Source organism: Chelon labrosus (assembly GCF_963514085.1).
Source record: "Chelon labrosus genome assembly, contig: SCAFFOLD_52, whole genome shotgun sequence".
In the NCBI taxonomy this organism is placed as follows: domain Eukaryota; kingdom Metazoa; phylum Chordata; class Actinopteri; order Mugiliformes; family Mugilidae; genus Chelon; species Chelon labrosus.
In genome coordinates, this window is record NW_028181469.1 from 1 (window position 1) to 111,771 (window position 111,771).

Below are 111,771 nucleotides of genomic sequence, written 5' to 3' on the forward strand. Positions count from 1 at the left end.
CAAATGACAGGCGCCAATCATTGAACTTCAATGGATCTCCAGTAAATACTGCAGGCTCTGGTGTTGGGAGACGACTGGCACTGATAGCTTCCGCTAGTGCACTGACCAAAGCAGCATCGGAGCCATTCTGTACCTGTCCTATGTGCGGTTGAGTTACTGGAACCTGTGATGCGGGCTGCAGGGTTGAAAAGTGAGCTTGACCTGTGTTTGGTGGGAATTGGGGAACAAATGAGAGGCTTGAGGCATGAAGGGTTTGGGTTATCACTGGCTTAGATTGTGGAATGAAAGGTGGACTTGAAGCATTAAGGGTTTGGGGTGTGATTGGTTGAGGTTGAGGAGTGAATAATGGAACTTTGGGGTCAGAAACTTGAAATTCTACTGCTGGTTCAACATCATTCAGTAGGTTAAGTGTACTGCAGTTTCCAGCTTGATCATAGACTTTTGCTCGAGCTCTTGCAGCATTTAGTTTCTTTACTTCTTCTAGGCGATCAAGCTTTCTGCGCCTTTCTTGAATTGCTTGTTGTCTGGCTAGCTTCTCAGATTCAAACTGTGCCAGTAGCTGTTTATCTTCAGCCTCTAGTCTTTGTAGTCCTGTTGTTTCCTTTTCTTGTTCATCCAACACCGCCAGAACTTCTTGAGCAGCTGCAGCTTCAGCCACAGCCTCGTTTAGAAATGAATGGGAACCGTACTTCCGGCACCACCACTCTCTTTGGCTGTGGGCGTGATTGATTGATGAATTGTCCAATCATGCCAAGATTAAAAAAATAGAAAACAATGCCATTGGTCTGGGCGCAGAGAGCTGCGACCCAGAATCGAATTTTCATGCGCCAATGAAAAGCTGTTTCTGCTCGTAAACAGTAAAAAAGTTTGCTAGCTCTCATAGACTCCAGCATTACCGGCGCCCTTGACCTGGAGGAGGGCTTTATATCGAATGGCAAATCGCAAGCTTAGCCTAAAGTCGGACGCATTTAATGATTGCTGGCAGTGTGGCGGGTACCACTACACCATTGCACAAGTAAAAACGCGATGTATTTTTGTGTATTTATTTCGTATTTGTTAGGTTTGATTGATTCATGGTTGATCTTGGTAGATATATAAAACAGTCAATATTTCACAGGAGGGGCGGCGCCCTAGCGCCCTCTATTGACCAGCCGCCACTGCTGGTCACTCTGGGAGGGGGAAGCAAGAACGTGTTATAGTGGTATGTTTGTATATGTGTCTCTGAAAAAGGAGAATTAATGAATCACAAGTTTAAAACATAATTGAACGTAACATTAAGGTTTCTAGACTTTGTCCATACGAAGTAGAAGAGTCAATTTTCATTCTTTGTAGTTCCTGATATCGTGTTGATATTCTTTCAATTCAGAACTAATTAGTTCATAAAACCAGAAACAAGAGTGGGAAATTCCACAGAAGTGTAAATCTGTCCTTTTTGGCTCATGACGTCCTAAGCATCAGGGAGATCCGATAGCGTGGGTCTGTTCAGTGTTTGGACATGGCACCTTTATGGCTAAGGTGTAAAAGGTTGATCTGTTAGAGGAGTTCTTCTGCAAAACAACTTCGTAAATTTAAATTCCAAAGAGGGGGAGAATAGAGAGGACGACAGGACCCCCTACATGGCTGAAGACACCAACTTTAACTGCTGTAAAAAATATATCAGATGAATATTTTTTTTTTCAACTTTTTTTTGCATAAATGTTAATCAACCTTAGTCCTAAAAAAAACATAAAAAATATGAAGTCCCTGATTTTGGGAGGTGTACAACTCAAAATTACATATTTTCAATATAAATAATTATCAGACAGGATATTTTTTACCCGTTATCACAGTCTTGTATATGTCAGATCAGTAACATTGACTTTTATCCATACTTAGTTTTTGTCCAGCATCAGACTGTCATTAAAACTCCCTCATATGCTGTTCATAGCTGTATTTACCCCACTGACTCAAATTATAACCCCATGTTTTGAATGCAAAGACACAACACTAAATAATGCATTTTACAATCCTGGTGATTTCCCGTTCGGAACGGCTCAAATTTTGCAATTTTACTGGTGACCACCCAATCACGCCATTTACCCATTACATAGGCCGGCTGTATAAAAAGCTTAGTTTCTGTATTTGATATATGGAGTTTGAGGATATTAGAGTGTGTGATATCCAAGACTGTCATAACAAGTAAAAAATCTGTCGCCGATCATTTTTATATTGAAAATATGCAGTTTTTACTTAGATTTTTTTTAAATTGGCAATTAAAGGGTTAAAATTTTGAATCTTTAATATTTAGTAGTTTTTATCAGGACTGAGGTTGATTAACAGATTTAAGCAAACAAAAGTTGAAAAAAAAAAAAGACTTGCTACAGCAAAGTTAGTGGATGTTCTCAGCCACGAAGGGTGAAAGGGTAGTAATTGTGCTTAGGGTATAATTGACCTACTGGAAATGCTGAGATCATATTTTCAAAATGTATGTAAAATTAAAGGTGCAGTAGGCAGGATTGCGAACATCCAGGACTTAGTCAAAAAATTTGAACATCGACAACTTCCCAGTCCCTCCCCACTTTCCGCTAAAGCCCAAGACGGTCTCCCAAGCCCCTCCCCCCACAAGGGAGAGCTGTGCACGATAGAGCGCGTGCATATTGCCCTGGAATACTGTGCACGAGCAGAGAACCGAGAGAGAGCGAGTAAACAAACTAGCATGGAACACACCGACGTAACAACAACAAAATAGTTGTTATAATACCCTTCGTTATTGCTAAATAATTTTAGGTCAAAATATTTAGCAATAGTCAACTTTAGGACAAAACCAAGGTTAGGATGTTTCTGAAAGTAGCCTACATCGGTGATGTTTGCTATCAGTAACAGTTAGAAGCATTCATTGTGGCGTTTTATTCCACAGTTTAGATTGATCAATTTGCTATGTGGTAGATATATGACCGCTACCTGTTGATGTGGTTAGACGTTTGAGAGTGAAGCTGAGGCACAGGCCTCAGACGAGGATTACGTACCGGCTCCTTCTACACGCCCGCGGCCAAGTGGTGCGAGGTGGTGGAGGGAGGGGAGGGCGCTATGAAATGCGTGTCCATGAGCAGTGATTGACACTCTGTTAGATACACCCCTGGACTTGATTGGTGCATCTGAATGTGGAGCGGTGGATGTCTTGCAAATCGCGCTACAGGCTCTAGGCGGGGCCAGAGGAGCCGATTTATTTTTTTAAATGACCTGCTTCATGCAATTATACTTGAACATAGGGTCAGTTTCAGCAAATATGACAGAAAGTTAGTTTTATAAAACTTGCCTACTGCACCTTTAAGGTTCCTCACCAAAAATAATTTCATTTACTGCAATACAGTGAACGTTATGGTCAAATTAAGAGGAAAAAGTGACTCCTAGTGGCCATTTTCATCACCAACAGGACACAAGGGTTAAGAAATAAGCTACATCAGTTGGGGTTAAATAACTTGTTGCCGGCTGAAAGATAGACACCCATGCAGTAATTATCCAACAGGAGGTTCGTACCTATTCAAACAGACCAACATCTTTTCCACGACCACAGGATCTGGCTCTGCATAGGGTGGTGAAAGCTGCACAGCTACACCACCACAGACGTTTACACCTCCAGATGCAGAAAAAGGGCACCTGCATCAGGAAAGACCCTGCACGCGCACTGTTCGTCCCCCTCCCTTCAGGAAGGAGGCTGCGGAGCATTAAGAGCAGGACCACCAGAGGAACCGCTTCTTCCCGGAGGCTGAGAGACTGTTGAACGCTGAAGGACCTCTGTAAACCCCCCCCCCCCCCCGTATAATGGTGTTGTCAACATAATGGACACGTGTTGGTACAATGCAGAAAACTCAATAGCATTACAAACTGCAGCCCCAAATGGTTTGATGCTCAAGCTTTTTCCACCACAAGTTCACTCAAAAACTTCCAATTCCTTGAAAGGTAGATGTTGCAACTCAACATCCATTTCTTTCAATCTAAAAACTCCACATCAGTCTTTTGAGGAAATGGTTAAAGTACACCGTGAGATACCTTTATCGACATGGTATTCCATGGGCAAATGGAAGATTAAGTAAAGTATCGGCAAATAAAGTGGTAAACTGTTGACTTTCAACTTTGCTAGCTAGCACAAAGCTCATCTGGAGTCATTTCCTCTGGGTTTTGTTCAACTCCCTATTTCAAATCAAAAAATAAAAAATGGATTCAACAGTGGCAGTAAAGTCCCTTTATTACTGAACACAAATAACTTCACACAACACAAATCATCTACATTCTCCATGCAGTTTTGTCGGTTTTAATACAATTCAGAGCAAGTGAGCAGCTAGGGTGTGCGGGTTGGGGGCGTGGTGGGAGGTGATTTTGGAGAGGGGGGAGTAAATGTGACCCCAGCATACTATAGCCATAGTATTAACCTTCCATGAAACCCTGAAGATATAACACCAGCGCATTTGGAGCAATATGCTCTTCAGTCTTGGACACAACCTGGTGGCATCAGATGGACCGAAACAAATATCCCAGAAGTGTTGGATTCAGGTAAGGCGAGTGTGGGGGCCAGCCAGTTGCAGGTCAATGCAGACTCAAACTTGTTTTCAGCCTGATGCTCCTGAAAATAAAGGAAGCTCGGTATCAGCCATTATACAATAGTAGTCATGTTCAAGGACATAGCCTATTGCCATTCTTAATCACATGCAGTCATTGTTAATAAATGTCACCATAAAACGGCCAGGTAATGTTCCCAGCCAGCCTTCAAGGAAGGTTGTGACACAAGTCCACTGGGCTGGTTATTGTATGGTCAACTCCACAGCAATTCAAGAACACAGTATCCTGAAAGCCTTGGTATATGACCAAACTTAATACATCACTTACAGTATATAAACAATGCTATTTACTAGACATAACCACCTGCCCAATATTATGTAGATCTTCCTTGTGCCTTAAACAATTCCGACTCCAACCTGTTCCAGTGCATCCCACAGAGACTTAATTGAGTTGGCCATGTTTTCCCACAGGATTTCTTGGGGACCAACGAGGAAGGCTGGCATTTAACACTGTAAATTCTACTTTCTCAATTATTTAGTGACAACAGCAGTCTACAGTTCATATTAACATAATTACTTAACATAATGCAGCTGAAACTGAACAGGTACTATATCCCTGTACACTTCAGAATTCATCAAAATGCTTCCGGCCTCCATCACAGCAAGAGGAGAAGGAACAAAGAACAAAAAAAAAAAAAAAAAAAAAAAAAAAAAAAAAAAAAAAGGAGAGCACCCTACAAGAGCCGTACAAAATGTAATGTTGTGCTCCGAGCTTGTGTAAGTAATCTTTCAAATAAATGAGGTACTTTTCCAATAAGCCATTTAAAAACACATCTATGCTTCGGGTAGACTATTGTATTCAATACATCAGCTAAAGAGACTAGGTAGCAATCAGATCTTGTTAGGTCGCTGAAAACGAATGAGTTTTGAAAATACATTTTCCTTCATTTATTTATCTAAAATGTATTTTCTACAAAGAGTGTCCTTGAAACAAATCTACCACCAACTTGTGCATAAACCACCTAAGGTTTGACTGCAGATACTATTGTTGTGACATTAAGGATACCATTCGTAGAAAGACGACTTCACTTACCACTTGGATAAATGAGCCATGTGTTCTTGCCATCACTATGACCTATACAAAGATTACAACTTTCAGTAAAATGTTAGTGCCTTTGGCCTAAATTCAAGAATGTCAAAAGTATTTCACAACCAAAACAGAAAATCACTGAATCATTAACTTGGTGTACATAGACTCCAAAATCAAAATATTAATTTAATCGGTACGGGAAACAAACTACAGCAGGGGTGCCCACACTTTTTTGGCTTTGCGAGCTACTTTTACAATGAGTCAAAGTGATCTACCTACATATAGACATATATGCACGTGTGTGCGTGTACACACAATACACATGGTAAATGGCCTTGCTTTTATATAGAGCTTTTCTACTTCTCTACTTTATGTGGCACATTGCGGCGATTGAACCGCTAACCCTCTGGTTCGTGGACATCTCGCTCTACCTACGAGCCACAGCCGCCCACATATATACATATACACTAGGGGAGGGACTTTAACACATTAACTCCGATTAATTATAAAAAAAATGTTGCATTCCAAACAACGTGGAACTTTTGTCAGTGCACGTTTTCCTGGTACACCGATACACACGTCAATGGAGGAATCAGAAGAAACCACGTTGCTAGGACTGATGGAAGGTAAATTTTATTTCAAAAAAAACCTGATGGAGGCCCAGATAAAAGCAGGGTTTTGTGCAAATTGAATACCACCGAAGCACTTCAACCCTACGATGCCATCTAAATGCAAAGCATGTTGCAGTGAGCACAGAAACTGCCGGAGCCGTTAGCGCTAGCAGTCCTGGTCCGAGTACAGACAAGACCTGTCAGCAGCCCAAACCTTTTTTCCTCATTTTTTAACCATTTAAAGTCAATACCGTTCTGAAAAAGTACTTAAAATGGCACTTCAACTTTAGGTCTGTTCAGTTTTGGCCAGGGATATTCTTTTTTCTCTACTGTTTTGAATTAAATACATTTTTCCAGACATTAAAAGAGCTCGAGTTTACAATATTCATGTCTGTGCCTATTATTTGATTCAGTCGTCCGCTAAAATCAATTTAAATAAAAAAAAAAAAAAAAATTTGGTTTTTGGGGCAAATATTGTTGTGCGATTAATCGAGATTAAAAAGCATATTGGGCACCCCCGTTCAACAGAATATGGCCTCTTGAGTAGTTGTCATGTGTTCTGCAGTAATATCCCACAAGGTACATGAGCGTGAACATGTGGGTAAAGCTAGACTACAGATTTACTGTCTGAGGCATTTCCAACGACACGGCCCTACAGACAAAGGCATGTCGGGATAGACCTCAGCTTTCACCAGTTACTACTGATCCAGTTGCTTCCAACTCTTGAATACTCACCTTGGTTGCTGTATTGCAAGCCTCACATTAAGAGGTCATCCATGGCTGCAGCAGAACCTTGCAATTCTGTTAAGCAATTAGAAGTTGGGAATTTTTAAAGTCAAAGATTTTAAGTGCATTGATTTAAATGTGTTGCCCTCTGTCCCTGGATTGAAGAGCACCCGTTTTGGAATAAGGATATCTTCAATCTGAAGTCTGAGAGGATGTCAATTTAGGTACTACTGAGGTAAGGAAATGCCATTTAAATGCACACCATTTACCAGATGATGGCCATTCAACGTGCACACCTGCTGTCAGGAGCAACTTTGGGTAGAGCATCTTGCCCTAGGACAGCTCAGCATGCAGAGGGGCCACGGATTAACTCTGCGATTATTGGACAACTGTCTCTGCCACCTGAACCACAGATCTTAAAGGTAATGGTAGTCTTGTGCTTTGTTCTTAGTGAAACTTCTCCAAGTTTGAAGGCAAAGAAACCTCGACCTGCCCAGTGTTCACCAACTGTGACCACATATGTGTAGTAGTACTATAGTGTACTGGGGGATGCAGTTTGTAGTATTGTAATTGTGTTGGACCAACACATGACGGCACCATTTTTGTCAGTGGGCTATGGTAAATAACACTTTTGGATTAATCCAGACAGCACCACAAAATACATCCTTAAAAAAAAATTAAATAAAAAAAAATCATGTAGGATGTAGTAAAACAACTTGCAGCACAAGAGTGCACATCCCCGAACCCCATTTTGGCAGTTTCTTGGGAGACTCAACTGTAGTTGAGAGATAACTTAAGGAATTAACTGATCCATGGAGTCACCACAGTAGGTGGACTTCCATTGTGAAAGAACGTATGCAAGCAAGACAACAGAATATAAAGTCTTATGTGAATCAACTGTCAAGATCATTTCCAGACAATGAAGTGTTCAACTTCTACACCAAAAATTAACATTGCTGGGTAGACCAGCTTATTGGTACAGATGCATAAATAACATAACAATGAGTGTGTTTCAACAAATATACCAGGACTCCAAACACAGGCAGTATGGAGACCAACGATGCCAGATGTTGACTTTGTCTTGCACTGAAATTTGAACACACCAGCTGATGAAAACACTGGCTGCAGATACCACACAGTGCAATCATTGGATATCCAACACTGGTTTTCCCTCATTACTATTGACAAGTTAATCATCGATGTAAAATTATATCATATACTTACATTAAATTGTTGGATCACAGCATATCAAGACAGTTATGAAACCTGCACGTGGAGGAAGGACAGAAGGAAGGTTAAAATATTTCCCCATAACCATGAACATATTCAGTTATTAATGCTGCATGTGTTCAGAGAGGCAGCTGTCACTCACATTTCAGAGCAGTTGAACATATTTAGCCAATCATCATCACTCAAACAAAAAGCATTCTGCAACTCTACTTACCGAGGTGTCCAGAGGAAATCGCCAGTACCTGGTGGACAGCAAGTCAGCAGCTTAAATTAAATTGCCTTTCAAAAAACTTTGGCACTTTAAATCTGTCCATTCCCATTAGTAACACTGCTGCAAAGAATCAACAGTGAGTTGCAAGAGAATGAGTTACTCTATGCACTGTATGAGCTCTATGGTCCACTTCATAGGACCAGAACTCCTACTGTGCCAACAGTGTATCGTTAGTTCCCATTTAATGAAACTCATCAAGTATCAATTGTTGAAATGTCACCATTTACAGTTCTCTGCACAGTCAACTATTTGGAATGAAACAGAGTGATCAAAGCGATGCAAGTCCCTGATACCATTAGTGTTTTTTTAAGTCAGACAAAGTCAATTAAACCTAATTAAAAGCTTTCATAGATGGCAATCAAAACTAAAGTGCAGTGCACTAATAACACCATCTGTGCTACCCAGTTTAATTCACTAAGCATGTGTGCATTTCTCTGGGTTTGAGCAACTCCACTAGCTCAAAGGTAAATTTAAAATGGATAACAATAAGTGTTGAATGGAAGTGATTTAGATTTGTGACATTCAACATCTCATTACAACTGTTCACTTTAAGGTTTTGTAGATAAATTAAAATGAGCTACTAACAAAAAGAAAATCTGACCTCATGTACCAGAGTGGCAGCACACAGTGTAGGATAATTGATGCCCAATCCCATTCAGCGAACCTGCAAAACAAAAGGCTGATTTACACCAGGAAGGGTTGCAATTTAGCTATTCCTCTACAGCAGTTTGTAATGCAATTGTGAGCTATACATTTGATGTATATCTGAAACTCCATTCATATGGATAATGTGCCAGGCTTCATTGTCACCATTCAGCAACCAGCACGCAGTGAGGTGAAAGCAAAACCTGATATTCTATAGCCACTGCTGCCCTGGGATTACCTTACCACAAAGGAAAATCCCACCGAATAGTTTGGACTGTGGCGCACACTCACTGAGCTAGCTGAACAAGGCTCAGGAGCCGATGTAATGCTTTTGAAATCGTGCGTACGTGATGTCAAATACATAACCACGGTCTCCGATGCACTTTTTAAGTTTTCTGCAGTTTATTCGCATGTGGACCTTTAAAACGGTTTGATAGTTGTTCATAGTACACGACAAGTGTGTAGTTCAAGCTGCCACCACGCGGCTCGAGATACACACAGCCGACCAGTAATTAAAACTAGAAAATTCCCGCAGGAAATTTTGAGAGTGACTCGAGGGCTGCTGCCGGGGTTATTAAAAAAAGAAAAGGAAAAAGATGTTAGCATTACCATTACTAATGTTGGCATTACCATTTGCCACGCTAACGCACTAAACTAGGCTAAGGCTAGAGATTAGCACAGTCACACACACACACACACACACACACACACACACACACAATAGAAAACATTCAGCTCAGATGTACACAGAGCAAGCAGAGTGACAGTCACCTCAAAAAATGTCTTGCTTTACCTCTCTGTTACTGCCTGTCTGTCTTTTACCCTTTCTGTCTCTTTCTTTGTTATTTACTTAAATAAACTGAAATTAACTGCCAAGGACTACAAAAATGGCTGCAGCTGTGGCCCTGGCCTGAGGTCTTTGCTGCTGCCATGGTGACTTTGCTGGTTGCCATGACTACTCACAGACACAGGAGAGGAGAAGGAAGAAATTTTGATTTTTTGCCCTCTGACAGTCCTCGCATTTGGGCTCACTGAGGCAAAACCAAAGCTCACATCAGAAAAAAAAAAAACAGACAGTGATTGGCAGGAGAAGTTCCCGAACACACTGATGTAATTTTGGTGTCTCTGGAGTAAATATTGTGGAAACTGTGGCGAGTATAAGAGGGTGGATTCAGCTTTCCTCGAAAATCAGCTTCAAATTTTGAATGGGCGTTAATGGGCAGTTGGAGCGGGACACTCCTCACTCTGGGGCACGCCATTCAAATTCAGAAAATGTCTCGTCTTAGGCGAGCACATTGTAGGAATCAGGGCAAGTTCCTCTACAAAAGTGGAAAAAATCTAATGTCTACGATGTAAGATGTGCCCAGGAGCAGCGTGGAAAGAGAAAAATTTCAGTGAATTTCAGACAGCCTCTCTCACTCTAGCCTGCGAGGTCCCCCACTCTAGGCCGAACATTCCACGCAATACACACCCATTATAAACTCAGAAATTTCACATGATTGATCACGATGATTGACGAGTGATTGATCGAAAAGTATAAAAGATATCAAAAATCTGAATGGTATTTTTATAGAGGACAAATTTACCTACATTTTAAAGTTTAAATGAAGTCTCTAGGTGAAATTTTGCAGGAGGAGTTAGCTTTTGAAAATGCCCCTCAAAAGTGTCAGTTTTTCTTTTTTTTTCGTTTTTTCACAGTTTCCCATTCATTTCAATGGGACGATTTTCGCAGTTTTTCGCGAATAAATTCGCGATAAATTCGTGGATTCCTTATAAAAGTAATAGCACACCGATTTCGATAAAGGCGCACGTTTTGATGTAATTTTTGTCGGTGTCGCCCCAAAATTGCGGGGCGAGTTTAAAATCGAAAAAAGGTACGGAAGATGAATAATAATATAGAAGAAACACGCAGAAGAACAATAGAGACACGACTCCCCATATAGCTTAGAGCTATATGGGGAGTCGTGACTCGTGCGTAGCCTCGAGTCACTAACTAGTGCCCTGTCGTCGCTAGGCCGCTAAAGAAAAATACCATGGGAATCTAAATTACAGTTGCCACAACTTACTGGATACACATGCACTCAAGAAAATTTATGTTCTATTAAACATTAAAATAGCGATCTTAGCATCTCACATCAATCGGAAACGTGTTTAGGCCAAGGAAATTAACTCGTGGTGCCCAAACTATGAAAATACAGTAGCCAAATAGACATTAATGGTGAACAACGGCTGATAAGTGTCTCATTCTCTGCCATGTCTGTCGAGGAGCAGGCTACTAACTCATTTAGTTTTGCTTACCCATTATATGAAATCTCCCGCATTTCCTCCACAGACTGCGGAAGAGGTAAAGAGAACGACTGGAGCGCCACGGAATCTTTTATAAGATGCGTTGCGTCAGTTGAAGACGCTTTACGACAGTTCTGCATTCATGGGACCTCGGAAATCCTAGGTCATTCATTCATTCATCTTCTGTAACCGCTTATTCGTGTGCATGGCTGTGGATGTGTGGCGCAATTGGGGGGGGGACATGTCCTCTGCACTTTTTCAAAAGGCCGTTTTGGTCCCCTGCACTTTTACCGTCCAAAAACAATGTTACGCTGTAGTAAACAGAGACGCGTCAAGCACTAGGACCAAGCGGAAAACGGCCGCTCAAGCTGAAGCCTGTTTCCCTCAGTGAACTTCCGGCTTCTGAACTGGTTGCAGTTCCACTCTGGTTCCATATGAGGGCGCTCTCAGGACAGTGAATGGCGGTCTATGGAGCAATACACCTCAAAATCCACTTTTCTCAGGATATCATTTTTTGTGCAGTAATTTGAATATTGTATTTGAAAGGAGATGCAAAGAAATTACACATTGCTGGGTGTTAGATTTTTTAGAGTCACTTATTTGCTTTAAAAAGTATTTTAAAATGTCAATGACGTCATACACATCGTACGACCAGATACTGCTTTACGGCAATCCTTCAGTCACTGCTTTGGTGCTTTTGCGCCCTGCACTTTCTTTTCTCTCGAGGCATGGACAGCACAGCTGACACGGGTAAATAATCGTGCTAGAAGAGTTTTTGTTTTGTTGTTTTAAAAGTTTTAAAAGTTCGCCTTAACATTCTGGTCCCGCTTCGGATGCCACGATGCCGTCAAGCGGGATCTGGTCGTAATCAGTCCTTCACTGTAGTGATGGCCAGTCGAGGCTTTGTTGAAGCCTCGACACGTGATTCAAAAAAAGGTTCATTACTCGAAGCTTCAATGACACAGTGCTCTATTAGGACATCTAGTGGACAATAAAATGTAGTGCAATGGAGACGTGTCATACTGGTTCATGCTTGTATGGGACTTGATTTGCCATGCACATTCCTATTCGACTACATTACATGGATATGTGGTTTAAAGTTTATTATAAGAAAATTATATATATAACAATAAAATAAATAATAGAGAACAAATGGGAATCGAACCCTTGTTTTGCTGACGAAAGACCGGTGCTTTCACAGTGTACCACGAACCTCATCAGTGAAGCGCCATTGTCAGTGGACCATTTTGATTACGTCACTACTACACTCTATGAACCTTCGCTAATTTGCACTAATGTTTATGTTTCAGCGCTTACATCAACTATTTTCTTTTGCTCTCGGTGTCATGGGTTTAGTAGTGTTACAAAATATTTGTACTGAATGCAACAGTGTCAAACCAAATCTTTCTTGACTCAGTCATTATTTGCTTCGAAGACTCAACTGATCTCTCCCGAAGAACCGAGACAACCAAACCAGTGACAGGGTTTCTGAATGAAGCAGTGAAATGGTTCATACGTCACAAAACACGTGATTTGTCCTAACCAAAACTATACACGCACTTCTGACTATATATCTGTATCTTATCTGTATCTCTCTCTCTCTCTGTCTTATCTATATATAACGCTATTTATGACTATCTATGTAACTATGTCTATCTATCAATCTAGTGTTATCATGTAATTCATCTATTTCTCTCGGAATCTACGATCTATCTCCACAATATACGCAACTAACTCCAACTACAGCAACGAACCAACCTACTCTGCAAAGAAACATTCAAATGAGCGCAATTAAATAGGGATAGGATATCCGAGATATCCCTGAACACGCTCGATCCCACCAGGTGATTCACATGACAAACCGAACCCCTCAGGTGATTCGTTTGCCGCTGAAGCGTTCGAAGCACTTGAACTGCTTCGAACGTCACTCAAGTGCTTCAAACGTCACTAGTCACGTGACCGAACCACGCCTCGGCACAGTGGTTCGATACAATTGCTTCATGAGCTACGGCGCATGTGTCGGAGCCTCGGGTGTCAGACGGCCATCACTACTTCACTGACCAATCAGCGTTCATTAGCACAATGCTAGCGTGTTATGGGCAACAACAACTCAACCTGTAAGAAAACGAAAGGACATAAGTTCTCGTTCATTCAACTTTTGACCTATAACCCATGTTGAACTTGCAAAACCTACAATCAAATCTGAGATTTCTCAACGACAATCGGGAGAAAGAGACACATTTAGCCGTTTAGCTCCATAGACTCCCATTCATGTTGCACTCATGGCGATCGCCCCCAGTGGAAATCTGGTGGAACTGCAACCAAAATTCGTTACAATGGGACTTAAAGGTGCAGTAGGCAAGTCTTATAAAACTAACTTTCTGTCATATTTGCTGATACTGACCCTATGTTCAAGTATAATTGCATGAAGCAGGTCATTTAAAAAAAAAAAATCGGCTCCTCTGGCCCCACCTAGAGCCTGTAGCGCGATTTGCAAGACATCCAACGCTCCACATTCAGATGCACCAATCAAGTCCAGGGGTGTATCTAACAGAGTGTCAATCACTGCTCATGGACACGCATTTCATAGCGCCCTCCCCTCCCTCCACCACCTCGACCTCGCCGTGGGCGTGTAGAAGGAGCCGGGATGTACTCTGGCGTCAATTTAGCGCCAAAATCCGCGCGCATAAAAACCATAATCAGCGCGCATAAAGACCACTCTCTACGCGCTCGCGGTCTCTGTATATGCGCTCGCCGTCACTCTCTGCGCGCTCGCCGTCTCTCTCTGTGCCTTCTGCTCGCTCGCCTTTGCTGAGTTTTGGCACTTTGGGGGCGGGCACTGAATAGACGGACCCCCAACCCCCCTCCTTTCTGATTGGCCATTTCAATTTAGTAGAACTATAATTAATGACAGAATATCAATATAATTAATTAATAGGATTTTAATATGATTTAAAAGAACGGATTTACATTACTGTGAACAACCCAGATAAAAGTAAATTAAGGCTTGACCCCCCTCCATGGTGATCTGAAGGGACTGAGGAGCAGCTTCAGTGGCAGACTGCTTCACCCTCGATGTGTGAAGGAAAGATACAGAAGGTCTTTCCTTCCTGCTGCTGTTAGGCTCCATGGCGAGCACTCCTAATATGTGCAATATGTCTATTATCTGTTCTATCTCTGTCATTTCTATATGCTGTTGCAAACTGCAATTTCCCCATTGTGGGAGTATTAAAGGTTTTCTTATTATTATTATTATTATTATTATTATATAAGGTATGCTGTTTTCTCTCTGTATGATTACACTACCCATGTCATGAACAACTGGTGGTATACGTTCAGTTATTATTTATTTCCATCACGTTGGGTCCTGTAATAAACCAACGGAATTTTCATATCTGGAGGTAGTTTCAAAGATGAACATTTGCCATTTGCTACAAATCTATTTCGTGACAAAACCATAGTTTAACCAGTCATAACTAAAAGTGTGCCAAGTATAGAATTCGCGGCAGTAACCAAGGAGCTGACTGTTCCACCCTGAAAGATAGATTAATATAATGACAGACATTTAGCATGTAAGGGCATGTTTATTTAAATTTGCAATTCATGGATGTTTTGTATAAGAGTTATATTGTAGTCTACAGTCTTTTGATGTCAGTTTCAATTGCAATTCAATTTCAGGGGCACTTCTAAAATATTTTGGAGCATCCTCTGCCACTGGTCAAGATGAGCCACCCACCTCCCATGCTAGACAAGACCTGCCATCTACCTCATCAGCTACATAGGCCTCTTCTGGTCAACCATGTCTCAGGAACTGCTCACTGGCCTTGCCATCATCAGTATCAGTCACTCAATAGGGGAGCAGATTTCATATGATGACATTATTGATGATTTTGCATCAAAGAAGGCCAGTAAGGTCAGGTTTTAGTTTGTGTTTTCTGTTCTTAGTAGTGTAATAATTAGATTTTCTTTAGTGTGTTATTTGTGTGATGAGGGATTTGTGCTATTTAGAATATTTATTCTATATTTTATTTGTTTATTATTCTTAATATTTTATATTATTGTTTGTTTTATACATCTGATTGTATATATTTTTGCCACATTTATGTATATAGAGTATATTTAAGTTTTGAAATTATACTGTTTTGTGCAGAATTGTGTTCATTGTCTTTTGGCAATGTTGGAGGTGGAGACACACCTTGTGCACCTTAAAAAGTGTGTTTCCTGTTGTAATTGCAATAGTTGAATAACTGGATTCTCTTAAGTGTGATTTTCAAATGTTCTGCTGAAGGATTTGTGCAATTGAGAAATAAGTTTCTGTTTCACTTATATTGTTATAATAAAACATGGCTGTTTGTGCAAAATGTTGTCATTTCTTTTCGCAGGGGGTCTCGCCCGGACAGTAATTCAATGTAGAACCCCCACTGCTTTGACCTTTTTCTGTCCATCTCTGCGTTTATTTGGCACTCGACAATCAACAGATTTCCATGCCCCAACGCTGTCACTCACGGTGACCACATAATCGTTTTGTATTACCTATTTTTATTTGGCCATTTCACACAATTCATAAAAACAAAACGTGCAGGAATTATAGGCCTGTATTTACAATATTATGAATGAAATGTGCGTTATATGGAAGAAAGTTAAGGTGTGACTGACTTTAGCCCTTTTATACAGTGGATCCCCCTGTACGTTCAATTTGGGAGAGACCCAGAGGTGAACTGTCCCCCGCGCCCCCCTCCACTTTCCCTTTCTCACACACAGCTTCTGTGCACGGCACCTTCTCAGCAAGCAGTGGCGTCTGCAGCTGCAGGGGGCGACAATTTGCCAATTCCCCACACAGATTTGACAGACGATAGAAAACCATGTAGCGGCGCAGATTTATTTATTTATTTATTTTTCCAAGTGCTTGTGCCGCCCCAAGTCCAGCTCTGTCCTGGGCTGCCCTTTGGACTCAGCGAGGGAGGTGGGTGACAGGAGAGTCCTGGCTAAAGTGTCATCAATGCTGGACAATGAGTCAGCATGGATGATACAGTCCTTTAACCATTTTACTCTAAAAGTAATGACTACAGATTCAAAATCCTCAAGTAGTGGGTTTTGTTTTTCCATATGAAAAATTATGGAGTTGTTTTAATCGCTTTAGGCAAAATGTACAAAGAGTGGCATGGGTAGATAACTCTGGATAATCTTTCTGTCTTGGACAAAAGTATTTGGCCCAAGAAGGATCACAGACTATGACACAGGACCAAGTGACGTTAATGCATATGATGAGTTCATGCGTCACTGAGTCAGTGGAGCCATAGAAAAAAAAAAGGTGAAGCTAGTTCATTTTTCATGTTGCGCTTCAGGTCACATAGCCACAAGTGTCACCAGCTTGTCGCTACATATCGCCGGCTTCCATTGAGAATGTTATTGCTTCTCTGGATCCCGTTGCTTATAAAGAACAAAAATATAATCTTAAACATATTCCACTGTTCTGGCCAACAGTGGAATATGTTTGCATCAGCCTGTTGATGAATTCACAAAAGAACCAAATGTGTTAATGTATTCTTTATAAACAATCATAGTCAGGCAATGGATATCATACAAAGACTGAAAATCCCAATTATTCATGCATGGGATTGAAGTCTGTAATTTTTCTTGGCAGGGATAACAGGAAGCGGGTGAATGTCTCTGAGCTTAATGTAACTCAGTTAAAAGAGAGCTATGCTCTGCTAAGCCAGAGAGCATAAAGCATGAAGATGGATGAAGGTAGACTTCTAAAATTTTGCTCATGGGTAGAGATATATGTAAAATTAATGTATGTTATCAGAAGACAAATTCTACCAAAATGTATATGTTATATAGAATGTATAATCTTGTAATACCATAATAACTGATTTTGTTATTCCAAGATGATAAGACAATATGCGACACAAAGCTGATGAATGCTAAGCAGATAGCAACCTGAACTTTTATTATGACAAAAGCACTGCAGAACATTAGCAAGTCATCAGACATCAAATGAAGACTGGTGCCCTAGTGTTGCAATTTCCTATCTTGACATATCCCTGCTGGTCAGGAATAGCTTGCAGTATTTGCGGTGAAGAACAGGAGAAGGAACCTCAGGTTTTACTGGGGGACCGGGAGGTGAACACTCCTGATGCCTCCAGCATTGTCTTTCTTCGCGCTGTCTCCTTGGCCACATTGTGGTTGAGACGCCTCAGACGTTCCTGCGGACAGATATTTAGGTTACGTTGCTGTTTGTATATCGCTTTCGGTTTGCATTTTATGACAATTTCAGCAGCTGTTAGTGCAATGGCAATAATAGTTAGTAGACAAAGCAGTAGTTTTGTATACTGATCAGACAAAACATTATGACCACTGCCAGTAGAAGTACATAAACGTGACTATCTTGTGACAATGCAATGTTCTGCTGAGAAACCTTTGGACCTGGCATTTGTGTGGACGTTACTTAGACATGTACCACACACACCTAGACCAGACCATGGCACAACCACCCTATAACAATGACACTCTTTGACACAGGCACATGCACAAAAAAACAGTTTAGAAATAAAGAAAAAAAAAAAAAGAAAAAAAAGAAAGGCAGAACAAGGTGTTGACCTGGCCTCCAAATCCCCTATATCCCAAAATGATCAAGTATCTGTGGGAAGCACTGGAATAAACCTGATCCACAGTAACATTTTGTTGCCAGACACCACAGGACACCCTCAGAAGGCCCATGTCCATTCTCTGATGAGTCATAACTATTTTAGAGGCACAAGGAAAAACCACACAACCTGGTGCAGACATTGTACTAGAGGTGCAACTTGTCAAAAGATAAGGAAGGCGACTGCTTGGAGTTCAGGCCAATAAGGGGGTCTCGACCAGTGACAATTTTTAAAATACAGCAGTGGCAATTTGCCAAGTTCTCAATGACAGTAGGAGACGCTGTTAAGGGGTCCCCACTTTACACAACTCTGCACACTCAATCCCATTACATGTTGTGTGCACGACTCATTAAATTAGGTAAGTATGAAAACCACACCCACTTCATAATGAAAAGAAGTTATTCCTCTGTGAGTGAAAAAAAAGAGGAAGAAGAGAAAGGAAAGCAAGACTGTGGTAAGAGAAGCAAAAGGTGGTGATTAAGAATAATACCAAATAGCTACCTGAATACTGCCAGTCTAGCTTTTGAAGGAGAGACATTTGAATAACATGGCCTTCCACTTGCAAGGGCAAAAGGCATCAAACCTGGTAACTTGGTAGAAGTCCTAGCATTTCACTTTGCCAAGGTGTCAATACACATGCCTACAGAAAAACCATACTATAATAAACCAGTTTATGTTTTGGCTCATATCTCGAGAACCGTGTGCCCTAGAAACAATTTCCGCCATTTTGAAATAAATACACCTCAAAGCAAAATCAACTCCTCCTAGGCCATTCATCCAATTCTCACCAAACTTGGCATTTATATTTTATGGACAAAGATAATGAAAAGTTCTCAAAAGAACTTCAGCAGGGTTATTAATTACAAAGTTAACGGCTAATTAATTTTTATGGTGTGACATGCAAATATTTTATATGTTTTGTGAAATTCGGGCTGTAGGGGGTGCTACAACGACTACATGTTTATATCTCACAAATCACCACAGTCAACTGCTTGAAATTTGATAATCTGTGGATGACTCCTTACAAGCCCACCGAGTTTCGTGCAATGCAGTGCAGTCTATAGGCCCAACTGGTGACGTGTCAATATTTGAGTCCTATTTCCTACTCAGCTGCCAGACAAGTCTTTTCCCACCTATGACTCCCTCTAGTGGCAGACTGAGGCAATGGCATCTGTGCAAGACTGCGTACAAGCCCACAAAATTTTGTTGCTTAAGACCCGTCTGACTCTCAATCAATTGTATGTCAAATATATCAATAAATGAAAACATAAAAAGGACCATCTTACACCTGTATTTTCCATACAGAATAAAACACTACACTTTTTAGGAACTCACAGGCTGGAACATGGGCCATCTTTACAAAACAAAATTGGCCTCAGGAAAAACAGTCCCATATAGTGGGCCTCCTCTTCTGAACATTAAGGACACATAAATCACCTGCAGTAGGCCTATCTCTCACCTACGTCTTAAGTAAGATGCAAGTTTTTCTTCACAAAGATAAGCATCTCTGCCTTGTTGCAGCACAGTCCATTACTCTTCTCATCCAATACATGCGAGGCAGAGTGGAACAGCCATTCACACTCCGTGCTCCGTGGAGCACAAAGGTATCTGTGTGCCATTTGTACCAGGTCAGGAAATCGCAGGTAATTATTTCTCCAGTACCCGAGTGCATTCTCAGCTCTGGGAATCTGAGTCTCTGCCAAGAAAACATCAAGTTGTTGCAATGCAGTCGTACTTGGCCTCTCTGGTCCATTTTCCTCCAGAATCTCTTCAAACATATCGTGCAGGGAGGGCTGAGCTCTGTCGAGTCATGGCCTCTTGTGCTGTGGGTGATGTGCGCTCTCTCCACCGCGCGTCTCGACCTTGGCACCGGTAGCAGGCAACAGGTATTGCTGGTGCGCGTTGTTTAACATTCTCATCAAAGTATCGATCCTAGTATCTGGGATTCATCAAGGTAGTGATGCAGAACATGGGATCAGACTCAGTTCGAAGCGTTTGTTTACAGCTTCTAATAATGCGGACTTAGTTGTTTTAACCCCGTTGTCTGTTAGCATCCTTGCGTAGAAGACGTCTCAGGGCTCTCACAGAGGGGATGACATCAGCAGCTGATGCCTCTGATGGGCTATTTATTTTGTTAGCTGTTCAAATGGGGAGAGGAGTGTTATAAAGTTTTTAATTAATTGCCACTGGTGTGCACTGAAGGTGCCGGGGAGATCGTGGTCTACGGCATATGTTGCAAGTACCTGCTTTTGCTCCAGCAGGCTTTCCAACATGTAAAAGGAGCTATTCCAGCGAGTGGAAACATCTTCCTGCAGCTTTTTTGTTTCATTCCCAACTGGATCTGTACTGCCAGAAGACGCGACTAGGCGAGGGGTGAGTGTTTAAAGTGGCTAAAGTAAACTATTTTTTGGCATATTGCTACAACATCTGTGATGCTGCGCTGGCTAAAAACACCGTCATGGACCGCCAATTGTAGAATGCGTACCATGCAGCGATAACCAGCCAGACCACTCTCTGTCATAGCTTCAGTCAGATTTCTAACATTGTCCCTGACGACAGCATGCACTTTGGTTTTTGTTGATTTTCCCATGTCTGAAACACGTTCTCAAATGCCTCGGAGATGGCAGATGCAGAGTGCATGCCCGTAGACTCCTGGCAGTGTAACATTGCTTGTGTCAAGTTAAAGTCCTTATCAATCCACTGAACTCCATATATCAGTGGTAAAACTGACAGCAGCTTATGAATATGTGTGGCCAATTACTGTAATTTATTACTGCCTCTTTAAAAAGCCACCCATCGATTCAAATTGCTGTAGCAAGAGCAATGACAGGAATTAGCAGGATAGATACTACTCCAGTTGACGCTTCTTCTTGGACTTGTACAGTTCAAGTTCAGTTACCTTTTTTTAAATGCTTTTTTGTATATACCATGACCTGGATGACTGAGAACCTCCACAGACTTCCAAAATCCTCCTCCTTACTTACAAGGTCCTTAAAGACCTAGCTCCATCCTATTCTAAGAAGAAATATTGACAAGCTGTTTTAATAATTAACTTAAAAAGTAATTAAAGCGGTGGTCGCTACAAAGTCAGTAAGTAAAGCCAGATATATGCTTCTACGTAGGATCTATGCCATAGATGTGTGTAGGTCTCTTGTGGGAGTATAAACCAGTTTTCAAATTGACTGTTTTGGATCAAGTATGTGATTTGCTTTCTGTGTTATTGTATTGGCGTATGTTGTGACTGGTATGTTGTGGTTATTCTGTTGTGTATGGTTAGGATATGAACACTAAAATTACCCTTGATGTTTTGTTGGTTTCTATGTGCATAGAGAGGTGTTTGTACACATATACTACACTTTTAGAATACAGTCCCTGACAAAAGTCTTGTCACTTATCCATTTTGTAGAAACAACAGTTTATAACCTGACTTTTAATTAATCCATTGGTTTTAGAAATGGCTCATATGAAAGCTAAAACCCTCCCAAATTATGTTTGATATACTAAAATAAATTTGCTTCACTGAAGAAAGATTGATCATTTAATGAACACAGAAAGGTCAGATTTTGGCAAGACAAAAGTTTTGTCGCCTACAGAAAGTAATGTGAAAATTGAACAAATCATTTACTTCAAATACAAAAATATGATGCATAACATCAGTGAATTAAGTACTGGTGCTGTGAGATCCATATTTAATATCTTGTATGACTTCCATGAGCTTGAAGGACTGCATCCATGTGGTTCGACAATGATTCATACAATTTATTGATGAAGTCATCAGGAATAGCAAAGAAAGCAGTCTTACATGCCTCCCAGAGTTCATCAAGATGCTTTGGTTTCGTCTTCCATGCTTCCTCTTTCATTCTTCCCCAGACATGCTCAATGATGTTCATGTCTGGTGACTGGGCTGGCCAGTCCTGGAGCACCTTGATCTTCTTCGCCTTGAGGAACTTTGATGTAGAGATGGAAGTATGCGATGGAGCACCATCCTGCTGCAAAATTTGACTCCTTTTATGGTTGGGAATGTAAGAGGTAGCCAATACTTCTTGATATTTTACGCTATTGATATTGCCTTCGACCCTGCAAATCTCTCGCACACCCCCATACTGGATGTAACCCCAGACCATGATTTTTCCGCCACCAAATTTAACTGTTTTCTGGGTGAATCTCGGATCCATGCGAGCTCCAGTAGGTCTCCTGCAATATTTGCGGCGGTGATGTAATGATGTAATTCAACCGAAGATTCATCTGAGAAATCCACCTTCTGCCACTTTTCCAGCGTCCATCCTTTTAGCAGGCTGTGGGCCTTGGCAAATGCCACACGTTTTTTTAATTGCCTTTTGTTTAGTGCTGGTTTCTGGGCACTGATTCTACCATGGAGGCCATTTCGAGACAGAATTCTACAAACTGTTCTGGTTGACACGGGGACTTGAGGTGACCAGGCCTGGTGGAGCTCTGCTGCAGTGGAAAAGGGGCTGGCCTTGGATTTTCGAGCCAACAAACGGTCCTCCCGAGCAGTTGTCTTGCGGGGTCTGCCGGACCTGGGCTTGTCAAAAACATCTCCAGTCTCTTCAAATCTTTTTCTTATTCTTTGCACTTGACGCTGAGACACATTGAAGGTGTCAGCCACCTCAGCAGTGGATCTGGTCTTCAGCCTCTTGATAATCAATGCTTTGGTCTCAGGGTGAATCTGAGGCATGTTGTCAGAGGTCAAGTTGCAATTGATGTGAAGGTCTGGTGTGCTGGGTTCTTTTTATACACACCCACTAATTGATCAATTATTGAACACAGGTGAGGCTGTAATCTAGGATTGGGTGCATCATATGACAAGGCGACAAGACTTTTGTCTTTGCAAAAACTGACTCAGTGGGCTTTACCAAGCTGTGAACGTAAGAATGCTTTTCAGCAGTTTTGTTTGGCACCAAAACATTATTTCAAAAGCTGTTGGGATTGTAATTAGCCATTGCTTGTAAAACAAATTGATAATACATATATTTGAGGGGCACTTAGGGTCAACTTGTACCCAAGCGACAAGACTTTTGTCTTGCCAAAATCTGACCTTTCTGTGTTCATTAAATGATCAATCTTTCTTCAGTGAAGCAAATTTATTTTAGTATATCAAACATAATTTGGGAGGGTTTTAGCTTTCATATGAGCCATTTCTAAAACCAATGGATTAATTAAAAGTCAGGTTATAAACTGTTGTTTCTACAAAATGGATAAGTGACAAGACTTTTGTCAGGGACTGTACTTTTAGACTACAGCATGTTTACAGAAAGGTCTGACCAGGGACTGGGGTTGCAAATTAGCCAACTGGCTAGAAACCTTTTATGTAACACATCTCCAGACATTGTTATGGCATTGACTGTGATAGCTATGTATGTAATAATGTGCGCTGCATTGTCCCTGACAAATAAACTAATAAAAAAAATAAAAAATAAAGATAGAACACATCGAGGAAAGGTTAACTGAGGCGGTTCGGAGATACAAACATTTGTATAACGAATATGGTTACGATATCATTGCACTTATATCCAGTACATGTATTCCACTCAGAATTTTGGTTGGGTCGAGGGTAGATGGTTCATGCACTCCCACAACCCTCCAGAGGAGAAGCGGTTACAGAAAATGTATTAATGAATGAATAAGTCCTCAGGGTAACATAGAAATGTTCAAGACTGACGTGCAAGTATGAACACCCATTGTTAAAGATATTGATGAGTGCTGTTTTGAAAACCCAGAGAAACAGGCTGTTACTAGCCACTCACCTGAGCATTCTGGAGTATGTTGTTTACCAGCACCACTCTACGTCTTGCATTCAGCAGCTTCTTTACATAAGGGTCCAGGTCTAGAGCCACCTTCTGATGTTCATTTATCCTGCATAACTCTGAAAGAAATGTACATTACACATGACCACGACTTCATAAATGTATCTTTAATGCTGTTGTTATAAGATATTGACAAGCTAATGAAAACAGAAAATTACCTGTGGCCAGATTGTCAATGTGTTCCCTTAATTCTACCTGGCTTTCTCTGCAAAGAATAAAACAATGATATAACATAGTATATACAGTGGAAATTTATCGCTGTAGCAGTTACTGACTTGCACCCCAGTCCATAGTACAGTAGCAGTTACTGGCTATGGGCTGGGATGCGAGTAAATGCTACAGGGACACACAAAACACAGTTGATTTTGCTGTTTTTTTCTTATTATTTTTGGATATCGGCCAGTTGTTTTGACGACAATGTCCATCGGATCACGCTGTTCAGTCAGCATGCATCCACACACAGTATGCGAAATTAGAGGTCACACTATGAATATTAGCATCTACTATTACTATTATTATTTAACCACGGCCACTTCCAATTTCTGAGCAATCACAGAATAGCTGCCGGACATCACACGAGAAAAAAAGTTCTGTCCGATTGATGTGCTGAGAAGAAACTGTGAGAACTCCCAAACGAGGGCTGCGAGTACAAATTTCTCGCTTCTCGCCTTGAGAGAAGTGAGTGATGGTGGAAATTGGGGGTGACAGCTAGCCAGGCCACAGCAACAGCTGTACCAGTGGCGGGGTGGTCAAAATCTCTTGAAAAAGTTGTTGAATTGGTTGGCAATCTCTTCATTCCCCTCCACAGTTTATAATGTTCCTCTGCTTGGACTTGCAGCCTGTGATGGTCTTCATGCCGTCCCACACTCCCATGTGCAACCATCTTGCAAAACTGCAGCACTTCACTCTCGCCTCCGGACCTTGAGTTCCCACTGCATGCACTTTAGTTCCTCCTGGTCACAATCCTTAAAAGCCCTCTTGTTCTGGTTAAGGAGGGCCTTGAGGTCGCTCATGACTCAGGGCTTGTTGTCAGGGAAGCAGCGCACAGATCTGATGGGAACAACACAGTCCATACTGAAGTCAATGGTGTGTCCTATGATCCTCTGTGTAAGCCTCCTGCAGAACTCCCCAGTCACTGGATTAGAAGCAGCGTCTTAGGGCTTCCTCTTGCTCGAGTGACTTCCAGAAAGAGCATGTGGTGGTGGGCTGCCCATGACTTACAATGCCACTTAAAATTGGCGCTCCTCAGAATTTTCTAAATTTCTGCATAAAAATGTTTCACAGATGTTTGTAGAAGCAGTCTGCATGCCAAGGTCCTTGATTTTATACAGTTGTGGCAATGGAAATGATATACTGTCTATTCATCTATTTATTGTGCAAAGTGCTGTCTGTGATGTGTGTGTGTTGCTTGTATGTCTTTATGCCACTGTCAAAGACAATTTTCCATTTTATGTAAGTTTTATGGACATTAAAGGTGCAGTAGGCAGGATTGCGAAGATCCAGGACTTAGCCAAAAAATTTGAACATCGACAACTTCCCAGTCCCTCCCCACTTTCCGCTAAAGCCCAAAAAGGTCTCGCAAGCCCCTCCCCCCACAAGGGAGAGCTGTGCACGATGGAGCGCGTGCATATTGGCCCTGGAATACTGTGCACGAGCAGAGAACTGAGAGAGAGCGAGTAAACAAACTAGCATGGAACACACCGACGTAACAACAACAAAATAGTTTTTATAATACCCTTCGTTATTGCTAAATAATTTTCGGTCAAAATATTTAGCAATAGTCAACTTTAGGACAAAACCAAGGTTAGGATGTTTCTGAAAGTAGCCTACATCGGTGATGTTTGCTATCAATAACAGTTAGAAGCATTCATTGTGGCGTTTTATTCCACAGTTTAGATTTATCAATTTGTTATGTGGTAGATATATGACCGCTACCTGTTGATGTGGTTAGACGTTTGAGAGTGAAGCTGAGGCACAGGCCTCAGACGAGGATTACGTCCTGGCTCCTTCTACACGCCCGCGGTGCGAGGTGGTGGAGGGAGGGGAGGGCGCTATGAAATGCGTGTCCATGAGCAGTGATTGACACTCTGTTAGATACACCCCTGGACGTGATTGGTGCATCTGGATGTGGAGCGGTGGATGTCTTGCAAATCGCGCTACAGGCTCTAGGTGGGGCCAGAGGAGCCAAATTTTTTTTTAAATGACCTGCTTTATGCAATTATACTTGAACATAGGGTCAGTTTCAGCAAATATGACAGAAAGTTAGTTTTATAAAAGTTGCCTACTGCACCTTTAAAGAAGTCTAAGTCTAAGTCATACATATATATACATATGTATATAGACAGTATATCATTTCCACATATACACATATACCGAAAGGATATATATACACACACACACACACACACACATATATATACACACACACACACACACACACACACACAAACATATACATACACTACTCACAATAAGTTAAGGATATTGTGAGAGACTCAGTGGATGTCATACATACGGTGTTTGTTTCACTTCAGAGATTTTTGGGATAGGGAGGCAATTGTATTGGGGTGATAGACACACCTCATTTTGTGTTTTCCACGTAATGGTCTCACTGTGTACAGTGTGCCTTACATATTGGGGCCAATATGTAAGGCCAATATGTATATGCGGGATCAATAAAGGTTTCATTCATTCATTCATTCATTCATTCAATACCAAAAAATACTAAAAGTCAACCCTTTTCAATGTGGCATCAATTTCAACATTCTGTGGGTATAAAAAGCTGGTATTGTCAGTAAGTCATTCCAAGTTCATCATTCAAACAGCCATGAACACACAACGTCACTTAACGGACGAGCAGCGCCACCTGGCCATAGCGCGCCTTCGGGTTGGTGGCAGGCAGTCAGATGTTGCTCGTGAACTTGGTGTGTCTCAAAGTGTCATCAGCAGACTTGCATCAAGACACAGAACTACTGGCAGAGTTTGTGACAGACCCAGGAGTGGAGCCCCACGAGTGACAGACCACAACGATGACCAGTACCTAAGGACCTATGCACTCAGACATCGTTATGCAACTGCCACACAGCTGCAGGCCCGTTTACGAGATGTGAGGGGTACTAGGGTTTCCAGACAAACCATTCGCAACTGACTCCACCACTTTGGCTTGAATGCCAGACGACCGTTGCAGGTGATTCCACTGACACCAAGACACCGCCGTGAACGTCTGCAGTGGGCACAAGATCATGTGACCTGGACAATGCAGCAGTGGTCTACCGTCCTGTTCACTGATGAGTGTCGGGTCACCTTGCACAGAAATGATGGTCGTCAGTGTTGCTGGAGAAGGCGAGGTGAGCGATACGCTGAGGTCAACATGGTCCCCAGGGTTCGCTTTGATGGAGGAGGTGCAACAGTCTGGGCAGGCATCACCAGTCAGTGCAAAACAGATTTGGTTATTGTAGATGGCTCAGTCACTGCACATTCTTACCTCAGAGACATCATAGAACCCATCATCATCCCCCAATTCTGCCAGCACACCCCCAACTTTCTGTTCATGGATGATAATGCTCCACCACATCGTGCCAGAATTGTCACAGCTCGACTTCAGGAAGTCAGAGTGCCTCATATGGTATGGCCAGCAACGTCCCCTGACCTGAACCCCATAGAGCACGTCTGGGACCAGCTGAAGCAGAGACTGGATGATCGTACCCCACCCCCACGTGACCTGGCAGAACTGCGTGTAGCACTTGTGGAAGAGTGGAACGCATTGCCTCAGAACAACATCATGAGGCTAGTGAGGAGCATGAGACGTCGCTGTCAAGCTGTCATTGCGGCAAATGGTGGAAACACCCGCTACTGACATTGTCAATTTTTATTATTTGGGGCTATCCTTGTTATTGTCTAAATTTTTGGGGTAATAAATATTAAACTAATGAAAATGGTGTTTCTTCTATTCATTATTAGTAATATCAAAGGGAACTTTTACTTATTTCATTAAAATTCATACCAAATATGAACAGCACTCATGTAAATAACAATCCCTAACTTATTGTGAGTAGTGTATATGTACACACACATACAAACACATACAAACATATAGCTGAAACCAGATGTTTACATACACTGTGTTAAAAGACACATAAACCTTTTTTCCTCACTGTCTGAAGTTAAATCAGACTAAACCTCTCCTGTTTTAGGTCAGTTAGGATTACCAAATAAACAAGTTTTTAAACATGTTTTTAAAACCCTAGTACGGTCATGAGGGCAAAAGAACTGAAACGCTACAGCGCGTTTAGTTGTACGACACACCCATTAACTGAATGTGTACACAACGTTTTGATTTGATAACAGCCTGTCTCACTAAGACTGTCAGTGATAGATATTCAAGTGATTCTCGGAGATAACGTCGCTGACACGGATGACAGTTTAAATACACTAATTTAATAAATAACTTATAGATGTTACCTGACAGAGTGAACGTGCAAATCGAGCTGCTGGACAGTTGGTCTCAAGAGATCGAGCAGTCCTTCAGCAATTGCTTCTTTATCCGAAGAAGCTTCACACATAGCCGCAGCAGCCATTTTAACTGAACCTTCAACTCAACCACACAGGAAGTCACGTAGGTATGACGTTGGGGTCATTAGAACCTCTCCATTTTCTTACCCAGCAGACAATTTAGCCAGCTGCACCATTTTAGGGAGTAAGCACGGTACCTTATCTCTCGAATTTTAATATTATTCTGGATACCACTGAAATAAGTTAAATACAGCGCTTGTTTAGGAAACAGCATTAATAAATAATCTGAAGAATATAAGGACACCAACACGGGCACGTCGCGCTGTAATAGCAAGCTAACCCGAGCTGGCTAATAGACTTATCTCCACGGACGCAGCATATACAGTAAGTAAGAATTTCTGAAAATACTCATACATTTAAACTAGTTAAACTTAGGTTAGTACAAACACTTGCAACTAAATTTGACAAACTAGTGCGCAAATATTCTTACAAATATCTTAACAGTTAAAGAAAGAATATTCAAATTACACAGTACAGTTGGATGATTTTGAATAAAAAGTGTATGTGCTGCTGTCTGTCGTGATAAGCAGATGTTTAACCTTAGGTTCACGGCCGCCACCATCAATTCGTCTCACGTAGGATGGCAGCTGTGGCTGTGGGCCCAGTCAGACATAGGCTTGGTTCGAATCCCTGGATCTACCATGAGATTACCTCCCGAATTATTATTATATAATTGAAATATATTTCATATCTCCCACTGTTTCTATGTGATGAAGCTAATGGACACCGAAAGGATAAATAATAATAATAATGCATTTTATTTATAAGCGCCTTTCAAGACTCACAAAGACACTGTACAAAAACAAAAAGACACAAAACAAGACAATAAAATGGAACAGTGCAATCACAGTGAATAAGCTTTCTGGAACAGGTGGGATTTGAGTCTGGATTTGAAGAGAGGGAAAGAGTCAATGTTATGGATGTCCGGTGAGTTCCAGAGTTGGGGAGCAGAGCAACTGAAGGCTCTGCTCCCCATGGTACTGAGACAGGCAACAATAGGTATCTATCTATCTATTTAATATAACAGTCTTGCACTAAGTCTTACCTTCACGAAGGTTATGGTATTCAGCATTTATATTAAACAACTGAAAGGGCTGTTGATTCAACTGGTTTCATTTTGGAGGCTGCAGTTTGTTCGTTTTTTGTGTTAGAATTAAAAACAAATAACAAAATAACCAGTCACTTTTTAATTTTTTGATTTTTGATTGCCATTTGAAAATGGAAAGAACGAATGATACACAGATTGACTGGTTATTTATTTATTTATTTTTTATTAAAATAGAAAAAATGCCTGGCTTTTCATATTTCAATTTTAGTCTCAGATCAAAAAAATACGAAATGGAAAAACGGGCCACAGGACTGAATTTTATTTCATTGGTCGGGTTTATGTGACCCGGAAGTTTGGTAATGAGCGTTAACAAACATACGTTAGCTTGCTAGCCGCCACAATCGATCGATCCTTATACAGTCAATTATCTGGACTATTATCTGGACTAGCAGCCAGGAGCCATCAGCCCGGCCGCCATGGAGAGTTACATCTTGTTTATGTGACTCTACTGAATTGAACTAATTCAATAAGAGTATGCATTTAAAACATAATGCAGGACAGAGAAGTTATGACAATAATAATGGCAGTTGTGAATATATTCACCTGTATACGTCCTCATCATATCTGTATACGTCCTCATTAGATCCCCTCCCCACAACTCTGGTCAAATCCTGCCTCTCCTCTCTGCTCCCCCTCATTACTGCCATCATCCACTCTTCACTTACCACTGGAATTGTTCCTCCACTCTTCAAAGTTGCTGATGTCACCCCTATACTGAAAAAAATGGGCTCAGATCCTAACGACTACAACAATCTCCGCCCCATCTCCAACCTACCTTTCATTTCCAAAATCCTTGAAAAAACTGTTGCCACTCAACTCCACTCCCAGCCCTCTCCCGTTACTTCAGGTGCCCTGGGGCCCCTCCTCTTCACCACTTACCTCCTCCCCCTTGGTAATATCTTCTGCAAATTCAATATTCACTTCCACTGCTTCGCGGATGACACCCAGCTCTACCTATCCACCAAACCAACTTCCACCCTCCCTCCCTCCCTCCTCCTTCATCACCTGTTTATCTGAAATAAAATCCTGGTTCACCTCAAACTTTCTAAAACTAAACAGTGATAAAACAGAACAACTCCTCATGGGAACCAAATCCACACTTTCCAAAGCTGACAGTTTTTCCCTCACAATCGACAGTTCCTTAGTTTCCTCCTCCCCCCAGGTTAAGAGTCTGGGTGTCATCCTTGACAGCTCACTATCATTTCAATCTCATATTAATAACGTTACCCGGTCTGCATATTTCCACTTACGCAATATAAATTGTCTCCGCCCCTCCCTCAGCGCCCATACCACTTCCATCCTTGTTCACAGCCTTGTCACCTCCTGCCTTGACTACTGCAACTCTCTCCTTTTTGGCCTCCCGCACAAATCCCTCCATAAGCTTCAAATGGTCCAGAATTCAGCCGCTCGCATCATCACCAAAACCCCTTCAATTCACCACATTACCCCCGTGCTTCAGCATCTCCACTGGCTCCCAGTCAAATTCCGTATCAACTTCAAGATTCTTCTCCACACCTTCAAGGCCATTCATAACTTCGCCCCTCCTTATCTCTCGGATCTCCTCCATATTGTCACCCCCTCCTGCTCCCTCAGATCCTCCTCCTCTATCCACCTCTCTGTGCCCTCGGCTCAGTACCATGGGGAGCAGAGCCTTCAGTTGCTCTGCTCCCAAACTCTGGAATTCACTCCCACCGGACATGCGCAACATTGACTCTTTCCCTCTCTTCAAATCCAGACTCAAAACCCACCTGTTTCAGAAAGCTTATTCACTGTGATTGCACTGTTCCATTTTTTTATTCTGTCTTGTTTTGTGTCTTTTTGTTTTTGTACAGTGTCCTTGTGAGTCTTGAAAGGCGCTTATAAATAAAATGTAATATTATTATTATTATTATTATTATTATTATCAATCACAAGGTTGTTTTTCAGTGGCATGGTCGAATGTGCCACAATTTTGCTGCTGTAGAATCCGTGTATCATTCGTTCTTTCCATTTTCTAATGGCAATCAAAAATCAAAAAATGAAAAAGTGACTGGTTATTTTGTTATTTGTTTTTTAATCTAACACAAAAAATGAAAAAATGGCTGGTTTTTCATATTTCAGTTTTAGGCTCAGATCAAAAATACGAAATGGAAAAACGGGAAACAGGACTGAATTTGATTTTAATATTTAATTGGTCGGGTTTACGTGGCCCAGAAGTTTTGTAATGAGCTTAAACAAACATACGTTATAATGTATAGCTTGCTAGCCACCATGATCGCAAAAAACAGCAAATTTGTACGTTTACAATTGAACCTGTAAAATCGAGCACAACATAACACAGTTGTATTGCCATAGATTCTGTCGTTAAAAGGTTACGGTTTGATTGACAATGACAGTTATCCACACTCATATAAACCTATCAGTAGGGCTCGCTGTCGTCAAAACATTTGCTTTCTCACGATAACAATCTCAGGGGAATATTTAATGTTATTTGTCTGTTTCTCAGCTGTTAATTTAGTCCCACGTGTGAGGTATCCACGTGGTTATCATTATCTGCTTAATTTGCACTGTATAAAGCACGAGCATCACCTGACGCCGGGAGTTCATGACCGGCTATCTGTTTACACTGGGGCTGCATGCAGGAGAAGGTCGGGTTGGATGAACCCTGACAGAGCTCCATCAGCCACACCATGAATGCCGGCTTCAGGTGATGCTCGTGCTTTAAAAAGTGCAAGTGCTAGTCAAGCTCCAGATCGATCGATCGATCGATCGTGGCGGCTACATTGACTGTATATACTGGGGCGGGGCAACGTATGTTTGTTAACGCTCATTACAAAACTTCCGGGTCACGTAAACCTGAAATCAAATTCAGTCCTGTGTCCCTTTTTTCCATTTCGTATTTTTGATCTGAGCCTAAAATTGAACGAATTTCTCAGGAGATAACAATCTCAGGAGAATATTTAATGTTATTTATCTGTTTCTCAGCTGTTAATTTAGCCCCACGTGTGAGGTATCCACGTGGTTATCATCATCTGCTTAATTTGCACTTTTTAAAGCACGAGCATCAGCTGACGCCGGAAGTTGATGACCGGCTATCTGTCTACACATGACTGAGTTTTATTTAATTGGTTGGGTTTACGTGACCCGGAAGTTGTGTAATGAGCGTTAACACATATCCAAAAAAGGTTCAAAAAAGGCAACTGGACTTGTAGAGTTTTTTGAGAAGACGTTTCACCACTCATCTGAGAAGCTTCTTCAGTTCTAGAGGACTGGTGGGAAGTCTGAGGTTTAAATAGGAACTCCTCCTGAAACTTGCTTGTTATGTTAACTATCAGAAACCGGTGCAGCTAATTTCCATTAACAATTGGGTACTTACCTTTTGTTGAGGGGGGACTGTTTTTGTCCCTGCCCTCTTCCCTATGAATGGTGCTCTGATGTCTCTTGTCCGTCCAGGGCCAGTTTTTGCTATGGGCAATGTGGGCGACCGCCCAGGGCGCAATCCATGTGAGGCATGAGCGCCCTCAAAAAAACAAACAAAACAAAACTGAAAACAAAACTCGCCAGTTTTCCAGACTACCGCTCATTTCCATGTCAAGTTAGTGGAGTGGCCGCTGGTACGCTCTCATTGTCACGTCAACTTGCTGCTGAGAGTCATACGGGTTGTGTGTGTGTCAGAAGCGGCAAGGGGGAGGGGGGCGGGGGATCAACTTGCGACTGCAGAGGTTGGCAAGGAGAAGGGGGGGCGAGGGATAGACTGATCCCAGGCCACACAACACAAACTGCTTCCAAATAAATTGTATTTCATTCCTAAAATTAACATAGACCCATAGACCATATACCTACATGTAATTAATTGGGTTATGTGAAAAATGACAGAAAAAATAAAATAAAAAATCTGAAGTCATCTATGTCAGGGGTTCCCAAACTTTTCCATGCCAAGGCCCCCCAAACAGCATTAGCTTCTGGCCGGGGACCCCCTTTGCAAACCTACAGAAAATGCTACAAAATATGTAAAGAAACATCATCTTTTATAATGTTTTTTCTTACTTTTATTGACTATTCAATAACTATTCCATTTGTTTAGCATAAGTGCTGCCTCATATTTTTAGTTGGCCAAGAGTTCTTAAGGTTTTTTTTGCAGTAGTGTCCTCCACGACAGGGCTGTTGGTCTGTTCCTTCGGTCTCTTTCTTGTCAAAAACCTGTCCATTTTGCGCTAGCTTCATGCTAGCTACATGCTAGCTTGAGGAGCAAAGCAGCTTGATAAATGGTGCAAACCGCCAGGTATACACAGATTATGAGGTCATGAACGATGTTTTGACTGGCAGGGAATCAGAAAGATGAGCATGGCAAATAACATTTAGATATGATATATTATTAATAATTATGTTTTATGATAATGATTTAAAAAATAATTTGATTATATTTTATAATAATGATTAAAAATAATTCGATTATATTTTTTTCATTTTTCTAATTTTTTTCTTATCTTCCCTCCAATTGTCTGAGGCCCCCCTAGCGCCCCCTGGCGGCCCCCACTTTGAAAACCACTGATCTATGTGACTCACGTAACTCCGGTTGATTGACGGGTGCACGGACGGTGTTGGCAAAAAGTAATGCAAAAGTTAATGATGTCGAGTCTTCATCTTCATCATGGATCAAAGTAAAAGACCAGAAGCCATCAGGTGCCCAGTTCAGAAAAACAAGAAAAGAAGAAGAGGAGAAACGGGAGAAGATAAAGGTATACAGATTTCTATGAGTGACCTGAGTGACAGTAGGCTATAGGCTATTTATTAGCCTCTTGCTAATATGTTGCTATTAGCCACAGAAGACGACTGTATTTGGTTTTTAGTTTTGCTGAACTAACAACTATAAGAATTGAGGCATCATGTCAAGCAACTAATTTCACCCATAGGCAGCCTAGTCTAGTTTGTGTTTGCAACACAAGTGCAAATTCACACAGACGTCCTGACTGTGGAATTTTTTATTGCTATATGCTAACTTAAATAACTTCTAATATACATTGACAATGGCATTTTGTAAGCTACATGTGATATAGCTTTTTAAATAATTTGTAGTGTGTTATGCTTAGTTTATAGGATGTTAACAAATGTTAATAAAATGTGCATTATGGTCATTTTAATTAGGTAACTGATGCATGTGTGATGTAAGTGTGATCTAACTTACATATTGTATCCTAATTGTAAATTCAGGGGCACTTCTGAAATATTTTGAAGCTAGAGCACCCACTGGCCAAAATGAGGAGTGAGATACTTCCACAGCAGCCACAGACATGGTCGTGGAGTCTGATGAGGAGCCATCTACCTCTGCAGCCACACAGGCCTCTTCAGGGATGGTCCTGACTCTATGTACAAAACTGGTGTGTTATCATAACTGGAACTGTTCAGATGGTATTAGGATGATGCAAAACAAAACTCGTATGTAAAATACGAAATAGTTTACTGCAGGAATCTTTTTTTTTATGTAGTTTTTTATTTATTTATTCATTTATTTATTTAGCTTTCTTGGGATTTTTCAAGCATGGTTATTAGATCCTGTGATGAAGGATTTGTGCAATTGACATTGGTGTGTTTATACTGTATTTCATTTATTTAACTTGTTTTTTCTCTGTTCTTGTTACTTTTTTGTATTTAAGATGATATATAATAAAGTAATACAGATAACAAATAATATAATATTGTGTTGTGTTGGTGGCGGGCTTTGAGGGTTAGTCTTTTTTTGGGGGGTGCAGAAGTTAAAACCGTATTGTAAATAGATGGCAGATTAAATCTCAGTCCACCTCCTCTGTTTGGTGAAGGTTTTTCCAGTCTAACATAGATGGCTTCCTTTACTCCTTTTTTTTATTTTTATTTTTTAAACCTTTTTTGGATATACCATGACCTGGATGAACGCTGAGAGAGCTCCATCAGCCGTACCATGAATACCGGTGTTCCCCAGGGTGCTCGTAATTTAAATCCAACTCCCTATCATGCTGAATATATGGATCATAAACTTCATTTAGACCAAAATGAAAAGCTCAGGATGTTTGGTGTTAACTGTTTTAATGTTTTGGCTGTTGATGGCTACAGCAGCAAATTTGCACATTAGATCGATCGATCGTGGTGGCTACATTGACTGTATAGGGCGGCTAGCAAGCTAACGTATGTTTAACGCTCATTATAAAAGTTACGGGTCACGTAACCCCAACCAATTAAATATTAAAATCAAATTCAGTCCCGTGGCCCGTTTTTCCATTTCGTATTTTTGATCTAAACCAAAAATTGAAATATGAAAAACCAGGCATTTTTTCGTTTTTTGTGATAGAATTTCTATGGCTGATGGGACTGATGGCTCCTGGCTGCTAGTCCAGATCGATCGATCGTGGAGGCTAGAAAGCTAACGTATGTTTGTTAACGCTCATTATGAAACTTCCGGGTCACGTAAACCCGACCAATTAGATAAAATTCAGTCCTGTGGCCCGTTTTTCCATTTCGTATTTTTGCTCTGAGACTAAATTGAAATATGAAAAACCAGGCATTTTTTCGTTTTTTGTGTTAGAATGAAAAACAAATAACAAAATAGCAGTCACTTTTTCATTTTTTGATTTTTGATTGAAAATGGAAAGAACGAATGATACACCGATTGGACAAGAGGGTGTAGCTAGTTAAATAATAATAATGGAAATTTTAACTATCTTGACTTGATACATGTTCTTAAGAGTAAATGAAGTTTGCATCAAATCTTGCAAGAATGATTTTAATGCAATGGCTAAAAAATAACCTGCTCTCTAACTACTCTCATGTAAAGTAGATAAACTATCTCACTATCCAACATGTGCTTAAGTGCTGCTAATGTAAAAGTAACCTAATCAAATTTTGTTGGATGCCTACAGTGACAATGACATGTGTTATGTCTTCTAAATATTGTGTTTGAAGTTCAACAATATTAATGCTGAGCTCCGCTAGACTTCATGTTGTCTCAACAATAGAAGCATTTTCTGAAGTCTTTTGTCAAGGTATTTAATTTGTTTTTTGGTCAAGTTAACATCTAGTCATAAAATATACTACAATTTAAAACAGATAGCAACTATATTGTTGTCATGTGTCATGGATATACTTTGAACCAATAAAACCAATAGACATTGAGCTATTAATGCAGTTTTACACAAATGAAAGAAAAAAAATAGCAGTCTCATGAGTAAAAGTCCTCTCTTGACAACCTTGATTTTCTGTGTAAACTTTTTAAATAATTGTATTATTGAACTGCTGCACTTGGGCAGATAGATGAATAGATAGAAAGTCTTGAAATTATTAAGAGAAAGAGATTATATAATAATGTGGAAAGTCCTGTGCGAGTGTTTGAGTTTAACTTTGATTTTAGAGTAGTAGTTATTTTATTATTATTATATTATTTATAGATTTAATATTTTTATAGTTTTGCTGTGTTCTTGCACTGTCATGGACAGCATTTTGAATTCAGACGTTCAATGCTAAGACATTCTATCTTACAGAGAATAGCGAGTTCATGAAGTCTCATGAAACGACACGTGTATCACTGCGGGGCATAGACGCTGTAGCCTACGCACGTAGCCTACGCCGGTACAAGCCATTTATACTTGTGCACTCGTCAGCCTGGCTTTCTCTATGAAAACGCCACCCAAACGCTGGTTGGCGCTGTGTCTTTTTTGCCAGTTGGGTTAATTTTTGTTTTTACTTCCTGCTTCATATTCAACGATGCCGACTGAAACCGAAGACGAGTCATACAAATGTTTGTATCTCCGAACCTCCCCAGTTAACCTTTCCTCGATGTGTTCCATCTTCATTGATCCAAAACAATAAATTCGAAAATTGCGGAGATGGAGCAGCTGGAAATACAAAAGCGGAAGCAAGCTACCTAGCAGATTAACAGGGTTTCCTGTTAATCTTAAAAAGTCTTAAATTTGATAATACCAATTTAAGGCCTTAAAAAGTCTTAAATACGAGCATATTTTGCATCGTAGGTCTTAAATTACATTGCGTCAAGTCTTAAATCCTTACGCCCATTTACCGCTTCATTCGCATTTCGTTCAATGCGTTGGTGGCATCCACAGTTAGTTCCGTGTGTTCTGTGTAGTTCTTTATGAACTATAACTATTAGCGGTACGTAGAAATTAAACTACAAATGAGACCTGGAAGTGGAATCCAGTGTTCAGCTCGGTTTGTAACACGTTGCTGTACCGGGTATGGTACGACCGTACGGCGCAGGCGAAGCAGGAAGATTTTTTTCGTCACGTAGCGTTATGGATTTATGCCTTTTGGATTCGAGACTTTTTCTGTCACATGAACCTCGTTGTCAACTTGGGAAATGGGCAAAATGTAAGTTTAATGATTGCTGGCTTTGTAACGTGGAGTTGGAAAGAAGCTTAGCCACGTTTGCTAGTATTATGTTTTAACATGAAGTAGCAAGGCAGGAGATGAAGTAGAGATTTCCACACAATACATTTATTTAACAGAACCATATAAAGCCAGGTCTCACGGCATATTACAGAACATTGTAATAACCGATAATAAAACGTTCGTGGCTTGTAGCCTTCACCAGGGTCCACATTGCAGAGACTGAGGAAGTAAAAAAAAAAAAAGAGGATGCAACAAGAGTGACACCTGCTGAACTAAGCGATGAGAACAAAGGAGGCGCCGCCGTGTGGCGTAAATTGGTAATCCTCCATGTAATACTCCTGCACGCAAGAGGACACTCAAACTCTGCAGCCTGGGTGTGAAGACAGTGGAATCTCACTTAAAAGCAGGGAAACACCAGACTGCTCTTAAAAGTCTCAACAACCTCATACAATCACCCAGTTTTGCTTGCCGTTGCCAGGTCTGAGTACAGCCAGAGACGGTGTTACAGCCAACTCTGTGCGAACTGCGCAAAACAGTCCAAAACAGGCCGAAAATCTTTGGATCATCTGCAACTCTGAAAACTGAAGTCTTGTGGATGTTAAATACTGTACCAAAGCATCACTCGACCCCTGCTCGAAAAAAGCAGACCTGGGGCATGATAAGGGTCCGTGATGTATCATCAGTTTAAGGTGTGCAGTAAACTCTGATGACCTGAAATCAGCTCTATTCATTTTTCCTCAGAGTTTTCCTGCTATTATGGCGGTGTCAACAGAAAAGTCATGTGACGTCCGGAGCTCTATAGTGGTCTCCAGCGATGTGTTTCAAAGCCGTTTAATTCCATTGAAATATGTTCCAAAACTATGCATGGCACATAGGATGGAGGAAGTTGGGACATGTCTCAATGCATGTTAAATCACATCTATAGGGTAACTGATAGTTGAATGACAATACATTTTGTTATTTTGAAAGTAATTCTGTGTCTGGATTTTTATTTATTTATTATTTTTTGTACTTCGAGAAGGTCTTAAATGTAACCCATAATGGTCTTAAAAAGGTCTTAAAAAGTCTTAAATTTCACTTGCTCAGACCTGCAGAAACCGTGGATTAATCACAGCTCTTGAAGTCTACGTTACCACAACACGTAGTTACATTTCTGGGGAGTTGCACATCAGGCGGCACCGTTAGGTTCGGCACAGGGCTGTCGCCGTAGCTGTGGCGTCAAATTGACGGCAGAAGCCTAAACCGTCTATAGAGCTCTGGTAGCCAACGTCACCATCCACCAGCAATCACAATGCCGCCATACTGGCAGGAAAGCACACTTTGCTAATGACTATTCGGTTGACAACTGCGAGCAACTAACTTGTCCTAGTACCAGTTATATCCAAAAATGGTCGACAGCTGTTGTGTCCCAGGATGCCAGAATAGTCGGGGACAAGCAAGGGGGAAATCGTCTTACAGGATCCCAAAGATCCCGCAAGTCGGATGTGGATTACTGCAATAAAATGTGCAAGAAGCCGGCACGAGAAAACGGATCGGTGGGATCCCTCGAGAAACGGATTTCGCTTGTGTAGCGATCACTTTATATCGGGTAAAAAAAAAAAGTCGCGTGACGTCCGGAGCTCTGTAAGTGTCTCCACGATGGATATGGGCCATTTTGAGAGTCTGAAGCCAGAGTCTGCTCAGTAGACCTACTGTCTGTGAATGGAGCCACGTTATTGATGACTCGCCCATTCTTCCGCTAGACTTACTGGCATTTGCATTTGATTTATACCACTCCGTCTGCACTACCTCCGCCAGTTACAAAGAAATGTTGGATTATACACTGCACTTTGATCTGTACTAGTGTTCAATTCAATTCAATTCAATTTTATTTAATAACAATACAAATCGTCTCAAGACGCTTTACAGAAACCCAGCCTGAAACCCCCAGAGCAAGCCTGAAGGCGACGGTGGCAAGGGAAAAACTCCCTTTTAACAGGAAGAAACCTTGAGCAGAACCCAGCTCATATGGAGGGACCCATCTGCCTAAGGCCAATACTCCAAAAATGGGCATGGGGTTCATCTTAAATATAGTCATTATTTTGTGTTTAAAGAGTTCTGTTACAAGTTACGGGTCACATATCAATAAATTCTATTTGCATTTACACTCCGTACGTCTTTTGTGCTGACAGTAATAGGCAAATACTATACTAATACATATAAATTGATCATAAATCATAATAATTTTAATTACAAAAATAACAAAGTCAAAATTTGTATTCTGGAAAACATCAACGCTGAAGTTAATACATCTGGGCTGTAATAAGGAATAAGAAACGTAACAAGACATAAACACTACAGACTTTATGTTTTGGACTAATATTTCCCAACCTCAAACTGACACATTTTATTTAATAAATATTATTAATTACGTTTTGACTTTGTGCTGCTTTGATAACCGTTATAAACTCCCATTAGGGTGGCTGTGGCTCAGTAGGTAGAGCGGGTTGTCCACGAACCAGAGGGTTAGCGGTTCGATCCCTGGAATGTGCCACATGCCGAAGTGTCCTTGAGCAAGACACTGAACCCCCAGTTGCTCCCAGTGGGGGTGGCACTGGTGTGTAAATGTGTGTGTGCTTGTGTAAGCGAATGGGTAGATGTGTCTATGAGTACCAATAGGTAGAAAAGCGCTATATAAAAGCAAGGCCATTTACCATTTACCATTAGCCTCTTGATAGTCTCCCGTTAGCCTCGCTACCTATGTTGGGCACTGACACAGACCATATAAATAATACTAAAGTTGAGGCCACACTTCTGGGGTGTTCCAGTAGGAAGTAGCAGCAAAGCAGACAGGTATTATTTTGATTTAAAATGAACCAAAAGATAATTTTAAATCTTTTTAAATGGACCAAACCCTCAAATTCAGATGAAAGGTTGTCATTAGGTCAGCTAAGGACTAGCAGAGAAACAAAGGCTAGCAGCTAGCTACCCATACATCACCTGTCACTCAAAGCAGGAATGCCCTTAATTATGCAGAATTTTAAACCTGAATAAAAAATAAACGAATGAGTTAGATGTACCATTATACAGTCAGTAAGTAAATGTGGCTCAAACCAAAGGGTTAGCTGTTCAATCCCCAGAACATGCCACGTGCCCAAGTGTCCTTGAGCAAGACACTGAACCCCCAGTTGCTCCCAATGCTTGGCACTGGCATGTGAATGTGTGCGTGCCTTTGTGACCAGATAGGTAGATGTGTGACTGTAGAAGCGCTTTGAGTGCCAGTAGGTAGAAAAGCACTATATAAAAACAAGACCATTTACCAAGTAATACAGTGCAATCGCTTCCATGCACTCGCTGTAACCTCACTAATCTCTCATCTGCACATACTCCTTCCCCCGGTTAATTGCTGAATTGGTACAGTCCGCGTACCATTGTGGGCGGGGGTCCGGGAGTGAATTGTACACTGCGCACGTCTACCTCTGTTCACCTTGCACAAGTGTAACTAACCAGTCACTTTTCAGCACTGCAGGTTATATTGCAGACAAGAAAAAATTATTTTGGTTTCCTCTATCAGCCTACTAAAATGTAATACTTTTTTATTTTTGTGGCTCAAGTATGATGAAACAAATAATTCTAAACCTGGTTTTCTGAGCACATTATATTTAATTTATAAAAAAATATATTTATTTTACTTACAAATATAACCCTGCTTTCTTGTTGTGCATCAGTGTTTCCTCTACCATTATACGGATTAACATGGGCAAACGGATCATTAGAGTAGAGTAGTGATGTTGAATTGGAGAAGGAAATAATTTTTGACAGCATGGGAAGTAATAAAGAAAACAAAGCGGCAGAAACTTTTGGATCGGGCATTCCTATGGATGTGGAATGGTGGTTAGCACTGGTGCCTCACAGCAAGAAGGTTCCGGGTTCGAATCCATGGGATGACTGGACCTTTCTGTGTGGAGTTTGCATGTTCTCCCTGTCTCTGCGTATGTTCTCTCCGGGTGCACCGGCTTCCTTCCACTGTCCAAAGACATGCTTGTTAGGTTCATTGGTGATTCTAAACTGGCTGTAGATGTGTATGCGAGTGTGAATGAATGAATGAATGAATGAATGTTAAGCTTGTTTGGCTCCACATATTTGTGTGAGCAGACTTTTTTAGTTATGAACTTGAAAAAGAACCGCTTGAGATGAAGACTGACTCCCCCTTAGGTGACATTTTGTGTCTACCACTGTCCTCGAACCAGACCTCCAGAGTGAAGAGTTTCACTCTTCACATTAATGTCAGTTAATTTAGCTTTGTTATCACAGAGTTTTATTTTATTTATTTATTTATTTTAGAGTTTCAGATCTGGCCCTTCAAACAAAAACTTTGGACACATCCTGGTTTAGACTGATACCATATATTCTTATGGTCCAGATTTTGCTTACTTACTATTTACTACCTGATTACCTTGTTTTTTCTTTCTTGTCTCTTTCCAGGAGCCAAAATGACTACAGCCTCATCCCAAAAAGTTGTCCTGAAAAGCACCACCAAAGTGTCCCTAAATGAGCGGTGAGGCGCTACGCACCCTGTCAGCAATTAGTCACAACATGCAATGGCCAGCCTTGGCTTGTGAAGGTTCTAGTATTCTCTACGGAATGCTACTGTTGGGAACTGGACCTTACATGGTTGCTGTTCTGACTGTTCCCTGTGTGTGCACAGCTCATTCAAACTTTTTTTGGCCCTGTCAAGATTTGTTTGGCATCCCAGCAGATTAATCTAATTACAATATGTATCAGTATGGGCTTGTCTGGGCCAATTATCTTGTGTGAGCAGTATATACAAGTAGACAAGGGAGCTAGTGGTCATGCTGTTCTATAAATTCCTTGGCACAGGTTTGCATAGCAGTACTGTGTACATCAAGTATGTACCTCTAATGGGGACAGGAAAGCAAAAGCTTTGGGGCACCTCTTTGTCCTTTCTGCCTCTTAGATTTTCTCTCTCAAACCAATGATAGTGAAGCACGTGCCACTCGTGTTCCATCATTGTCTTTCTCTCTGCTTAAAGAACAATAATTCAGTCCGAGCTTGGACGTGACTAAGAGGTCACCTCCACCCTCTAACTACAAGTCACGGTCCATGCTGTAAGTGGCTGAATGGCCGAAAACGCCTCATGTCCAGGGCCTCATCCAAGCCAGTCAGTTTGAGGCCTGTAAGTGGCAAAATTGTGGCTCTTATTTTGGAATGTACACTCTGCTTTTCTTCTTCAGCACTTATTTATTCATCTTAGTTTCACTTTATTCATATGTTCATTTCAAAACACATGCCAAATTCAGATATAAAAAATTCTGTGTTGCCATATGATTGAGATACAATAAGTGGCAAACAAAAGAGCCACCACACAGTCGGGGTGACTGTATCCATAATATGAGTAATGGCTTGATGTGGAACCCTGCTTCCTCCTCGTCTGTATATCCCCTGTCCCCGTATTTTACTTCCTCCCTCTTTCTCCCTCCCACCTCTAAAGCTTCACTAACATGCTGAAGAACAAGCAACCCACTGCGGTAAGCATTCGAGCCACCATGCAACAACAGCATTTGGCTAGTGCTCGCAACCGCCGGCTGGCCCAACAGATGGAGAACAGACCCTCAGTGCAAGCTGCTCTGAATCACAAGCAGGTAAGGGCTACAATCTGATGAGTGTCAGCTGCAACTGTGGAAAGCGGTAATAGAATAGGAGTAACCATAGCATCCACTTACTACCTGGAATTTGTTGAAGACAACAATTGACATTTAAAGGGGACATCTAATGCAAGTCTCACTTTTTTACATTAAGTAGAGTGTGTGGTATGTCGAGTTTAAAAATGTGTCATTTCAAATTTTACACCTTTGTGACGTAGATCAATTGTTCTGAATATAAGAATCACTCCTGAGCCCTATCCCTACACAGCTTTAGACCACCCCTCCTCAGGTAGCGATGCTGCACATTTCATTTCAGCAAGTATCAGATACACAACGACAATGAAGCAGTATTGGCATGTAAGCTGCTCTTTGCTCGACTGTAAATTCTCACAGGCCTCATCATACCTGCCAACACTCCCGATTTATGCGGGAGTCTCACGATTTTTAACAATTCCTCCTGCCCTGCTCCCGATTTGTAATTTCTCCCGCTATATCCTGATTTTAAAGTGAAATGAATCAATGGCAACCCAACCCAAATGCTCCCACTCTACGTGCCTTGTGTCCCATACGTCACTGCCCACGTCGAAACACACGTCAATTCCCGGGTTACACAAAATGAGCAAGATGGAGACAACAAACAAAAAATATGCTTCAAAGTTTCAATCTGCTTAGTGTGACAAGTTCACCTTTGTCGTCGCGAGTCACGCAAGTGTCTCCCATGGACTGGAAATTGCTATTTTGAATTTTATTAATTCACAAACGAAATATGTTTGGTTTTCTTCAGTTACAATAAATAATGAACGTTTTACATTTACATTACATTTAGTATGTGTGTGATTTAAAAACTGAAATTTTTGACAACAATGTTTTTTTTGTTGTTATTGTATGTATAATTAAATATTGTATTTTATTGTGAATAAAATTACACATATTTAGGTCCAAGAAGGCTGTAGAGTCATTTCAGGACGTACGTTGTAGCACATTTCATTTTAGCTATGGATTTAAGTCTCATTAAAAGTTGTTTTGTTTACAACGTGGCAGGGATGTTAGCAATCCAAACGCTACCCCAGAAAATCTCCCTCATTTTCATAGCTCAATGTTGGCAGGTATGCATCATTACGCCGAATCCCAGCCTCAGGAGAAACAAGAGCAAAGTGGCTGGATTCTATTTTTCATGGAATTTTCCTGGAGAGATTGAAATGTTTTTATCGGACTGTGTCACCAAATGGGGACAATATGATGTTGGACTTGCATCCAAGTTGTGCTACAAGGATGGAGCTGAGCCATCAGTCTGTCACACAGATGTAAGTATTTTTAAAATAATTTTCAGTTTTTTTTTTTCGTTTGTTTTTTCTTTTCAGTTAATTCTAGCAGAATCTGAGGTGCTTATAACCGGTGCGGCTAACAATAATGTTAATACATGAGGTCAATAGCTTTCAGTCAATGTTTGCGAACGTGATTTTTCATAAGAAATTGTGAGCGTAACAGTCATTTCTAGCACTATTTGTATATCGTAGGAATTTGCTGTTATTGACGCCATGTGGTAGTGGTGGAGAGCAGAGCGAATAGTAAGGGCTAATCACAGGGCTAGGGTAGCATGCTAAGGCCGTGTTAAAAATACGCAATGTCCGTCTGTTGCTTGGCTAATGGACACTTTCATGGTGTCTGTATGTTAGGATATATTTTAACTGACTGCTGTTTAGCTATAGTGGTGATGTCATGATGATTTTACTATGATTTGTCGTGTGTGCTAGTGGGCTACAATGACAATGTTACACTTATTTACTCGTAAATGGCAATATTAAGAGCTTTTATGGGTCAAATCTATCTAAAACAGTGAGGTGTATCTCCATTTGTAACATTTGAAATAAAAAGACTAGTTAATATCTTATTCTGATTATTCTAATTATTTTGTATCTAACTTGTAATTTAGCACTCTCTGATGCTGTAACATGAACAAAAAAAAAACACTGCAGCTATTGTTATTATTATACACATAATAATAATAATAATCAATGCCGCTCTTGTTTTGTTAGGGAAGCAAGTCTGAAGAATTTTCCTCCAAGACTCTACCTGGCACAATCTGATGAAAAATCAAAATAAACCACGGAAAGAAAGAAAGACATTGCACCCACAAGCAGAACATAAACAAGTGTTTATATAAATTAAATAAAGACTAATTATAATATATTTTCCACCTATGTGGACAATCTGCTGGATCTTATCTCTGATAAGGTTCTTCCAGACCTGACTCCATATGTGGATGAGGTGCTGAAGATCTCCACACTCGATGACTTGGAGAAACCAAATAGAAGACTGGTAGCGATGGGCAGCTCTGTGTCATGGTTTAGTGAACTGCAGGTCTGGACCCCATGTACATTCTGTGAGCATCAAGGTTCTTCTTTATTGCCACACTGGAGGGCTACAGTGATTCTACCGCCTAGGAAGCCCCAACACCAGTGTACAAAGGTTCTGTAACGGCTGAGACAAATATACAAATATAATTTTTAGCTGAATGTTCATTTTTACAATTTTTACATGGATGTTTGTATTTGCTATTTCTCAACAATCAAGTGTGCTATGCATGGTGTTGTGTAGAATAACTGCTTAAAGAGCTGCAGAAATCTCTCAGATAATAAAATTTGTACAAACAGTTTTGTGTGCTTTCAGTGCCTGTTATGATGTGGCTTCAGAGCAAAGCGCTGCCATACTCTACTGATAGCTGAATGGTTGCCGAGGCAACACTACCCATGTCTGCCCTGTCTTATGTAGGCGTGTCTCCCATGAAGAGGGGGGTGGGGTTACAGGAGCTCATTCTCAGGAGGGAGGGGGGATTGTGCCAAAAAATTGCTGTTTTTGACATGGTGAATAGGGGCCTGTTAAACACAATAATTGAGATTTTTTTTAACCAAATCATGTAGCAGAGATCCATCAAGTCATAAAAGAAACCTATCAACTTGTGGAAATTTTTAACATTAGCAATGAAACAAGTGTGTAATGTGAAAAGACACAAAGTGAATGGCAAATTTATCCAACTATTACTGGTTAAATAATCCAAGTTTTAATAATCCAAGAGTTATAGCAAAAAAAGTTTCCACAAACTCAATACCTATTCAGCAGTTCTTGGTGAATGTCTGTCCTCAAATAATGAATGTGTGGGTTGCATCCTTTTTTTTACCCACAGGCCAAACCACAGCAAAGCAGTGCGCATTTGTTTTATACATGTTGCGCATTATTATTTCACATATTATGACAATACATGGGCCAGGCTGTTCACTGGGGTTCAGTGCAGTAGACCATCACCAAGATCCTGTTGATACAATCTGTAGTATGTTTCCTAGAAATTCCCACCTTGTTTTGCTGATCTTTGTCATAATTGCATCCATGATTAACTTGTCTCAGAGCCTGAAGCAGCGTCTGGGAAAAATCAACATCCAAGCCAGGCTAGGCCGTCCTGTTGGGGCTCTGATTCGTGGAGGAGCTGCTGCAGGCAGGGGAGGAATGCGGGGGATGACCAGAGCAGGCCTGCGAGGACGAGGCAGAGGAGGAGTAATGAGGGGAGCTCTGTCTCTGAGAGGTGTGTGGCTATAGCTTTTTTTGGTAATGTGATTTTGTTGCAGTCTATGCAATAAATGAGTATGATATGACATTATAAAGGGAAGCGAGTGTCTATAGGTGGCCCCATGCGAGGCCGTGGCTCTGCTGGCCGTCTGCCGATGCGAAAGGGAGGCAACCACCGTGGAGGAGCTCCTGGAAGAGGAGGGATTCTGTCCCGAGGAGCAGCTCGAGGAGCCCTTATCAGAGGTCAGTGTGTGACAAATATCACTCCCCCCCCCCCCCCCCCAGTTATGAAAAAATACATGTATACATTTTCTCAATTTCTGAATTGCCAGCAAATAAAACTCTTATCTATTACTGTTCAGTCAGCATATTCATGTGTTCTGCTGGATAGGTCGTGGTGGACTGCGTGGGCGTGGCAGTTTCATAAGTCGAGTTAATCGCAACCGTGGTCGCGGGCGTGGCGTGAGTCGACCAACTGTTACCCGAGAACAACTAGACAACCAGCTGGATGCCTACATGTCAAAGACCAAGGGTCATTTGGATGCAGAACTGGATGCCTACATGGCCCAGGCAGACCCAGACAGTATGGAGTAAAGGACTTTGGAGCTCAGGCATATGTAGAGTCACTGCAGAACTGTATAGCTGAAGTCACACATGCAGCATAGTGTTAATGTACTGAGAAGTTATTGTTTATAATGTTGGTGAGACTGGTTACGTTTCAGTACTCTGAGCTTTGGAACAGCAGATAATCAAGGTTTCACCTGAATTTGCTTCAACCACGACTCAGTTCTGCACAACCTGCTTCTGCAGAACCAGTTTTAATTCTGGAATAACTCTGTGAAGGGACCTTTCTAAGCATTGACAGCATGTTTTTTTAAGCTTTTTTTGTAGTAATAAAATGGTGAGACTGTCATTTAAAAATTGGTAAATATATCTGTAATGTAAAATTTGGTGATCTAAGTAATGTGCTGTTACAAATTCTTAAAAACATTTTTTAAATTTTATTTAAGGATTTGTATGCTCTCACCTGTGGAATTACTTAGTTTGCTTATCTTGAAAACACTCGCAATGCGAAACATTTCTAAATTGCGTGTTGAAATAAATGGAAGCAAACCCTTTTTAAGTCAGGTATCAATTTTTCTTTTTTTAATGTGTATATATGTGTGTGTGTGTGTGTGTGTGTGTGTGTGTGTGTATATGTATATATATATATATATGTGTGTGTGTGTGTATGTGTGTGTGCGTGTATATGTGTGTGTGTGTGTGTGTGTACAGTCAGGTCCATAAATACACAATTCTAATCTTTTTGGCTCTATACACTACCACAATGGATTTGAAATGAAACGAACAAGATGTGCTTTAACTGCAGACTTACAGCTTTAATTTGAGGGTATTTACATCCAAATCAGGTGAACGGTGTAGGAATTACAACAGTTTGTATATGTACCTCCCACTTTTTAAGGGACCAAAAGTAATGGGACAATTGGCTGCTCAGCTGTTCCATGGCCAGGTGTGTGTTATTCCCTCATTATTCCATTTACAAGGAGCAGATAAAAGGTCTAGAGTTCATTTCAAGTGTGCTATTTGCATTTGGAATCTGTTGCTGTCAACTCTCAATATGAGATCCAAAGAGCTGTCACTATCAGTGAAGCAAGCCATCATTAGGCTGAAAAATCAAAACAAACCCATCAGGGAGATAGCAAAAACATTAGGTGTGACCAAATCAACTGTTTGGAACATTCTTAAAAAGAAAGAACGCACCGCTGAGCTTGGCAACACCAAAAGACCCGGAAGACCACGGAAAACAACTGTGGTGGATGACCGAAGAATTCTTTCCCTGGTGAAGAAATGGTAGTATTCTTCTTCGTTAGAAGAACGGGCAGGGTATTGGGCAGGGGTATCGGGAGGATTTTGGCCTGTACACGCATTCGCCAGTGTGTTTGTCATGTCCTCATTGTTTAATATTGCCGCAACGAGATTGTGAGCGGCCTGACTCATTGTCACTCTGTCACTTTTTGCTGCAGCATCCACACGCTAAAAAATATGGCCGCAGGCACTGCCGTGAAGTCTGACGTCAGTCAACTTTCATTCCATATATTCAAAGTTTCACTCCATATATTCAAAAGTTCATTCCATATATTCAAAGTTTCATTCAATATATTCAAGATTCATTCAATATATTCAAAGGTTCTTTCAATATATTCAAAGTTTCATTCAATATATTCAAGATTCATTCAATATATTCAAAGTTTCATTCCATATATTCAAAGTTTCATTCAATATATTCAAGATTCATTCAATATATTCAAAGTTTCATTCAATATATTCAAGATTCATTCCATATATTCAAAGTTTCATTCCATATATTCAATGTTTCATTCCATATATTCAAGGTTTCATTCAATATATTCAAAGATTAATTTCCTGAACGGGATGCCATAATATGTGTGTGTATATATATATATATATGTATATGTGTATGTATGTATATATGTGTGCGTATATGTGTCTATATAGTTGAAACCAGATGTTTACATACACTGTGTTAAAAGACACAAACATTTTTTCCTCACTGAAGTTAAATCAGACTAAACTTCTCCTGTTCTATGTCAGTTAGGATTACCAAAATTATTTCTATTTGCCAAATGCCACAATAATGAGAGAGAGAATTGTTAGAGAATTTTTTTATTACTTTCTTCAAAGTCAGAAGTCTACATACACAAAGATTACTATGTCTTTAAACAATGAAGGAAAGCCCTGATGATGATGTCATGGCTTTGGAAGCTTCTGATAGGTTAACAGACAACATCTGAGTTAACTGGAGGCACACCTGTGGATGTATTTTATGTATGTATTGTAAGATATCAGGAAGAGAATTGTGGAGCTCCACAAGTCTGGTTCATCCTTGGGTACAATTTCCAGATGCTTGAAGGTGCCACATTCATTTGTTCAAACAATTAAACGCAAGTATAGACACCATGGGAATGTCCAGCCATCATACCGCTCTGGAAGGAAAGGGGTTCTGTGTCCCAGAGATGAACGTTGTCCGAAACGTGCGAATCAACCCCAAAACAAAAGCTAAAGACCTTGTCAAGATGATGGCTGAAGCTGGTAAGAGAGTGTCATTATCCACAGTGAAACAAGTCCTGTACCGACATGTGCTGAAAGGCTGCTCAGCGAAGAAGAAGCCATTACTCGAAAAGCAACATAAAAAAGCTAGATTACAGTTTGTAAATGCACACAGATGAAGACCTTATGTCCTGTGATCTGATGAAACTCAAGTGGATCTGTGGTCATAATGACCATTGTTACATTTGGACGAAAAAGGGGTAAGCTTGTAAGCCTGAGAACACAATCCCAACTGTGAAGTAGATAGATAGATAGACAACTTTATAGATCCCTTTGGGAGGTTCCTGCAGGGAAATTGACAAGTATGGGGGTGGTAGCATCGTGTTGTGGGGCTGTTTTACCGCAGGAGGAACTGGTGCACTTCATAAAATAGACGGCATCATGAGGAAAGAACATTATGTGGAAATATTGAAGCAATGTCTCAAGACATCAGCCAGGAAGTTAAAGCTTGGGTGCAAATGGGTCTTCCAAATGGACAATGACCCTAAGCATACTGCCAAAGTAGTTACAAAGTGGCTTAAGGACATGTGCGAGCGAGGCGGCCTACAACCCTGACTCAGTTACACAAGTTCTGTAGAATGGGAGGTAGAGCCTTCAGCTATCAAGCTTCTTTCCTGAAGCTTCTTTCCAAGCTACTCTCTTCTCTCTCTGTAATTTCAAGTTTTCAAGTTATGTGATGTGAGGAGCCAGCCAAATGCCTTTGAAACCATCACTTTGAACTCTGGTTCAACTGAACATTAACATATCAATGTCTGAGGGGCTGTGGCACATCAAAGACACACTTATAAAAGCAGACAGCTATGAATTAACATGAAATAACTGCTCTTTTCTAATGCATGAAACTTTCACACTGAATGATACTATCAAACACATGACCATAACTGACAACTGGCCTCTGGATTTACTATAACATTACCAGATATAACATTGCCAGAAAACTCGGCACCCTTTGAGCAACACAGTATGTTTACATTGCTCAGATGTGAATTTGCTGATATCTGATATAACCACAAGTTTGTTTTTAACTTACAGTATTTTTTTTTTCCTGCGTTAGGCACATTACTTACTGCAATATATTCACAATACTTCACACCAAAATTAGTTTTAACAATTAGAACTGCAAAACAGCAACAATAACAAAAAATCTCTTGAGGTTACCTCATGGCTTCTTATGCACAGTGAAATAGCTATGAATTGTACAAATTTGACTCAGCATTTTGGGACTCCATTTATGAAACAAAACATTTCTTCAAATCTTCTGCCTGAGGTTTAAAATATTGAAGAGTGCAGTTCAATTACATTCAGAATGTCAACATGGACCCTGCCTGGTGTGTACACCAATTACATGTCATTTCTCATTACACAATATCCATAGTGTAATAGTTACTCATCAGTACATTCTCCATTTCCACACGTAACTCTGGGTAGGAGTTATATGTACAGGGTAACTCCAATACTGATCCACAGGTGTGTGCAACTGGTCGACGTTGCAGTCCCTCCAAAGCTGTAAATATGACTTCTATTTTTGTGACACAGATGATATCAGAGCCTGTCACAAATCTCAGCAACCTTCTGAGACCTACTTCATCCAGTCCTCGTACGTACTGCTGCAAAAATCCAAGGGCTTGTCTCTCAGCTGGAGTCTCTGGACTTGCTTCAGTTAGCTTCAGGACTTTCCTGCAAGTTGTTTTTTTGTCTGTATACATTATCTGTATTTTTGCTGTTGTGGTTATGGTGGTCTTCAGGAGTTGTGCTGCAACTGCTGACATGTTATCAAGAGCCTACTTTGGCTGCTGTATTATTTTTTTGTGTGCTGCTTGAAGGAGGACTGCTTTTAGGTTGGCTTGTGATGGAACAGATTTCACTCCCAGCCGATCCAGCATATCTAATAACTCATCCTGGCCATCACTATCAAGGTCTCCCTCTAAGGCAGCGGTTATGAGCTCTCTCTCACACTGACTCAGGTACAGCATCAAAGATTCAAACAGTGACTCAGTAGACACAGCATGCTCTCCAAATATCAGTGCTGTGGTAAATGCTGGGGCAAGGTGCAGCGGAAAGTATCCCTGATCCAGAAATCCCTTGGCCAATATTCTTCCCACAGCTTTCCACTCTTCCTCCTGCCATTTTGGTGACAGGGATGGCACCCTCATTTCTGCCCCCTCTGCTGCAGAATCCAAAAACTCTGTCCAAAAAGCAGCGAAAGTATCTCTGGACACACCATCTGCATCTGCACCCCTTTCATTAACAAAAGAAAACTTTAAAGGGTACTTTAAAATCATTTCATCTTTGAAGTAACAAATCATTTCCTCTAAGACGTTTACTCTATGAAGTTTAAGAGTCACATAATGTTGGTCAAAGCCTGCATCCAAACTTGAGTTATCAGTACGTTGATCATGGTCCCCTGACACAGGGATGGATGTGGAGGGGGCACCGTAGATGACTTCCTCGACTGGAGTGAAAACTGGGACAGCATCATCCATCTGAATCTCTGAGGGTGGGTCATCAACACAATCTCCTAAGACAGGAGTAGATGTGTGCAGGGCAACACTGATAATATCCTCAGTGGCAAAGAAAAGTGGAACAGTGTCATCCAACTGGCTTGCAGAGGATACACCTACAAGGCCACCAATGATCACCTCTGAATAATCAGACTCAGAGGTGAGATCAACAACGTTTGAGTCTTCAGCTGCACCAGATTGTTCTCTTTGAGGTTCAATCAGTCTTGCTGGCTTTTCTTGGTGCTCATCAGAATTGGTCTGTCTCTGCTGCTCTACTATAGTGACATCACACTTGTCCCTTTTCCTGTCCACTTCTGTGTCAGATGAGTCTGCGAAGCATGTTGTGCTTAAGTAGAACCGTAAAATCCCTAATTTTGACATTGTGTACAACTCACCAACAGTACAGCTCTCATCAAGGTGTGATTCCTTAAAGTCATAAATATCGTGTACGAAGTCTTCCCATTTTCCTTTTTTCGATTCACCACCTGGAAAAAACAGTTCTTTGGCATGTGACAAAATGTCTGCTTTGGTTGACTTCTTGGATACCTCAATTATCCTGGTGCCACCACCAGAACGCTTCCTCACTTGTTTTCCCTCATGGATCCACCCTAACTCAATTTTTCTTGAACTCTTAACAGCATCTTTAGAACGATCACAGCTTGTTTTTTTTGCACTCGTTGCAGGCCAGGCTTCCTGTTCATACTCCTCATCTTTACTTGCTGTCCTTAGTTTCTTTCAAAGTTTTTCAAGAAGGGGCATCCTTGAACTATTGTTTTTTTGTTTTTCTTTGTCCAGACAGTATCGCCTCAGAGCAATCCTGTCCCCATAAACTGGTATATAGCGTGCAAGGTAGGCATCTTCTATTTCTCTGATAAGCGATGAGTCAGTCTGTGAAGAAACATTAGAAAATATAAGCTCACTTTAAATGACCTGCCAATTAATTTGTACCTGAGTATCAGTATACTGTTATATACTAGAGCCAAACAAATCATTGAAATCGCAATATGAATCTCTGCAATTCTCTTAGCATCGTAGAGTAAACATTGCGATTCCGCAGTGAAGTCCTGACCAACCTCATCCTCTCCTACTACACCTCCTCCTCTGCTTCTTAACCCTCACCCCTCCTCCTCTGCTTATCTCCTTTTCACCATTACACCACCACCACCAGCCTGAACCGTTGATACAAGGCAGGATGGATCCATGCTTTCATGTTGTTGACGCCAAATTCTGACCCTACCATCCGAATGTCACAGCAGAAATCAAGACTCATCAGACCAGGCAACGTTTTTCCAATCTTCTATTGTCCAATTTTGGTGAGCCTGTGCGAATTGTAGCCTCAGTTTCCTGTTCTTAGCTGACAGGAGTGGCACCCGGTGTGGTCTTCTGCTGCTGTAGCCCATCCGCCTCAAGGTTCGACGTGTTGTGCGTTCAGAGATGCTCTTCTGCATACCTCGGTTGTAACGAGTGGTTATTTGAGTTACTGTTGCCTTTCTATCAGCTCGAACCAGTCTGGCCATTCTCCTCTGACCTCTGGCATCAACAAGGAATTTGCGCCCACAGAACTGCCGCTCACTGGATATTTTCTCTTTTTCGGACCATTCTCTGTAAACCCTAGAGATGGTTGTGCGTGAAAATCCCAGTAGATCAGCAGTTTCTGAAATACTCAGACCAGCCCGTCTGGCACCAACAACCATGCCATGTTCAAAGTCACTTAAATCACCTTTCTTCCCCATTCTGATGCTCGGTTTGAACTGCAGCAGATCGTTTTGACCATGTCTACATGCCTAAATGCATTGAGTTGCTGCCATGTGATTGGCTGATTAGAAATTTAAGTTAACGAGCAGTTGGACAGGTGTACCTAATAAAGTGGCCGGTGAGTGTATACTTCAATAATACATATTTCAAATTAAATTGGAATGATTGTTGTAAAAAATATTTTCCCCTCTAGTTTTACAAATCATATTACATTTGGAAAATCAGTCAAAATAATTGCAATTAGATATATTTTTATTTAAATTGTGCAGCCCTATTATATTATATACCCCTATTATATACCAAACTGCAATCATGATTTTTCAATGCTTTTTTCAACATTGTCATTTCACAGCTTTTACCTGTAAGAAATATTTAGCCACAGTAAGACACAATTAAGTTGTAAAACTACACAGTCCTGGATTCTTCTTCATTGTGTCAATATTTGTGGGCTATAGAAGCCTTTGTAATCATACAAGAGAGTTTCGGATGTTCAGTAAAGCAATTTCTTTCCCTAAAACTCTAAAAATCTTCTCTTTCCATACCCAACAACTTGACCTCTAAGGCTACAAAGAGTAATACACAGACTTTTAGCTGTCTTATTAGCTGTTTTAGTTGTCAGCTCATAATTCAAATTCATAATTCGAACTTGTTAGTGGCTGATAACGTTAATAACGCTAATATCTGGGCTCTTGCCATGAAAAGTAGAATTAACCTTACCTTGTCTTGTTGCATTCGGTCAATGTTTTCCTCTGCAACACCTCGCTTTCGAAGAAAATCTCACAAACCATTGTCATGTAACGTTTGCGCTGCCATTTCCCCGGTTTCCTGTAAATGCAGATGTTTTGTTGCTTCAAAAACAATCGTCAGTCTCCTTGTCAGCTACGCTACATGTATGCTAGCTTAACAACAATAACAGCAACTCAATCATGGATGTCAGCCATGTTAGCTTTTCTGTTGCCACGGTAACGACGTCACATGGCAAAATGTAACAAAGCCACAGTCGTAAACAAACGTCGTAAATAAAGTGTTTAATTTTTTTTTTTTCTTCTCTCAACTTTATTGAGTCTTTTCTTATTAACACAATAGATACATCTGACAAAAAAAAAAAAATGACATCCTCAAATTATACAATGTAAATCTTATGGTATTATAATACCATAAGATTTACATTGTATAATTTGTGACTCTAAGGTATAACCTTAGAGTCACACCTCCAGCAGACCATGTATAAAGGTGAAAAAGCATCTTCTATACCATTCACATGACAAGGGAGAACAAACTAGATTGACAGAACAAAAAAAACAACGGAAATAAACTAAAACAAAATAAATAACATAAAACAAACCAAATAAAAGGGACTCAGCTCAACTGAAGTGTTATTATAAGTTAGCCTGGGCATTCTCAACCTTTATAAGACAGCTTTGGAGCAGCAAGAGTTCATTTTTAAGTGCAGACCATGTGGGGGAGGACTTAGCAAATCGACATTTATGTATATAATATTTTGTTGCTATAAATAGATTATTAACCAAAAATTCATCCTTTTTATTTTTGAGGATTACACCCATCTGAATGTTTTGATATGAAAAGAAATCTACGTTTATAGATCTGGAGGACAACAGGTTGTGAAGAGATTTCCATAAATTCTGAACCAATTGACATTCATAAAATAGGTGTTCTGTTGTTTCAACATTAATGTTACAGATATGGCAATTGTCTACCTCAAAATTGAATCTTTTTCCTTAAATTTAGGGGGAATTGGATATTTTAAGAATTTTGTTCTGATTGAAGATATTTCAGATTTGTTATAGCCAAGAAAGAAGAGAGTGCTTCTTGTTCTACCCGGGTACAAAATGTTAACAAGAGTTTGCTTAAGGAATCTATTATTACATTTTGTATCTACCAGGTCTACATAATCAATTTTAATTTTGTGTAGTCTTGGTGATGCAATGTTCAAAAAATTATTCTTTATTGCTTGAATAAGGGCCTTTGGAATGTTCTGTGTTACTTTGTTGTAATCCACAGTTGAGCAGTTAATATTATATTTAGAATTAAATTCCTCCAATTCAAGAATATTACCATTTTCATCCAATATATGAACAATTGACCATATTTGTTTTTCCCACCAGTCATTCAGAAACATAGATTTCCTTCTACACAATATAACTCTGTTGTTCCATAATGGAACATTGTGGGGACTGAAATTATGTTTGAACATCAGTTTCCACTGTAACAAAACCTGTTGATGAAAGGCTGAGAGTTTCATAGGTAATTTAGATATTTCAAAGTCACATGCTAATAAGAATTCAATACCTCCCACTTTATCAAAGATATATGTTGGTAAGGAGAACCATATCTCTTCGCCGTTCCTCAAAAACGATTGGAGCCATTTAATTTTCAATATCCCATTCATAATTTCAAAGTCGATTGCCTTTATGCCACCTTCCTCATAATTTTTCAACAGATCCCCTTTTCTAATGTAGTGATGTTTATTTTTCCAAATAAAATTAAAATTGATTCTATTAATTTCTTTAATTAGCTTTGGAGAAATAGCAAGAGAGTAGGATGGATAGATTAGTCTGGAAATAGATTCAATCTTGGTCAAAATCGTTCTTCCAAATAATGTTAAATCTCTTTGTAGCCAACTGTTTAATGTTTTTCTGCATTTATCAATATTGTCTTGGAAATTCTTTTTTTCACTAGTATCAGATGATTTGGTAATCCAAATACCTAGATATCTAACATCATTTTTGACTGGTATATTATATAGTGAGGATTCAGAGCAATTATGAATGCTCATCAGTTCACATTTACTCAGATTCAGATATAGGCCTGATGCTTGTGAAAACCGCTCTATTACTTTTACAGCCACTGGTATTTGTTCCTTATTTTGTAAAAAGAGTGTTGTATCGTCAGCAAGCTGACTTATGAGTAACTTGTGGTTGTTTATCTCTAAACCTTTAATATTCGAATTTTTTACCGCAATTGAATAAGGTGGATATCTAGACTATGCCCAGGAATAAGGTGGATACGACCTTGTGTAGCCTACATGCTCTCGAATACGACCCATGGGAGCGTTTCTTGTAATAGCGCTCCTACCGGTAACAGGAGAGTATTGCCGATTGCGGGGATTAATCCACTACATCGGTATGTCGTAGTTGGACGAATTAAGGTTAGTACAGCATATGTGTTTAATTGACATTTGAGAACAATATAACATGTTGTCAGCTCGTTTTAATGTTGTTTCGCTGTCTAGTATACTATCTAGAATTACTACGGGGGATAAAATTACCGTTATAAGAGCTATAACGTTGCATTAAAACAACGCTTGCCAAACGTTAGCTAGCTAGCTATCATTGCATGTAAATATGACTTCCAGAAGACGTCAGGACATGCACAGGTGAAAGCCTGGAATGGAAAAGGACAGACAGATAAGACAGGTGTCCATTGGTGTCTGTAAGCCGATTTTCAAATGCTATTATCATACTTTACATACTTAATTTACCAATCACAGTATCTATTATTCTGAAGAGAAAGCGTGTATTGAAGTAGTTAAGTAATATATTAATTTATAACTGCCCTATGTTTGAAATCAGGCATGGTCACTGAGAACCTGAGGCCCTCTTGACAGGTCAGAGTGATCACTGGATCATTTAAAAGTGTGTCATCAGTAATTTTATTATCACTATACCTGTCAAACTGTTTCAGTGAGAACAGTCTCATTCTAGCCTTCTCTTAACCCATAGCCTGCATCACTGTTTGATTGGCCATGATTTCTACAAAGGAACATAACATCCATATAATAGTAAGATACTGACTGGAAAATAAGGGGTAAACATGAAGTTAAACAGACAGGTAGCCCCTTGATTAGACAGTTTTGCTGATGTCATCCAGCATCAAAAGGACTTGAAGTCAAATCTAATTTTATTTATATAGCCCAAAATCAAGTCAATTCAATTTGTCCCAGGGGGTTTACAATCTATACAGTATGTGACATCCTCTGTCCTTAGACGCTCAATTTCACTAAGGAACAACTTCTATGATTTGTGTTGGGAAATCAAATTCTGACATAAGTTTCTGCAGTACATTATATTTCTGATGTTAGAAGCATCATGAGTAAAGTTATACTGCAAATTGAAAACATGACATGTTTGTATCTTGTAGGTGCCTGACTACATAGTATGTACGTTGTGTACTACATGCATACTGTGTTACATAATGCACTTTTTTTATCTAACTTGGCTACACTAATTTATCGCGTCATCTTCAAATATAGGCTGTTGCATACATATACAGAATGTGGATCATTTTATCAGGTGTTCTGATTACAAAATGCCTGCATAACCGAGGAATCAATGTATCATTGGAAATTGTACATTTTCCAATAATTTTCAAACAATTTAACAGTAATACTTAATGCTGTCTATCTGTCTGTCTTGCAGTGGGACAAAGTGGAAAAACTCCTGGGAGCCAAAAGACAACATTCAAAGCTAACATCCTGAAATAGACTGTTACTATGTCATATTGATTTTGTTGCTCTTGCTGTGTTGTATTGTTTGTTATTGTTGCTGTGTTGTATGGCAGTTAAGGAGACTGACAGGGGATTATGCCATATTGTAGAAATCAAAAATGTTCAAGTACAGACATGTTTCTTTTTTAATAATTAGCGTTTATTGTTTGATTCAGACTGGTATTTCATTGATGACAAGAGTGAAAATCAGTTATTATATATTCTCTGATATAACTGCTTTATGATCTGTTTTGCTTGATCTTTGAGGAGGCAGGCTACATGAATGATAAATGTTAATGTCTGGTAATGTTTTAAAATAAAATACCTGCCACCTGTCTCTGTCTGTGTTCATTTCCATTCAATTCAGTTTCATGATTGTTTACAGTTTATAAATTAGCAGCCTGAATAGGTTTGTTTTCACTAAAAAAGGGTGAGGGGTTAACAGACAACTTCATCCAATCACACCCATTACAGTAGCTTAGCCAGCATAAAAGACAAGCCCATGTTATCAAGAAGTCCATTCTTACCCATCAGCTGAATTATTGTGCTTATATTGCTTCTAATTACTAAGAATTGATTTAGTTATGATTAACATTTATAGTTAAAGGCATAAGCCGTGAATCTGTAGTTACACTATAGGTGAGGATAGAAGTTACAATATTCTGAAATCAAGGAATGCCCCTGTCGCATATCCTCATTAGTGTTTTGTTGAGATGCTGTTTTTTCATTGAAACACACAGATGTCAGAAATGACCTATTGGACATCATAACAACGGTATGTGTAACTGATTTACTCAAAGTCCCTTGACAAATAGCTGTTGTGACGTTAGTTTTCACACAGGTTCAAGATGTCTGGTGGGATTAATTGGCAAAAACAAATGAGCAGATACAATATAAATTACTAATTCAGTTGTAAATCTGTCAGATATGATTACCTTACATGATTTTTCTCATTGTTATTTAAAAAAAAATAAAATACTTATTTCATGGGCTGAGCCCACAAAAGGCTCTCTGAATGTAAGCCTGTGCATAGCTGTCTCCATGACATGTGAAAACCCATACTTTGTTGTAGGACTATAATAAAGATATCATTGGAAAGGTCTCAACCTGGGGAATAGCATATGTTAGTTAGGGGATTGTAAATGGCTCCTTCTTTGAACTATTGACCTTTGAACCCTGACTTCTGAGAAGTTCTGAAGGGCTGTTAATTCTGCATCAAAAGGGGCTATAGACACAGGACAACGTGTTCTAGAAAGCTTATGAACTCAGCTGTGTGACTATACCGAGTGGATATAGACAGAAAGTGGGGGCGCTGTTCAAAATGGTAAACATATCTTTTCACCCACTTGACAATTATATACTTAAATTCTGGTCACAGAAATGTGTTTCCCACACCCTTAAACCCCCGGCTATGTATTCATTTTATTATTTATAACCACCTATTCTAGGAAATCACTAATCGTTGTAGAAACTACAAATCCCTTGAGCTGCGACATGTAGCTTGATACCAAGTCACGTGATATTTGTAGTTTTTCGGTTTTCAAACACGTATGTTAAAATAGGGTTGTAAAAAAGATATATATACTGATTACATCGAATATCTAGTATTGCCGAACTAGCGATGACATTGCTTTAAGTTGATATATGTTAAGAAAAAGTAAAGATAGTTTATTTAAGATGTGTTTAGAACCGCCCAATATAGATTTATGCCAAAAAGCAATGCAGTTTGGTTCTGCGGCTTTATAGAACAGTAGATAGGGTTAGGATTGGTTTATCTGCTTAAAACATGAAATATTTACTACAGCCGAACTTGGAATGGCAGTGATTATAGTTTCTTTAAGTTAAGAAATGACACACAACACTGCATTTGAGTCGTTTATTTGAAAATATTATGAAGCTTTGCTGGAGCTTGGTTGAGCGGCAGAAACCGAACGCAGCCAATCCACGGCGGACAGCTATAGACAGGAATCGAATGAGTCCAACTACGTCACTAGGCTTTCTGCTGATCTCATAAGCCTTCTTTTAATAATACTGTTCAAAATGTACCAGGTTTAACGAATGCATTGAGTATCACGGCATTAGTAGCATTCACTTTGAGGATGTGGGTAGTATTTTCACACTAATCGGCTCGTTTTCTACCCCGGGATGACGACGGAGGTTGACCGGCCGATCACCTCAGGAGGCCGGCGGCTCGTCTCTGAGATGACTCGCTGCTCCCGGTTCCACAGGTGGCGCTTCACTTCTCCGAAAACGTCCGAGCAAACTTCCAAACAGGCGTTATTTGAATAACTGATCACATATTCGGGATCTACACGGTTACTTTCTCGCATGAAAAAATATTAAAACTTAATTAAGTGACGTATTAACAGCTCTAGAGCTACTCACCCTCAAACGTAACAGTGAGTCGTAATTTGGGTGCATGCAAAACGACAACTATGACCGGAGTGTCGATATTTACTCGACCGCTAGGGGACGCTTAACTTTGAAACGTAACATGAGGTCGTAATTCGCAGTTGTACACACGACTCATGTGGTCGTTTTTTCGAGGAGGACAGTCTCGATTTTGATATTATTCAACATTATCATTATTCTTTTTGTTAGGAATGCAAGGAAGGAGTGAAAGGAAAAATCAGCAGAAGATTGACTTATTTTTCCACTCAAGTTGTCATGTAATTAGGTGACAGGAGGGAAACAGAAAGCTGTCAGTCCATAAATGCACTAATTCAACTTTATAGTAGTACATATTCTTGCATTAATGCCATGTAGGTGTTCATTTACGTAACTTAAAGCTATTTGTTGGAGCTTAAAACGTTCTATTTAATCAACTCATCTCTTTTACTGCTCTCAGAAACTAGAAAAGAATAGAAATGAAGACAATGAAAAGCAATAAAACTATTAAAATCTTAAATAATAAGAGGAATAAAATACTATAGACTACAATAAAGGCTAGGATGAAAGATTAATTAAAACAGATTAGAACAACAAAATATATGAAATAATTAATAAAAAGCAGATAAAAGAACAACAAAATAAATTAATATTTCCTCATCAAAATCAAGGCTGTAGAGGTTTGTTCTAAGTTTACATAAAATATTTCAACACTTCCATGTTCAGGAATATTAACATTGAGTTGTTTATGTAGGATGAGGAAGGGAAGTCCAGGAGTCAGGACAAAGGAGAGCATGGAGAAGATGAGGGAGAGAACAGGAGAGAAGAGAGAGAGAACATAAGAGAAGAAGAAAGGGAGAACATGAGAGGAGAGTGAGAGAACACGGTGTTCTTGTCACTCACTTGTTCCTAATAAAACATAAATTGATTGCTTAATACCCCCCCCCCCCCCACACACACACATACTTTTAAAATTGCTGCTCCACCCCTGTGTAGCTGGTCTGGCTCAACACTTGTTCTGTTACGATCTCTGGGTTGTGTCTTGGTTGGTTCAAGAATGAGACAGGACACTTCATTGTCGGCCAGGAATTTATTGTTTCTCCAACTGTGCAAAAACACGTTAATGTTAATACCACAACTCCTTATCACAGGGATTAACATTTACACCTTTCCTCAGCGGAACGTAATGTAACTCATGAAAACGTGGGTAATTCTGTCTTACAGAATGTTCCAATTTCATAGAAAAATAAAAAAAGATTTACTACTAATTTCATAAGTCCCTGGTGACAATTTTGCCATTACTTCATGTGAATTAACAATATCAACGTTAACACGAATTGAAATACGAACAATGTGTATTAAAGGATAAACACAAAAGTGAATGATACAAAACAGAAAGAGGGAGATTACACCTGTGCAAAAACACGTTAATGTTAATACCGCAACTCCTTCTCACAGGAATTAACATTTACACCTTCAAAAGAAAAGAGCAGAGCGCAAAACCTCTATGAGAAACCGTCTAGCTTAGCTTAACCAGGGATCGGTAGTAAGCATATTTTTTAAAAGTGCTGCACACAACAAAATACATCTACGGTATACACACACACGATAAAAAGTACTCCAACAACGTGCGACAATTTTAATTGCCCACGTAAGTTTTTTTTTTTTTTTAGCTCTGTAGAAGTTATTTACATGTTTTACCCACTAGAGCATTAACATAAGCTTACCTTTCCTCAGCGGAACGTAATGCAACTGAGGAAAGTGGCGCTGAATCGCTACCCTGCAAACATTTCATCAACCTGGGGGTTGACGGCAGGTCTAAGGGGCGACCTCTAGCGTGAAACGAGTTTAAAATAGGTCTAGGTTGCACCTCGACAACAAACCAACTAGAAGAAAAAAATAAATGTATACAACCAATCGGGTGAGAGCCCTTCTAACCAATCAGAGGCGAAAAGGGCGGGACCTTCTACTTCAAACCTGGCAGCGGAACACGACTGCAGAGAAGCAAGCACGGCATGTACCGAACAGTGTTTTCGGTAAGTTCGTTGACATAAAACATTAGAGACGGTTTATATGCGTTCATATCATAGACTGTAGGTTCATATGCAACTTTCTGTGTTTTAAAAAGTGGCATTGTGGCATTGCGTTATGTGTTTAACTGTCGAGTGGGTTTCAAGCTAGCTGCTCACTCGGCTAACATGAAACAGGCCTCTGCAGTGTGCTTTCTGTCTAATATTCTGATATATTTGGACTATTGGAGTTTAGAAATCCAGACATAAATCAGTGAAGCACTTATACAGACCAGCTGACATGGAGGTGTCCAGAAAATGCATTTTTTCCCCAAGATAATTTGAAAATGTTAATTGATCTTCATAAACAAAAACAATGGTAGCCTAATCTATTGATTAGCTGTTAAAATGTTAACATTCAGTGGATTGTGAACATAAAAATTTGACTCCCAGTGCAATGCCTAATTGTCTGCTTTGTTAATCAACAATGCTTCTTCTATTTAAAATCATGTAATGTTTTTATTTTATCATTATCTGGGACTTTTTGGCCTATGTAAATATAACCAAAAAGCAATTTATGTCTGTTTCATGACTTAACATTCATGTGATGTATGTAGTATGTACGTAGGTGAATTAGATGGTAAAACAGTGTACAATTTCCCAAGATGTGTTTAAGAATTGTTAAGTAATATACTTCAAATGTTTTTCCAGCTTCACATGACAGAGTGAGGATCTCCACTCCAGGTGAAGGAGCCATTGATAGGAGGGAGAGGGGGCCAGAGGAGATCGTGATCGCCTACAAAGTGTTTTTCAGCTGTGTTGGTGTTTACAAGGTGTTAACAGTTTTGGTCTCATTTTTTTATGTTTATTGCACATACAGCTAAAAATAAAGAGACCACTGCTGCGATTAAAAATTGGGATTATTCCACCAATGTTGATTTCTAAACTCCTAAGTTTGAAAAGTAGTGTTGTGTTCTAAACTGAATATGAACCTGTTTTCTTTGCGTTATACAGCGTCTGAAAACACCAGAATTGTTTTGTCATTTTGACCTGTTGCCATTTTCTGAAAATACATGTTCTAAATGACAATGTTTTTATTTCCAATTTGGGAGAAATTTTGTCAGTAGGTTATAGAATGAAACAAAAGTGTTCATTTTACTCAAACACATAGCTATGAATAGTAAAACCAGAGGAACTGATCATTTTGAAGTGGTCTCTTAACTTTTTCCAGAGCTGTATGTGTAAGAATCATGTTGGTCTCATTATTTTTTTGTTTTTCAAAAGAGTTCTGATTGTTTGTGTAATAGAACTTTAAAGAAATTGCACTTTTGTGTTGTCAAACTTATAATTTCCCCCCAAAGGTAGGTTCTGTTAATACATTGTATTTATATAAATGTGTTAATTTATAGCAAACAAATATTTTTAATCATTTATTATTCATTAAATGTATGTTTTATCTATATGTAAACACTGTAATTGTTTTTACAGTTAATCAGTCAATTTGAACAGATAACATTTCGACGTTGAACAAACGTTAAAACGACGTTGAGACCGAGACGCAGCCAGGGGGTTTAAAAGTAATGCTGAAATGCAGGTTGAAAAGACGTCAGATCGCAACGTCAACTTCTCCACCTGCATTTGTCAACCTCTTTTTAACTCCACTGCAGAAACAACATCTAAAACTCGACATGTGTCGAGTTTCAGATGTTGTTTCTGCAGTGGAGTGGAGTTAAAAATAGGTTGACAAATGCAGGTAGAGAAGATGTTGACGTTGCGATCTGACGTCTTTTCAACCTGCATTTCAGCATTACTTTTAAAGCCCCTGGCTGCGTCTAGGTCTCGACGTCGTTTTAACGTTTGTTCAACGTCGAAATGTTCAAACTGACTGATTAACTGTAAAAACAATTACAGTGTTTACATATAGATAATACATTTAATGAATAATAAATGATATTAAAAATATTTTTTTGCTATAAATTAACACATTTATATAAATACAATGTATTAACAGAACCTACCTTTGGGGGGAAATTATAAGTTTGACAACACAAAAGTGCAATTTCTTTAAAGTTTTATTACACAAACATAATCAGAACACTTTTGAAAAACTAAAAAAATAATGAGACCAACATGATTCTTACACATACAGCTCTGGAAAAAGTTAAGAGACCACTTCAAAATGATCAGTTCCTCTGGTTTTACTATTCATAGCTATGTGTTTGAGTAAAATGAACACTTTTGTTTCATTCTATAACCTACTGACAAAATTTCTCCCAAATTGGAAATAAAAATATTGTCATTTAGAACATGTATTTGCAGAAAATGGCAACAGGTCAAAATGACAAAACAATTCTGGTGTTTTCAGACGTTGTATAATGCAGTGGAGTGGAGATCCTCACTCTGTCATGTGAAGCTGGAAAAACATTTGAAGTATATTACTTAACAATTCTTAAACACATCTTGGGAAATTGTACACTGTTTTACCATCTAATTCACCTACGTACATACTACATACATCACATGAATGTTAAGTCATAAAACAGTCATAAATTGCTTTTTGGTTATATTTACATAGGCCAAAAAGTCCCAGATAATGATAAAATAAAAACATTACATGATTTTAAATAGAAGAAGCATTGTTGATTAACAAAGCAGACAATTAGGCATTGCATTGGGAGTCAAATTTTTATATTCACAATCCGTTGAATGTTAACATTTTAACAGCTAATCAATAGATTAGGCTACCATTGTTTTTTTATGAAGATAAATTAACATTTTCAAATTATCTTGGGGAAAAAATGCATTTTCTGGACACCTCCATGTCAGCTGGTCTGTATAAGTGCTTCACTGATTTATGTCTGGATTTCTAAACTCCAATAGTCCAAAAATATCAGAATATTAGACAGAAAGCACATTGCAGAGCCCTGTTTCATAAGCCGAGTGAGCAGCTAGCTTGAAATCCACTCGACAGTTAAACACATAACGCACGGTCGGTCAATGCCACTTTTTAAAACACAGAAAGCTGCATATGAACCTACAGTCTATGATACGAACACGTATAAACCGTCTCTAATGTTTTATGTCAATGAACTTACCGAAAAAACTGTTCGGTACGTGCCGTGCTTCCTTCTCTGCAGTCGTGTTCCGCTGCCAGGTTTGAAGTAGAAGGTCCCGCCCTTTTCGCCTCTGATTGGTTAGAAGGACTCTCACCCGATTGGTTGTATACATTTATTTTTTTCATCTAGTTGGTTTGTGGTCGAGGCGCGACCCAGACCTATTTTAAACTCGTTTCACGGTAGAGGTCGCCCCATAGACCTGCCGTCAACCCCCAGGTTGATGAAATGTTTGCAGGGATGTTTGCAGGGTACAGCTGTAAAAATATATATATCAGAATATTTACACTGGATCGTTTTTAGAAGGTGAATAATGCGCGTTTAGAAGACATCTGTGTTACAACGTGACGTTGTGGAGACGTTGTTTACGACAGTTAAAAAGACGTCGAGGTTGCAACGCGACGTCGTTTTAATTTGCATTTCAGCATTACTTTTAGACCTCCTGGCGACGTGTACGTTTAGACGTCGTTTCAACATTTATTAGACGTCGAAATGTTTGCAGGGTACGTGTACCAACATCCGTGACTGTAAAAATAAAAGCACATTTAACAAAATAAAATCCCCCTGGAATGAACACACAATAAAGGATAAATACGTAAAAAAAAAAAAAAAAAATGAACAAAGCTGGATTTTGGTGAAATATAAACATTAAATCTACACACCTGTTACATCCACCCCTCCTAGATTTCATCAAAATCCAGGCCGTACTGTACCTGAATATACCGATTAATACATTAAGACAACTGACACAATACATGAATACCTGACAGGGTTGACAGAAAACTCTAAGCCTTCCCATTGGCTAAAGAACCCTGCAAACATTTCATCAACCTAGGCCCTAGGGGTTGACGACAGGTCTAAGGGGCGACCTCTAGCGTGAAACGAGTTTAAAATAGGTCGAGGTCGCGCTTCGACCACAAACCAACTTGATGAAAAAAGTAAATGTAGGTCTAGGTTGCACCTCGACCACAGACCGACTAGATGAAAATTTTAAATTATACAACCAATCGGGTGAGAGCCCTTCTAACCAATCAGGAGGCGAAAAGGGCGGGACCTTCTACTTCAACCCTGCAAACATTTCGACGTCTAATAAACGTTGAAACGACGTCTAAACGTACACGTCGCCAGGAGGTCGAAAAGTAATGCTGAAATGCAAACTGAAACGACGTCGCGTCGCAACCTCGACGTCTTTTTAACGGTCATAAACAACGTCTCCACAACGTCACGTTGTAACACAGATGTCTTCTAAACGCGCATTATTCACCTTCTAAAAACGATCCAGTGTAAATATTCTGATATATATATATTTTTACAGCTGTATGTGTCGAGTTTTAGATGTTGTTTCTGCAGTGGAGTTAAAAAGAGGTTGACAAATGCAGGTGGAGAAGTTGACGTTGCGATCTGACGTCTTTTCAACCTTCATTTCAGCATTACTTTTAAAGCCCCTGGCTGCGTCTAGGTCTCGACGTCGTTTTAACGTTTGTTCAACGTCGAAATGTTATCTGTTCAAATTGACTGACTAACTGTAAAAACAATTAGTGTTTACATATAGATAATACATTTAATGAATAATAAATTATATTAAAAATATTTTTTGCTATAAATTAACACATTTATATAAATACAATGTATTAACAGAACCTACCTTTGGGGGGAAATTATAAGCTTGACAACACAAAAGTGCAATTTCTTTAAAGTTTTATTACACAAACATAATCAGAACACTTTTGAAAAACTAAAAAAATAATAAAATAATGAGACCAACATGATTCTTACACATACAGCTCTGGAAAAAGTTAAGAGACCACTTCAAAATGATCAGTTCCTCTGGTTTTACTATTCATAGCTATGTGTTTGAGTAAAATGAACACTTTTGTTTCATTCTATAACCTACTGACAAAATTCCTCCCAAATTGGAAATAAAAATATTGTCATTTAGAACATGTATTTGTAGAAAATGGCAACAGGTCAAAATGACAAAACAATTCTGGTGTTTTCAGACGTTGTATAATGCAAAGAAAACAGGTTCATATTCATTTTAGAACACAACACTACTTTTCAAACTTAGGAGGAGTTTAGAAATCAACATTGGTGGAATAATCCCAATTTGTAATGGCAGCAGTGGTCTCTTTATTTTTAGCTGTATGTGCAATAAACATAAAAAAAAAAATGAGACCAAAACTGTTAACACCTTGTAAACACCAACACAGTTGAAAAACACTTTGTAGGCGATCACGATCTCCTCTGGCCCCCTCTCCCTCCTATCAATGGCTCCTTCACCTGGAGTGGAGATCCTCACTCTGTCATGTGAAGCTGAAAAAACGTTTGAAGTATATTATTTAACAATTCTTAAACACATCTTGGGAAATTGTACACTGTTTTACCATCTAATTCACCTACGTACATACTACATACATCACATGAATGTTAAGTCATGAAACAGACATAAATTGCCTTTTGGTTATATTTACATAGGCCAAAAAGTCCCAGATAATGATAAAATAAAAACATTACATGATTTTAAATAGAAGAAGCATTGTTGATTAACAAAGCAGACAATTAGGCATTGCATTGGGAGTCAAATTTTTATATTCACAATCCACTGAATGTTAAATTTTTAACAGCTAATCAATAGATTAGGCTACCATTGTTTTTTTATGAAGATAAATTAACATTTTCAAATTATCTTGGGGAAAAAATGCATTTTCTGGACACCTCCATGTCAGCTGGTCTGTATAAGTGCTTCACTGATTTATGTCTGGATTTCTAAACTCCAATAGTCCAAAAATATCAGAATATTAGACAGAAAGCACACTGCAGAGCCCTCCCTGCAAACATTTTGACGTCTAATAAACGTTGAAACGACGTCTAAACGTACACGTCGCCAGGAGGTCTAACAGTAATGCTGAAATGCAAATTGAAACGACGTCGCGTTGCAACCTCGACGTCTTTTTAACGGTCGTAAACAACGTCTCCACAACGTCACGTTGTAACACAGATGTCTTCTAAACGCGCATTATTCACCTTCTAAAAACGATCCAGTGTAAATATTCTGATATATATATTTTTACAGCCGTATGTGTCGAGTTTTAGATGTTGTTTCTGCAGTGAAGTGGAGTTAAAGAGGTTGACAAATGCAGGTAGAGAAGATGTTGACGTTGCGATCTGACGTCTTTTCAACCTGCATTTCAGCATTACTTTTAAAGCCCCTGGCTGCGTCTAGGTCTCGACGTCGTTTTAACGTTTGTTCAACGTCGAAATGTTATCTGTTCAAATTGACTGACTGATTAACTGTAAAAACAATTAGTGTTTACATATAGACAATACATTTAATGAATAATAAATGATATTATAAATATTTTTTGCTATAAATTAACACATTTATATAAATACAATGTATTAACAGAACCTACCTTTGGGGGAAATTATAAGTTTGACAACACAAAAGTGCAATTTCTTTAAAGTTTTATTACACAAACAATCAGAACACTTGAAAAACTAAAAAATAATGAGACCAACATGATTCTTACACATACAGCTCTGGAAAAAGTTAAGAGACCACTTCAAAATGATCAGTTCCTCTGGTTTTACTATTCATAGCTATGTGTTTGAGTAAAATGAACACTTTTGTTTCATTCTATAACCTACTGACAAAATTTCTCCCAAATTGGAAATAAAAATATTGTCATTTAGAACATGTATTTGTAGAAAATGGCAACAGGTCAAAATGACAAAACAATTCTGGTGTTTTCAGACGTATAATGCAAAGAAAACAGGTTCATATTCATTTTAGAACACAACACTAATTTTCAAACTTAGGAGGAGTTTAGAAATCAACATTGGTGGAATAATCCCAATTTGTAATGGCAGCAGTGGTCTCTTTATTTTTAGCTGTATGTGTAATAAACATAAAAACACCAACACAGTTGAAAAACACTTTGTAGGCGATCACGATCTCCTCTGGCCCCCTCTCCCTCCTATCAATGGCGTCTTCACCTGGAGTGGAGATCCTCACTCTGTCATGTGAAGCTGGATAAACATTTGAAGTATATTACTTAACAATTCTTAAACACATCTTGGGAAATTGTACACCGTTTTACCATCTAAATTACCTACGTACATACTACATACATCACATGAATGTTAAGTCATGAAACAGGCATATATTTCTTTTTGGTTATATTTACATAGGCCAAAAAGTCCCAGATAATGATAAAATAAAAACATTACATGATTTTAAATAGAAGAAGCATTGTTGATTAACAAAGCAGACAATTAGGCATTGCATTGGGAGTCAAATTTTTATGTTCACAATCCACTGAATATTAACATTTTAACAGCTAATCAATAGATTAGGCTACCATTGTTTTTTGTTTTGTTTTGTTTTTTAATGAAGATAAATTAACATTTTCACATTATCTTGGGAAAAAAATGCATTTTCTGGACACCTCCATGTCAGCTCGTCTGTATAAGTGCTTCACTGATTTATGTCTGGATTTCTAAACTCCAATAGTCCAAAAATATCATAATATTAGACAGAAAGCACACTGCAGAGCCCTGTTTCATGTTAGCCGAGTGAGCAGCTAGCTTGAAATCCACTCGACAGTTAAACACATAACGCACGGTCGGTCAATGCCACTTTTTAAAACACAGAAAGTTGCATATGAACCTACAGTCTATGATATGAACGCATATAAACCGTCTCTAATGTTTTATGTCAACGAACTTACCGAAAAAACTGTTCGGTACGTGCCGTGCTTGCTTCTCTGCAGTCTTCTTCTTCTTCTTCTTGATTTCCGGCAGGCTGTACGCTATCCAGCGTAATGCTGCCCTCCACCGGTCATACCCAGAACTACTTAATTAAATTTTCACATATAATCCAGCAGAGTGCAGAAATTTTAATACTGCCCTCCCAAAGGAGTTAGATTTTTCTCCTGATGCAAAGATACCTCGAAAAGAAATCACAGACAGACCCAGATCATACAGGTCTATAAATAGCTGTCGTCTCTGACTGGAATATAGCTTGCAAGAAAGAAGCACATGCACCACCGTCTCCAATTCTCCACACTCACACAACCCATTCTCATGCTTACCTATGACTTTTAAGCAACTGGCCAGACAGCAATGCCCCAGCCTCAGTCTCGTTAAAACAACTTCATCCTTCCGCCCAAACATACTTCTCAATTTTTTACACTTTACTGAGGGTTGTAAACAAAAATAATGCCTTCCCCTCTGCTCCTGGTTCCACTCATTCTGCCACTGCAACTCAAGTTTTACATTACAGATACTCACACATTCACTCTTACCCATCATGACATTCAATTCTATATTTTCTTTAGACAATGCCTCTCTAGCCAACCTGTCGGCAACTTCATTTCCCTCTATCCCAAAGTGTCCAGGCACCCACATAAAACATACATGGCACCCTGATCTCTCAATTCTTAAGAGACAACACAGAATCTCCATTACCAGATCTGGACGGGCACTTGAGGAGCCTTCTTCTACAGCCACCAAAGCGGCAGCAGAATCTGAACAAATAACACTGTTCTGAGGCTTATTTTGTTCTATCCAATCCAAAGCTTTTAAAATTGCTAACATTTCAGCTGAAAATACAGATAAATTGTCTGATAAGCGAATGCTGAATTGATGATTCTCATCTGCAACAAAAATCCCAGCCCCAGTTTTCCCCGAGACAGGATCCTTTGACCCATCAGTAAAAATGTTCACGAATCCTTCAAGCTGATTCAGGATCATTTTCACATCTTTACACTGACTATTTCTCCCTACTTCGAGGAGAGACAGCAAAACCTCAGGTTCAGGAAGAAACCAAGGCGGGATAGGAGACCACACATGCCCAGACATTCTCTGACATTCTACTCCAAAATCCCCCGCCAACTGTTTTATACAATGTAAAAAAATTTTCTTCTTTCCATTTCCGGGAAACTCCCAGGAACTTTCTAGCAGACACCTTGAGGCAGAACTAGAACTTGAGCAACTCAGCTTAGCCCAGTAATGGAGCCCTAACTTTTTCCTCCTGATTTCCAGAGGTAATTCTCTCATTTCAATAAGTAGAGCAGGAATAGGAGTCGTCCTAAAGGCTCCATTACAGACTCTCAAGGCCTTAGTCTGAACCCGGTCTAGTTTACATAATACAGATTTGGAAGCGGAACCAAAAACCACACACCCATAATCCAGAATAGATCTAATCATAGCACGATAAATCATAGTTAGAGTATCTCGATCAGCACCCCAGTCGCTCCCAGCAAGACATCGAAGGATATTAATCACCTTTTCACACTTACATACAACTTTCTCTATATGAATTTTCCATGTTAGTCTTTCATCTATCCATAGACCGAGAAACTTAAACTCTTTAACTCTTTCCACTGGACAGTCATACAGCAAAATGTTCAAGGCAGGAATTTTCCTCTTATTCCCAAAAATCATAAATTTACTTTTGGAGGATGAAATTCTAAAGCCCCAATCATTAGCCCACTGAACTACCTGATCCAGAGCCTTTTGAATCTGATGAAAAAGAACATGCAAGTTTCTCCCCCTCTTCCAGATAGCCCCATCATCTGCAAACAGAGACTTCCCAAAATGATTAGGAACTCTTGAAAATATATCATTAATCATTATATTGAAGAGGACAGGACTAATAACTGATCCTTGTGGAGTTCCATTTATAATGTTTAAAATGTCAGAGAGATCTCCCCCAATTTTGACTTGAATAGATCTATTGTTAAGGAAATCCTTAATCCAATAAAACATCCTACCTTTAACACCTGCATCATGGAGCTTAATTAGTAACCCCTCTTTCCACATAGAATCATACGCCTTTTCAATATCTAAAAACACAGCAATTACCCCTTCTTTGTTAATAATGGCCTTTTTAACATCTTGATCTAACACTGCAATGGAATCCATAGTATTTCTTCCAACTCTAAACCCATTTTGATAATTCACAAAAAAATCTTTAGTCTCAAGGAAATAAACCAACCTATTTGTTACCATTCTTTCCATTACTTTGCATAAAACGGCTGTTAAAGCGATAGGCCGATATGACGACGGGCAAGAGGGGTCTTTCCCTGGTTTCAGGACAGGAATCACAACAGCATGTTTCCATACTTTAGGTAAAACACCTGCCTCCCAAACATAATTATACAAAGCCAGAACTTCCTCCAAAGCTACATCATCTAAATGTTGAAGCATTTCATAACTGATATTATCTTGACCAGGAGTGGTCTTAGCTCCTGCTTGAATTGCTTGTTTAAGCTCTTTCATAGAGAAAAATACATTAAGAAATTCATTTTCTGAAGATACAACATTTAACTTCCACCCTTCAGTTCTCAAGATGTCTTCCCTCCTCATCAAACCATAATCCCCTAAAGACTTGGAATTATGTACCTCTTGAAAAACTTTGCCACATATATTTGCTTTTTCCATATTATTGACTGCTTCACTACTACCATCAGACAGGGCTGGTAGTAGTGACCTCACCATTTTCCCTGAAATTTTATGAACCCTTGACCAAACCTGCCCGACAGAGGAATCCGGTCCCAGGGTCCCACAGAAATCCCTCCAACACTTTCTTTTAGCATCTTTTATTATTTTCCTTGCCTTTGCCCTACAGTGTTTGAATTTTATACTATTATTCTGAGTTGGGTATCTACGCAAAAGCTTAAAAGCTTGTTTCCTCTCTTTCACAGCCTTATCACAGTCACTATTCCACCACGGAACAATTACTCGAGCCTTCGGAACCCCTCTACATGGAATTGTCCTTAAAGCCACCTCAAAAATCATTTTACTTAAGGAATCATTAAACTCATCAATAGATTCTTCACTATTAATTTCCCCTAAACTTTTTCCAATTTCTACTCCAAATTTACCCCATTCTGCTCGAGAAAAATCAAATCTTTTACCTAATTCCCCCTGGACCACTATTAAGGATCTTCCATATTGGCTTAAGACTGGAAAATGGTCACTACCCATTGAATGCTTCCCCAGTACATCCCACTCACCTACTCGTGCTAGGGATGGAGATGCAATAGTTAAATCAAGACAAGACATTTTAAGAGTATTTATGTCAAATCGAGTTGGTCTGCTATCATTCATAACTACTAGCCTACAGTTGTCTAACAATTCTTCAATTACAGCACCATTCCCATCCCTTACCTTACTTCCCCACATAGGGTTATGAGCGTTAAAATCACCTACCCAAATAAGAGGGGGAGATATCTTATTTAGTAGCTCCTCAAGTTCAGCCAAGCCTAAAGGTTTACAGGGATTATAAAAATTTACTAAACTTAATTTGCCCTGGTGACTCCACACTTCAACTATTAGACATTCAAGAGATAGTTCATACTCACAGACTTTATATTGGATCCCTGATTTGACAAAGGTTGCACACCCACCCCCTGATTGATCAGACCTATCTTTGCGCAAGCATATATATCCTGGAACTACAAAATCAAGATGTGGTTTTAACCACGTCTCCTGGACACACAAGAAATCAGGCTTAACTTCAAAATCCCTGATTAATTTCTTAAATTCTTGTCCGTTAGCTATTAAGCTTCTTGCATTCCATTGGAGGATGCTAAACATCATGATAAGATTAAACATCATCCATATCTTCAAACAGGTCACCATCATTCATGTCTTCCTCTTCCCCCCTCTCAGACTGGCTGCTTAACTTCTGGTCTGCTTGCTCCTGACTTACCCTCATATACTCATGCAGTAACTGAGGGGAATAATCCTTTACTCCCAAAAATCTCACTGCAGCTTCAGACACAAACTTAATAACATCTGACCTCGTTTTCTTTTCCCGAGCACCATAGACCACATCAACCGTAAATGCCAGGAGGGCCTCCTTTTTAATTACAATTTCTTGCCTTGATAGAACCTGAGGAGGTTGCTGCCTGGACACCTCTGGATTGCTTAAAGGCATTCTCACAACTGGGCCTGAGGCCTTTGACATTTCCACTTTCTTTAATGCTTCTGCATAAGAGATTTTATGCTGGTCTCTAATCTCCTGAACTTGTCTCGCTTTTAGAAAGTGTCCACACTCTTTATTTGAAGCCAAATGGTTTCCTCCACAATTGCAACATTTAGAAGCCAGTTGCTCACAATTCAGGATGTCATGATCTTCTCCACATTTAGCACAACGCCTGTTCCCCCTACAGGAAGCCGCCATATGGCCATATCTCTGGCACTTGAAACACCTCAAAGGAGGTCTTTGATAGGGCCTGACTTGGAAAGACAAACATCCTATAAAGACTCGAACTGGAAGAAGACTTTCATCAAAAGTTATCAACACTGGGGTATTTTTAGTTCCACCTTCCTTGGCCTTAAACCGCTTCACATCTGTTGCTTTTCCCCCTCTTATATTTTCCTTAATTTCCACCTCTGATATGTCAGCACACACTCCATAAATGACTCCTTTTAACTCATTTTTCTTTTCAGGAATGATCACCTCCACCTTTTTCCCTGATATTTTCCCAATTTTCTTAGCTCTCCCAATTTGATCCATATTTCTACATAACAGAAGCATTGCTCCACTAGGCAAGATCCGAGCATCCAATCGTTCCCCTACACTTCTTAGAGACTCAGCAACTTTAAGAGGATTCATAGCTCTAAACCCTCCTCCCACCTGATCCTTCAGTTTGAAAATGACCCGTAATTCCTCTTCGGCCCTCACCATTTTCACCACCCTATTTCCCTCCTTCTCCTGAGAGCGACCACGTTTCCCTCTCTCCACTTTCTTCCAACCCTGCCTATCTCCTCCGTTTTCCTCCGAATCAACAGCCATACACCTACCCAGACTACCAGCACCACACAAGCTAATAATAGTAATAATAATATAAAGAAAGAGAGAAAGAGAGAAAAAAAAAAAAAAATAATAATAATCACTCAATCAATCAATCAATCTCAGTCACACCAGCCAGGAAGAAGTAGCGCAAAGCACCGAATACCGGACCTGTACAGGCCGTCGGCCGGCACCCCGCAACCAGCTTCTCCCTTTTACTTTTACTCAAAAACTGAACGATATCAGTCTGTCATATAAACAACTTGACAACTCCGCCAAGGGACTCACAGTCCCCGAGAATGTTCGCTCAAAACCAAAACCGTCCGACGCAACTCAACCACCGCTACCATCCAACTACCAACTCTCTGTTCAATCCTTCTCTGCAGTCTTCTTCTTCTTCTTCTTCTTTGTTTATTGGCAGATTACATCTCTTTGGTGCATACCGCCACCAACTGTACAGGAGTGTGCAAAGGGACTTGGCATACTATCATGGTACTCTATGGTTGAAGAGGAAACGTTATATTTATAAAAAAAAAATAAAAAATAAATAAAAAATAAAAAAATGAAAAAAAAAAAAGGATCCTAGATCCTTTTAATTAAACCTGTGTTTCTCTGCAGTCGTGTTCCGCTGCCAGGTTTGAAGTAGAAGGCCCCGCCCTTTTCGCCTCTGATTGGCTAGAAGGGCTCTCACCCGATTGGTTGTATAATTTAATTTTTATTTTTTTTTTCTTCTAGTTGGTTTGTGGTCGAGGTGCAACCTAGACCTACATTTATTTTTTTCATCTAGTTGGTTTGTGGTCGAAGCGCGACCTAGACCTATTTTAAACTAGTTTCACGCTAGAGTTCGCCCCTTAGACCTACCGTCAACCCCCAGGTTGATGAAATGTTTGCAGGGATCCTTCCAGCCCAGAAAATATAGTTCTCGAGACATTTAAATTACTATTACTATTATCGAAATAATAACCGTTTGGGATGAGGATGACCTTGAATCTGTGATACAAGAAGATGGCAACAGAGGAGATAAAGATGCAGGAGGCTCAGATGAGCAGTTTCACAAGCTTCTAATTAAAGTGCCCACACTATCACAATCACTCTGCAACCAACATTAAAATGTGTCCAAAAAACAAAAAAACTATGCAGAATTCAGTCATTACTACTTACAAATCTTTGAGTTGTTATCTGTAATATGGAGGAAGAGTGAGAAACTAGCTGATGCATGTGTACAGGAGACATTTCTCAGTCAATTTACCCAATACAATGTCTCTTTGAAAACGGAACAATTCAATTCAGAAAGAAACACACAACCGCTATTATAAATGTTCGCAAGAAGAGCAAAATGCACAGTATAATGTCTGTTCATTAGTAAAAAAGAGACCAAGCTGAGTCTTCATTTACTCTGATTAAGTAGCCGGTCTGGAAGCTTTTAAATGAGGTATATTAAAAGCTTGACCTAATATTATTAAATAGATTGTGTTCCGTTGAAATTTGGGAGAATAGATGCTGGTGTAAAGCTTTGAGGATACACGGGGCTGCTGAAATTGGAGGAAATTATCCGAAATCAACATTAAAGAGATGATAAATAGATATCAATGTGAGCCCTGGTGGAGAACAAAAACCAAGTGCAAAAATCAAGAATTTGTTGAAAGGGAATGCCAGACATTGTCAAGGGGTAAAAGACAGCAGAGAAAGGCATTATATCTCTATTCAGTCCAAGGTAAAAAGAAACACTACTACACTACTCTTACTTAGGAAATAGAACTATTGTGTGGGATTTTTACATTTTACATTCTGCAGGGCAGTGGCGGTTCTACATTGAATTACCGCCCCCCCGGATTGGAGCTCCTTGGTTACTGCCTCGAATTCTATGCTTGCCACACTTTTAGTTATGACTGGTTAAACTATGTGTAGTGAATCTCAGGGGAAGGTTGTGAATGCAACCCATATAGTCTCCTCCCTTAGCTCTGTGCCGCTGCCAGGTGAAGTATAAAAGGCTTCAGGTGGCTCAGATCAGTCTCTCTCTCTTGCTGGTTCCTGGTGGTGGTGGACTGAGGATGGTTCATCGGCTGTGGTTCTCTTTTCTCCTGTATTGCTTATTTTCTTCCCCTGTTCTATTCTGTCCTTTTCTGTTTGTTGGGATTGCTTTTCTTTCACTCAGGATGTTGTACTGTACCCCCGTACAGTCCTAGGTACTGTAAGTGAGGCTTACCTTGTTGACCCATCTGATAACCTTGTGGAGTAGCAGTTACTGTCTCAAGTGTAGGACAGGATAAAATTGCTGCAGCTGATTTAACTGCACTCCCTGAGGAAGATCAGTGCCAAGTTAGGATACTATTACAGATATATAGCGGTACCTTTTCTGCTTATGAGGGAGATTTAGGTTGCACTAACCTCATTTCTCATGATATCCCACTACCAGATGATGTGCCAATGCGCCAGTGATATCGGCATATTCCACCTTCAGAGTATGAGGAGGCAAAGGCCCACATTTGCCAACTTCTGGATGCATAGGTCATCAGAGAAAGTAGTAGCCCCTTTGCCTCTCCCATTGTGCTTGTGAGAAAAAAAGATGGCAGCCTCTAATTGTGTGTGGATTACCGCTTTTGAACAGCAAGACTCGCAAGGATGCATTTCACCTGCCCCGTATCGAAGAATCCCTTGATGCTTTATCAGGGGCCCACTGGTTCTCCACTTTGGACCTGGCTGCTGGATACAACCAAGTATCTGTCACCGAGAAGGACAGGGCAAAGACGGCATTCTGCACCCCTTTCGGTTGTTCGAGTAGAATCGGATGGCTTTTGGGTTGTGCAACGCCCCCAGCACATTCCAGAGATTGATGGAACGGATTTTTGGGGATCACCATGGTCAGTCTTTGTTGCTGTATTTGGATGACGTTGTTGTGTTTTCTGCTACTGTGACAGAGCATGTTCAACATCTGGATGCTGTACTGCGTCGCCTGCAACGAGAAGGACTCAAAGTCAAGTTGGAGAAGTGTTCGTTCTTCAGGCCAGAGGTGAGCTACCTGGGGTCACGTCATTTCTAGAAATGGCATATCCAGTGATCCTGGTAAAACTGAGGCTGAAGTGGCCAAGGCCTAACCATGTGTCAGAGCTGCGCTCTTTTCTAGGATTCGCCAGCTATTACAGACGCTTTGTCGAGGGGTTTGCCAAGTTGGCAGCCCCTTTACATCGCCTGGTTGCTCGGCTCACTGGAACCAAAGCCCGGAAACCACCAGAAGCGAGCCTTTCTGCTGCATGGACAGAGGAGTGTGAGCAGGGCTTTGAGGGCCTGAAAAGAAGGTTGGTGTCAGCTCCAGTCCTGGCCTACGCTAACTTCTCCTTGCCCTTCATCTTGGAGGTTGATGCCAACTACAGCGGGTTGGGTGCCGTACTCTCCCAAGAACAGCAGGGTAAGGTCAGACCCACTGCATAAGCAAGCCGTGGCCTTAAGCCCACCGAACACAATATGACAAATTACAGCTCGATGAAACTGGAATTTCTTGCCGTTAAATGGGCTATGACGGAGAAATTCAGGGACTATCTACTGGGACAGAAGTCGGTATTGTATACAGACAATAACCCTCTCAGTCACCTATCCACCGCAAAGCTGGGTGCTACAGTGCAGCGTTGAGCCGCACAGTTGGCTTCTTTTGACTTTTCCATCAAATACCGGTCTGGTCGAAGCAACACAAATGCAGATGCTCTTTCCAGACAGCCCCCACCAAGCATCCACACTTTAGAGCATGTAGCTCCAGGCACATCAGTCCCAGAATTGCTACAACAAGATGTGGAGGATCAAGTTACCCAGGCCACTGTTTGAGCTTTCCCTTGCTACTCTACCCCTGACTTGCATGTTTTACAGGAAGCTGATGCAGTAATCAAAGAGTTCCTGACTTTTTGGACCAGAAAGAGGGCCCCTGATGCAGTTGAGCGGCGCCAGGCTTCCAAAGAGGTTCTTGTGCTGACCAGACAGTGGGACTGGCTGGTGGAGCGAGGAGGGGTTGCTCTATCACCGTGTCATTCTTCCTAGGGGAGATAAAGTGCTTCAGTTGGTACTCCCTGCATCACTGAAAACACAGGTATTAAGCAGATACATAATGAACATGGACACCAAGGTGCTGAGCGAACAACAGAGCTGGTCCATCAGCGGTGTTATTGACCTGGGATGCACCACGTCATCAAGCAGTGGTGTCAGGAATGTGAGCGCTGTCAGGTAGCCAAAGACACTCAACCTACTGCCTGTGCATATATGGGTCACTTGCTTGCTTCTCCTCCAAATGGTTAGGTCCTGTCTATCGACTTCACCACCCTGGAGCCCTCAAGAAATGGGGTGGAGAATATCCTGGTCATGACAGACGTTTTCTCAAAATATACCCAAGCCATTCCAACCCATGACCAGCGGGCATCTACAGTGGCCAGAGTATTGGTTAATGAGTGGTTCTGTAGGTTCAGTGTGCCTGGCCACCTCCATTCTGACCAGGCCAGGAACTTCAACCGTACCTTGCATAACCTCCTTCGCACTCTGCCCCTCACCAAGAAGAGGGACTAGTCCAGCTCCCTGCCCCAAGTGACTTTTGCCCAGACTCGGCCACGTCATGCTTTTAAGGGGTGCAAACAGGCATCTGGAGGCTGCAGCTGCCCCATGGAAGGAGCACTATGACCAGCATGTTCGTGATATCCCCCTGGAAGAAGGTCAGCTGGTCCTCCTTAGAGACACTGGATTAAGGGGCCGTCACAAAATTCAAGACACTTGGAGCTCAACAGTGTACAAAGTACTGAAAGCTCCTGGAGCAGGAGGATCCGTGTACACTGTGGCTCCCGTACATGACCTCCAGCAGGTAAAGAATGTCCATCGCTGTTAAAGGGCAAAGTGGACTGTGTTGCTAATTGTCCCCCTAGTGAGCCTCCTAAATTGATGGCATCCAGCCCAGCAGACGAGTCGTCTGTTGATGGTGACTGGGCTGTAGTGATTGCTGAACCCAGGGCTGTCCCAGAAAATCACCCACCAGCTCGGCCAGTCACCACCTGCTCATCAAACCGAACTGATGCCGCTGCAACATCTCAGTTAGGTGACTGTCCAGTGAATCAAGCATCAAGTGCCAGTGAGGCCTCACAGAGAAGGACCACCCGTTCAAATGCCGACAGACATCCAAACCCTCACCACCTTCCTCGGGCTGCTGGGAGTAGTGCTATTGGGGCTACTGACTCTCTGAGGCCTGTGCTTAGTGGTCCTGTATTTAGGCCGTGGCAGTGAGTGGCAATTGTCGGGCCGACGATTAAAAACCTGGGGACAGATTGTAGTGAACCTCAGGGAAGGTTGTGAATGCAACCCTTATAGTCTCCGCCCCCCTGCCAGGTGCAGTATAAAAAGCTTCAGGTAGCTCAGATCAGCCTCTCTCTCTTGCTGGTTCCTGGTGGTGGTGGACTGAGGGTGGTTCATCAGCTGTGCTTCCTTGTCTGGTTCTCTTTTTTCCTGTGTTGCTTATTTTCTTCCCCTGTGCTGTCCTTTTCTGTTTGTTGGGATTGCTTTTGTTTTTGGGCCATCCTTTCCACTTGTTTTGTCCTTTTTGGTCCAGGTTCATTAAGTTTGTTTAGTTCCCTTTTTGGTCGATTCCTGTTTTGAGATATTGTTTAATTAAACTAATCAATTGGGTTTTGGACTTTTGACTTGTGTTTAACCTCTTTTTCTTGTGTTTCAGGGAGTTTTAGTTTTTTTTTTAATTTTCAGTGTGGCCTGGGTGTCATCAGGTGGGAGGCTAGTCACCTTGGTGAGGACCTCATTCCACTGCATGCATGTAGGCACTGGGGCACTCTTAATGCATGTTTGAGTTATTTGAGTTAGTTTGTGTTGTACCCCATGCCACTGGGAATGGGGCACCGAACTAGTAGTCTGCCTCCCACTGAGGCCCCAGCCCACTGATTTTAGCTATTAGTTGTAGTTATTAGTTTTACCGTGGTTGTAGCTAGCTTTTTAGATTAGTATTGTTAATAAAATTATTTTGCCATACTTACCTTGTGTTTTTTTTCCACAGTTCATTTTCTTAGGTTGTTCCTGACTTATTTAAATTCAATAAAAAGATCATTTGCTTTATCTACTGTCTCTGCCTCCTCAGTCACAAACCTGTGTCCTTATAATTTGCATTACATTAGTTTAGTTTACTGGTTTTTATATCCTGGGGTGCAAGTCCCCAGGTGGTGTTGTCGGTTTCCTTTTTAATGTAACCTTGCAAAAATACCCCCTCTGCTCTTTGCCACATACTGTATGTTTGACACGAAATAGAGTTGTAGCAAATGGCAAATGTTAATCTTTGAAACTACCTACAGACATGAAAAGTCTGTTGGCTAATTAAAGGACCCAACGTGATGGAAATAACTGAACTTGTAACAGTTTTATTGCAAAGCACAATCTTAAAGTGAAATTAGATCTGGTGTTAAGACAAATTACTGTTGTTTAAGCATTGCAAGCATCATAGCAAAAAGGCTAACAAACGTATACCACCAATTAACATTAGCCCTTCATTCATGATCTGGATACTGTAATCATACAGAAAGAACATGGCATACCTTTATCTTTTGCTCGTTTCTCCTTTTCTTTTTTTCCTAAATTGGGCACATGATGGCTTTGACCTTTTTCTGTCCATCTCTGTGTTTATTTGACACTCGACAATCAACAGATTTCCATCCCCCAATGCTGTCACTCACAACCAGAAGTCAAGGCTAAACCAATTCACCTTGGTGACCACATAATTGTTTTGTATCACCTATTTTAAACGTGCAGGAATTATAGGCGGTTAGAGCTTCCCATTCCCTTTCCCTAAAACTGCTCGGGAGCACATCCGTGGTTTCGGTGGGGTTGCCAGCTGCTGGTCGCCTCTTCGAGCCAGCGGGCTAATAGTGCACAAATACCCGCCGCTACGCCTCATGAAGACTAGGGGAGAGTTAGCTAGAGTTTGGCTAGGTAGCTAGCGGGGAAGCTCCGTGGAAGGCCGCGTCGGCCTGGTTGCACACTGGTGAGTCTTGGCGCTTACATTCTCGTGTGTTAAACTTGTAATGGATGAAGTTGTTAACGCATTTGTGCGGACGCCAGCTGAATCGGTTTTGGATGACTGTACAAAAGATCAGTTGATTAAAATAGCTCGTCATTACAACATTGATGTTGGGGATAAACGACTAAAAGAGACAGTGAAGGCAAATTTAAAGTTCAATTTGTTGAAAATGAACGTGTTGGGTGTGGAAGAGGCTGTGTCCGTCTCCGCTGGCACTGCGGGCGCGCATCCGCCGTTAGTAACGGGCCCTAGTGCCGCGTTGTCTTTTGAACAACAGAAGGAGTTGCTAATTTTGAAGATGCAATTGGAGACAGATAAAGAAGTTGCGGTAGAGAAAGTGCGGCAAACTATTGAGATGGAGAAGGTACTATCTCTTGAGAAAGTGAAGCAGGAAACGGTACAGGCGGAACTGGATTTGGAAAGACAGAAGATGGCTTTAATTAGAGAGGGGAAAATTGCCGCGGATACTCTTTTTGATGGTTCTGGTTTAGGTGTCTCCCCAGTAAAATCTGATTTGAGTGATTTGAAGTTAGTTCCAAAATTTAATGAAAAAGACCCAGAAACTTTTTTTGCGCTGTTTGAGCGTCTGGCTGACGCTCGCGGCTGGTCTGAGTCCACTTGTACTTTAATGTTGCAGTGTGTGTTAACTGGGAGAGCACAGGAGGCATGTTCTTCACTCAGTAACAGCCAAAGTGTTAAGTATGATGTGGTGAAATCGGCTGTCTTAAAAGTATATGAACTGGTTCCTGAGGCTTATCGCCAACGGTTTCGGGGTTGGAAGAGAGGCGATAAATCTCATTTGGAGTTTGCTCGTGAGTTGTCAACTCAGTTTGACCGGTGGTGTACTGCAGCCAAGGTTGACTCTTACGATGGTCTGAGGGATCTCATGATTTTGGAACAGTTCAAAAATTCTGTGCCGGGGCACATTGCGACATACATCAGCGAGCGTAAAGTTACGACGGCAGCGGAAGCGGCCGCACTGGCTGATGACTATGTGTTAACGCATCACGGTGGCGATACTTGGTATCCGAGGTTGCGCGGGGCTGGCGCACATAGAGAAAATTTCTCCACAGAAGGTGCATGGTCCAGTTCTCCAGGCAGAAATGTTTGGGCGGATCAGAGTAATGCGCGGGGCACTCGGGAAGCTGGCAAACTCTGTAATTACTGTCACAACCGAGGTCACTGGAAAAGAGACTGCTATGCGTTTAAGGCTAAGAGTAACACTGGTGCGAGTGTAAGTCCCAAGCCGGCATTGTGTGTTGGACCTGGTCCTAACCGGGTGTTGGAGACTCAAGGTGGTGAGTTAAAACCGCAGGTTAGTCAAGCTCTGCTGTCTTATTTGCCTTTCATCAGTGATGGTAGTGTTTCCTTGGTGGGAAGTGATGAAAAAGTGCAGATGAAGATATTGCGTGACACAGCAGGTTTAAATTCCTTCATTTTAGCATCAGCTCTACCTTTTTCACAGGAGTCCTTTACAGGTACTTGTATACCGGTGCTCGGGATTGGGATGCGCGTACTGCAGGTGCCTCAGCATAAAATGATGTTGTCCTGTGATCTGTTTCAGGGTGAGGTGGTGGTCGCAGTGCGCCCAGCTCTGCCTGTAGATGGCGTGACGATGATTCTGGGTAATGAGATAGCGGGGAATCGAGTGTGGGCAGATGTTCCACCTCCTCCTATCAGTGCTTCAGCACAACTGGTTACCAGTGAGCCGGTCAAAAATGTAACGAATTTGCCTGTGGTGTTTAGTTCGTGTGCTGTTACGCAAGCTATGAAACGTGCACAGTTGGTTGAGGCAGAGTCCATGGACAAGGAGGACAAGTCACAGCAGCATGAGGCCACCTCTATTAATGTTCCTTGGTGTGTTTCTCACAGTGAGTTGGTGTCGGAGCAGCGTGCTGACAGTTCTCTCAGGAGTTTGCTGGACATGGCAACCGCTTCTGGTGAGGTAAACAACCCTCACTGTTACTTTATTCAGAATGCAGTGTTGATGAGGAAATGGGTGCCCCAGGGTGAACATGTGGGTGAACCTATTTACCAAGTGGTGGTGCCTTCTAAGTTTCGTAGCCTGGTGTTGCAGATTTCCCATGAGTCTGGTCACCTGGGCGTCAGGAAGACGTACAACCGCATCTTGAGGTATTTCTTTTGGCCACGATTGAAGAGGGACATTTATGATTACATCAAGTCGTGTCATGCATGTCAACTAATTAGCAAGCGTAAGCAGAGCCTGAAGACTGGGCCACTGTGTCCGATTCCAGCCGTAAGTCAGCGTTTTGAAAATGTGATGTCTGTGCAGGGTAGGGTGAAAAAACGTTATCATCGCCAGGTGGAGAATCGTGTTTTTGATCCAGGGGATCAGGTGCTGGCTCTATTGCCCATCAACCAATCCATTTCAAGCTAAGTTTTCTGGCCCATATTCAGTGGTGAAAAAGGTGTCGGATCAGAATTATGTGATAACTACGCCCAATCGCAGGTCACCAACTCAACTCTGTCATGTTAACTTGTTAAAGCCGTACTACGACCATGCATTGCAGTTAATGGAGCAGAAAGCGCAGGTGTCTCGTGCCCACCCTGTTTGTGTTTCAGCATCAGTGTCCCCACAGGCTGCAACAGAGCAAGAGGGTGAAGACTTACTGGGTCCTGATGAAGCTGTACTGTGTGGTCATCAGAAGAACACTAAAGTTTTGCGAAATCTGGATGGTTTGCGGTCTCATTTGGAGGTGTCGAGGCGTGGTCAAGTAATAGACTTGATACGGCGGTATCCAGGTCCTTTTGGTGACACACCTTCCCGTACAAATTTGGTGGAACATGATATAGATGTTGGGGATTGTAAACCTATTAAGCAGAGGTTGTATTGTGTCCATCCGAAGAGGCGCAAGTACCAGGTCAAGGGACGAGACGATGTAGCGGCGAAGGCGTTGTCTCGGGCCCCTTGTTAGTGATTATGTGTATTGTTTGTTGTTTTTTTTTGCTCTCCACTTTAGCCCATCTTTCTTGGGCTCTCTCCTCTTAAATTAGCTTCAAGGATCCAGTTGCTGAGGTAGTGGGAGAACTGAAGTTTGTGTGGCCATAAGTGGTGAGGTATTATTATTATTATTATTATTATTATATTAAAACAAGTGCAGTTATTGCTAAATTTAAAGATATTCAATGTTTCTGTAGAGTTTGGGGCCAGGGTTCCCTTTGGGATCCTGACTTTATGGGGGGGGGGGGTTGGGGGGGGTGTTACGGCCCCAGGCCTGGGTTCACGGTATTGTTGTGCAGTGTACTGTGGGTGTATTTACTTGTTGCAGGTTGGAAGCTGTATATTGGGCTGACAAGGAGCACCTGGCCAGCATTTCCTGTCCGGCCCTATATAACCCCGCCTTCCCAACTCTTGCTCTCTCGCTCTCTCTCTCGACATGCTCCACACTCGAAGGTGGCACCAAACCAGCGTGCCTGTGTTTTCTTTGATTTACCTCATTTCGCACTAACAACATGCACCACACATTAACCAACGCATCCATACATCCACCTACACCGCTGACACTGATTTCCACATCCCATCTATTTTGAGCTTTATGGTAATAAATGTTACTTTCTCAAACTTCATCCGAGTGTACAACTCCTATTTTGTTGCGGCCAACGAGCCGGTCGTAACAGTCATCAAAAGATCTTGCCCCTACTCCAGATTTGCATCTCAATATACAAGCTGGCTGATTTTTTGATGAGTTTATATTAGGCGCGTTCGACTTGATGCAGATCTGTCTGAGTCTGACTTGACGTGATGCATGCTGGGATGAACGCAATGCATGCTGGGATGGACGCAGTGCATGCTGGTTAGAAATCCTGTCCGACTTGAGTCAGACGGGGAGGGACTTACCACTACGTCACCATGTCACATGACCTTAAAATATCGCGGGAGTCTTCGCCTGCAGACAGATCTTGCAGTTGCTCTCCAACGAACTGCACGACCGGAAACCCGCCCTCATGACGTCAGTTCAAAGACGTGATTGGGCAGTTTGGGAGGAATCTCCTCATGACGATTTTGACGTTTCTCGCTTCGTTATGTTGGAATATGCGAAATGTACAGAAATCGAAGGGATACCTTCTTATATGTGATTTCTGCAACAATGGTAGGCTAGCCTACTGAAAACGTTGTACATCTGACTGCAGTTCAATGCAGAGTTCATTTCTTTCATTAAACAGTAAAAAGGCAGTTTTAACATGTTGGTAACAGTAGAATAAGCGGGATAATGGACTTCACTCCATTAGACTATAAAATAAAAAATAGAAATACCCTGGGCTATTGGCTCAACTGTCAGCACGCTCGCCTCCCGATCCGAGGTGCTGCTGGTTCGAGTCCGGGCGTGTGCAGAGCTCAACACAACGCAGGTTACATTCTAAGGCTTCGCGTTGGGCCGTTTTACCATCTAGAACACGTGCATTCAATTTGTAGAAGTGTCGTCCATTATCCTTTACTTATATCGTAGTACTGCTTCTTCAGTATCATCCTAAATTGGTTTAGTGGGTAACACGTCAGTCTGGCGATCGGCCGTCCGTAGTTCGAATCTTGTTAACGGTTAGTAGATTTTTGGGGTTCTTCTTCACACCTGTCTGTCTAAAAATGAAAACAAATGGCATTTAATCTCCATCTCAATATCTTTCTGTGAATTCGTTTCATGGTTGAGTTACAGGTGCTAAACGACTTTGGGTGTAAAAGTAAATATTCAAATAAGTAGCCTAATCAGCAGTTCATTTTCACCAAGATTGGAGACCACAGCACTATGCTACTTAATCCTTATTCAGTAGCTTTGCTGCTATTCACAATCCTTTGCATACAGCATGCTTGTTGTAACACGGGTATAAATTCCGGTAACTCCAAAGGTTATATTTCGTCGGCAACAACGAATGCAAACACCGCGAGATCCGCCATTGTTTACACGAAGTTGACCGTGTCCGACTTGTCTGCAGCCGTTTTATGCTCCACCCCTACAGTCGGCGTAAGATCACGTTGACGTAAGCAAGTCAGACTCAGACAGGCGCAGACAAGTCGAACGCGCCTACTATCTGTCACATCTTAAGCTGTAAATGGAGTCACGTTTGCTCGTAACGCCCATATTGGCAAATTGTGTAAAAAAATCAAGTTAAATCTCGTAAATTTTCGTGCAATTCGAAATGAAATGTCTACTGAAGCCGCAAAAATGTACTTGCATTCGATGACCTTCAGTCACTTCAACTACTGCCTAACCAGCTGGTCCCAGGCTGGTCAGAGTTCAAAAAAACCATTGGAAATCTTGTACAAACAAGCAATTAAAGTTATGGATAAAAAACCTAGGCATTACCATCACTGTGTAATTTAAAAAAAGTATAGTATTTTAAATTGGGACAGTCTTCACACATTTGCAGACTTAAAACTGACATATAAAGTACTGCATAAATTGGCTCCAGATCCTCTGGCAGAATTCATCAGCCAAAGAAACAGCCTTGAGCGTGTCACTCGAGGCTCTGTCAGAGGTGACTGTTATATTCCTTTACGCAGGAGCACTTTCAGTAAGTCGGCCTGGTCAGTAAGGAGTGCAAGTGTGTGGAACTCGGTACCCGAGGAGGTTAAACAGCTCACAACATACAAGGCCTTTACAAAAAATTGAAAATGTGGCTTATCAACACCTACAGCTGCCAACACTAAAAGATAAGCCTGTTGTGATGCTGTGATGTTTTTATGCTATGATAAAATGTCATGTTGTATTTTTTCTTAGTTGTACAGTAAGTGTTTGTATATGTATTTTGTATTATATTGTATGCTTCTTATTGCCTTTTTTACATCATGGCCAGGGGACTACAGATGAAAACTAGCCTTCTGGCTAATTCTGGCTTTTTTAACCATGTGTAATCATGTGTTCTGTGAAATTGCACTGTCCCTTTCTTAAATAAACAAATAAATAAGGAAAGGATGGACTGCACTGTTTTGCTGTTAAACTTCCTTATTCATTTTGACTAAATGATATAGACGATGATATAGAACCTATGAAGTACATGTAGGGAAAACACTTGAGGTCTGACACCGGAATATTGTCATCAGGATCAGTTTTAATAGAATTACACTAGCCATATTACCTAATGACACAAAAATGTTAATTTCCAATTATTTGTGCTTTGTGTATATGTTTCATATATGACCTCCAGGAGTATACAGAGACTGTCACTGCTTACATAGCCAAATGTATTGATGACGTCACGGACACCAAGACCATCACTGTTCGGGCCAATCAGAAACCATGGCTGACTGGGGAGGTCCACAGGCTCCTGAAGGCTCGAAACGCTGCCTTCAGAGCTGGAGACGAGGTGGGCTTGAGGACAGCCAGGGCCAACATGTCCCGAGGCATCAGAGTGGCCAAGAGACAGCACTCCAGGAGGATAGCCCATCACTTCAGCGACAGCAGAGACACTCAGCGTCTGTGGCGAGGGATACAGACCATCACGGACTACAAGCCCACACCACAGATCTGCGAAAGCTCCACCTCTCTGCTGAATGAGCTAAATGACTTCTTTGCTCGCTTTGAGGCACATAACACCCATGCACAGAAGACTCCACCCCCATCTGACGACCAGCTGATGACACTGTCCTCAGCAAGTGTGAGGAGATCCCTTCGCAGGATTGATGCACGCAAAGCTTCAGGTCCGGACGACATACCTGGTCGTGTACTGAGAGACTGTGCAGAGGAACTCACAGATGTCTTCACAGACATTTTCAACATCTCACTGAGTCAGGCTGTTGTCCCCACGTGCTTCAAAGCCACCACCATCATCCCAGTCCCGAAGAAGTCGTCACCCTCCTGCTTCAATGACTACCGTCCAGTTGCACTCACTCCCATTCTCATGAAGTGCTTCGAATGGCTGGTCATGCATCACGTCAAGTCAATTCTCCCCCCCACCCTGGACCCTTTCCAGTTCGCATATCGGTCCAACCGCTCGACCGATGATGCCATCTCCACTACCCTCCACTCAGCTCTCACACATCTGGACACTAAGGACTCCTACGTCAGAATGCTGTTCATTGACTTCAGTTCAGCATTCAATACAATCATCCCCCAACAGCTCATACAAAAACTGGAACAACTGGGGCTCAGTACCTCGCTGTGCAACTGGATGCTGGACTTCCTGACTGGAAGACCTCAAGCAGTGCGGGTTGGCACCAACACATCCAGCACCATCACCCTGAACACAGGGGCACCCCAGGGATATGTGCTGAGCCCCCTCCTCTTCACTTTACTGACTCACGACTGCACACCGATGGATAGCTCCAACCTATTCATAAAGTTTGCAGACGACGCGACTGTGGTGGGTCTCATCAGCAACAGAGATGAGACCAACTACAGGAACGAAGTTAGCCGCCTGGCTATGTGGTGCGGAGACAACAATCTCTCCCTGAATGTGGAAAAGACAAAGGAGATTGTTGTGGACTTCAGGAGAGCGCACACTCAGCATGCTCCTCTGACCATCAATGGTGCTGCTGTGGAGAGGATGAGCAGCACCAAGTTCCTGGGTGTGCACGTCACAGAGGACCTCTCCTGGGCAACCAACACCGCATCACTCGCAAAGAAGGCTCAACAGCGCCTCTACTTTCTGCGCAAACTGAGGAAAGCCAGAGCACCGGCCCCCATCATGGGCAACCTTCTACAGAGGCACCATCGAGAGTATCCTGACCAGCTGCAGCACCGCGTGGTACGGCGCCTGCACCGCGTCCTGCCGCAAGACCCTCCACTGCATAGTGAGAACAGCTGAGAAGATAATCGGTGTCTCTCTCCCTTCCCCCCAGGACATTTACGACACCCGTCTCACCCGCAAAGCCCTCTGCATTGCAGGTGATCCCACCCACCCGTCACACAACTTCCTCAGTCTGCTGCCATCAGGGAGGAGACTGCGGAGTCTTCAGGCCAGGACCAGCAGACTCAAAGACAGCTTCATCCACCAGGCTGTCAGGAAGCTAAATTCCTTACCTGCTCTGCCCCCTCTCCCCGTTCTGCTCCCCCGCTCTCACACACACACACACACACACACACACACTAACTTGGGACTCTGATCCCCCCACCACCACCACCCCACGGACTTATACTTCATCTGAAAGACCAATATTGTATATACTGTATTATATATATCATACCCTTTGCACCTGCCCAACTCAGGGGTCGCACCAGCCACTTTATTGTAGCTCATTCTATTTTTATTGTAGCTCATTCCATTCTATTTTTATTTTTATTTTATTCTATTTTTAGGTATGTATGCGTGTAGTATATATGTGTATATGTATGTATATATAGATACATATATATATATATATATATATATTATATTTTTACATTTCATATTTGTACATTTTATGTTTAAGTTGCTGCACCGTAGGAACTTTGAGGAAAGAAATTTCAATCCTGTTATGTGTTTGCACATGTCAGAATTGACAATAAAGCTGACTTTGACTTTTGACTTTGACTTTCAGCTGCTGTAAGGCGTAACTGTCTGACATCTGGGGCCACAGACCAGGAAATCGACAAAAAGTTAATTTGGTTCTACATCAGTCAGCTCCATTCTTATGACCACGATATCTCAGAAATACTAGGTGTTCAAGGGTCAAAGGCCAAGGTCCTTGCGACCACAGTAAACTTGTTTTTGGCCAAGAATTCATATGATAATTATGACAAAATAAATTCCACCAATGTCTGATTGGATAAAATGCAATGTTTTATATCCTAAAGGTTAAATGTCAACTTCACTGCGGGATCATAATGTTAAATTAAATTCTTAATAGTCTTTATACAGTGTTATATGAGTCTTAACATGAATTTAAGTCCAGAAGGTGGTGCGAGAGTGGAGGATGGCAGCATACCATCTGCAGAGACCTGGAGTCAATACACAACAAGTGGTGCTGGACCAAGGCCAAGAAGATAGCCAGAACAACAGCCTCCTCGCTCTGTTGAGATCAAGTGTTTCCGCTCCTTGAAGACAAACACAGAAGGAATGAGGAGGAGCTTCTCCCTGCAGGCCATTTGGACCTAGATCCCAGATTTGACACGTGTTTTGAATTTGGACAAATCACTGCAGGCCAAGGTAATTCAACATCCATGAAATATATTTTCATGGCCTGAGGCCCTGGTGCCACCTGAAGATACTCCCTCCTTCCGTAGAATAGATAACATGTTTGTTGCTAGGCAGTATAACGTGTACTGAAGATAATCTAGCATTGTGTATAAATACTGTTTCATTCTTCTGTTCTGGGAGCTCCTCTCCCATAACCTTGTGTTGTGTGAGATTCAGTGCACTGCTTGAATAAAGAAACGCTGACTTTGAGATCCTCATTTCAAGAGTGGTGATTCCTTTTTTCACCCCACATAATTTGGTCCTTCGAGCCGGATCCCTGGTGCCATCCTCTTCGTTCTCCTTCTCCAAACCTGGGAATGTAAAGACCGTGCACGGCATAACTAAAATCCTTATCTGTGAATTCAGAATAAGGCATTCCACGGAAGGAGGAGGGACGGGTTTGTCAACGGGATCGAACAAAGGTGAGAAGTACGTTTCTTTAGTCAACGATAAAATAGGTTCTAATAAAAAGAGGTTAAAAAAATAAATCAATAAATTGGTTAATTAATTAATTGATAAATTAAAAAAAACAAAAAAGAACCTATATGAGCGCATGAAGGCCTATAAAGAGTACTGTGTTGTGTAAGAGACCTATTGAAAATGGACGTAGGCATCGGTTTTTAGATATTCCCTGCTGAATATGGTCTTAGGATTCTAAGTTTAACTTGGTAAAAATATCGAAACAGGTTTTTGGATATTCCCTGCTGAAAATGGTCGCAGGATTCCAAGTTTAACTTAGTAAAAATATCTAAAAGAGAGGTTTTTGGATATTCCCTGCTGAAAATGGTCGTAGGATTCTAAATTTAACTTAGTCTGAAAATGGTAGGAGTCTAAGTTTAACTTAGTAAAAATATCCAAAAAGGTTTTCGGGTATTCCCTGCTGAAAATGGTCGTAGGATTCTAAGCTTGACTTAGTAAAAATACCTGAAAGAAAAAATATAAAAAAAGAATAAAAAAATATAATAATGAAAAAAGAATAGAAAAAGAAGGAGAGGTTAGTCGGCTTGGTTATAGTTGTTAGAGAATAATTTCTCTTCCCTATGGATAGTTTGTGTGGTTAGTGTGATTACTTCTGGCGTCAGTTATCTGCCCTATTTTTTCTCTGAGGAACATACCAAGACCAAAGTCCCTCTTTGGCATCTTCAGTCTCACTCTCTGGGGGATACTTTGCATTACAGGCATAGCTGTAGAGTTAGATGATAATGCCCTCCGTCACTGTCTGACAGTTTGTATTTCTTAGCTGGTGTGAATGCTTATCTTCATGTTTATGTACAATAGCCAGTGGGATATTGACACATCTCCCGTTTGCTGCCCCGGCCTTGCTTGCTAGTATAAGAATCTGAGCTTACTGTTTGTCCCTTAGAATTGAGGTGGACTCATGAACTTATGTTGTGATGACGAAGCTTCTGTTCTCCTCGTATACGGGCCTAAATAAACTCCTTCAGCCTAAGACATATAGGACTCTGGTGCTTCTCCTTCTTCATCGGCATCACCACAAATTCCTCCCTAACAATAGTGTCTTTTGGTGAAGGACACAGAGAGGGGCAACCTAACGGTGAAAACAAACTCTTTGGTGGTGCTCACCAAAATTGGACCAGTTGCTCAGGTGAACTCCATACAAACTGGTTGGCTATAACCGAGACGAAATAAAATAAGTAAATAAAAATAGATAAAAAGGAGAGGAACGACTTCCGGTTGAGCATGTGATTGAACAAGACGCAGGTGGAGAGAGCTCCCGGGTGTTGTTACAAATTTTCATATTTAATACTTTTAACACACAGTTAAACCTCCGTGTTATTATCCTTGAAGTTTTATAACCCCTTTTTCTTACTGGGATGGAGAAGCAACGTCGGAACAGGATTACTACTACTGCTATGCCTGCTACGACTAAGAACTCTGACCATGCTAGCGCGTCTGCTAGTGCTGATGGCGCCCCCCCCCTGTTAAGTTACCGGTGGATTTGGACAATCTTCGTGCTGCTTTAATGTCTGATCTAACCTCTGCCATTACTGATCAACTTAAACTGGCGATCGACGCTGCTCTTGCACCCATTGCTGCTGCGATTGAGGGATTTACAGCGAGGATTGATTCTCAAGACCGCCGTATTGTTGATTTGGAGCAACACCTCTCCTCTTACAGTGACCGGGTTGTGTCGCTAGAAAGAGCGGTCGAGCATCTTTCCACGGCTAACAAGCAGCTAACGGATAAAATGGAAGACCTAGAATCCCGCTCTCGCCGCTGCAATCTTCGAGTCGTTGGCATACCTGAGGGGGCAGAAGGAGCTGATCCAGTGGCATATATGTCAAATTTTTTCGCTGATGTTCTTGGGGCAGAGGTATTCCAATCACCACCGCTTCTGGACCGTGCTCATCGCATTGGCCCCAAACCATCGAACCCCAACGCCGAGAAGCTAAAGCCGAGGGTCTTCATCGTTCGGTTCCACTATTATCAGGACAAGGAGCGAGCCTGGCGCTGGGGGATTGTCAACAAGAAGCAGCTCACTCATGATGGTTGGAAATCTTCCCGGACTTCAACGCCAGCGTCGCTAAGAAGAGAGCTGCATTCACCAATGTGAGGCGTTGTCTGAAGGAGAAAGAAGTGCAGTTCTCCCTGCGTTTTCCTGCCCAACTTCGCATCGACTATGGCAACGAGAAACTCCACTTCAATTCGCCCATGGATGCACAGAGCTGGTTTGACAGTAAATTTCCTTCAGGGTGAAGTAAGGTTTGGGCCTTCTATGTGACAAAGTATTGTTTACTTCAGGTCCACTTGTGGTTTGGCCATGGATGGCGTTTAGTTTACTGGCCTGCTTGCTACGTTGCTGGCAGGCTAGAACTCATCTTAACTATAGCGTGCGATTCCCTGCTGGGTCGTTTATTGATGTTTTGAAATGTATTTACTTGCCGCCAACTAAATTGAGTTTGCATTGTGTTTAATGAGAATGAGAATTCCAAACTAAAGGCGATTGAGCTGTATTCTATGTGTGGCTGTGTTCTATGTTTAGCCCATGCGTTTCTGACCTGTTTATCGCAGGGATGTTTTGATATAATAATTTAGTTAAAATACTGGATATTGTGTATTTTTCACCGGGGAGCCTTTCTGTTCAGAAGAGGAGACTTGTTTTTTTTAGATGCATCGGAATCAGATGACGAGTTTTCCCGCGATTTCTCTCGATTGGGGAGGGAGATTTAGGGACTATGGGAGGGAGGGGGGGATACTTGTGTGAGCTTGTGACTTTGTCTCGTTTTCTGTATGTGTTTATTTCTTTATTTATGTGTTTTGATTTGATTTGGTTAACGTTACAGTTGTTTGATCATATGGTGGTTGCTCTAACATTACCCCTCCAAGCTGAGGTCCTCTGGTTTTTGCTAGGTTTAAGCTTATGTGCTGTTCTTCCAGCCTACTTCTCATACCCATTTTGCTTTTTTATTTACTGATTTAAGGTATGGGTGATCATGTTAAAAATGATTTATCCTTGAGATTCTTGAGCTGGAATGTGAAGGGGATGAATAGCCCTGTGAAGAGATCTAGAGTGTTTTCTCACTTAAAACAATTGAGGGTAGATGTAGCTTTTCTTCAGGAGACTCACCTGCGTGTTAAAGACCAACTTAGAGTAAAACCCCCTTGGGCTCAGCTTTATTTTCATTCTAATTTTGATTCCAGGGCCATAGGAGTTGCCATTCTAATCCACAAAAATGTACACTTTTCCTAAACTAAGGTTATAGTTGATAAAAATGGTAGATATTTAATCATAGTGGGCTCTATCAACCACACACCTGTTATTTTGGTGAATGTATATGCCCCTAATTTCGATAATTTGGAATTTGCTAATAACCTTTTAATGCAGATTCCAAACCTGAACACCCATTTATTAATATTTGGTGGAGACTTGAACTGTGTTGTCAACCCTGTGCTGGACCGATCCAGTTCAGCTATGTCCAGGGCCTTTTGTGAATTCATGTCACAGCATAAATATAGTGACCCTTGGAGAACTAACAATCCTCTGGCAAGGGAATACTCATTCTTTTCTCATGTCCACCATACGTTTTCTCGCATAGACTACTTCTTTGTTGATGGCTCTCTACTCCCAAAGGTTACAAACACAAAGTATTTACCTATTGTTATTTCAGATCATGCTCCCTTGCTTCTTGATATTAACTTGAATCCCCACCGTGCGGACCGACCCCCATGGAGACTGAACTCCTTACTTTTATCTGACCCCTCTTTCTGTGAGAGCATTTCTTCAAACATTGACACTTTCCTTAGGATAAACAACACTCCTGGCACATCTTACTCTTTACTATGGGATACCCTCAAAGCTTACCTTAGAGGATACATTATATCATATGCGTCACACCAAAATAAAATTAGGAAAGCTAAACAGACAGACCTATCCAATGCCATTCTTGACATTGATCGTCAGTATACACTGAACCCATCTCCCGAGCTTTATAAACAGCGCCTAGACCTTCAGGCGGAGTTCGACCTCCTGTCAACAGGGGTAGCAGAGAGGTTATTGCTTAAGTCTCGTGGTTCTTACTATGAATATGGCGATAAAGCCAGTCGCCTGCTAGCACATCAGTTAAAGCGCCATGCAGCAGGCATTCCACAGATAAAAAATCTCTCCGGTACATTAACTATCGACCCTGTTGAGATAAACACTGCTTTTAAGTCTTACTATTTTTCTCTTTACGCCTCTGAGTTCCCACCCAACTCTGATAACATGATCCAGTTTCTTAATAACTTGGATATCCCTAATATAGATTCCACTCTAGCTGATCAACTTGATGGCCCTATAAATTTGGATGAGGTTGTGTGTTCTATCATGTCATTGCAATCAGGCAAAGCCCCTGGTCCAGATGGTTTCCCTCCTGAATTCTATAAGAAATTTCACACTCAATTGGCCCCCTTACTAGTCATCTCTCTGGATGCTGAAAAGGCGTTTGACAGAGTTGAGTGGGAATACCTTTTCACTGTTCTGAAGGGGTTTGGCTTTGGGGACACACTAATATCCTGGATACGCCTCCTGTACACCTCGCCTCTCGCCTCTGTCAACACCAATAATACCAGGTCTGAATATTTCAACTTATTTCGGGGTACTCGTCAGGGCTGTCCACTTTCTCCCTTGCTTTTTGCCATTGCTATAGAACCCCTCTCCATAGCTGTCAGGAGGTCGGCCTCATTCCTGGGGATAACCCATAGGGGTGTTGAACACAGGCTAGCGCTGTATGCGGATGATTTACTCTTGTACGTTACTGATCCTCTTTCTCAACTACCCAACATTCTGTCGTTATTACAAAACTTTGGCTCCTTTTCTGGGTACAAGCTCAATCTACAAAAGAGTGAATGTCTCCCCATAAACTCAAAGGCTCTCCTGCTTTCTCCGTCTGATCTACCATTTCAATTGAATACCTATAGCATCAAGTACTTAGGAGTAACTGTTACTCGTTCACTGTCTGCTTTATTAAATGCCAATTTTACCCCCCTACTCAGCTATATGAGGTCTGCTTTTCAGAGATGGTGTAATCTGCCCCTGTCAATGCTTGGCAAAATTAATTCAGCTAAGATGAACATTCTTCCAAAATTTCTATATATTTTTCAATGTATCCCTCTATTTTTGCCAAAATCATATTTTAAATCTATTGATCAAGCGGTCATTTCCTTCATATGGAGTGGAAAGACTCCCTAGGATTAGGAAGTCCCTCTTACAGCAGTGCTCACTTAGTGGTGGACTGTCTTTGCCAAATTTTATGTATTATTACTGGGCAGCAAATATCCATAAACTTCTGTTTTGGGTACGTAACCCCCAACCCCTGTGGTGCCAACTTGAGTTGAGGTCATGTGTGTCGTCCTCCCTCCCGGCTCTTCTCTTCTCGTCACTTCCGACATCTCCCTCTCGTTACACAGACAACCAAATTGTCTGTAACTCCTTGAAAATTTGGTATCAATTCAGGCGCCATTTTAAGTCATACTCCCCCTCGACTCTTATGCCAATAACCCGCAATCATCTTTTTCCACCTTCTTTTCTAGACACTGCATTCCAGTTGTGGGAGAGAAATGGTATACAGACGTTCAATGACTTATACATAGGCGGAGTTTTGGGTAGCTTCACAGACCTATCTGCCTCACACGACTTGCCTAAAGCGCACTCATTTAGATACTTTCAAATTAGGCACTGTGTCTTAAAAACGTTTTCTGACTTCCCCGCTCTACCCTCTAAGCAGCCATGGGAAGACCTCTTTAAACTCCAGCCTAATCAGAGGTCACTTGTTTCCCACATTTATCGGGCTCTTCTGTTGTTTAACACGGAGCAGTGCTCTAAAAGTGCTGCTGCCTGCAGGGAGCAGGAGCTGGGTGTGGAATTTGAGGAAGATTTCTGGGAGAGAGCCATTAATAGAATACGTAATTCTTCATCATGTGCCCGTTTGGGCCTGACTCAGTTTAAAATTGTTCAAAGACTGCATCTGTCAAGTTCAAGGCTATCAAAAATATACCCTGACACTGAGGACATCTGTGTTAGGTGTAGAGGTACACCCTGCCACTTGACTCATATGTTTGCATCATGCCCCAAACTTAAGCATTACTGGAATTCCATCTTTAAAATCCTATCAGAAATTTTAGGAATCACTCTGGAACCATCCTCGCTTGTAGCCATATTTGGTGTTTCACCCACCCCACTTGTCCTCAGCAAGACCCAGGCTAATGTTGTGGCATTTGCCACCCTACTGGCTAGGCGTAGAATCCTACTTCATTGGAAATCACCACAGCCCCCTCTTGTATCTGTCTGGTTGAAAGATGTCATGTTTTTTTTAAAATTAGAGAAAATCAAATTCACTCTACGTGGGGACACAAGTAGATTTTTTGAGCACTGGCGTCCTTTCATACAATATTTTACAGACTTACAAACACTACCATGATTTGATTTTCTATCCTCCTTCTACATGCTTAGTACTTAGGACATATCTATATCTCAATTATAAGGTAGTTGTGAACTCTTCCAAACCTTCACTTTAGGGCCTCTGACCCCCATGTCATAGCATTAGCACAAGCACACCATACTGTGGTTGTTATGCAACCAACTACCAATGATCTGTCCACCTTTTTTTTATTTATTTTTATGTGTGTTTTAGGCTCATCTTTACTGTGCCTATGATTTGTGTGTCTGTGATGTATTTGTATGCCTGTAGTGTCACGGGAGGGGGGTAGGGGGGTGGGGGGGTGGGGGAGTAGGGGGGTGGTGGGCTTGGGATTCTGCTCCTTGATTTTCAAATGAATGTTTGTAATGTACAATTTTTGTATTCATGCTTTGAAAATGAATTAAAAAATTGTGACAAAAAAAAAAAAAAAAAAAAGGAGAGGAGAGGAGAGGAACAAATCTATTAATAAAAACCATGGGGGCCAATCAGAGTAAAAACAAAACCAGAGGTCTGACTCATGATTCATAATTCATGTTCATGTTAAACCCCCCAAGTGTTCAACATCTTGAAAGATGGAGAAAGAAATATGGTTTTCAGGGAGTGTTGCAAGTTGACGAGTGCAAAAAATTAGTTGGGAGTATTGTGAAGGTGTGTAAGGAAGATGAGAAGAGGGAAGAAAAAGAGGGACTGATGTATGCTAAAATTTGGCTTAGCCAAGCTGAGGGCAGAGCTACAAAACAGAGACAGAAAAAAGAGGAGAGAGAGAAGCAAGCGTTAAGTATGGGAAAACTGAAAGAACAAGATTTTGATGGTACTAACACGGTGCGGAGTGCTTTTGTGTTTCAAAATCCTGTACAGGAGGCAGCCGCTCCGATCCCCGGCCCCGCTCCCTCACAGCCACCAGCGCCGCCACCCTACTCCCAAGGAGGAGCAGCCACCAGCAGTCAGGGAAGTAATGCTCCACAGACACAAAATGTATATCTAGATTTGACAGGACTTGACAAAACTGCAACACTAAATGCTACACATCATGTGAACATCATCCCACATGCTAAACATGCAGAGAAAGTGGTAGCAAGCAAAAAGAAAAAAGCAGGATTAAAAAAAAGTGATATTTGTTCCTTTTCCTCTGCTGAGACTTTTTACAGTGAAAGAGGAGATTTCTGCTGCTACCGCTGTGGAGGGCCGGGATATATAGCTCGTGACTTAAGAGCTAAAACACAGGGAGGCCGGCGTGGGCGCGGTGGCTGGCGGGGACGAGGAGGTCGGGGAGGAGGCAGACGAGGCGGACGTGGAAGCTTTCACCGTCGAGGCAACAATGGCGGAGCATCAGCATAACTGACCGCCCCAAAATCAGGTCATGCACGCACGCATGCGCACAATGATATCATGAACACAGACAGAAGACCAGAACATGACCTTGACAAATACCAAATATGACCCACACATACACAGAGAAGTGTTAAACTTGGATAGTGTTGATTTGTTGCTACATGCAGAAGGAGAAAAACCTTTTATCACTCTTAATGTTTGTGGTCAGGAGACAGTGTTCCTTTGTGATTCAGGAGGGTGCAAAACTGTGCTATGAGAAGTTGAAGCTCCACACAGCTTGCAAAATGTCATAGGACAATAGGATGATAGTTCTGTCATCAACTGGGAATAGAGTCATTGAGTTCTTAACAAAACAGACAAAACTATATGATCCAGTTACAGCACATTACCACTCATTACCTAACAACTCCAGGATCAGACAAACAATATGAAGAAATCTTCTTCAAAGATCCTAAATACCCACCTACAGTAACAGCTTTGTATTGGGACAAACATTGTAATGTGGGAGCTGCAGTCAAAGGTGATAAAAGATTCACAGGCATGTTCAGAGTGTTCTCTCTCCCTCATATCAGTCTTGCAAAAACTAAAGAGCTACAGTGGCACGACATAGGAATGATGGTATATGATGGAGAAAAAGTAACAGAGTCTTCCTTCCAAAAACATTGTGCTGAAAGTGACAAAACATTCTGCCATCCCAGATTACAGCTGTACAAAAAGATCTTGAGCTGGAAAACTACAGGTCAGGCTCAGACACATTTGAAATATTTGAGCTGAGAAACCTCTTAAATTTATACCTAATGAGTTGTGGTCTACAGGATCCACTGATGTTGGACTGCTTAAAACTGCTCAGCCTGTCAATATAACACCTAACACCTATGTATCCTCTAAAACCCAAAGCAGAAAATGGAATATCTGAAGTAATTAAGGCACTAATTGAAAAGGGTTTGTTAACTGAATGTCCAGACTCACCCTGTAACACTCCCATTTTACCAGTAAAAAAAAAAAAACATCTAGTGGATGAAGATTAAATGATTTACAGGATGTAAATCTCTGTGATTCCACAAGCTCCAGATGTACCAGATCCTTACACTCTGTTAAATCATGTAAAATCCTACAAATACATGGTATACATGGATCTGGCAAATGCATTCTTTTCAATACCAATGGATCCAGAATCACAATTCTGGTTTGCTTTTACTTACAAGGGAAAGCAATTTACATATACCAGATTAGCCCAGGCTTTTTCTGAATCACTAACTATATTCTCTCAAGAAATAAAGAAGTGCATTGACATATTTGAGCCGACTGACAGAGAAAGTCAAATTTTAACTTATGTAGATGATGTCTAGCAGGCTCGACGCTGTGAGCAGAGCTCTGCCTGCTTGTCTGCGGGCTGTTGTAGCAGCAGCTCTAGCAGTACAGACTTCAGCACCCTTAGTGTTATATAGACCAGTGTTTTTCAACCACTGTGCCGTGAGAGATCATCAGCTGTGCCGTGGCAAATTATGCAATGTCACCTAATTGATCTAAAAAGCATTTTTTGAAAATGAATTAATTATTATCTGCAAATAATATGCCATTGTCAACTGTCTGTGTATATATATCTGTCTGTGTGTATATATAAGACTTTTTTCTTTGTGTTTATTTGATTCCTATTCAAGACACTTTGACAAGAATGACTTTATATTGTTAATGTAGGCTACAGAGTTTCATTTTTTTTAACATTTTCGGTTGGTGGTGTGCCTTATGATTATTTCAATAAAAAAAAAAAGTACCCTGGTTCAAAAAAGGTTGAAAAACACTGATATAGACCATTATCACTTAAAGTCCCACATCCTGTCTCCCTGCTTCTGTTGGAACACAAACACTCACACATGTCACCAGCGAAACATCTGTCATGTATGGCTACTTTATTAGCACAACCAAACTTGACCATTGAGAAATGCACAACTTTGAATCCAGCAACACTTCTACCAACAGCTGAAGACAGTGAACCACATGACTGTATTGCAGAAACTGATGAAAAGCTTTTGCCCCGCAAAGACCTTAGCAACAAACCACTGACTGACTCAGGGATGGACAGCAAGCAAAAATCCTGACGGTACAAATAAAGTATGTTATGCTGTTGTCACTTTAAAATCAGTGCTAAAAGCTGAACCTCTACCATCACACGTCAGCACAAGCTGCTGAACTAATGGCACTAACTGAAGCATGTAAACTGAGGCAAAAATAAAAAAGTGAACGTATATACTGATAGTCATTATGCCTTCTCTACTTTGTTTGTTTTTGCACAGCAGTGGAAGAACAGAGGTATGGTTACTTCCACTGGGAAGCCTGTGACACACAAAGACTTATTGTTACAACTCTTGGAACTCTTGTGCCGCACACACCAAAGGCACAGATAATGTCTCAGCTGGTAACAGAAAAGCTGATGACGTAGCTAAACGAGCGGCACAAAAACCATTAAAAACTTTTTTGATGGACACCTAGATCACAAAAATAACCTCTGACTCACTACCTGACTTACAACATTCTGCAACAGCACAAGAGAAATGCTATTGGAAAACAAAAGGAGCAACACAGAACAGTGAAGGAATTTACATCTGATCTGAAGGCAAACCCATCCTCCCTAAAGCCGTATATCGATATGCTGCAATGCTGAGCCATGGGCCTAGCCATGTCTCAACAGGGGGGATGGTAAGGCTAGTAGAACAAACTTATACAGCCTATGGAATAACAACTTACTTTCAAAAATTTTGCGCACTAATATGTGCAAAAAACAATCCAGGTAATTATAGAGTTAAACCAGGCTCCTTCCCAAAATCTACATATCCTTTTTAACAGAGATGGATTTCATTGAATTGACTAAATGTGAAGGGAAAAAATATGCACTTGTAATAGTTGACAAATTTTCAAGTTTGACAGAAATATTTCCTGTCGGTCACCCAGATGCTATATCAGTAGCTGAAGCATTACGCAGAGAAATAATACCAGGTTTTGGAATACCTGAAAAGATTTGTGACAATGGGACACATTTTGTGAATGAAGTAATTGCAAAATTGACACAAAACTTAGAAATACAAGTGAAATATCACTGTTGCTGCCATCCACAATCAGCTGGACTCACAGAGAGAACTAATCAAACAATTAAGAGCAAATTGAGAAAAACAATGGCTAAAAACAGGGAAGATTTGGATTTATTGCACACCTTTAGTGTTAAAGAGCATGCACATTACCCCCAATAAAACAGAAGCAGAAGACACATTTGCAGACTACATGAGAAAAACACTGATGCATAGAGATGTCAAGAACAAAGTATTGTCACCCTTTTTGTTTGATCCTATTCCAGAACCTGAGATCTAAAACCAGGTGACCTGGTCCTCATCGAGGTGTTCAGGAGAAGTGATCTGAGCCTAGATGGGAAGGCCCATACACTGTGTTACTGCAAAAGAGTGCCACCTACCAGCGGCTAAAGTGGTTCCTGCAGCTTTCCGACCCAACACCTCAGTGGAGAACGGGCTACAAAGGGGGACTGTTGCTGTAGGCACGTTCGTCTCAAACCCGGTGAAGAAATCAACGATCCCTGTAAGGGAAGTCTGAGGGAACACTACAGCCCTTACGTGGACTCTTAAACTATAAATAAATAAATAAATAAAAATGGCGTCTCAGAGACAATGGATAAACATAGTATGCATTGCATCTTGTTTGACTATTCTGTCTGTTGTGACTGTTTGGTGACTCCTACCTGTCATACTTCCACAGTTAGACCTGTATAGAAAAACTAGTTTAATTATGTACTGATGACGCTTGGTTGACTCCTATCTCTACTACTGTGTCCAATCCAACAGTGTATACATTTAACTTGTGGTATCTGTATGCTAAGTATGTTGCTGAATCGCATAATCAAACCAACTGCTTTGTGTGTACTCATATGCCAGTCGCCTCCACCAATCCTTATATAGTGCCAAGACCATTTCTAGACATACCTAGTTTGTTTCCTGATATCCTGATCTCCCATGTGGATGCTGTATTGTTAAATCAGACCGTCCTTAAGTCAACCAGAGCAAATTTACTACCACCTAGGAAAAGTTCTGGCCTGGGGTTTTCAAAACTGAGAGTAACAAAGGAAAGAGACAAAAAGCCTGTATTTGGACCTGTTCACCTTACACCGGTGATCAGATTTACGTGTTACACTCAAGGTTTTATTCTAGGCCCTAATCCCGAATACTTAGGACAAATACCAACATTCTTTTGCTCCTCCATTCTCACTCCGTGTACCCAATACCAAAATAACAATACTCTGAATGACACACAGAACACTAACGGCAGCAGCTGCACTCCATACTACACTGTTCCAGATGTTATGGGCACTTACCCCCAGACAGATTTGATGTGGATGTGTGGCTATAACATGTAAATTAACCTTCCTCCAAGCTGGCTGGGTCGTTGTGCCCCTGTTTTGCCCTCTGACCATTCTTACATTATCTCAGCAGAGCCTCATTTGGATGAAGGGCATTGGAGGAAACGGTCCTTTCAAAGACATGACTCCGTTTGGGGAACAGATGTTCCTCAAGACCATAAGCTGTAGACTGCTGGATAAAGGTAGTTTTATCTTTGTTTCCATCTCTAGGTGTGGGGAAGCTTATGCTTAGAATGGAGACTATGAACTACAGATTCTCTGGGTTTGTGAATGCCACATTATCTATTTTTGAGGCTCAGAGTTCAGGAACTGAAGGGCCTCCGAGCCATAGCACTCCAGAACCACATTGTGCTTGACCACCTTACACTGGGTGAAAAGTGTGATTTTCGTCCCCGTAAACGCCCGGAGATCTCCCTAATTTTCGGCAGTTAATGACAATTTGCAACCCGCGAACGTCGCGTTTGTCTGTGCCACAAATTGTCGTTAACGTACCATGACGTGTGAGATCTCGCTAATGGTTCTAATTAGCATATGAATGCAGCGAAACCGCGCCTGGCCAGGTCTGGCTTGAGTATCCTTAGTCAGTATTGGATGAAACCACTACTTTCAAACAAGTAAAATCACTCATGATTGGCAGCGAAACCGCGCCTGGTCAGGCAGGCTTGAATGTCCTTACACAGTATTGGATGAAACCACAACTTTCAAACGAGTAAAATCACTCGTGATTGGTTGGCACACCGGTGGTCACACCGGCTCATAATAAATGTAAACCTCAATAATAATTTATATATTATATATATTTATTTATTAATGTATTTATTTATTTGATATGTTATTATGCTGTATATTCATGTCATTGTTATCCTAGGCTACTACACTATTATTACCATCAAGGACAATTTATTGAGGAAAAGAACATTTGCCAAGAACATGTTTAAGCAAAAAAAGAGCTTTATTAAAGGAAGCGCTTTATCAAAACAAACACACAACTATAAGTGAGGTGCCCACACAACATATGGGTAGCTCACAAGCAGCCCAAAAGTTACAGCTCTGTTAACTGGCTGTTTGCTGGCGGCGTTCTCTCTGAGGGAGGCCCGTTTTGCAGACGCCTATGGCGCGTGACTCTGTACTTCGGAGTCGCCTCTAAACGGGACTGCAGCGTGGCACAGAGTTCAGAGAGCTCCGGGCTGCGAAAGGACGGAGCTCAATCCATCCAGACACGCCGCCAACAACGCCGTCTTCCTCATCAGACATCAGGTCTACGGTGGCGGACTTCCAGAGTTCAACCTCGTCCTCGGCTAGCACGCTCTGTCTTGCTTCCAACAGCTGTAAAAAATATCAATGAAGAGAATCAGTACTTTGCGATGCACTACATATGAACACAACACATCTATCAATGCACCAGAAAAATAGTCACCATAAAAAGTCTTACCCTCTTTCTTCTCGACCGACCCCGAGCTGAACTTTTCGAAGCCTCCGCCTGCGATGCAAATTCATGCTGGTTATATTTGAAGTTCCTGCGTAGGCCCTACTGTCTCGTAGTAGGTCTTACAGGCGGCTGGAAAACAATTAAATGAGAGTGGTATGAATAAAAATCAAACGTAAGCCACAGTAACATTAAACAAGGAAGGGGAAACAGTAATTAAGTTAATAAGCATATTATTTAAGCTTAAATCTTACCCTTGCTCCGGTTCGTAGCGCATGCGATTGGTCTCTGAGTTGTGAAGACGGCGTAGCAGTAATATACTGCTTCCTGTAAATTACAAGACAGAAAAATACACTTTAATAATGCAACTTTCACTGGCTCTGCTCACTTGTTCTTTTGCAAGGCTACTAGGCTACTCTTAGCTTTGGTTTTAGGATAGGATACTTTTAGCTTAGCTAGCAGTTATGGAATTAGAACGCTGCCATAAATCGTGCGCGCGCAATGAGACTCGCGCGAGCGCAAATCAAACATCCGCGCGCGCAATGAGACTCGCGCGAGCGCAAATCAAACATCCGCGCGCGCATTTTTGCCCCCCGAGCGCTTTTCCAAGCACTCGCGAGCTATTTTGTAGCTCGCGCGCGCGCAGAGTCCGCTCGCAAAACTTTCCCCTGCTCGCTCGCGAAACTCTCCTCTCCTCGCGCGGAAAACTGTCCCCTGCTCGCGCGCGAGTTATTTCTTTTACTGGGCGTTTTTGTCAGTGAGGGGGACGGGCCTGGGGGCATGCCAATCACCATTGTATCCCCGAATATAATTGGTTGAGCGTATTGGCCAGTTGAACAGCAGGGTACGGCAACACTAATAGGACAAACGGGACAAACCACACTTATTCACACTCCAGAACAGAAGGTGGCGGTAATGCACCAAAAAGCTGGTTGCCGAACCGCCATTCAGGTAACGTCAAAGACAGTACCCTGCAAACATTTCATCAACCTTGACGGTAGGTCTAAGGGGCGACCTCTAGCGTGAAACGAGTTTAAAATAGGTCTAGGTCGCGCTTCGACCACAAACCAACTTGATGAAAAAAATAAATGTAGGTCTAGGTTGCACCTCGACCACAAACCAACTAGAAGAAAAAATTAAATTATACAACCAATCGGGTGAGCCCTTCTAGCCAATCAGAGGCGGAAAGGGCGGGACCTTCTACTCCAAACCTGGCAGCGGAACGACTGCAGAGAAGCAAGTACGGCACGTACCGAACAGTTTTTTCGGTAAGTTCGTTGACATAAAACATTAGAGACGGTTTATATGTGTTCATTATCATAGACTGTAGGTTCATATTGCAACTTTCTGTGTTTTAAAAAGTGTCATTGACCGACCGTGCGTTATGTGTTTAACTGTCGAGTGGATTTCAAGCTAGCTGCTCACTCGGCTAACATGAAACAGGGCTCTTCAGTGTGCTTTCTGTCTAATATTCTGATATTTTTGGACTATTGGAGTTTAGAAATCCAGACATAAATCAGTGAAGCACTTATACAGACGAGCTGACATGGAGGTGTCCAGAAAATGCATTTTTTTCCCCAAGATAATTTGAAAATGTTAATTTATCTTCATTAAAAAACAAACAAACAAAAAAAACAATAGTAGCCTAATCTATTGATTAGCTGTTAAAATGTTAATATTCAGTGGATTGTGAACATAAAAATTTGACTCCCAATGCAATGCCTAATTGTCTGCTTTGTTAATCAACAATGTTTCTTCTGTTTAAGATCATGTAATGTTTTTATTTTATCATTATCTGGGACTTTTTGGCCTATGTAAATATAACCAAAAAGCAATTTATGTCTGTTTCATGACTTAACATTCATGTGATGTATGTAGTATGTACGTAGGTGAATTAGATGGTAAAACGGTGTATAATTTTCCAAGATGTGTTTAAGAATTGTTAAGTAATATACTTCAAATGTTTTTCCAGCTTCACATGACAGAGTGAGGATCTCCACTCCAGGTGAAGGAGCCATTGATAGGAGGGAGAGGGGTCCAGAGGAGATCGTGATCGCCTACAAAGTGTTTTTCAACTGTGTGGGTGTTTTTATGTTTATTGCACATACAGCTAAAAATAAAGAGACCACTGCTGCGATTAAATTGGGATTATTCCACTAATGTTGATTTCTAAACTCCTCCTAAGTTTGAAAAGTAGTGTTGTGTTCTAAAATGAATATGAACCTGTTTTCTTTGCATTATACAACGTCTGAAAACACCAGAATTGTTTTGTCATTTTGACCTGTTGCCATTTTCTGCAAATACATGTTCTAAATGATAATATTTTTTTTTCCAATTTGGGAGAAATTTTGTCAGTAGGTTATAGAATGAAACAAAACTGTTAATTTTACTCAAACACATAGCTATGAATAGTAAAACCAGAGGAACTGATCATTTTGAAGTGGTGTCTTAACTTTTTTCCAGAGCTGTATGTGTAAGAATCATGTTGGTCTGATTAGTTTTTAGTTTTTCAAGTGTTCTGATTGTTTGTGTAATAAAACTTTAAAGAAATTGCACTTTTGTGTTGTCAAACTTATAATTTCCCCCCAAAGGTAGGTTCTGTTAATACATTGTATTTATATAAATGTGTTAATTTATAGCAAAAAATATTTTTAATATCATTTATTATTCATTAAATGTATTATCTATATGTAAACACTAATTGTTACAGTTAATCAGTCAATTTGAACAGATAACATTTCGACGTTGAACAAACGTTAAAACGACGTCGAGACCTAGACGCAGCCAGGGGCTTTAAAAGTAATGCTGAAATGCAGGTTGAAAAGACGTCAGATCGCAACGTCAACATCTTCTCTACCTGCATTTGTCAACCTCTTTTTAACTTCACTGCAGAAACAACATCTAAAACTCGACACATACAGCTGTAAATATATATCAGAATATTTACTGGATCGTTTTTAGAAGGTGAATAATGCGCGCTTAGAAGACATCTGTGTTACAACGGGACGTTGTTTATGACCGTTAAAAAGACGTCGAGGTTGCAACGCGACGTCGTTTCAATTTGCCTTTCAGCATTACTTTTAGACCTCCTGGCGACGTGTACGTTTAGACGTTGTTTCAACGTTTATTAGACGTCGAAATGTTTGCAGGGTTGTGTCTCTTAAAAAGAGTGTCCATGGGCATCTTTGCCTTAATAAGATTTTAATAAGAAATAGCCTACTATATTTTGACACACATCTGCATCTGGACCATACGTCTATATGCTGCTCTCATATCGAGAGTTGCTGACGCCTATATAAACTACAGGCCTTCTATCTTTTTTATTTATTTTTAGGATTTTTTAACATTACGTTTATAATTTTCAGGGAGAAAGAAGAAGTCTAAATCGAGAATATGAACAAAACAGTTTTACCAAAATAAAAAATGTCGTTGTGCAACAGAATCCAAGTTACAAAAAATGATCAGCATTTTATCAGATTAATGTCGACGATGGAGGGAAGGAAAGACAGCACTCAGTCAAACATACTGAAGTTCATTGCTCTGTGTGACATTTTGCAAACTTTCAAGTCAAGACACCAAATCACAATACATGTCATTCAGGCATTCGGGGCTGTGTGGTTTGTCCCGTTTGTCCTAGTAGTGTTGCCGTACCCTGCTGTTCAACTGGCCAATACGCTCAACCAATTATATTCGGGGATACAATGGTGATTGGCATGCCCCCAGGCCCGTCCCCCTCACTGACAAAAACGCCCAGTAAAAGAAATAACTCGCGCGCGAGCAGGGGACAGTTTTCCGCGCGAGGAGAGGAGAGTTTCGCGAGCGAGCAGGGGAAAGTTTTGCGAGCGGACTCTGCGCGCGCGCGAGCTACAAAATAGCTCGCGAGTGCTTGGAAAAGCGCTCGGGGGGCAAAAATGCGCGCGCGGATGTTTGATTTGCGCTCGCGCGAGTCTCATTGCGCGCGCGGATGTTTGATTTGCGCTCGCGCGAGTCTCATTGCGCCGCGCACGATTTATGGCAGCGTTCTAATTCCATAGCAGTCATCGAACATATTCTTACCGCAGTCTTGATTGTGCACCCGTCTTCTTCCTGGAGTTAGTCTCTCCAGCACAGTTTTTCGACTCCAGAGCAGCCAACTTATCCTCTGGACAGCAACCTGGAGTTTACCGTATCGCTGAGTTGAGTTAACTGCTCATTCATCTCGGCAGCAACTCGATTAAGTTGACGAGATAATCCACTGATAGCAACCAGCAGTTTCTTCTCGTCAGTCTGCGGACTGCCTGGAAGTTGTTGATCGCGTCCAAGAGGAGTTGAAGGCGAGTTGAAGGCGAGACGCCGTCCAGCCATTGGTCAGGAAGCGACAGCCTTTATTCACCAACAACTATGACATAAACTGTACATTTATTGCTAAATTCCCTAATAGCTGTGCTAACCAGTCTCGCTGTTACAGTGTTGCCAGGTGGGAAATGTAGGATTATCGTACCAGAGACATAAAATTATCGTATTTTGAGGGAAATTATCGTACACCCGTCATAATCAAAATAACAAGTCTATTGATGCGCTATATAGTCACTCGAGTGTTGAATAGCATCTAACAGGCACTCACGGCTTTGCGTTGGTACGGAATGGATTCATCAGCAGCCCCACAGTTGCGTTAGGCTAACGTGTCCCCCATAAACAATGACGGGTGGGAACTAATGAGCCAAATCATGAGGCCTGGAGGCCACCCACTGTTAGGAAATAGACATAGCACCAGGTTTAAAAGGGAAATAGTATTCATGATAACTGACAAGAAAATAAAGATCTGGTTTCACATATTGACATTTTATTTTCAGAGAAACAACATTGTCTCTGTCCTCAAAATGACAACAATTCATAAAATAAACAAAAACTGCACAATGAAAACTTAAAAGTGCCTGCACCAGGTTCTAACTTAAAATAAAGTGCAGTTCTATGTGATTTTTTGTTTTATGTTCTGTTCTGAACATAGTCAGTTGATTCATCAATGAGGATGCTGAATTTTTTTCTCATCAGGATTTCAGACAGACTCTCAAAATAGCAGTCACCAATAACATGCTTTGCTATGGCAGTTGCCTTTGTGCGGCCAAGTGACATGTTTTGTGCAGTTTTTGAGTCACTAAATATGTCCTTGATAACATCCACCAAATGGTCTGTGGCCCTCATTGCGATGTTGTGCTCTGCTAAAAACCCC

The 111,771-nt window shown here is 40.9% G+C and overlaps 2 protein-coding genes and 2 long non-coding RNA genes across 7 annotated transcripts; 1 reads left to right on the forward strand and 3 right to left on the reverse strand.

The window, feature by feature from the left end:
- Positions 1-4,207: 4,207 nt before the first annotated feature.
- Positions 4,208-11,471, reverse strand: LOC311510016. The gene is made up of 7 exons (XR_014699887.1): positions 11,407-11,471; positions 9,065-9,127; positions 8,407-8,434; positions 8,187-8,228; positions 6,972-7,037; positions 5,629-5,670; positions 4,208-4,600 (listed from the first exon to the last, which is right to left on the reverse strand). It is a non-coding gene; the product is annotated as an uncharacterized lncRNA (long non-coding RNA).
- Positions 11,472-16,926: 5,455 nt separating this feature from the next.
- snapin (SNAP associated protein) lies at positions 16,927-28,495 on the reverse strand. The gene is made up of 4 exons (XM_084575492.1): positions 28,331-28,495; positions 24,028-24,074; positions 23,810-23,928; positions 16,927-17,603 (listed from the first exon to the last, which is right to left on the reverse strand). Exons 1-4 carry the CDS (start codon positions 28,444-28,446, stop codon positions 17,496-17,498), a joined length of 390 nt encoding a protein of 129 aa, XP_084431618.1. The 5' UTR covers positions 28,447-28,495; the 3' UTR covers positions 16,927-17,495.
- Positions 28,496-28,519: 24 nt separating this feature from the next.
- On the forward strand, positions 28,520-48,230 carry chtopa (chromatin target of PRMT1a). Of its 4 annotated transcripts, none has more exons than XM_084575488.1 (6): positions 28,520-28,765; positions 42,366-42,438; positions 43,393-43,543; positions 46,949-47,123; positions 47,204-47,350; positions 47,499-48,230. In XM_084575488.1, the coding sequence occupies exons 2-6, from the start codon at positions 42,374-42,376 to the stop codon at positions 47,699-47,701; spliced, it is 741 nt and encodes a 246-aa protein (XP_084431614.1). In that variant the 5' UTR covers positions 28,520-28,765; positions 42,366-42,373; the 3' UTR covers positions 47,702-48,230. The 4 variants fall into 4 exon arrangements, with proteins under 4 accessions (XP_084431614.1, XP_084431615.1, XP_084431617.1 ...); XM_084575489.1 differs by having other exon boundaries at positions 47,222-47,350; XM_084575491.1 differs by lacking the exons at positions 46,949-47,123; positions 47,204-47,350; positions 47,499-48,230 and adding exons at positions 44,653-44,850; positions 45,583-46,350.
- Positions 48,231-105,500: 57,270 nt separating this feature from the next.
- On the reverse strand, positions 105,501-110,612 carry LOC311510015. The gene is made up of 3 exons (XR_014699886.1): positions 106,817-110,612; positions 106,569-106,694; positions 105,501-106,462 (listed from the first exon to the last, which is right to left on the reverse strand). It is a non-coding gene; the product is annotated as an uncharacterized lncRNA (long non-coding RNA).
- Between the last annotated feature and the right edge of the window lie 1,159 nt (positions 110,613-111,771).

What these genes read in the sequence shown, in the direction of transcription:
- chtopa (XM_084575488.1), top strand. Translation starts at nt 42,374, where the DNA reads ATGACTACAGCCTCATCCCAAAAAGTTGTCCTGAAAAGCACCACCAAA. An exon ending in CTGCTCTGAATCACAAGCAG is followed by an intron (nt 43,544 to 46,948) that starts GTAAGGGCTACA and finishes AACTTGTCTCAG; the next exon opens with AGCCTGAAGCAGCGTCTGGG. An exon ending in TCGAGGAGCCCTTATCAGAG is followed by an intron (nt 47,351 to 47,498) that starts GTCAGTGTGTGA and finishes TCTGCTGGATAG; the next exon opens with GTCGTGGTGGACTGCGTGGG.
- snapin (XM_084575492.1), bottom strand. Translation starts at nt 28,446, where the DNA reads ATGGCTGCTGCGGCTATGTGTGAAGCTTCTTCGGATAAAGAAGCAATT. An exon ending in TTGCACGTTCACTCTGTCAG is followed by an intron (nt 24,075 to 28,330) that starts GTAACATCTATA and finishes TATTCTTTGCAG; the next exon opens with AGAAAGCCAGGTAGAATTAA. An exon ending in ACATACTCCAGAATGCTCAG is followed by an intron (nt 17,604 to 23,809) that starts GTGAGTGGCTAG and finishes ATCTGTCCGCAG; the next exon opens with GAACGTCTGAGGCGTCTCAA.